Source organism: Ursus americanus, chromosome 15 (genome assembly GCF_024610735.1).
Source record: "Ursus americanus isolate L20-20 chromosome 15, mUrsAme1.1.p, whole genome shotgun sequence".
Taxonomy (NCBI): domain Eukaryota; kingdom Metazoa; phylum Chordata; class Mammalia; order Carnivora; family Ursidae; genus Ursus; species Ursus americanus.
In genome coordinates this window covers 30,193,889-30,338,067 of record NC_142141.1, presented here as the reverse complement: position 1 = coordinate 30,338,067, position 144,179 = coordinate 30,193,889, and the positions used below count along the sequence as shown (strand labels likewise).

The window sequence follows — 144,179 nt, the reverse complement described above, 5'->3', positions numbered from 1 at the left end:
TGCTAAAACATATATATTTGTCCATTCCAAAAGGGTGGTACTTATTCAAATGTCAACTTAAACTTGAAAAAAAGTGACCATCATCTTCAAAAATTATATTTAACGTATTTTGGTAGCAACAGTGAAAATTCACAAACCTCCCATCTGCACGTGCTTAGAAGAACAGTATAAAACTCATTTGTGGGTTGAAGTTTCCTTCAGTGTAGTTTCTAGGAAACTGGTTATTCATAAAATCACAGCTGCAGCTAATTTTCATTTCTATGGATTTTGCATTTGTGAGAAAAAGAGAAAAGGGATCATACTATTTTTGAAAGCCCTGTACAGAAAACTAAATTACATCATTTTAAGCATAGAGATCTTAATAATTCACAGAATGGCAACTCATTATCCCTATTCTTAAGTAAAATCCTGATGCATACGAGCATCTTATAATAGCCCATTATATCTATCTACTTCACTGGCCTAAATTTTGGTAAGTTACTTCATATTCTGTGATATGCATATCTGACTGTCAGAATTTTCTGCCCAATATCCTGGTTGAGTACTGTGATAAAGAACTGATCGGTAAACAATGGACAACTAATCCATGACCAAAGAGTGAAAGATGTATTACGTTATTATTGATTACACATTTAATTTCATATCAAACACACGAAAAAAAAAAAAAAAGAAAGAAAGAAACCACAGGAGGATTTTAGTAAAATCTGCCAACTTTTTTTTTTTTTGGCGTCATGAAAGAATACATCCATAGGTTCAAATCTAGACAAAAATAAATGATATCCTGAGATAACTAATAAAACTCTCAGATGGCACCATGGAAGTGATATTTTTAAATAATTATGGAAAATCAGAAAGTGGTAGAAATTTGAAGATGGGAAAAGTTATCTTTATTTTCAAAAAGATAAAACATTGCCTCACAAAGGATATGCTGATTCAGATTATAGTCAACATCATGATACAAATTTTATTGCTAAAGGACATTCATTTTCTTATTTTATTCTTTTCAGAAGTAATAGTTGTTTCTGGCAACAATCTTTTTGCTTTTTTTTTTTAAAGATTATTTCATACTTCAGAGAGGGAGAGAGAGAAAGCATGAGTGAGGGGAGAGGGAGGGGAAGAAGCAGACTCCTTGCTGAGCAGTGAGCCTGACATCCCGCTGGATCCCAGGACACTGGGATCATGACCTGAGCTGAAGGCAGATGCTTAACCATCTGAGCCACCCAGGCACCCCTCTTTTTGCTTCTTTTGCCTGTACAATTTCGTAACTATGGAAGATGACTAAGTCCATCAAGAATTTATAATAATACTCCTTCATTAAAAACCGGAATGGTGATTAGAAAAACAAAAAGAACTTATAATAAAAAATTAATAATTTGGAGCTTAGTGGAGAATTTTTTTCAAAAAATGACTATTTCTCAACTATGTACAAGGTACAAAAACTGTCTGGCTATTTTTAAAAAGTCATTTTATTTATTATTCGTAAGCAGCCAAAAAAGGTAACAGATTAAGCAGCATAAAGTCATTAGTTTTATATAGCGTACATCCAAATCCCAAAATGAACTTAAAATACATACACAGTGACCACTGATTTGCTCTCCCTTTGACATTTTTGCCCAAATTTTAATTACACCTCAAGATTATCCTACATTCTTCAAGAAAAATCCATGAACAAGATAGTGATTAACAGAAGAAGATTCATCCTCATATTTTGCATCTGAGCTTCAGCTAAGGGAAAGGCTGGTCTATAAATAGCATCTTTAGTGAAATCTATCACATTTCTCCAAAGAACTGCAAAGGCTTCATTAAATCTGACTTCTCCATTAACTTCGGCAGCAGTGCATTCCCTCTTTAATGTTTGAGCAGTACTCCCCATCTCTCAAACTGTGAATTTATAATGCAGTTGTTGTTGACACAGTTAAGCTTAAAATAAATAGTAATGAATTCAAATAACATAGTAGTCAACAAATTAACAGGTTTATTTTTTTAACGTCAACTGGCAATTGAAGTGTTCCTTTACAATATAGCAACATCTTGGAAGTACAACCCCCCAAAACCCTACCCTGTCCATAATACTATTTTATATTACTTATTATGTATTTCTTTCCATTAGTATAATTAAGCAAAAGACTTGAAATATGCTCCTTGAGCAAACGGAGCAGATTTCCCTGACAAAGATATCATCATTACATTTAATTATGTATTGGAAATGTCACGTCTGAAACAGTTTAGTCCTTGTTTTGGTTTGGTTTTTGTGTTGATTTTCATTGGCTCTTGGCTTTAAAAGAGTAATTGACGGTCAGAGCTTACAAAGACACTAAGGAGGATTTGAGAAGTCTAGAAACATGCTATCTTTTTCTCACCTGTTCAGAAATAGCATTTATCTTATAGAAGTGAAATCTCAGGAAGGTCATAATTACTAATAACAAAGATTCTCTCCTTGACCAAATTCTAGTGGGGCTTCTCTGAACTCTCTTCTCAAGTAGGCCCTGATTTTCAGGCTTCCATGTTCATGCTTTCATTGTCCAATTTTAGCAAAAATCCTCTTCCACCAGTTTAGTCAGAATTCCCCACCTTCAGTATCTAATCCCAGCTAGCAACATTCTTGGTATCTGACCAACGTCTGAATCTTCTACCGTCCCCCATGTTTGTCTGATCTCCTCAGGCCACCTTCAGCAAGAACCCTGTTAGGTCGCTTCAGCCAGAATCTCCCCTCAGCTCTGATGTCTCCTCTTAGTAAATTTCCATCCGCTGATCCTAATCCTGCTTTTTCATGTTGTTTTAGGAGTTGAGCCCCATCTCTCTCCCCTACTGCAAAAGCTTATTTCAGTAGTGCTTGTACCTATGGTGACAGTCCTCCCGAATCCTCCGCATCAACACTTCAACAAGCGTCATGAAGAATTCTTTCTTTATTCTAACTGCAAATTTTTGTAGGTCTATCTTCATAATTAGCACCTTTGAAGAGATGTTAAAGATGGGTGATTTTGGTTCAATACAAGAATAAATGTGTTATTCTGTATGACATAATGTATATGAAATATGGAAGACACTGAAAGCAAATCCTCTTAATAGCAGATGGATATGCCCATATTGACTTATCATCTTAAAAGACAAATCTTTAAAGATACAATCTTAAACATAATCTCATCCTCTGAGGATGATAAAATTAATCACATCAAAGATATACCTGCCACTACCCTACCTCTAAGAATGGCAAGAGTGAAATATTCTGTCACTCATATTCATCCACTATTTTTGTTATCTCTGCTTTTTCCCACTTACTTCAAATTCTAACTGGACCTCAACATCCAAGTTAGTTATAAGATGCTTGGCCTTGCCTCAGCCTCCGTCCTAGACACCCTGGTCTAGCCTCGATTTCAACTTCTCCTACTCCAATTGACAGTTAGCTCATAGAAACTGCCTCAGACAGGGCAAAAAGAAGTCTGCAATTTTGCAGGACTAAACAAGTAGTTGTTGATTATCATTAGCAGAGAGACCCACTGAAATACAGAGTATGCACCTTCATGAAACTGTAATTCCCGGGTAGTAAGTGTAAGGTCAGAGATGTTACAAAGGAGGTTCTCAGGTTAAGAAGAATTATAATATTCTGTATCTCACGAATCTGAAAAAATTAATACATAAGGCTCTTATTAATCAAATGTAATGCTGTCCTCCTCTCAGTCAGGCTTGATCTGAAAGGAAGGGTCTCAGCCCGGGTTTATCAAATATTTATTTCCTGAAAGAGAAGTACCTAGCAGACTTTGAAACCTGGTTAACACACAAACAAAAGCTATTCAACTGCACACTATTTAGCGGGAGCCTTACCCACCCTGTGGGGATTCAAAAAAATCCCTAAGGCTACCAGAAGGAAACAAAAAAGACCAGCAATATTGGGCGAGGAGCTATTAAATTGCCCATGAGTAATCAGCATGCATTTTGCTAAGGACAATTTGACCTTAAAATGTGGTCCTCTGGTCTGACAAACTGCTTAACTTTCTTCTGTATTATTTCTTAATAATGTGCATGATCCTCTCATCCCATCTGTAACACTCAGCCTTCCTCTGAGGCTAATGGAGGTTCAGAGATGGGGATGAAGCTCAAGCATGAAATGTAAATAAGAGATTCCTTTTTAATAAAAAAAAAGAAACATTTTTACATTTTTATAGCAGTTTTGATGAGGCTGCTTCAAAAGGTCCCTAAGGCAAACCACCCACATCAAAATACTCTGGTTCAGAATAAACATGTTCACAATCACTTTCCTTTAAATTTTTGCAAAATGTTCACCTATGTCATTTAAGAAATTCTCATTTTTTTCTTAAAGAAACAATAGAAAATTCCAGAAACACTTCTATAACCATGTAACTAATATTTACTTATTGACTGAGACTTTTGAATTCTTCTCTACATACATCGGTTTAATATTCTAAGCAATATTATCTTCCTTTAATTAGTAATAAGTAGATCGACTGCTATAAAAATCCCAAAAGTCTGTTCTGTTGTGTTTCTGCTGAAACCCTAACTCAAATCTACCCTTCACCCCTTATATTAACACATTTCCAAGAAAGTCTGGATGTCAGCGTAGACAGTACGAACCTCCAATAATGCCTATCCTTTCTCAGACTCAATTGAGCTTGTCAAGCCCATTTTTCTCTGCCTACAGCTCAATATTCTTTTCTAATTCCTTCAATATATTAGTCATACTTCACCATGACTGTATGTAAACTTCTACAGAGCCCTCCCACTCTCTAGCCCCAAATCTCTTAAGTAACATTTTTTACGACAGTTTCCTTCTTCCATTTACTCTATTCCTATTTAATAATGTGACAAGCACTGAGGACACCGAAATAGATTATTGGCCTTTTTACCCCCAGAACCCTACTCACTTGGATTGTCTCTTATTCATTTCAAAATTCCTTCTGGAACTCTTTAATGCAGAATTTCCACAAAACTCATCATCTCCCTACGTTGTTTCCCTCTGTGTTTCTTTTCTCATCCATTCCTATTGATTCTCATATAATTCCATGATGATAACATTTATTTCCCATTCCAGCCTCCTCCCTGGATTGCCAACTGGCAGATGAAGTTAATCTTTTGGACCTATCTATGTCTCAAAAATCACACGTCTAAAGCTGGACTTACCTCGCAAACTTGCGACCCATTCCTGATTTGTGTTTTCCTTAAAACTTCCCTTTCCAATCTCTTCCCATTCTTGTCAGCTCAGTCTCCTCCGCTCCTGGTCTATTACTCACTCTTCTTCCCATGAACTTACCACAGACCTCCAACATCACTTGTTTGTTTAAACACCATTAAGACAGAAATATCAAATCTTCCTAATGTCTCCCAATGTACTGTGATGGTCACTCCCAGGATTTGGAAATTTTTGTGTTTTTGTTCTGATTTTGTTTTTCCTTTTCCTTAGTTAATTAATTAATTAATTAATTAATTATTTTTTGAGTCCCATTCAGGGTCCAAATGGAAATACGCTAGTACATCCACTGTGCTCAGCCACTGGCTGGAGGTTTCCCAGGAAATGAAAGGCCCCAGCTCAAAAGCTACAGAACCTTAAAGGCAGTAACAGCCAGAGGCTGTCATTTTGCTTTTTCCTTCTTATTCTGTTTTATTCAGTACAATGCACTTTGATCTAGAAACCCAAAATTCTCCAAGGTCCTCATCATTGAACCACTTGAGTTTTCGGTAGGAAAGATTTACAGCTTTTACATCTTTTACTGTCAACTGCTTTTTTAGTGTTGCTGACTGTCTTCTTGTTCTCCATAATGAAGCAAACAACTCACAATAAAAAGGTTTTAGTCTATCACATACTTCTTCCAAATTGCCAGAAATGCCTTGTCATTGCTACTGAGTCAGGAATATAGGGAGTTCCATGCATTCTCATTATTTGTTCATATGCTAATTCTTTAGTGATATACTGAAATTTTATATCTATGATTTTATTTTATGTGTATCTACTTAGTACTGAAAGTTAAGTGACAACACAGAAAGAAAACTTCCACTTCAATATCATTTATAAAAAGTACCACATGGATGAAATATTATTGGGCAAAATAAATAACATTGGTTATAATTTTTAATTAGGTATAGCACCTGAACTTACCAGAATTGACTCTCTGCAATAATGTGTAGTCATTAAGAGCACAGACTCTGGAGACAGACTGCCTAGGATTTAAATCCTAGACTCTCTGGTCTGCCTTGGTAAAATGAGGATAATAATTACATCTACTTTATAATAAGGTTGTTACGGGGTTAGCTGAGTTGATACATGTTAAGGGCTGAATGTGTATCTCAAAATTCATGTGTTGAAGTCTTAATCCCACTACTTCAGAATGTGACTGCATTTGGAGATAAGGTCTTTAAAGAGATAATTAAGTTAAAATGAGGTCATTAAAGTGGGCCTTAATCCATTATGACTGGTATCTCCTTAAGAAAGGGGATAGAACACATTGGAAAGACTATATGAAGACAGTGAAAAGATGAAGTTCTACAAAGAGAATCTGGGGCTTCAGAGGAAACCAACCCTAATCTCCAAATCTGTGAGAAAATTAATATCTGTTGTTTAAATCATCCATTCTGTGGTATTTGTTACAGCAGCCCTAGCACTAATAAACTAATAAAATATACATAAAGCCCTTACTGACTGCTACATACTGCATGCTCTTATTTCGGAATTTACAGTTACAGGAGTTCAGTGCTTAACATCCACTCGGTGCATGGTCTCGATAAACCAGAACAAACATAAGCATTTGTTCATTGTGCTTCTTGTATTCAAATTTATGAAACAAGGAACCTGAAAACTTCTAATTTTGAAAAGACTACCTAGAGTTGTTCATTGCTCATCCTACTGCAGTAGGGTCTTCGGAACATTGGCCCTGAATTTGGAACCAGACCAGAGAATAATCACTCTCATTGACTCCTTCAATAGTGCCCTTGTCACTCTCCTCAGCCTAAGCCTATGGAGAGGCTGACACAATAAAAATAATAATAATAATAAGTGGGCTCTCTTCCCAGCAGACTCCATTTCTTTCTAAGAAAGGCGACTGAGTGATCTACCTTTACTTATTTATTTTTACTTTATGGTGAGTATATGAATATTTTTAAAATTGAGTATAGTTGACATACAATACATTAGTGGAGTGTCCTACCTTTAAATAAAGCAAAACCAAATAATCTTTATCCTAGCCTTGCTGTCTGGAAAACTCAAGCAGGATACAATGTCACATGATAGCAGTGACAATCTTTCCCTGATATTTGTATGAAAATCTTTTTCAGAGACGGAAGCATCAAATGTCTACCAGGAGACCATTCCTAAATTATTATGTTTCAGGGATTGCTAAAAGAAAAGATAAAGTACTAAATGTAAAGGGCTTGAAAAAGCAAAGTGACATAACCATATAGATAAAAGGCCTTCTTTATCAGAATGCACTCTTCCTCCAAATGATCTATAGTAAGATAAATCATTGTTAGGACTATTTATTCTGTTTGGAGGATGGGGCTAAATTATTTCAACAGAATTTGCTGAGTTTATAATTATAATAATCATACCACAAGAAACACTGTCATATTAAATTTTATTGGATAACTTATTGAGGCATGAATGCCCATAGTACCTAAATGGCCATTTTCATAGCTAACCATTACGTAGGTAACTGCAAATATGCATTTATAAGTAGGGGGACCATTAACTCTTTTGTCCAAATAAAACAATTTTGAAAAATGGAAGTGATCCCTAAAAATAATAAAAATGGTTTTATTGCATTGATGGAACTTCAAATAGTTCCAATAGAAAACTAAGTTATTATCAAAAATAAAATTATTTTATTGCATATTGATATTTCACCAATAAAGAATTTTATATCTTAATTTAAATGAATGTTAGGCTTTTTGTTGCCAGTTAATAGTTGATGAGATTGTTGATATTATTTATTACCACCACCTGTCCTATAAACTATGCAGAGTTAAATACTATTTGCTTGTAAATTATTAGCCAATGCTGTCATATTTTAATGTACTTCCTTGGTTATGACCAAAAAAATGCTCTTGAGATATTGAAATTTCCAAAGAGAATGTGTGTATTACCAAGATAGGATATATGCTTTTATATTTAATATTTCATAACAAAGAATTTGACTGGCCTTTGCCGCAGGTTCCTGGGAGGGAACCCAAATAATAGGAGTGTCTTTGTTATTTGCGAGCCCCTTGGATCTCACTTGGAGTTTATGCCAAGATTACTCAGGATGGAGGCTGGTCATCAGAAAGATCAACCAGGTGATTGGTGGAATGGGGCTTTGGGTCAGTCTGACCTCCAGGGAAGGGAGCGGGGCTGGAAATTAAGTTCAATTGCATGGCCAATGATTCAGTGTTTCAATCACTCATGCCCACTTAATGAAACCTCAATAAAAATTTTGGACACTGAAACTTCCTGATTGATGAACACATCAATGTACCTGGAGGGTACTGCTCCCGGTTACTATAGTAGAGTTATGTTACAGTACAGTATTCTCCTATTCAATCTTAACTCTGTTGTGCAACATATTCTTCCTTTCTTCATAGGGCATGGAAGCTCTATGTTTGAGACTCTCCCAGACCTCGTATGTGTTTCTTCATTTGGCTGGTCCTTTATAATGAACCTGTAATCCAAAGTATAGTGCTTTCTTGAGTTCTTTGAGTCATTCTAGTGAATTAGCAAACCTGAGGGGAGTCATGGGATTTGTAGCCAGTTGGTCAGAAGTACAGGTGGCCTGGGGACCCCCAAATTTGTGGCTGGCATCTAAAGTGATGTCAGTCTTGCTGGGTTTCATGTCCTTAAACCTATGGAGTCTGACATGAATTCCAGGTAGTAAGCATCACAATTGGGTATACTACTGTACACCCAATACACACATTTTGTGGTTTTCTTATTCCATTATTCTCTGGGTTTGTAAACATGCCATAGCATCCTAATCTACTAGACTCAGTTACCCAAGTCTCTTTCTCCAGATACTCATCAGCAGAATGATATCAGAGAAAAGGTCCTGGGAAAGTCTGGTGACTTAAATTTAGGTGATTTTTACATGCACACATGTGCACGCGTACACGCACACACACACACACACACACACACACAAACACACACGCTGCAATTAGAAGCTATGAATGAGTATCTGGGTAAAAATAACAGCCACAAAGGTAATTCCTTGAGATGAATCCTGTGATTTGGAATATTAAGAAAGTGAGAATTGTCGAAGTGAAAGTGATAAAAAGACCAAAAGGAAAAGTATCACACTCCCTTTCTACAGATCACCTCAGAATAAAAATAGCTTAATAAGTGAAAACCACTCTTGCATAAATCACACTTCACATAAATTGAATGATTTCCTAATACCGTTGCTGACATTTTGTTTTCTGAATGGACAAATAGTAAAAGGCAAAATTAATTCGATTAAACAAACTATATAAGGTATGTGACGGGCCATGTAAAACTAGAAATTGAAAAAAGGAAAAGTATGTTGCACAACAGTAAGATTGGATAGTAGTATACTGTACTATAACATAGCTTTACTCATAGGGACAAATTCAAATGAACACATTTTAAGTCTCTTGGTAGCTTTTCCTTAATCTTAATCAACCTAGGGTAAATAATTTAATACTTGTCATATACAGATTTATTTTTCTTTCTGTACAGTGATTTTATGTAGTGAATTATAATATACAGTGGAATCTCTATAACACTTCACTTACAGGTTGACTTTATGTTGAAAGTAGCATCAGATTTATAAATATTAAGATTTATAAATATAAGATTTACTTTGGAATTCCTGCAAGTATTCTCAAATCTGAAAAGAGAATATAAATTATTCCTATAAAAATTCCAATACCATTTTATATAGATCATAAATTAAAATTTTGAAAATGTTAAATTTATTCAAGCACTTTTTAGTAAACTTATAACTATTTATGAGTATTCAATCATATGCCAGATACTTTTTATAAGGTGTCTGATAAACACTGTCTCTAATCCTACCAATTTGATTTCTATTTTACAGATGAAAAACCTGAGTCCCAAAGGGAGTGATATAACAAAGGATATAAAGCTCTGAAGCAGCTGAACGTGGATTTTATATAGATCTCTTCCTATTTTTTTTTTTTTTTTAGTTTTGTTCCAATTTCTATCTAGGTTAGTTTAATTTTTATTTGGTACTATGTGTTCTTCCAACTACGTCTATGGGTTAGAGCAACTTTTCACTTATAAACTTACAAAGACATATGGCATCTGGGTAACAGTAACGGCCTCACCACTGACCACCTGTATCCTCAGACCCAATCATACATGGAGTAAAATTGTTCCTATCTGAGAAAAGGCAATTTGTTGATTAAGCAAAACTGAAAACATTTAGCTAATTTAACTTCATTCTGCCCCTGAAAGATATTTTAAATGATTAATCCCTTTCTGGTACCTCACAAATATAAATATTTGAACAAGAAAGTTAAATGTGGATGAACCCACAGGAAACTTACCTCCAACTCCAAATACCTATCCTACTAAAAGTGTCATATCCACATAAAAAAAAAAGTCAATGTACATTTTCTTAGCTGTTTTAAGGGTGGACTTTTAAGATAGCAATTAGTTATGTCCTGGCTATACATTCCTTTGAGCAGGTTCCATTTTGTAAGAGCAAATACACCAAGCATTATCTTCACTCTTTATAAAGGATCCTATTTCACAGACAATCTGGCTTTAAAATAAGCTTTCCATAATTATCAGTAGTAAGGAACATGAGATGATAAAAAGGAATAATCTCAAATAAACAAGGGACAGGTGGCAGCCTGAGTTACATCTGTTATTAATCTGTATCAGAAGGGAAGGAAAGAAAAGACAGCAGGAGAAAAACATAAAGGGATTTGTAAGGCACGCTGGAATTACACATTTGTATTTGTTAAGAGCTTCCTTTCTTTCTCTGCCTTATAAACTAAAAATATCTTATGAAATAATCCAGAGTAATTATCTTGTCAGAAGAATCTTCTGTGTACTGTAGTCAAAGTAATTGAACAAAAATTCATCATGGGAAGAACAGATGAGAGAAAAGGCAATGAAAAGGTAAATTAAAACTGAACTGTCAGTGTTAAGAGTCCATCCAATGGAACTGACCAATAAATTCATGAGTTATGATACACGAAATGGGCATTTTCTCCTTTGATCCTTTGAATACTCTGCTACATTCCCTAATGTTCTACCCAGGGAACTGTATCAAATTCTTTATAGAATTTTTTATCTGCAGAAACCAAAGGGAGCAATGAATGAAGTGTCATCATTGAGCTGACATGTTTCCTAGCACATAGCAGGTTCTACTCACTCTGTAGCTTTGGGTGGCCTCAAAAAACTAACCCACAAAAGACAAATGATTTTCCCTACAGAATACATTTGTGTGTATAACGGTGGTTGTCCTACCATCACTAAACAATGTTGTAATGCAGAAGACCGTTTCCTGGAGGAGTAATACCTTGCATGCACAGAAATCAACTTGTTTTGAGATAGTTAAATAATCATAAAAATGAGAAATAATCATTGTCTTTCTTAAGATCCCTCTCTTGGTTTAAGGATTATCTTAATTGAACATGATTGAAAGCCCTGAGACAAAATGACTTTGAAGATATTCTCATCCTGGCAAGAAAATAAAATTGAACTGCCTTCTTGTAACTTGATACGGTGGTGTAACGAGAGCTTGAAAAGCAGTAGAACCTGAATGCTGCAATTTCGTTGTGGTTCTATTCAACTGAAGAGCTCTCTCATAAGAGGTCAATACTATTCTCACTCCAGCAGAAGCCAGAATTGTTTCTATCATCCTAACTGTAGAATTACTCATCCTTCCTCATCTAAGATTCTATTAGCACTGACCATTATAATGCCACCTTGATTATACACATATCTGGCCTCTTTTTTTGAGCTCTATACTTAGTTGTCTCCTTTTTAGGAATGAACTATGTCTAATAACTTAATGTGGGGAAGGTAATTTCATTTTAAATAATAACACTGTTGTCATTAGTCTCCCACACTTGTAAGTCTGAAAATTAATACTCAAATGCTCACTTTGCATCACTCCACACTTTCTGCTAAGTAGTTCAGGATCTGAGTACACAGAAATGTTCTGCTTAAATTACACAGTGAAGTCAGAAGTATATTACCTTATTTCTTAAATTAGAATATTAAATTTCTCATCAAGTGTCTAATAGCTGATGTCAAAGAGCAACTGCAGATATGTGAATCAAAACCCAGAATACCAAAAGAGTATATTGGCACAATGCAAATCAATAATCACCAAGTAGAAATTGATAATAATTTTTTCCAAAGAGAAAAGAAAGGAGGAAAGGAAAATAAGGATAAAAAGAGGAGAATACTGAGGCAGACTAAAATAAAAGATTCTCTGGACTTCAGGTCCCCATGTCTGAATGGAGAGCTGTCTTAATGGCTTTCTCTAAGACTAGGTCTCCCGCAATCTGGGTTGGGTTCTCCCTATGAAGGAAAATGCCTGAACAAGAACTCTTGGGTTGTATCTTGTGCAACTAGAGCTTTACAAAAGTAGAAATCCTCTGAATGCAGACAAATCAATATTGGGGTGAGCCATACATGTATACTAAAAGTGTCACTCTGTCCTCCTCATTGCTGTTTTCTCTCTGACAGAATTCAGGACCACCTTCCAGAGGGGTTGAGTTACTGCACTTGAAGCCCATGAAATGTTTCAGGATTTAATCATACTGTCCCTAATTCATAAGGAAAATTTAATTGTTTTTAAAATTATGGGTAGTATACAGAAGAATTAAGACAATCAAGATGAGCTAATTGCTTCAAAAATGGAATTAAGATACAATGACTGAGTTGAAATGTACTCATCTTCCTGCCTTACAGAATTTTCTTCCTCCCTTTTGGTCTTCTGCTGTTGGTACCTCCCTTTCTTTTTAAAAAATTATTCAACACCTACTATGTGCCAGAAACTGTTCCTGGCTCTGTGAAAACAAAGTCAAATAAAGAGTGCTCCTTGCTCATAAAAGGAGGGGAGAAGACTGGTCATAAAACAATGTCCTGCAGGGTGAAAGTGCCCTAATGAATATTCATAGACAGAAAGGAGCTGTGGGGGCAGAGAGCAAGATAGCTCTGAGCTGTCATCACAACTAACCACTGGCATCCAGAACCAAATCTTAAGGATTATTAACAAAAATTAACTAGACTTAGAGGGTGAGGGAGAGGAGGGCATTTATTTTAGACAGAAAAAAAAAAAGTGCAAAAAGCATGATGGCACAAAAGAACACAGCTTCTCAAAAAAAAAAAAAAAAGATAGAATTGGAAAAAGTGTTTTGTGGAAAATATTGACCGAACAGGTCATCTCATCTAGCACAGTGCCTATCAACTAAATGATGGTAAAATTGAGTTCTAACTCTGACTGCCACTAAAAAAGCCATTTTTGTTATTCGCATGTTTTTAAAATCAACCTGAATTCTGGATTCGGTCTTCTTGACACGATTCTTAAAAGCCTGTTCTACTTGCTTACATTTCAATATGACCATGTATTTAAGCCTATACCATCTCTATCTTACTTTCATATGTAAAATGACAAAAAAAAAAAAAAAGACTATGGTACTTAAGATGTTCACTAAGAGACTTTTCTAAAATTATATTGTCAGTAAGACTTAAAACAGGTATTAATCTCATATAGGATAAGGTCTGTCTTTCCACTCAACTCATGCATAGCCAGAGCTTTTGTTTTCGTTTTTGTATTTGCTCTCTCTACTACTTTAGCCATCATTGTCATTTGTAATTACACGTTGAGCAAACCATACTTAGAGCCTTTTCTCCGTTGTGAGCTACTTTTATATGAGTTTTTTTTTTTTTTTTAATTACATTTTAGGGGAACCTGGCTGGCTCAACCGGTACAGCACGCAACTCTTGATCTGAGGGTCAGGAATTCAAACCCCCCGTTGGCTGTGGAGCCTACTTAATAAATAAATAAGATTGCATTTTTAAAAAGGCTTTTTTCTTAAAATATTTGATATTTAGTTAACTCTTTACCTTAATAAATAGGATTGTATCAGGAATACAATCCAGTCTCCTCTGTATGATTCAGGAAAGGTACAAAGCCTTGGGTTAATTTTTCTGATCACATTAATTTTTCACATGGTAAACACATGGTAAATCAGGCTGAAATGGTATTGGTCCCAGAATGATCCTCCATGCCTCAGTTTATCATTTAATAGGCACATTAATAATATGTAACTCTCAATTATTGTGAGAATTAAATACTTAATATGTGTAGTTTAGAAGATATGACTTTATATCTAATGTCTTAATATTGCTAGTGGAGGCTTAAGATTGGCAAGTACAATTTTAATTAATCTATATTTTTGCAAAAATATGGATTATGTGGGCTTATTATTGCTGTTATTATTTATTATTCTTACTAGCTTTGGCCAAACATATAACATGTCTTTTAAAGCTAGCTAGTATATTTAACACATAGAGATGACTGCTTTATATAACTTGATGGGAAAACCAAGCTTAATTACCAAATCTTCCAGAGGGACTAGTGGCAACCCACTGACTGAAGTAAGCCATCTGCAGCTACTTGCCAAATGGATTATCTCAAACTGTGCTATAAACTGATAAAATAGATGAAGAGGGTTAACAGGTATAAACTTTCAGTTATAAAATAAGGAAGTTATGAAGATGAAAAGGACAGCATAGGGAATATAATCAATAATACCGTAATATTTATAAGGTGACAGATGCTGACAATACTTATCAGGGTGAGCATCGAATAATGTATAGAATTGTTCAAACAATGTTATATACACCTGAAACTGAGATAACATCATATGTCAATTATACTTCAATAACAAATTTTAAGAAAAAAGTGCAATAAAATTTTAGTGTAAATTGGGTATTAAGGAAGGCACGTGTTGTGATGAGCACTGGGTGTTATACGCAAATAATCATGGAACACTACATCAAAAACTAATGATGTACTGTATGGTGATTAACATAATAAAAAATTGAAGTTCGATTACTGTTTTTAATTACCAGACTTATATTTTAATTTAAATCTAGACCATAAACATTTTTTGATGGACTGGATCCATTTATTTAATTCCAAATGATCTTCCCTCTCTTTGTCCCTCTCTTTGTCCCTCTCTTCCCTCCCTCTCTCTTTCTCTATCTCCCCCCATTACCCAGAGTATTTTTTATTGTATCTTTAAAAGCTGACTTAGATTCTTCTGTTGTCTGCTTGTGTTTCTTTCATTTTACATTTTCCTAAGTTCCATGTCATCTGGAGCATGGAATTCAGACACATTCATTTTTCATATTTCTGTCTCCGTGTTTAGCAGAAGACTAATCTATTATTAAAGACTTTCAGCAATAGTCTTTTCACCGGCATACTAGCTTACCAGTTGGGAGAGAAACTTGAGTGAAGCATAATTCAAATAAAGGTAAGACAACCTATTGTTGCTATCATGGCTTACCCACAATATGTGGAAATCAGCCAGCAAAATATCTTCAACGTTAGATGACTACATCATTACTTACATCATTTAACTAACTTTTATCCCTATAACCTATTCACCTTAAATTGTAAACTGGATAATTGAACCTGCCTAGCTGTAAGAAAAATAAAACCAAACCAAACCAAAAACATCTGACATTGTTATTGTTTTAATTTTAAAAAGATTAAAACTTTGAGTAATTAATATTCATAGATCAAAAGACAAATTGGAGATGAATTCTTTGAGTTTTTATTACTCTTAGTCTGGGACTTATTTGATCTTTCTAGCACAAATACAAAAGCATTTAATGTATAAAAAGCTGCAAGGGAGATTTCAAATTCTTGTGTGACAATTTGTCTTTGTGGCAAGTAACATTTTTTTCTATCATGCTCATATCACTGCTGATATGATGAGGATTATGGGCAGTCTTGCCCACTTAGTAATCTAAATATTTGATATGCTTGTATTGTTGAATAAAATAGTACAGAAGTCTATTTGTGTATTTCACATTTTCAGCTTTTTCCATATTGACATGCTGTTAATTAAGCAGTCCTGGTTTCTAATGCTATTTGCTTCCTATAGCAGGCCCCACTGGTTGCCAATTATGGCCACTTCTTCAGTCTTTGCTAATGACACAGAGAAGCTTGTTGGTATGTCCGCTAGTCCCCATGTAATTCATATAAATCTAGATTAGGAAACAAACCCGGTAATCCCACTAGCCCCTGCCAATAACTGGTGTAAAATTAGGTAAGTGGGGAAGGCTTCATAAGTGCTGCTTGGAAATATCTCCTGACTCCTAAAAGGAAAACCAGAGAAGCTGCTTTTCTCTCTCCTTCTGGAATTTCATCATATTGTGATTTAAGGCAAGCTGGACTGGAGACCAAAGCAGACACACTGAGGATGGCAGGGCTAAAAGCTGACATAAAAGAGCCTGGAGGCACGATGAGAATTTTGAGCCATCAAGTTAATCAAATCTATCCTACCCCAGGATATATATTATGAATTACAACAAATATCCTAATTCTGAAGTCAATAAGAATTATAATGAGTTTATTTATAAATGTATCTGAAAGCATGCATGCCATTCCTCATTAGGCATTGTGGTGTTTGAGCCAATCAGGAGAAGACTGTTGATTCCTAAGCAGTGACCTATCTTCCACTCTCCTCTCCATTCACTTGTAGACATGATGTCCATTGTTATCTTTCACTCAGATATTCCTCACTGTTGAAACTGTTTTGATTAATGTCGAAGGATAAGTAATAAATACACATCCTTCAAGAGGCACTTCCATTCTAAGTTGGGACATTAAATCAGACCTTAGCCCAGAGGAATGGAATATCTAATCAAAGAATTACAGGAATTGTGAAGGACTTGGAAGGACTTCTCACTGTCCTTTAATATTCTCCCTATGGTATCTACATATTTAGTCTGCTCCTTGGCCTTAAAACTCCATTCTGTCAGGAGTGCTCAAAATACTTTAAAGAGAATGAATTTGGATATCCTTAAGTCCACTCAGGGCTAATGTATTAAGGATTCATTCATTTGGAAAACATCTGCAAATATTTCTCACAAAAAAGTACCGTTGTGTCCTTTTTATATATGTGGATGGACAACTGTTACATTTCAAGCCTATATGGAGCCATGATTGAGGGTGATATAATCATAACCCTTTTTTTAATTGGAGAAACATGTTTACTCTTTTTAATGGTGGATAGTCTCACCATATATAAAAGATGTTCAAGGACTAATAATTGACTTAGTACGCATTGATTAATTCAGCGAAATTATGAGCATCTACTATGTGTCTGGCACAAATTTAGCTCTGGGGATACAGCACTTGCCTTCATGGAGGGACTTCATATGACGTGGATAAGAGGAAGAGATTTAAAAAATAAGTGCAATTTATAAAATGTCGATGGTGATTAGTGATGTGGAGGGGAAAAAATGCAGAGAAAGTAGGATAGGGAGTGTGGAGATAAGTGCTGGAGGGCTGCTTTTTTTTTTTTTTTAATGAAAAGGTAGTCAGGAAAGGCCTTATTGACAAACAGCATTTGAGCAAACAGCTGCATTAGCAATTGGTGTGGCAGGTTGTACAAGATATTTTTGGCACACAGAAATTCATACGTAGAAGGTTGACAATAGGAGCTGATTAGCTTTAAGAAATGTCCATGTCTATCATAGTCTCTGCCTGTAAAGATCTCTGTTCAAATTTCCCAAAAGAACCTCAGCTTCAAGACATTTAAAATTAAACTCCTCATCTTCTCCCAAATCCATTTCTCCTCTCCTATCCCTTACAGCTTAGTAAGGAACATGACCACCCATGCATGGCAGTCCAGAAATATGGAAATCATTAAGAAAGCCTTCCTTTAACTCCACTCCCAGGCTGACTGGGGTATTTTATCACTAGAGAAGATGCACTATTCTACTAACCAAAATCCCATTGCTGATATTGTCTTAGTGTAAATACAGCTAAGTGTGAATTCCCTTTACTTTTTTTTTTTTTTTGTATGTTTATTTTGTTTGGCCATTTTGTCAGAGAACTAAATCCAACAGAAGAGGAAAAAATGGTTTTGTGCGCTACTAACAGGAATGGTGCCTTCCAGAAATAGACTTGCAAATTGCTCCCCCAGTGCCATCCCATTCACTATACTCTCTTTCAGACAAAAACTATGTGGATTGAAAATGTTAAGATGATTGATTTACAGTATCTATTACTGTGGACTGCTAACATTTAGCCTTAGGAAATTACACTCTGAGTTATATTCTAAAGACTATTAACAGGTTTCTGGGCGGAAAAAAAAAGCTATATTATGAGAAATGTTTTTAAGATTTGTGTTTAAAAAAACACTAAATGAGGTTTCTGAACAAAAAAAGTGTAAGAAATACGCTCTCATGATATTAAATCTGCTCTCATGATATTAAAATTTGCAACTATTATTTAAATTTAAGATAAGTAGATAGTCAATAGCAGTGCATGCACAATGAAACAGCTTACAACTGATCTTTAAATATAATATTCCACTTGGATGTGTCATTGAATATTAACATAGATTAATTTTATGCCATGAGAATACCTAGTTATTACATCTGGAAAAATTTACATAAATTCTTCCCAACTCCCCAGTTAGTCCATCTTCCAGATTCTTGAATCATCCTAAACCTGATCCATCCTCAAGGAAATATGCTAAGCATGTTATTCTTCTATTTAAGCTTAAAATATTTTTAATGTTACAAATCATGTTTTTACATGTCTTTGTAACATGTCTTTACATGTCATGTTTACTGGCAGTTACATTCACTACAAAGATACTTAATTGACAAATATTATTAACTTCCTAATACAGAGTGTTGTAGAAGATAAATAGAATGAATAAAATAATTCTTTCTTTCAATGTTATTACAGTCTAATATAGGGGAAAAACACACATGGAAATTATGCAACATGAATAGTATATGCAGAAATTGCTAGAGGTCAGAGGAAGATGAAATTCTTCTGCCTGGGATAATGCAGAAAGCTTAATAGGGAAGGTGACATCCATGCTGGGTTTGGTGCTTTGGTATGACTTAAAAACTGTCAAGATAGGGAATTAGCCATGCTAGGTCATGTTGTATTTGGTTAACTGGACATAAAATTAGTTTCACGAGTATCATGTATTCAATTTGTAAAGGATTTTATAATTTAAAATATATGCACATAAGAATGTAGAAAATATATAGTTATAGGCCTGGCATTGATATATTACAATAATTATTTAATAAATAATTCACAATTTTACCAAAAGATTTTGCCTCCAGTTCCTAAATAATAAATCTTTCATATGGAAAAAAAATTATTTAAAATATAATCAGTATAACGTTGTAGTTATATTAACATTTACACTGACAACTAATATGTAAATTATAAAATAAGGTTTATAAATACCTTTTTGACATTGTAAACCTTAACTCATATTGTTTTTATTTTTTCTTATGTCTGAGATCTAGTTTCCTTAAATGTCCTTAGAAATATGAAGCAATGTATCTGTCCTTTGAAATGAATTAAGGGGAAAAAAATCCTAAAACATAAAAATTAAGAAAGCAATATCATTGTCTTTATTGATACTAAGTATTAGGAATTCTCTAAGTCACATTAAGCAAGGACTGTAGCTGCACTTTTGCACCCTGTCTCTAACTCACAGTATTTGAACAGGTGCTTACAACTCATTGAAGCGAGAAGACTCACAAACATCATATACTGGGATTGCTTACAGTAGAGTTAAGCTGACTTAAACCCATGGAAAGAAGGGCTTTTCTCTCACAGGTGTGGTAAGGAAAGATCTGGATGCTTTCATTTCTAATGTTTTCCCCTGTTTCTCCTTTTGAATGACCCACCACTGGGTCCAGAGAAGCCAAATGGGAAAAACAGGCTCTACTAGGAGCCCAAAATAGTAAGGTAAAAAGTCTATCCTCCAAGTCTCACATGAGTACGTCAGAGATGTCAGGGCCAGACTTGGAGCACATTCCAGGCAGTGATTAGGTAGTTTCTTCCTGGCAACGAATATAAACTGACTTTAGATTCAGGCTTGACAGTAAAATATCTGAAGCCTTTTGACTTATCATGCAGCCTAGATTGTTCCTTTTCTGTTGCCATAGAGAGAAGAAAGAAGAAGAAAATGCATCTCGTCAACCCCTTTCCAGTGTGTTCACAATTTTATTCCAGTGTTTCTAGGAAGCATCAGATAAGAGTGGGAGGTGGTGTCACAGTTTCTCCAGTGTCACGCACTGTCTCTAATCCAGTTTTGGAGACTGCGTGACTCCTGAATCATAACAGCTCATTAGTACTGAGCAGTTACTTTTCCCAGGCACTGTTTTAAGTGCTTTACAGGTATGAACCTACTTAATTCTCAGAACACTCCATAGTGTAGATACCATTAATATTCCATTTTACAGATGAGAATATGAGGCACAGAGAAACACTCCCCTGGCCACAGCCACACAACTAAAACAAGAGGGTTGAGATTCAAACCAGGCAGTTTTGCTCTAGAAAAAAAGTAAGATGTTTTCATTATTCTGAGATGGAAAGAAAGAGACACAAAACAAAACTAATACAGGAAATCAGGAGTGACATCTGAGTGACATGATCACTATACTGCTGTTCACTCGCACAAGGGGAACTCATCAGTATATGTGTATAACGAATTTTTTGCAGATGCTACCACTGTTATTTCTTTACTTCAAATTTCCTCAAGTAGCCTATCCTACCAAAAGGGATGTTTTTAACCAAACTTTATTATTTACACATAAATGTTTTTAAAAAGCTGGTATAATAATTAAATCTACACAGAACTATTGAATAAATCAAGATGAAGACATGAAGTCACTGATTTCAAAACCTGAAGATATCCTAAACACTTAGTGCAATCCTCAAAGCTGACAAATGAAAAACAGAAATGCAATGTTACTGACGGTCAGATCAACACCTAACAGCTAATTTGGGTCAATATTTTTTCCTCTGCTCTGAGCTGTGGAATACAAAGTCATATTTTTCTACTGTTATCATCAAGTTCTAGGTAGCAAATGACCTCATAAGTTGGGTCCCATCAACACCAACTCTGCCAATCTCCCGTATCCCGTCTCAAGGGACACACAGGAAGTAAACCCCCTCTCCTTCTCCCTTTGGTCATGTTTCTGTCTCCACAAATGTCTACCAGTACTGCTAAAAAATAGTGCCACAAAAATAAAAAAGAGTGAAATTATCAAAGGGAGAATTTAGCTACCGACAGAACTCAATAAAAACAAAAAAGAACATACACAAAAAAGGAAGTTAATGAGCGCTGACTTATAATTGAGTTTTTAATTGTTAGCATTACAATCCAAGGCTTAGAGACTAGATACAGAAAGAAAAACAAAATATTCTCACATTTTGGGAGGAAGTGGGGAGGGCATGTCATATGTCAACATGAATGATGAATTAAAAGAAATCTTTGAGTTATATATCTATAGAAAACAGAGGATGGAAAGAAACGAAGACAATTTTTGAATTTAATTTTTGTTTATTAAACAGTGCAGGCATGGCATAGACAATTTCTCATTGTGGTGAAGGGTTAATTTATAAGAGATAATATACCTCCCTAGGATGAGGTATACAACTCCCTTTGGATAGCTAAATTGTAAATATGCTAGCAGTTTAGAAGGTGTAAATATACTTTTTGACCACATTTCTTTAGAATGTTACTTGAAAGAAAGATATAGCTCTAGGGTATTAGAGCCACAATCCTGCTGAGAGCTCCCACACAAGAAGCTACAGGAGGCTGAATACTGGCCCCCAAAAGATTTCCATGTCTGAATCCCTGGTTCTGTGAATATTTTAGATTGTGTGGTAAGGGGGGATTAAGGTTTACATAGAATTATGGTTTTTAATCAACAAACCTTAAAATAGGAGGATTATCCTAGATTATCCTGGTGGGCCCCTGAGGTATTCATAAGGGACCTGAAAAGTAGAGGAGGGAGGCAGGAGAGGAAAGTCAGAGAAAGACCTATGACTATAGTCAAGTCAAAGTGATTTAAAGTGAGAAGGACTCAACATGTCATTGTGGGCTATGGAGGTGCAAGAGAGACACAGCCAAGGAATGTAGCAGCCTCTAGCAATCAGAGAGACAAAGGAATTCTCCCTAGAGCCTCCAGAAAGAAAGACAGCCCGTCAACGCCTTGATTTTAGTCCAGAGAGATGGGTCGGATTTCTGACCGCAGAACTATAATATCTACTGTTGTTGTAAGCCATTACTAAGTTTGTGGTGATCTGTTAGAGCAGCAAAAGAAAACTAACATACAGAACTAGCACGCCAACCAGAATAATCAATAAATAGTTGTGGTCTCCTAAGCTTCTATGGTTTTGCTGTTTTGTAACAGCATCTCTTAGTAGAATATTCTTGTTTTAAAAATCACCTCCAGAATCAAAAAATATACATCTTAATTCCACTGGCCATCAATAGCTAATTCTATCTTCAAGACTGTACAGTCAGTGGTTTTCAGACCATGCAATCAATGTCTCTCTTTGTAAGAAATATTAGCACCATCTTTTCTATTAATTAAAACTGAAAGGAGTAGAACATATAACCTATCTATACATATACATTGAAAAAATATATAATCCTCTATAGGTAAGCCATAGGATAAATAACAGGAGAATAAGAATAATAAAATAATGTGCATTTATGCTCAGGCAAGGCTACACTAGAAAATATAATGGAAGTAGGTACATGTATACCCGACAGGCAGAATCCCCAGGAATGCCACTGCAGATTGAGTGAGACAGGTATGCTGCATTGGCAACTCAAATACTAAGAGTGAAGTAATTTTGTATGATATTAAACAGCACTTGTTTAAGTTCCAAACATAATGTCATATAATCTTTTCTTGATTTGCACAGCAACTCCTTTACCGGAAGATGCGGGGTACATTAACTCCGGGGTGATCTTTAGTCCTGCAGCACTGCCTGATAAATAGCAGGATGGTTAGAACCTTGGCCCCTCTCCACTGCCTCATCAGACACGGGGGGCCAGGATTCCCTTTCCAAACTCTCTATTTTTTGACTGCTTCCTACTTATCCTTCCAGATTTGAGTTACGGATTACTCCCTCTAGGAAGACTTCACAGCTGCCCACCAGGCTAGATTAGACCAGGCTAGATTAGATGGTTATGCCTCTCTACACCAAAAAATCTGTTTTCCCTATTATTGTTAATAGTAAAAACAAGACAGTGTAAACAATGCTTAACATCATCCTGGATGTTTACCTTCTGCTGGGCTTGCTGATTTCTCCCATGAATTATCTCACAGCTGATAAAGATACTTTGGTCATGGAGCACCTGGGTGGCTCAGTTGGTTGAGCATCCGATTCTTGATTTCAGCTCAGGTCATGATCTCAGGGTGGGGAAATCCAGACCCACATCCGGCTCCCCGCTTGGCATACAGAGAGAATGAACTGTTGATTTTGTTTTGCTTCGGCTCATTTTAAGGTAGAAGAAAATCAAGCTTGTGTGGAAGTTAAGATGGCAGCTCAGAAGAAGAGTCTTCTCATATGGGAAAGCAGAAAAGGTAAAAGGGCGACTCACCTTAAACAGAAACCCTCCTTCCAGCATGAGCGCTAGCAGTAGGCAAGGCCCTAAGATTCAACTTCAGAAGCAGTTTCAGCCCAAGGGATTGCTTCCACTGATATGTGTGATTGGAAGAGAGAGCAGTGGGGCTGAAGAAATGATGAAGCTTGGATTAAAAGACCAGTTCTGGAATCTGAACTAGTAATGGAGAAGAAACAAATGTGTTATAGAGAGTAGAAAATTGGCTGTAAAAAGAGGACTCCAAGTTTGCGGTCTTGAATAAAGCTTAGGTTTAGTTGACAATAAGTTCCATGAGACATTTGTTGTGATCGGTGCAGGTGTAGCATTTTGGGGTGATAAAATGGTCATGAGTGGGAGAACTGACATGGTGTTTAGGTCACTGTTATGAAAGAAGTACAGATACTGGTACATCTGCATGTTGATTGGCTGTGGACAAAATGATGACCTGTGATCCCAAATAGAATGAGGATAGGAAAGGATTTCAATCTAAAATACAGTTGGAGGATATGAAATGAGAATGTCACATATGCTTCCTCAGAGGAATAGAACTTAAGAACTGACAGGATGATTTCCATAAATGCCTGCTATATAGAAGATTGAGACTTATCTCTCAACCAACAGATCTCCACCAAGAATCTCTCCCCATCCTTGTACCAATGAACTTACTGCTTGGACTCTCGCTGGACTTCCCCTCTTTCTATTCTTTGCCCACAAATACAGCCTACAGGCAAGGAGACTCGCCTGTAGTTTGCAATTCCTCTTCTATTCCCAAATAAACTCAATTTCTGGTAATTTAAGCTTGCTTCAGTTTACCTCTTTATTTGGGTTGATGAGGAGGAGGCAGTAGAACATGAGGCTATAAACTCTAAAAGAGGAGATTCTATCTGTCCTATGCATGCTTTCTAGAGAGTGTTATATGTGTGAATGGGAATATGTGTTTCTTCTAACCAGTAGTCATATTTCTACAGATTCTGGTGTTCTATTTAATAATTCTTATTTATCCAACGCTTGCAAGTGTCAACAGTTAGTAGAGAAAATCACTTAACGGTTAAGCTCTATAAAACATAAATTGACATTTGGACAAGTTGTCTAAACAGAACAGTTCATTATCTATAAATTTGCAGGTTCATGGGTACATTGGGGACACCTTTGAGACACTGAAGCTTCTTTGTCCTTTACTCTTGACATTGCCTATCTACTCTTAGAAAATAGTATCACTCAATCATCAGAGAGAAAACAGCGACTGAATGGGTGTGAAAATTATTCCAGTTATAGACATTTTTTTTCTCCTTTGGTTTTCTTGTTTAAATGAAGAAAACTTATTTTCTTGGTGTACCTTTTTCCAGGCTCTAGGATTCTAAACCCTGGTGTACTTTCTATAGTTTCTGGTAGATTCTGACTAATAGAATTATTGATAGTTAATTTCAAATCCTTTTTCACATTACTTGGTTGAAATGTTCACCCCATGAAATATATTAGCCAAGTATCCCACCATATTAAGTAAAATAGTATACAGTAAACACAGTCTCAAATGTTTTTTAAATATTGAAAATATTAGAGTGTTTAGGATTTATAAAGAAAATAAACTGAGACAAAAGGAATCCTGAAGGGTAGATGTAAAATGATCAAAGATATTTCACAAATAAGAATGATCATGAAACATCATTGGGAGTCCATTATTTGACTTACTTTGGATATTAGCATAATCTTTTATTTTTCATAAGAGCCAAAAATGTCTTAAAGGAAGAAAATAAATAATAGAGAATTCCTGTTAGCTGTTTAATTTCAATTATCCATGCATTCTTCAACTTATACACTTCAATGGCTTCAATACAATTTTATTTCATTATAGAATATGTTCAAAATAAAAAATATTGATTTTGTTTTAGGAACTTTTCCTGGAATGGGCTTTTTTCTTGAATTGTTTTTTATTTCCCTATTCATTCAATACATACGAACATGTTTATAGAAATGTAAAGAGTTTTAATATAACTATACAAATTCAAGCAATCAAATACTTGAATGCTTTAGAGGGATCTGTATTTGCATAAACAAAGTCATAAAATAAGACCTTATAAACCATCGTAGGTAATGTCTATTTCAAAGTAAGTACAAGAGAAAAACTACTGAAGATTTAGAAATAAGTTATGTTCTTGTTTCCTCTAGATACCTTCACTAAAGCATTGTCAGAAAATTCTGGTTATTTCTTTTTAAAAAATACCATGGATCAAACTCTTTCCATTTTGGAAATTTTAAGAAAATAAAATATGCCTTCATATACTCTTACGCTTTTATTTTAAAATACTGTTTAATAAAATCACTAATTGCTTAATTTTCAGAAAAGAAAACTAATTTGGAAATAACAGATTTTTTCCCTCAAATCTTTTGGGTTCTCAAACAAATATTTTTCATATATATACTCTACACATACCTTTTCTTATTTTCAGAATAATGATTTTATTAGTTCTTACACACACACACACACACACACACACACACACACTCTGGTAGAGACAGCCAGACGGACAAAGACACAGACATGCACAACACAGACATATGACACATGGGTCACAGTATGCTGCGTTCATATTAGCAAACTACAAGCTCATTTTTTCTCATTGCAACCTTACTTATCCCTGATGGTGAGCCATATTTAGCAAGACAGTGAAGCTGGTAAATCTCTGTAACACCTGGGCAGAGTTCCAGTGGGAATACCCACAAGTTTAACAGACAGGCAAGAAACCTCATTTAACCTTGCTACTGCCAACACGAAAATGCAGAGGAGTAAAAGAAATGTGTTCTGAGCTTTCTAAATGGCTACAAAAGGATAACTATTTTTGTTATTATTATTCCCTGATTTTCCCTAAATTTAAAGTATCCTTATTCTTCCCTGAGCTCGAGCCAGACACTCTGGGAGGTGCATTAACACTTGCAAACTTTTTAAGGGACTCTTAAGAGTATTCAGTGGCAATTTGCTAAATGGTTTCCTTCAGTGAAATGAAAGTACTATCATGCCCCCCTCCCCACATGCCTCAGAGCCCCAGCACTCAGAGGAAAAAGGTGTTCTCTCTGTGGTTTGATGATGGTGCATCTTCTTTGCTTTCAGGTGGCCAATACTGCGTCAAAGTATCATGATGTAATGATTCTGCTATTTTAAATTCAGATAAGTTGCTACCTCTGGCATCCTTTCTCTGAGATGAAAGAGGAGGCATCACTTTTGCTGAATCAGTCACAGATAATGGAAATTACAGTGAAACCAGGCCACTGAGGTGCCCTCGACTTGTCTGCAAAACAGGAAGAATCCTGGAAAGTAGTCCTAGCTCAACCTGTTGACCGTGTTGTCCAACTTTTCTGGATGGTAGTTTTCTGAACTGAAAGTAAAAACATCAGATTGAATGACTGCTAAGGCCAATTCAAGCTGTAACATGACCTGACTTTTAGGTGATTAAACCTCATAATGAGCAATGCCACATGGGAGTCTTCTAGAGAAAGAAAGAAGGGAGGAGCAAGGAAGGAGAAAGGAAGGAAAAAAGAAAAAGATAGATGATAGATAGATAGATAGATAGATAGATAGATAGATAGATAGATAGATAGATAAAACAGAAATAGACACACTTCCCACACAGAGATTCTCTATTCTCTAAACTACAACTCTAGCACGGCATGCGGTTCTTTAGTCCAAGTACGTATGACAGATGTATCCTTTCATTAATCAAATTCTTCATCTCTCCCACTCCCAAATAACCTCCGTTGGCCGCTGTCTCTTTTTGGGTTATAAAGGACAGCAGTTACATCCGTGTGGGTATACAGAATGGAATTAATGAGCCACAAGGAGGAAAGTTACTTGGAAACTCTGGCCTGCAGAATGTCTGACTTAAAACATCTAAAAGCAATCTGGAATTGGAGCTTGGGGCAGGACTGGAGGTGAGATATACATGCGGGAGTCTCTATCATGGGAAGTTACGGATGTGGAATAAGTCTACCCAGGGAGAGTAGGGAAAATGGTAAAACAGGTAATAGAGAAAAAAGATTTTTTTTTCAAGTAATAGAGATCAACAGGCATTGAAATGCAGATACATCCAAGCTTTCAATAACTAAACGCCAGAAGTCTTCTAACATCCAATCTGCCAGGATCAGTCATGCACAAGAAGAAATTCAGCCCTTGGGACCGCCTTACTAAACGTGGTCATTTCACTCTGATTCTTACTGAGTCGGGAGCTCTGAGGATAGTCAAAGCGATGTATAAGTTAAGAAACAGATACTCAGATACCCTGTGGAGCTTTAATTGTTTCCTCTAATTTTATTAAATATATTTATCTCTTGAGTACTTCATCTTTAAATTTCAACAAATCATTGTGTACGTCTCAAGATATATTTGAAGTAGAAGTTTGTAAAAATGAGCATACACTTTGTAATCCTTTAGTCCAGGATCTTATGCTGGCTCTGCCACTTAATAAGACACATGACTTTACAGTTTTTATTTAAGCTTATGAGAAAGTTATGCAATATCCAAATAATCAAAAGTCATTCTGTGTCTCAGTGTCTTGTGGATAATAAGGGTATTGGCCTCACTGAGATTACAAAGAATTAAATAAAGTAGTGCATAAACATGACCTTGCCTATAGTTGGTGGCCAAAAATATTAGCTATTCTGAATGACCATATCACAGTAACTATCTGCAGTGGCAATGCTTTGCATAAAGGCTGAAATCTATGAATAACTTATTTAATCTGACACTCCATTTGAGAGAAATTCAGCTGACCAAAGAGCAGTGTCAAGGAATAATAGTTTATGTACATCACCATGCATGGGTCAACAGCACACATGAAGACAGGTATGAAACCCAGAAGTTACAAATAGCAAAACTCCAGCTGCTGCCTTTTCAGAACAAAGGAGTAGAACGTATACGGCTAGGTGAAGCTGTGATTTCTCCCTGTCAAATTGCCATTTAGTGACAGTTTTTAAACAAATCCCCCCCCCATGGGGGGTTTAGGTCACCCACAACTCATGAAATTATGTGCACAGTTCTATGTAATGCTATGCATATATTTTCAGGGAAGAGAGTCCATAATTTGCACTAGAATTACATGCTGAAGGGAAAGTTGCCAACTGAATAAAATAAAGTAGACTAGCTCCAGAACTTTTGCATCATACAATATAAAATTAGAAGAATATCTAAAGCGAGACCAGAAATAGCTAGAAAAAGAATAGGTGTTTAAGACTTCCTTCAAAGGAAACAGTACTTTTATCTGCTTGGCTGTTAATTATTTGTTCATCTTGAAAGTTCACATAAAAAGTGCAGAGGTTCCATTAAAAACAAAAATCACTAAATGTCTGGGGCTTAGAACAGTTTGAAGTTCCTCCCATATCTGATAGTTCCTAGGAAATCATAAACAGTGAGTTGTTTTCTATCACTGTTGGGGGGAAAAAGTTCTGTGATGTTTTAGACTTAGGCGATGGATGCCATGGGGTAAGTGGCTGTGTCACTGGTTCTGGAGTCTCTGTGGGTAGGTTACACAGTATTATTTTCTATTTTTTTAAACCTTTTTCTTTTCTGTGCTATTTCACCGAAACAAATGTGGGACTGACTTCACTGCAGATCTTAACATGAAACTTTCTTTTTTCTCTCACTAAGGCCACACAGAGACAATGAGCTTATAAGAAATGATAATTAGATCATCACGATTTGTCTAGGCCTGCTGACAACTCAGCACCTACGGGCTGCGGGAAGACAAAGACAAGAAGCATCATCAAGCCAGCAAGGGTAAGCAGGGTAATATGTGGCCATGTCGCTTTATAAGAGGACAGATTTAAGTAAAAACTTTGATTTGCTCCATAAAAATAGTTGTAGTTTAAAGCACAATTTCCCACTGTGCACTCTCTTTCTCCCTTTCTCTCTCTCTCCCCTCTCCTGCCTTGTGTACAAGTGTGTGTCTCAATACTGTCTCAAGGAACAGCTGAGTTCTGGGCACAGAATTTGATTAACTGAATCAAAAATATGTTTCCAACTCTCTCCCCTTTCTCTCCAGAAATCCCCATTCTCTTTCTTCAGAAATTCCATATACCTCACATCAAAATGTGTTCAATTATATTCTTAAAATCCTTGTATGTGTCCACTATTTAATAACTAACACAAGGTCACTGGAATTCTCACTTGTGATGAACATTTTAGTAGTTGTAAGAACTTCAGAGTGCATGGAAATGTTCTTTTTCATGTAAAATGATATTAAGAATGCCACCACCCATTAGGAGATCCTGCCAGAAATCTACAGGCCAGCTCCCCTGGAAGAAGAGGTCCTAACAGCATCTCACTTTGAAGCTATCAGACTGGAAACAGTTGGAGGAGACGGAAATGTACTTTGTTGATGGTTCCTGACCGAGAGACTGCAAATTCACAGAGATATTGAACAAATCCCTTGCTGCCAAGAGATTTGCAATCCATTTAAGAAAAAAAGCACACACCACCCAAGATGAATGTCAAGTGAGCATTCCAGCCAGTGGGTATTATTGAGGACTCTAGAAAAGAGAGTCTTGTGGGTTAGAGAAGTTAGAAAACACTTCCTAGAAAATGGTATTTAGACATACTTTAAATAGACCAAACTTGTGTCTGTGAAAAAAGGAACACGAGGAAACCGGATAGAAAAAAAACCTAAAATGTGAAGCTGCAGTGTATGATTTCTCTCCTATTGTTAGGTAAATGAGACTGAAATGATCACGAGTACGGGAGATGGGTACAGGGCTGGACGGAAAAAAAAATGTTTTTCCCTATTTCTAGTTTTTTAATCTCTAGCCAATTAGCAGATAAAGCTAAGAATGGACAATGCTTCTGCCAAATGAGACAGTAGGTGAGGATTCACACTGACGGTCCATCTGGGGTGGTAGGGGGGCAAGTCTGGGCTTTGTCACAGGTCTCTGTGTCATCTGGCTTGTCTTACTAAGTTTTTCTTTTATGGTTTTGAACATCAGCAACAAAATCTAATGAAGTGTTCTGTTCCACTGTGGGTAGGTAATCTCAGCAGCCTTTTCCAATTAGGAATAGCTTCTATAGAACCTCAGATGCCGGAATCTGGTCCCAAATCAGCAAGCAGCTCATCTAAGAGCTCTGGACATACAGCCAAGAAGGCAGGTTTCTGTGTGGATACAGGGCCTGTGTATCTCACCTGTAAAACAAGAGCTGGGAGATGACAACTGAAATCAGCTTCCTTCTATCCCTAACCCCTTCCTAATGACACAATGCCAGGAAATCAGATGATTGCTTGTGTTACAAATACGTACAAATGAAAAAGAAATCAGATCTGAGTGAGGGCCTAAAATGTGTTCCCATGAGTAAAGCATATGATCTTTGGCACACAGACTTCATGGTATCTATTTTGGCACCTCAGAATCCTCTAAAAAATTGTAGAGTTCTAGTTATTTAATTAGATATAAGATACTCCTAACTACATAATATTTTTGTTTAAAATGGAAGAAAAAAACCAAAACCCTCTATGTCCTGATAACGCACACACATTTTCCAAATAGAAAGTGAGAGTAAATGAGACGTGTGCCATTACGGGCTCAACTGTGTCCTCCAAAAGGTCATATGTTGAAGTCCTAAACCCCGGTACCTCAGGATGTAATTACATTTGGAGATAAGGTCTTTCAAAAGGTAATGAAGTTAAAGTGAGGCTGTTAGGGTGGGCCTTGATCCAGTGTGACTAGTATCGTTATAACAAGAGGAAGTCTGGACACAGATGCCAGGGATGCACGTGTACAGAACACAGACGTGGCAAGACACACAGCAGAGCCGTTATCTGCAAGCAAAGGAGAGAAGCCTCAGAAGAAATCAATCCTGCTGACACTTGGATCTTGGACTTCCGGTCTCCAGAACTGTGAGAAAATTAATGTCTGTTGTGTAAGGCACCCAGTCCATGGCATTTTGTGACGGCAGCCTTAGCAAACAAACACATGTGTCTTTATCACTTTCAGTTTACCTAAAATAGTTAAGACTTTGGCTGCTTCTTATTGAATACTTTTGTGATTGCTGACTGGGAAAAAAAGTACCAGAATTTCTCTTTCTTTCTCCAGTAATTAAGATAGAACGTGTATCTATAACTTGGCTCTCTTCAGATCCAAGCATCCGAGAAGCATCCTCTCTGAGTGTTCATTAAATGCTGGCAAACACACATGCCCAGGGCTTCAGCGCAGTGGCACAAAAAGCTTGGGTTTTTGCATTCATATTTCATTTCTAGTCTTATTAACAATCACTGAAGGTAGATGTGTGTTTAAGGCCTTCCATTCCATTGTTTCGAGACAATCTGTACCTACATAATATTAACACCGTCCAAAGTACTTAATTCAATCAAACATGTGTCCAATTCAAGCAATTATATGGAAAAGTGTGGAATTTTTATAGCATCTTGTAAATATTTTAAATGGTTAAATGTATCTCGACTAATTATTTTTCATAGGTCAACACCAGTGGCATAATGTTCCTTATACCTTATCCTTTCAGAATTTTAGGAAGGCAGAGAAACATGGTACATAATATCATAGATGATATTCAAATGCATATTGTCATAATATCTGATATATTCTGAGTCCATTTCCTGCTTTAGTATTGCCAAAATAAATTTTCCAACTAATTCTCTTTTGTTTTTTTAAGACATCCTTTCAAGCATACACTTTAAGGTTCATAGGGATCATAGATATTCTAATGGCTAGAATAACTGCCAAATTGTTTCCAGCACTTTTCTGAATAAAGAATGTAAAAAAATCATAAAATGCTATAGAGTGATAAATCTGAACAAGACAATTTGGCCTGGGAAGGCTGTTAAAAGATGGTGCATTCTAACATCTTACAGATGAATTCTTAGAAGAATATTGGATAAAAGCAGGTGACAACAGCATCTTCCAGGTAATTTTTTTAATTAATAATTTTTTCATGTTCTCTCTATAAAATACTTAAAATGGGCCCTAAATATAGTATTAAATGATTGAATTGTTCTGAAGGAAAAACATATATGGCTTCCTATATGCAATTTATAGCCTACAGCCTTGCCCACAAAATCTCTGCCAGCAAAACCATTAGGTGGTAATCAATAGTGGAGCACCGTGCCCAAAGGAATAGCATAAAGCAAAATGAAATCTTGCCAGTTACTAAAAACACTGCCAATATGGATTTTTAAGATATGACTAGTTGTATGACAAACTTTCCATATTAGTTATGACTTGAAGCTACAGTGCCAAGCATTTTTAAAGAAAAGAAATAGTTTTTGATTTTCTTTTTAATCACTGCAATAAAATATTATGTTGGCTATTGACTAGCTTTTTCTTCATTTTCCAAAATCACTCATGGGCAATTTCTACACACTCAAGGGAAAATGGATAATTAAGATTGCTATTCTGATAACAAAAATAAAACATTTAATGTCATCATTTCTGGATAATTCCAGGTCAGAGCTTTCAGAGACAGCATGGTCATAGCAACCAGTATCATCTCTCCATCATATGGCCAATAAGATGGAGTCTTATGAAGTCTGGGGGCAGTAATGAGTGTGGTGAAACATTAGAATCCCATCTACACACAGTTTTAAAAAAAATGAGGAAGAAAAAGCTTACATAATTAAGTTTTCTTAAAGAGAGGAGGCTGTCTTTAGTACAAGAGAGGTTTTGCTTTTCTTTTCTTTTCTTTTTTTTGATGTAATAACCCTACTTTGAGGTTTCAATATTACAATGGGTGTTATTTTTTATTTCAGATCTTTTTGTGCTAATATTTTGTATCAACAATATGCATTCAACAGCCAATTTGCAATACGATGATGAAGACCAATTTTGTACCCCAACCCCCGTCACCGCATATACTCTGTAATTATTTTCTTCTTTATGCCTCACCTTTATTAGAAGCTCATTATGTTCCACCTGAATGCTATGCATTGATGCTAATAAAAACAGGCTCTCTGCCCACTCTGAGTATTAAGTACAGTGTGTTCTTTATTTCTCGATTTTTGTAAAAGATTTATATTTTAGATTCTTAAAGATTCTTAAAGATCTTCCCCTTAGTTATTTCCCTTACTGTACTTTTTTATTGTAACAAGTTTGAAAACTACCACATATAAAAACCAAGCAACTCAGCTCTAACAGTCTAAAACGCATTTGTGTCATCAAAGACAGCTTTTAATTCCAGATAGACACTGAAAAACCTTAACCGTCCTATAAGGAGGAGGGCAATTGAATGTCAGGTGTTTTTCTGAAAAGTATTTCAGTTCCTTTCATGACATAAATACGGTGTTTTAATCACAATTACATTAGTTTTTTATTTCTTTGTTTTTTGGCTTCTCAGATAATTTAGATTATGATTAAGTAAATATTCACTTCATTTTTATGTTCTAAATAAACATGAGTCAACATATTGAGGGAAAAAGCAAAGCAAGTATATATAACAATTAAGGTGCTTTGCTTTTTTCAAATTGATTTCATTTATTAACAGCTATTGAGTACTCATAACAGATAATGCAAGGCAAATATTTAATTTTGAATGGGAACCACTGAGCCACTTAAATATTTCTTTATAAACAATGATCCCTAAAATAATTGTTCACAAAATTATTGAAATGAATTCAAAATTCAAAGGGAGTGATTTTTTATATACAATTTATACACAGAATCAAAGGAATGGCAAGTAGAATTTTACAAACAACCCAATTGCCAATACATTTCTAAGTGCTTTAACCTAACTTCCTTCCTTCTTCCCTCCCTTCCATCCTTCTTTAATCTTTGTAACAACAGAATGAGGAGACGAAGACTCATGCTCCCATATTATAGATGTGGTTACCCAGAGCAGTTGCCCCTGTCTAACATGGTATGATTAGTGGATGGCAGACCAAGATTTCAACAAAAGTAGATTAGTTGGCAATTACACACTCTTAACCACTCTGCTAGTGATGCCATTATTAAACTTTTGAGTTAGGAACACTAAAGAAAGTCTATGCTTTTGACACACTAAAAAGGTCCTATCAATAAATAGTGACATTGTAAGAAATTAAGGAGCCAGTCACATAGGTGACAAAACATCTATTAACTACTGTTCTGTGGTCTGCAGATAAATGATCCTTCAAAATGTATTAATAATAAAGGGACAGAAATTGCATGTCATATGGTCACAGAAGTTAAATATATCAAACTTTTAAAAAATGATATACTTGAGCTAATGAATGCTTTAATGTTAAAAATTGTACAACCTTCCCAGAGAAGACATTTACAGAATCTTGAAAGAGCTATAAAATAAAACTAAAGACACAACTTCAAAATACCAGACAATGACTTTCATACCTAATTCACAAATATGGGCAAAGAGAAATGTGGCTTTATAATTAGCACATTACCCAAACTCTGCATCTAAATAGTAATTTACTTTAATTACAATTTATCAAACAGCACTATTTTGCTGGTTGGGCTGGGCAGAGAAATAAGAGGAGTTAGCCATGTCTCAGCAAATATACAACTCTTGATTTTGCCTTACTATATTTTCTGATATATTTTCTGCCGCATCTTCACAGAAAGTAAAAGTGAGCATTAACATTGCAACTTTTTATTTTTAAGACTTATCAAAAGCTACGGAAAAAGAAAAGAGCATGCTCTCTTACTGCATAAGCATATAATCTAAATCAAATAGGCAATAAAACAAGGTGACTATTTGCCTTGTAGCTGACATATATTTGAAACAGGTGTTTAACATTTGTAGATGCTTGAAATTAAATGATTACCTCTATTTATTCATAACTATAACCAAATAATGTTTTTAATACCTTGTTTTATGCTGTGCCTTCAAAATAAAAACATGAATACCTTTAACTCAGTAATTCTTTTTCTAGAACTTATTATACAAAAATAATTGTAAGATCGATCATTGAGCTATGTATGAGAATACAGCTGACACTTGAACAACATGGGGTCAGGGGCACAGACCTCCCACACGTTGAAAATCTGCTTCTAACTTTGACTCTCCCTAAAACTTAACTACTAATAGCTTACTGTTAACACGAAGCTTTACCATTAACCTAAATAGTCGAATGGCATACATTTTGTATATTATATATATCATATACTGTATCGTTCCAATAAAATAAGCTAGAAAAAAGAAAGTGTTACTAAAATCGTAAGGAAGAGAAAATGCATTTACAGTACTGTACTCCATTTGTCCAAAAAAAATCCACATATTAAGCAGACCCACACAGTTCAAACCTGTGCTGTTCAAGGGTCAACTGTACTTTCTGTATCATTGTTTCTAGTAGCAACGAATTGGAATCCATCTATATGCCTGTCTGTTAGGATACAGTTAATTATATCATATAGAAAAACAGAATAAAAGTCTGCGCCATTATTTAAAATATTAAGGTAGCTCTAGGACTAATATGAAAAGATGACCATGAAACAGTTTTAATTGCACTGTCGTAATATTCTAAGATGAAGAGGAGCCGAGAGGAAGAGCCTACTGCCTCTGCCTGAGAGGGACAGTGAAACTGTGCAAGGAGTAAACTACTTGAAATGCCAGGGCTCCTTTGAGAAAGGGGAGTAACAGTGAAGTTGGGATAAAAAGACTTTGGCATGAGGTGGCAGCAAAAGTTGTTTCCAGGGTAAACTGATCAGATCAAGAAGTGTCTTACATATGATGCGAATTGGTCAGAATTTCATCCTGCAGAAGATGGGGAGTCACGAAAGGAGTTAAGTAAGGAAATAAGAGGATAAGAGTTTGTGTTTAAGGATCTGACAGAGGTATAGAGAGCATATCTAAAAAGAGCTGTGACTGACTCTCAGATATAAATGACATCTTCAGTGTTTACTCTCTCTTTAATTTGAAACTTTTTCTTAAAGATTTTACATTCTGGCAGAAAATAACACTGAGAATGTAAGAACTATAGGACAAGGGACATTGAAGTAATTACCTTCCTATGAAACGATCTGTAAAAATATAAAATCATGTATCTGCATAACAACACAACTGTGGATGCACAAAGAATGGAGTCAAAAGTTTAAAAATAAACTTGGTATTGAACTATATGTTGAATTTTTATTCTGAAATGAATTAAAATCCATTTCAATTTTATCCAACTCTATTTCAACACACACACACACACACACACACACACACACATTCCAACACCAAACTTTTTATGATGGGACATTTTTCTTAAGGCTTTCATGTTACTAGAGTTAATGATATAATTTTCATTAATTAAGATATTAACTTGTACTTCTGTATACTATAATTAGCTTAAGAACTTAATGGAGAATAAAGAGAATTCTAGATAAATAGGGAACTAAAAATATTTTTTAAATCGCACACCTACTTTGTTTGATAATAATCAAATTACTTTCAGGGCTCCCTGGGTAGCCCAGTCGGTTAAAAATTTGACTCTTGATTTCAGCTCAGGTCATGATCTCAGGGTCATTAGATGGAGTGCCATATAGGGCTCCACACTCAGAGGGGGAGTCTGCTTGAGAGTCTCTCCTCCCTCTGCCCCCTCTCCCCTGCATTCTCTCTCTCTCAAATAAATAAATCTTTTTAAAAAATCAAATTACTTTTGCACAGAAAGAATGTGTCCATAATACAATTACTGTAAAATTAAGAATAATTAGAATATTCTTTAAGATTATTTTTATCTAGAACAACCTAAAGAAGCATTTCTTAAAAAAAAAAAAACACATGGGGCGCCTGGGTAGCGCAGTCGTTAAGCATCTGCCTTTGGCCCAGGGCGTGATCCTGGTGTTCTGGGATCGAGTCCCACATTGGGCTCCTCGGCTGGGAGCCTGCTTCTTCCTCTCCCTCTCCCCTGCTGTGTTCCCTCTCTCGCTGGCTGTCTCTCTGTCACATAAATAAAAAATCTTTAAAAAAAAAACAAAAAAAACCCACGGCTTTATTTCAGATTTTTTAATGATAATAAAATATAACTTGTAAAAGATGATTAAAAATACAAGTGTTTTGAACTATATGACCTTAATTTTGTCACTGAAATTTAAGTTCTACCCAACAAGTTCCTAATAAAATAATAAGTATTGATTAGTTTCATTCATTTCAACCTTACTTACTTTTAAAAATAACCATAAACACTGCTAGGATTTATATAATGTACTATTCTAGTATCACGCCACAGAAAAGATATTCAAATATGGTTCTCCTATAAAAATTCAGTTAATTGTTTGGTAGCTTAGGAAGACCACCTGTGTCAAAACTTTTCAATTCTAACATAAAACATGAATAACTTGGACAGTCAAGTTTAAGCAAATTAATGTTATGAAAAAGTATCTATGGGAAAACGTTCTGAACATAGAGCAGAGTTTTCAACCTTTAAAGGGAGTTAGACCCTTTACAATGCTGGAAAAAATTATGGACCTAAAGTACTACCTATATTTATGTTGCCCATACACATAAATGTTTCAAAGAAAACTTTCCAGAGTTTATATCTGAAGCCTTGTCCCAGATTTAAAACCTTTGACATACAAGTAACAGAGTGCATCACACTCACAAGTGTAATGACTAATCTTCTGATAATTAAGTATCACTATATTATTTCTAGTGCTTGATTTATTTTTCTCAGTCTCTTCCTTCTTGCCTAGAGTGTTTCTATTTTCAAATACTAGATCAAGCCTTAACTCCTCCAGAAAATCATCTTTGATTGACTTTCAACCTTTAATGGCAACTGTTATCTGTAGCATTCATTATCTTTTAGCTTGTGAAAGATACTATTCTAACTTTCTGACTCAATGGGTTATAAGCCTCTTGAAGACAAGCTGTATGTATTATAAAAATTTCCATTTTCTAAACATAGTTTAAAGGCTACTACAGTTATAACTGGAGTCAAAATATATTTATTAATATCTAAATCATTTTAACGTTCTCATTTTGAAAAAAATTACTGCATTTTTCTATAATCCCAAATATGATGTAATCCAAAATAAATATTTATTTCCAGAAACTTAAATATGTATACTTTTCACTCTACTGATTTGTATCTGATCACTTTATTTTGTGTTCTTATACTTCTTTTGTGTGTTTTTATTTAATTTTCCTACTATATTGATGAACCACGAAAGCAGAAAGTGTGTTTCAAGCCCAATGGGCTCTGGCTAATGTCACTGACAAATATAACAGCCATTTCTCTTTATTATATCACCTTTGCCCCACTCTGTTTTCAAATGGCTAACTGAAAAAGACTTTGTATGACAGAGGGGTTCTTAGCTTTATGCACTGTGTATGTTCCAGAAAAAACAAAGAAAATTAAAATTTTGAGAAATGCATATTTTTATTTTAGGCTATCACTAATTGGCAGCTATCCCTAATGTTTATTTTCAAATAGTTAATTATTTAGAAAAACAAATAATGGTGGGTGACGGAGTCTATTATTTGATGTAATTTAATTTCAATTTAAAATTCCTTAGTAAAATAAAAAGAAAAAACTGTATATCAATAGTCACCACCAAATGAGTATGTTTTGCCCTTTGCGGTAGGAATTTTTTCAAGTATGATCCCGGGTATTGTAGATAAACTACGGTCTTTTGAGCATGCCAAATTCAAGTGTAGGAAAAAATGGTTACTGTGATAAAATAAGTTCAGGAATGCAATTTAAAAATTTAGCTGTTTGACTTCAGGTTTATTCTTGTCCAGTATAGCAGGCAGGGGAAAATGACGTACCAAAGGCACCCCAGGTCCTGTTTTTCTCCTTGTGGCTAAGGTTTTGTAACAACAGGTATCTGCCATTAGTGTGATACCCATCACTAATAATCAGGACTCCTCTATTAATCCAAACTACCATTTCCACATGTCCCACCCTCAATATCTTGCTTTGCAAATCAAAAGGAACTCTGTCTTTTCATTTGTACTCTAGAAGATGATGCATTTCCCTTATTTATATATTATCACATGTATGTGATCCATTATATATACATAATGAATTGCGTATATGTATCTAATATAACTATCTACCTATCTCTGCTTAGAGAGCAGTTCATGTCATTCTAAGCATTGAGACTATGCCAGTTGAGACAAAAAATTTAAACAAGAGTAATAATGATAATAAAAACTGGCATCATTTGTTGATTTGGCTCCCATGTGCTAGGTTCTATGCTTTAATAGTTTATCTCATTTATTCCTCACAATAATCCTATGAGTAAGATTTTATTATTTTCATTTTATAGATGAGACTCTTGGATGTTTAAAGAACATTTTCAAAGTGATGTTGGAAATATGCCACAAAATTAAAATCCTTTACATTAATAAAACTATGATCTTTACACTGAGAATCCAGGAAATGAAGAGAGAAAAGTTAATGAGAAGACGTTCTTTGGCTCCATTGGTAAATTAAAAAAGAAACTTAGTTGATCAAAATATATCAGCTAGCCCCATTTTTCCTTCATGTTTTTAACGAAAATAAAGTAACCATATCACCTTAAACATAAAACAATTATACTTCCAATACACCATCAAAACCTAGAAATGTCATTGACTCTAATGAGCCACCAAATATGTTCCTACATAGCTCAGCAATTATCCTAAGGCTGAAGATGCCTGCAACAAAGACACCACCGAGGAAAAGTTGGTTTCATTCACAGTGGCAAAACTTTTAAGAGAAGCAAAATGTGGGAACAGTGATGAGGAAAATACTTGTCAAGACCTAAACAAAATTTTGAAAAACAGAAAAAAATGTATATTCACACTTAGAACTTCTGACTAGAACAAGATCAGAGGAAAAGGAAAGAACATTGATTATATTTAGAAAGCAAAATCAGCAGGACTTAGTCATTGATTGGACGGAGAGTCTAACTTAAATGACTAGGTGGGTGGTGTGGCTGTTGAGATATATAAAAAGGAGAAGGATCATGAGAAGCGTGTACTTTTTAACATACTAAATTTGATGTACTACACAGATTTTTCGAGTAGGCATATTCAGCAAGGAGCTGGACATAGGAGTCTGAAAGTCAGAAAAGGAATTTAGAGTGACACTTGGAGACCATCGTTAAAATTTAGGTACTTGTGCAACGTTCTGCTGATACTTATGTTAAAAATTATGTTAACATTTAATTAGTAGAAAAAGTGGGGAATCTAATAATCAGTTACATTAAAGTCTTGGAGTGACAAAGTAATGAGGAAAAGTAGAAACCAAGCTTCTAAGGAGTGTTTTCATACATAGGCACTAACCTGGATTAAAATTGCTCCCATGTCTATCTGCTGAGAGGCCCTGGAAGCAGTGATGCCCAGGTAGCAGTGGCACCAGGGCCTCACTTTCTAAACACCATTCCAATAGGAATAGGCCAGGGCTCCCTGAAGAAATTGCAAATTCAAAGGCAAAATAAAGAAAACATAAGATGAACCTGGAGCATCATGTAGTGCCAAAAAGTAATGCTAGGAAAAAAAAAAAAGTTAGGGACATGTCAAAAGGACTCAGGAGTCAACCTAAAAGAACTGACCATAGCTGGAATAAGTTGAACAACAAAATAAATAACTGTAGTACTAGATTAAAACCCAAGAAATAAAATATTCATGAGTCAACTGATGTAAATAAATGATTAAATAAATAAGGAGAAAGGAAGGGGCAAATTTTCCTTATAGAAGATTTCAAATAATAAATGTAGAAGAAATGAAAGAAATAGAAGAATCACCGTTCAAATACCACAGTAATATTTGCTGAAGCCAAGCTCCACTGAAGACTGGGGAAAGGAGTGAACCGAACTCTAAAGGGTTTACAGGATAGTCACAAAGCCTGTGGTGATTTTAACTCACGTCCACAGATTCTTTGATACTCCTTCCTCCAGGTAGTAGAGATTAATTTCCTTCCCCCTGAGTATGGGCTGTACTTAGTGACTTACCTCTCATGAATAGAATATGGAAAGGGAAAAGAGTAACTTCACGGTATGGAAACCCTGCAAATACCACCTTAATCAAGAGATCAAGGTCAACATCACCAGTGATAAGTCATGTTGATATCATGTACCCTGATAAAATCTGATGAAAAGGGGGCACCGAGGTGGCTCAGTCAGTTAAGCCTCCGACTCTTGGTTATGATCTCAGGGTCCTGGGATAGAGCTCCATGTCGGGCTCCCTGCTCAGTGAGGAGTTGGATTCCCCTCTCGCTCCCTCCCTCGGCCCCTTCCCCCACTCATGCACACATACTCTCTCTAAAATAAATAAACCTTTTTTTAAAAAAGAGTGATGGAAAGGGCACTTCACCTCAGTAATATTCTTCCTTGAAAATAGCCGTAATTCAAACATAATTATGAGAAAACTTCAGGGAAAAAAATTCTACAAAATACCAGACCAGCATCCTTCAAAGTGTCAAGGTCACGGAAAACAAGAGGAGACTGAAGAACATCAGCTATCTCTAAGGAGACATGATGACTAAATGTGATGTGGCATCCTGGAAGCCAAGAATGTGAAGAGGATGTGAGTGGAAAAACTGGTGATATCTAAATAAAGTCCGTAGTTCAGTTAATGGTGTCATATCAATACACAATATACCAAAACTAACTGTTTTGATAAATGTACCCATGGGTATGTAAAATACTAACATTAGGGAATCTGGGTGAAAGATATATAGGAACTCTGTCTTGTTTCTTTACAACTCTTATGTAAATCTAAAATTATTTCAAAATAAAAAGTTAAAAGAAAAAAGATCTCACTGAGAGCAGAAGAAAAGTACAGAGAGCATTAAGGGAATAAGCTATGTCAGGAAATCAGAAAAATCAAACCTGCCTCATTCTTACACCAAGGCCAGATCTCTGCTACGTAAATCATAGTTTTGCACTTTAAAGAGGGTGATGATCAGAAACTCAAATATAGGGGCGCCTGGGTGGCACAGCGGTTAAGCGTCTGCCTTCGGCTCAGGGCGTGATCCTGGCGTTATGGGATCGAGCCCCACATCAGGCTCCTCCGCTATGAGCCTGTTTCTTCCTCTCCCACTCCCCCTGCTTGTGTTCCCTCTCTCGCTGGCTGTCTCTATCTGTCGAATAAATAAATAAAATCTTTAAAAAAAAAAAAAAGAAACTCAAATATACACAATAGATGATCAAGCAAATTTTAGCAAATTTCCTAAAGTTCAACCACGTGTAAGCATAGTAAGAGAAAACCATGAATGTCACGCAAACATTCCCCCCATTGTATTGCTCTTTCACTGGTTCCCTTGTAGTTACTCTACGTACAGGACAGCCTCTCATATAGTGAAGCAAATGAAGGCAGTGGAATGAACCATTTATTCATTCATTCAATGTATTATTTATTGCACATTATGTGCCAGGCATTATTCTGGGAGATTGGAACACCTTGATGTTATTTGAAGATGGAACACACGATAGAGACTGACCACCTAATCCAATCCCTGATTATTCAGACGAGAAAACTGAGGTCTCAGGAGAGGTATAAAACATGTTTGTTTCCTTTGTATCTAGGAAAAAATTCTCCAACCTTTAAGGGTGATTTGAGCTCATCATAATGATTTATTCAATGAGCTCTAACTTCTAGCAACCTTTATTCCAGGAACTTGGAACTCACACTGTTTAATATTCAGAAAACCCTTGTTAGATAAATCTTATAATTGTTCTACTTCTTTTTTTTCCCCCCAGAAGTGAGAAAGTCAGGCTTTGAAAAGGTTCAATGCTTTTCTGAGCTCATGTAATGAGATAGTCACAAAGCTGAAAATAGAAGTCCCTGATTCCTCATGTTTGCCTTATTTCACCTCATGCTATCACACTGAATTGAATTGTTTTTCTGTAGTACTCTATTAGGGAAAGGTGTCCTGAAGCACACTGTAAAGCATGCGAGGCAGAGACTCCAACGGAGAATTACTATATATTTATGAGCCTCACAATACGTACCTCATCAAACATTTCTCCTCTACAGGACATTTCCACTGATTTCCTACGATGATCAATTTCTTAGTTCCTCTGAACCTGAGTTTCCTCACCTCTAAAAGGGATAGATAATACCTACTTTTATAGCGGTTGTGTGGATTATTTGATATAATGCTTACGAAGTGCTAGCACAATATCTGTCCATGCTAAATTTTCCACTTCCACATCAATTTTAGCCCCATAAATCAAATTTAGAATATGAGATAATTGAGCAAGAATTACTTGTAAAGCGAGGTGAATCTGAATACAACAAAGGGGGAAATTAAATATTTGATAAATGAAGTTTCCTGGAAACATTCTGAATATCATGTAAGTACAGATTCCGGGCCCATAAGACATAATGTATCAAACAGTCTGAATCTTTGATTTCATCTACAAGAGTCAAATGTCGTATAGGGCATTATAAATGGGACTTTTATAAACAGATTAACCTAATAAAATTATCTGAACATCAACAATTGAAAAAACTGTGAACAGAAAAATAATATGTTTCATTTACCATTTACTGCAATTCACTAATTAGGACCAACTGTAGAAGACCAATAGACTACATTAAAATCAATTCTGTTTCTTATTTTCAAGCACATGGAATAAACTATTTTAGAAACTACATATGTGTTAAACTTCATATTTTTCTTAACATTCATCCAAGGACTTCCATATGGTAGGATTTAGAAGCCTTTTTCTTAAGTAGGTTAATCATTCCCCTTTCAATTTTTAAACAATGAATTTATTTGTAAATCTAGTTTTTCTTGGATAATAGACGGGAAATTCAAATGATTTATCAATAATTGCAACACTTCCTATTTTTTAGTTCAGTCATATTTTTATTTCAAACATTTCCTTTGGGAAAAAAAATTGTGACTCAATCCTGAATTGATCTAAAATTTCTGAAAAGAAAGGAAATAATTAAGCAACAAATAAAAATCATGTGAAAGGAATTTTTTTTTAAATATTTTTCAGCGAGTGCTATGGGTCAGCCTGCAATAGGATGGTTCAAAATCTATTGCTCATCATCACGAAAGGTGAAAGATGCTAATCATCTTTTATAACTTCAGAATTCACCATTAAAATCTAGCCGTGTCCATATTTAGGCACTCATGTTTTCCTAATTTTAAAAAATGCACCTGTAGCAGAATTTTTTCTCCAAAAGGACACAGCCAGCTGGAGAAAAGAGACAATTAAGCCTGATTGGATGACTCAGCAATAAAAATAGGAAGCTAGCTGGATGAGAAAGGATGAGCTACAAAGAACTAGATTGTCAAGAAGGGGCTCTTTGGAAAAAAAAGAACAAGGAAGTGAAAATAAGTCCATCGATACAGACAAACAGAGGTTGAACTTTTCAGCTAAAGACAAACCCATTCCGAAAATTGAAAGGGCAGGCAAAGAATCATTTTATTCAGTTAAATTGTGTATAAGGTTATACAGTTTTTAATATCTATTATGCTTCAATAAGTAGCCAACATAACAATAATAATACCAAAGCAAGAGTCTAGCATTATCGAGTTGCTTAAGCCTTTCCTCAGTCAGATGATGGCACTGCACTGTGCAGCTTCCTGTTCTTTTCAGGGACAAGTGTCTGATCTTATTCCCCTCCTCTACCTCTTGCTACCTCCTCCTCAACACTCAAAACTCCATGAACTTCATGATTCCACCTATCCAGGGAAGATTTGTTTTATCCTTCCAATTGTATTAGTCTCCTTTAATAAATATGTCATTTTTTAAAAATTTTTATTTGATTTATTTTTTTCCCATTTTAATTTTTTATTTTATTATTTTTTTAATGTTTTTTTATTATATTATGTTAGTCACCATACAGTATAAATATGTCACTTTCTAAGTGTTGCCTCCTCCTTCAGAGTACATAGCCGGATAATGAATGTGTTTCATTTTAACAACTTTAACATTTATCTCCTATGCTACTGTAAGAGCCATCAGAGGAGACAGTGTGCCTGTCTCCCTGACCATAGCATACCTTGAGTAGGTATACAGTCAATATTCATCGTGGAGTGAACGAATGCTGAATGAAGAATAGTGAGGCGGAGAAATAACCCTGTGTGCCACTGATTCGTTCCATCAGTTTGGACAAGTTCACTCTGCCTCCTTGTGTCTCAGTTTCCCCTCAAATCACTTCTCTCTCTGAACTTCTAAGTTTTAATAAAAAGGTTATATAACACCCTTTTCTTGACTTACCAACAAATAAAATTCCCCCAACACCTTAACCTTAACTATTATAATATTACTATCCTGCATTCATTCCCTTCCCATTCTCTATTATTTCACTGAAACTGATTAAAGACAGTTTTTCTTTGCAAATAGGAGAACTATCTCCTAGTAACTGAAGTGAAGAATCCATCCTATTCTAGTTCAAAAGAGTGATGAGATCATTTAAACACTCATTCAACAAATAATGAATATAAATCTACTGAATCCTAGAAATTGTTCTAGGGGAAGGGAACAAAATAATAAGTAAAACAAAGTCTCATTTTTCTTAGAGCTTTCATTCTAGGGAGAGTGGGGCAAATATGTAATACATGAAGTTGTGAGAATTGTTATCAAGAAAAAATGAAACGGGGGCACCTGGGTGGCTCAGATGGTTAAGTGTCTGCCTTCAGCTCAGGTCATGATCTCCAGGTCCTGGGATTGAGCCCCACATCGGGCTCCTGGCTCAGCAGGGAGTCTGCTTCTCCCTCTCCCTCTGCCTCTCCCCTACTTAATGCTCTCTCTCTATCTCTCTGTCTCAAATGAATAAATAAAATCTTAAAAAAAAATGAAACTAAGAGGATGGATGGAGAACAACAGGGGACACCACTGCTTTATCGAAAGGTACTCAGGAAGATCTCACTCATAACTTGATCTTTGAATAGAGATCCAAAAGAAATGAAAGATGAGAGAATATCTAGAGAAAGAACATTCCAGATAGGGGAAAGAACTTGTGCAAAAGCCATGAGTCAAGGACATACTTGGCAAAGTTCAAGCCATAGCAGGGAGACAATGTGGCCAGAGGGAAGTAAACAAGGACTGTGCAATAAGAGACAAGATTACAGAAGTAGTTGGAGAATCAAGTAATGTGGGACCTTATGGGCCTTTTCATGGGATTGGAAGCCACTGGATGATTTGGAGCCATGGAGTGAGATGATTTCACTTAGGTTTTCAAAGGTATACTCTAGCATCTATATGAAAAAGTCCAATGGGCACAAGGATAGAGGTAAAGAAATCACTTAGGGGGAGTTACAGTAACCCAGGTGGGAGATGACAGTGGCTTGAAAGAAAATGGTAAAGGGGGAACTGGTTAGAAATGGTCAGATTCCAGATATTTTTTGGAATAGTGTCAATGGATGGGATATGGCGATGGCTGGAAAGAGGAGTCAAGGAACCAACAGGCTAGAGGCAGGGAAATAGGCTGTAATTGACAATGAAGATCAACACACCTATCTCACTCACAGACCCAAGGATGAGTGGAGGAAAGGAGAAAAGTCACCACTTGCATGTGTGGCAGGGGATGCAGTATCTCAAGTGAGAACTAGGTTTCAGTTTGAGGGGGGAAAAAGTGGAATATTTGAAGAAAAATTAGATGTCAGAGGAATTTGATTGATAAAACCTCTAGCTCCACAGGACCCAGTGAGTGTGCGGGATGGTGCTTGGACGAGGTCAGGAGATGAAGTCAGGATCATGGATTACAACGCTAGATGAAGATGGGAAACAAATGGTAGTCTGTAGCTTCCAGCATTTATAGAGGTCAAGTGGGATCCAGGACATACTGGGATTAGTCCGCATGACATATCAGACTGTGGGGATGAGTCAGCTCTGCAGGGTGGATGCCTCTTTTTGCCAGGAACCTATGGGACTCTGAGATGATAAGAATGCACATGTTCTCTCTCCTCGGCCCTCAGGTTCCTCACCAAAATATGATCTTTGGTTTTCCTCACAGAAATGCTTGCTCGATGAACATGTAGCTATTTGAAGTACTGGGTTACATGTTAGTAATAGATAAGCATTTATCTGCAAGTACAATTAGTGAGGGTTTACCTTCTCCTACATTAAGTGCAAAGATAAAGCGGGCCACCCCAGTTCCCCCAGACTTGCCTTGAGCTCATATTTTCCTAACAGCTCACACCACTATGCTCTGTGAACTGAGCACATGCATGTATTATAGAGCACTGCATATTTAAGTCATGATACTTCTCTTCTTGATTAGATATGAAATAGGAAAAATACACAGAGCTCTAATTAAAATCTTTCCCTCTAAAATCATAGAATGCAAAACACTCTTAGCTAAGAAGGGGGAATCTTTTTTAAAGCCAAAACTACAGATTTTTTGAAGTCCAAAGGGTACGGAAAAGCATATCGATAATATGTTCACAAAATATATCAATACAATGCTAATGAAACAGAGTTGCAAAAGTGCACCCGAGCTAAGCCTTGACCTCAGGGTATTTTGTGAAATATATTACTTTATTACAGATACCTAAACATGGCAAATAAATATTTCAATACATTTTTAGGCCACTATTTTGATTCACCTGTTTAGTTATCTCTCTGGCCTTGTTTACGTACAAGGCATATTTATAGCAAAAAGAAGAAAATTTGGCATGATATAGGCTAAAGTTTTGTGTTTATGATTCATAAAATTCCTTCTACATGTCAAGCACTGTGTTCAGGCCCTGCCCTGGGCTTTTTACAGATCTATTAGCTCATTCAGTACTTACAACATTCCCATGAGTTATCTATTATCCCTACTACATAGAGAAATAGAGGCTCAGCAAGGTTACAGAGCTCAGAAGCAGCAACAAAATTTCAACCCAATCATGTGTACATTGACCACATCGCATTGCTGTCGCTTATCAATTTTATGATAATTGTGAAAGACTACTCATGTCACTTTCAAATAAACATCTAATAACGCTTCTTTGTTGAAAATAATTGCATGACTATCTAGACCCGCAGTTCTGAATACTGATGCGGAAATCACTAAAATACCACAATCAGCAGTGGTGGCTCCCAGGAAACATCCTTCAACAATCCCTAGTGAGTGTTCACCATACACCAAGTCCTACTTAAGCACTGGAGTATGGTATTAATATAGAAAGCAGAGGTTTTTATTATCAACCAGCTAATATCTTAGTGAAGACACAAAGAGCAACAAACCAGTAAACACATAAAACTATTCTAAGTGCCAAGAAGTGAAGACTGATCATAATTGTGAAGATGACTGTAGAGAAGTAGTAACTTTAGCTAAAGGTGTTCAGGATATACCTCTCTGAGAAGATGACATCTGCGCTAAGACTGGCGAGGCATGGAGTAAAAGCAATGCCAAAATTCCTCTCAACAGACTAAGCTTCAAGGAACAGAAATAAGTCTACTGAAGCTAGTGAACGATCTGCAAAAGGGGAGAGTGATACAACCTGAGTTGGAAAGGAAAGCAGGCGCCATATCATGCACAGTCTTGGTGGTCATGCTAAGACATTAAAGTTTTAGTATCAGTCACTGGAAGGTTTCAATCAGAGGAGTTAGAGGAGTTACAAGATCCAATTCGGGAAAGAAGGAAATATAAAACAACCTCATAGAAAAGGCATCATGTATGTTATTTCTATCATATATTATAAACTATAATATTAACACATTATTGATATATTATCATTAATATAATATCATGAATTACAATTTTATGTGTATATACACAGAGAGAGAGAGAAGCGAACCATATGCCGTGTGTGTGTGTGTGTGTGTGTGTGTGTGTGTGTGTGTGTGTGAGAGATGCTTGAACAACACAGGTTTGAACTGTGTGGGTCCACTTACGTGCAAATTTTTTTGGATAAATACAGTATAGTACTGTAAATGTATTTTCTCTTCCTTATGATTTTCTTAATAACATTTTTTCTCTAGCTTACCTTATTCTAAGAATACAGTATATAATATGCATAACATACAAAATATGCATTAACTTACTATGTTATTGGTAAGGCTTCTAGTCAACTGTGGGCAATTAGTAGGTAGGTTTTTGGGGAGTCAAAAGCTATATGCAGATTTTCAACTGCACAGGAAGTCGGCGCCCCAACCCTTGCATTGTTCACATATATGTACATATATGCATATACACATATCTATGACAAACTGGGTCCCTTTATCTGCCTATACTTCTACTCCAAATATATTTCTCAAAGTCAAATGCTTAAGAGCTGATGCCAAACAAGATGACTATGTCTTCAGGCAGGAAGGAATCCTGTAATCCTGATAATTCTGATTTCATCTTGTTCTTCCTCTCTAGATGACAGGTTTCTTTCTGATGACTGACACTGAAATGTAGAACCTGCAAAATCAGTCATTTATCATTCCAAGTCCCTAGAAGGCTTCATATCTGAGTAGCAGGAATGTCTCCGCTTACTGAGTTACACATGTCATTTCTCTCCCAAAATAACTGGGATATGATTGTATATGATCGGAATGCATCATGAAAAGGGAAATGTATGACATTTCTCTCATCCTCTTGATAATTTACTTTAGACTAAGCCATCACTCCAAATGCTCCTCTGTGGACCAGGTGCAGCCATAGTGAGTTTTTTCACTGATCTGGGGAAGCAAGAGAGTTTTTCATCAACTGTTCATCATGGCCTCCTATATTTCTCAAGTAATATGAATTGTAATAATAGTAGATAATAATAGTAGTAGATGGCAGATTTTTTAAGCCAATAAGTAGATGGCATATAATAGTAGATAATAATAATAGTAGATGGCAGATTTTTAAGCCCCTTATTATCACAATAAAAGGCACATTTACTTTGTATGTTTTCAAAAGAAAATAAATTCCTTGTCTATAAAATAAAATCTAAGAACCACTGATTTACAGTATACAATCAAGATAAATATAGACAATCATGTGGATTTTTAACCTACGAATATAATGTTTAACTTCAGGTAAAATGGACATAATGGGAAACTAACAAACCTTTCCTTTGTTTGAATGGCAGAGAAGGAACTACAGTTTACTGGTAACCATTATCCATGAGTTTGTGAACCAGTCTACTGACATAACACAATTCCAAATACGCTATTTCTCAAAAAATTATCATTCCATCGTCTTATAAACCATTCACAAGCAAAGAATCAGTAATATTCTCAGATTATTTGTGACATTTTAGATACCTTTACTTAAATATATCACATTTTATTTGTGGAACCTACGAAAGTATATGGGAAAAATGAATAATATATGGATTACCATAGCAGATTAGAGAACTGGCAAACTAGCAGCCTCTCGGACATTTCAGTCTATAAGAAGCACTAGAACACTGTTGACATAAATATGCAATAAAATGGCAGTCAACTTATGTTTCCAAACTTGGTTCTTCTCTTGGTGAAATAAATGCTGTCCCTGTAATGTCAAGGTAGAGACTGCCTAGAGATGAACTTAAAAAACAAAAACAACAAAAACTAAAAAGCTAGGGTCTCCCTGATATCACTGAGTATCTTACATGACCCATGCTGGCAGACCATCAGAAGTCTGAACTTGCATAATGCAGGCCATGAGGTCACTTACTGAGAACATTTGTTACTATTATTGTTTTACTATCTAAATTGTAAACCCTTTCATATGGCTCTCAAAAAATCACCTGTTTTGAAAAGAATTACACTAGTAAAGATAGAACAAAAGCTACAGAAAAGTAGGAAAAGTTTTTTTGGTGAATATAAGTATTAATAAGCAACTCTATGTAAAATGCTTATTAGTGGAAAAGCAATTCCTCACTACCCCTCACTGAACACATTTTGAATACAGACTTAAAGAACAGTAGTTTGAAGAAGCTCCAAATTATCTGCTTTCACAAATCACAGCATGGTACACCTGACGAGCTGGGAAAGGAATAAGGATGAGGGAATATGAGCCTGGGAAAGCTACTTGAGACCACCCAAAAGACCTCCTTTTTTTTTTTTTTCCTGAAGTGACAGAACCAAGACCAGAGGAAAGGAGCTAAAAATATTTTCCAATCTAATGAGAGTTTCACTCATTTGATCATAAAAATAACTTAAAGATTAAAGGCATTAGAAGGAAAATATGATAGTCATTGAATAAACATAATCATGATGGAACCACTGTCACTGGACTGTGTTTTATTATTTCTCAAGGTTATTTAATGCTGATAATATTATTTCTATTACCTGATCATTTTTTATTCTCATTATGCTATAAAACTATATTATATCAAAGAAAGTGCTTTATATGTTGTAGGATATGTACAATATTGAGAGCTTAAAAATTGAGTCTCTAGGGCACCTGCGTGGCTCAGCCCGTAAGGTTCTGCCTTCAGCTCAGGTCATGATCCCAGAGCCCTGGGATTGGAGCCCTGCATTGGGCTTCCTGCTCAGCGGGAAGCCTGCTTCTCCCTCTCACACTCCCCTTGCTTGTGTTCCTTCTCTTACTGCGTCTCTCTGTCAAAAAAATAAATAAAAATTTTAAAACAAAATTGAGCCTCCGATATATGCTGAAATATGTGGAGGAAGAAGACAACTGTGGTCTTCAGCTACCTTTGAAATGTGTCAAAGAACAAAACTGATATATGAATAGAAGGATAAATATATTACACAGCAAATTTAGCAAATGTTAACTTAAAATCTAGGTAGGAAATATATAAGTGCTCACTGTGAAATTCTTTCAATATTTCTGTATGTTTGAAAATCTTCAGAATACTTTGTTGAGAAAAGTTCAAAGTTCAGAAAGATTTGCTATTCTAGAATCCATTTTAATTGCAGACATGAAATCTCATATTTTTTAACTCTTCAGAGGGGTCCATCATTTGTTTTTCTACAAAGGGGCACGAAAAAGTATATGTACATTTCTACCTAGACACATAAAAACATATTCTTGATTATTATTCTTTTCGTTTATGTCACAATTTTAAAATACATTCACTATACTCACTGGATAGATTTTATCCTGAAGCACTCTTGTATTGGCAGATCTAATTGTTTGAGATAAAAACCACTTCCCCTAAGTATCTGGAGAATGAGGTTAAGAATTATTTAGAACCATGTCTGTTTTGAAAATGGTTATTGTAATAGAAATGAAAATAGTAAAAATTTTACTTTATAAGTATTAGTTTTTAAAAATGCAATGAAAAAACTTTTAGCCAGGACTGTCATACTACCTCATATTATTTCCCTCTAAAAATGCTAAGTGAAAGGTAACGAAATGTTCTATTATTCTACTATAATAAAACTCTTTAATAACTGAATAAAAATAAGGCCCTACATACTTGAATATATTTTGCATTTTTGGAAGAAATAGTTTCTACTTTCCATGTGCCTCTTCCAGAGTGTATAAGATAACATACTGAACCCCAGTGTTACTTGGTATTATGACCAAGAATTATTTTTGTAATCTTTTGTATATAAAAGGAGCATACCTTTTGTTTGGCATGCAAATTGCCTACACTGATTGGATGCACTGGGTGAAGCTAACCCAAAGCACTGGGAATCCCACTCGTGGAAGCCAGAATTGAGCAAACTAGCAGTTAAAATTTTAAAGGGCTACATTTTAAGCCTAATCATGGCTAGTTAAGCATGGTATTACGCATGCAAGGTCAGTTTAATTATCCTTACATTTTCCATGAAAAAGCTTTCTATGATGCATGCATTTATTCTGTTTGCCTCATCCTTCTATATAGAAATAACCATATAAAACAAAGTATGCCATATATCACAATTTTGCTGCATCCATAAAATAATGTATGTTATTACATCATATAAATGCAAAAATTGGGATGACCTTGTTGTTTCCAATTACATCATACTGATCTCTGAAATGAAAAATCTCTCTATAAAGGATTATTCTTTATTTTGAAACAAGGCATATCATCCTGCTTCTGATCATAATGGAATAACAAGGACCAAGCTTCCCTTCCTGTCTTAAGCCACTAGAAAACCTGACAAACTGTATGCAACATGGTTTTCAGATACTGAATCACAGACAGCGCAGAAAAATAATCCCTGGAAGAGGAGCAAATAAGGTGAGCCCTAACCTTGCACCAGCTCCCTGTCTAGAAAGAATTTCCAGAGCACAGTGCAGAGAAAGAGAATCCAAACAGAGCTCAGCTGTTCTCACAAAGTTGAGAGACAGGTGGAGAGACAGGGAGGCCAAGGTGAGGCAAAACACCAGAGCTGAGGGAAGAGAGAAAGCTCAAAGATTAGCAGAGGAATTCCTTTGAGTCTTTGGCTGAATATTCATCTGCACAGCATGTGAAGTCACTACAAAGGCCAAGGAAAGAACGATTAAGCAAGAGTAAATGTAACAAAATATATGATGAAATAATGGCCAGCATTTTTACAAATTTGATGAAAACTACAAATCCACAGATCCAAGGCACTCAAAAAAAAAAAAAAAGTCGAGTAAAACAAGAAAACCATACTAAGGCAATAAAAATCAAATTGTTGAAAAGCAGAGATAAAGGGAAAATCTTAAAAGCAGCCACAGACAAAAGTCATTACCTACAGTGGAACAAAGAAAAGAATGATATCAGACTTCTCATCAGAAATAATGCATGCAGAAAAAAATCAAATGGTACCTTTCTAGTACTGAAAGAAGAAAAAAACCAAGTTTTCCTAGAATCCTAAAGGTAGCACAAATACTTTTTAAAAATCAAGACAAAACAATAAGTGCCAAGCATACAAAAGCTGAGAGAATTCATCAACAGCAGACCAGCACTACAAGAAATATTAAAGGAACTTCTTCAAATAAAAGAAAAATGATACCAGATGAAAATTTGGATCTATGCAAAGGAACGAAGAACAACAGTAACAGTAAGCATAAAAAGGTATTGTTAAACTCTAAAAAAAATACCTTATAAGACAAATATTTAGAGCAAAAATAATTACAATATAGTGTGGCATTTATAATGAACATAGAAGTAAACAATAGTACAAAGCCAGCAAGGGGACACTGGAAATATACTATCTTAAATTTCTTACACTGTATGTGAAATGGTGCAATATTTTTTGAATGTAGACTGTGATAAACTAAAGATGGATGTTGTAAATCTTAGAGCAAGCATTGGAAAAAATGAGGTATTGTTACTAATTCAATAGTGGAGATAAAACAGAATTGTAAAAAATATTAAATTAATATAAAAGGAGGTAAAGAGATAGGAACAAATAACAAAATATACATGGGATAAATAGAAAACAAATACCAAGAGGGTAGATTTAAACCCAACCAGAGCAATCAAAACATTACATGTAAATGGTTTAAATTAAAAGGCAGAGATTGCTAGATTTGATAAACAAAAGCAATGCTGTCAATATATGCCGCCTACAAGATACTCATTTGAAAATAAAAACAGAGGTTGAAAATAAAAGGTAGGAAAAGATACACAAATATTAATTAAATAAAGATGAGGGTGCTACATTTACATCAAAGTCGATATCAGAGATAAAAAGGGTCATTTTATGTTGATAAAAGAGCAATTGATCAAGAGGACACAACAATTTTAAGTATGTATAAAATTCATAGTACAGCTTCAAAGTACATGTAGCAAAAACTGGTAGAACTAAAAGGAGAAATGGCAAAATTATAGTTGCATATTTTAATCTCTCAAGAATCATCAGAACAGTCATAAAAGTCGGTAAGGATATAAATGATTAGAATTATCACTGTCAAAAAAAATAATTACCACCGTCAATTGTCAATGATAGAACACTCCAACCAATAACAGCAGAAAACATATATATATATATTTTTTTATTTATTCGACAGAGATAGAGACAGCCAGCGAGAGAGGGAACACAAGCAGGGGGAGTGGGAGAGGAAGAAGCAGGCTCATAGCGGAGAAGCCTGATGTGGGGCTCGATCCCATAACACCGGGATCACGCCCTGAGCCGAAGGCAGACGCTTAACCCTTGTGCCACCCAGGCGCCCCAGAAAACATATTTTTAAGTGTATAAAGAACATTCACTAAGATAGCCCTATTCTAGGCCATTAAATAAGTGCCAATAAATTGGTACAAGGCATGGAATTCAACAATGATTAAAGATATAACAGTAACAGGAACATTTACCAATAGTCTAAGAATTGTATTTGATTTTCAAGTATTTTTAAAGAATGAATTGTTTGAAAAATGAAATCCAAACAAAAGTAATGCATTCTAAGCAAAATGGACACATTAGAAACTCTCTCTGTATCTAGTTGTATAATGCTTGCATTTCAAGTGTTCTCAACATTTCAAGTACAATAAATTTTTCTTATAAAAATTATTCTGATTATATCATATATTCATAACACTTTTTATTCTCTACTTGATTGGGCAAAAGTCAAAAAATTAAGCATTGTAATTCTTTTTAATGTGGAGGATAGGAAATTAAATTATGCAAATATCCATCCACACTTAATAAATTATTAAACTCACACTAAATCTGATGTTTTGAAGCTTGGAAATCCGTACTTCCATTAATAGAATGATTTAAATTCCTATTAAGGTTGAGTTCACTTACAAAAACTAAGTAAAATAAAGATTGCTTTATAATTGATATACCCAAGGGGCATCTCTGACTGAGTCAACCATGGTAAGTGTCTGTTCCCTCTGATGTCTAAAGGAATGTCCTTCAGCTTTCTAAGTACTTTGTGAACTTAGGAAGGATGTCATGTGATAATAGCACTATTGTCACCCCATTTCATCTATTATCTAAATCATAGTAATGGCACTTAATTGATGCCCTACATCAAATCCTACCCGCCTCTTTTTACAAACCATTTGCATGCTGTTTTCAGTCATATCTACATCTATGCAATATAGGGCAAGACCTACCTGTTAAGATTTTGGACCATGCAGTATGCATGGATTTAAATCCTGGCATTGTCATTGACTAGCCCAGTGCAACTTGGGCAAAGTGTTCAATTCTCTGTTCCTCGGCTTCATTTGTTTATGGAGTAATGATACTACCTTCCTCATAGGGCTGTTTGGGGGATTAATAAAATTAGTACTTGCAAATGGTTAGAAGAGCATATAGTTTCATAGTAGCATTAAATGTTTGTGAAATAAATATATTACACTGTTGCCTATAAACCATTCAAATGTTTCTTACTGTTCTCAGGATAAAGTCTTTAACTCTTTAATCTGACTTTCAAAATACTAGCTTATCTTTCCAACCTCTTCTCTTCATACCCAAGGTATGTGGACTACGTGGACTTTACTTGAAAACACTCTTAAATGTCTTTTCACTTAAGAAATATGCTCTTGGCTATGACATCTTTTGCTTTTTCCTTAAGTCCTATTCATCCCTATAAGTTTCAGTTCAGATATCACTTCCTGCCCTAGCCCCCAAAACTGTAATACATCTTCACAGAGAACTCTGTCATTTCTCCCAACACAGACAATTATATTTCAATTATTTTTTACTTATATGATTAGACTGTAAGCTATTTAATATTGGAAACTCTTTTTTGTGTACTGTTATAACCTATATGCATAGCATATGAGTCCATTATACATTCATTCAATAAAATAAACAAGAATGAATAACTTAATAAATGATGCAGTGACTATATCATAGAAAAGTGTAGCATGTTTCCTCCGTCATGACCTCATCACTAGCTAGAAGGTTGTTTGTCTAAAACCAAAAATACCCATGAGAGAAAAACAATGGGATGATCAAGCAGGTCCATGATATTCTTCTGAATACATCCAGGTTTAATGCAAGTTAGCCACAGGCCAACTCAGTGATCTATTTTAGTCATACTCTGCCTCCATCTCTCAGCTATTCCAACTTCTGAGGTAGTGGGATTGGGCAAATAGCTCCAGCTCTCTGCCTCCCAGGTACATCGTGGATCATTCTTCTTGACTTTCTTGAGGCTGGATGAAGTCATGTGATTATTTCTAGCCAATGAGTTATAGAAAGTAATATTATCACTTCCGGTCAGTTCACTTAATTGCCCATCAAGACCCTACACAGCTTTTTATCTCTTCGTGAAAATGACGCAATGATCAAGATGGAAGCCACCTAGTCAGTCTGCACCCAGGTGTCAGGAAACAAGGAGCAAGACTGCAAGCCTACCTATGATGGATATGTAGTCAGTGGAAGCAATATACAGACCTTCCCTGCAAGAAGCTACCAAGGTATCTTGGTCTGAGTGATAACACTTTCAACACTAAAAAACAAACAAAATTTTGTCTCCACAGAACCATTAATAACTCATGAACCACCACTGGGAAATACTGAAAAAGATTTCTAAAAACTCTTAAGAGCACAAGGGAAACACTCTAAGGAAAACTTCTCACAAATTCAATGACATCTTGATTTTGTTTTGCAGGCTCAAGTTTGTAACAATAACATGCCTGCATGACTGAACTGGGAGGAAATTATTTTGATTATTTTCTTTAGAAAAAAAATTGAACAATTTTTTCCTTTAGGAAGTTTAATAGCATAATTTGGAAGACAACATTTATAGAATTTGTAAAAGTTTATTACACTTAAATTATATTTTTTAACCTAAAGCATTCATTTACCTTCTATGTCAAATAAAATGATTGCATTAAATAAATATCACCTGGATATCTGTATTAGGTAAAAAGCAAAAAGAATTAATCTGATATTTTTGGTCTTGCAAATTGGGTAAGTTATTCTGTCAATTTGGAACTATTCTATTTTGGATTTCGTCATCTCATTAATTGCTTTTGTTTTTTTCATGCATATTTTCTTTTTGATTCTGGAAGTCAGAAATAAAATAATATAACAACTAATGAACAGATAAAATCAATAGTTCTCCATCTAAGGAGTGGATCACACTGGTTTATTCACCCCTAATACTCCATTCCTCAGTTGAAGGAATAATGAAATATATTGTATCCAAAGTCCTGAAATAGGATTCATTGGCCCTATACTAAGTCTCCCCAATTGTGTGTGTGTGTGTGTGTGTGTGTGTGTCTTCTGATAAGAGAATTGTTTATTTTTTCACAGTTGTAAAAAAAAAATTACTAATAGATATTTTGTTTACACTCTTTGTTAGCAAATCTCCTAACGGGAAATGTGACAGAGGAAAACAGGGAAAATTCCTGCTTCCTTAGAGGTACAGGTGATAAGGGAAACTCATACTGGAGGGACTTGGCCTTCTCAGAAGCAGGGAAAGGAGTTGATTTTCTGAGGGCTGTCATCACAGCTAGAACATCTGACTCTTCACTTCTTTGAAGAACAGGTGCTGTTACCTAACCTGAGATCCAAGGTAATTTCACGGCTTCTCTCAACAAGAGGGACAACAGGCACCACCTTCACCACAACAATGAAAACAACATCCATAAACAGTCTTGGAAGGGATATTTGAGAAAGTCATTGATGTAAAGAATATGCTCCTTTTGCACATAGAATCTATCAACACATGGGTTTCTCAGGAAAGCACCCACCCATGCTACCAGTGCTTCTGTGCGGGAGCAGAAGCAGGGAGGCACGAAGACAATGAATATTATACTTATGTACAAAATGTAGACACAATGCAAGCATTTTGAATGGAGCCGGTGTTTCCATCATTACAGAATAGCTGATTCGCTATTGGACATTCCAGTCCCCAAATGCAGCTCGGTTTCTTGATACTCTCAGGGACTGTTCATTTAGTTGTGATAACACATTTTCTGGTTAGGAGGCCCATGCGAGAGCATCTATACTATATAGAAGAGAGCAAGAAAGCAAGTGAGAGAGAAGCTAGGTTCTTTTTTGCTAAATTCACTAATTACAGACTTTAGAATACTATGTGTGTGAGATTTAAATATATTGTTCTTTCTTCTTCCTAAAAAACTGTCAATATTTAGGAATCTTTTTCATAGATGGGTATGATCTGAATGAAATGAAAATGTTTCATATTCCAGTAGGAAGAAGTCATTTTGAAATCTTAATGCAGTTTTGATATTATTTTCAATAAAACTGGTTTTCTTTTCCTTGGTTTGTAAAACTCAGCAGAGTTTAGTAAAGCATGGTATTATAGCCCTTTTTGTTTCAAATGACTGATCAAAGGATGGTATATACCTGGTCGAGACACCACTACTCCTCACTCCTGCTCCATTAGCAACTTTATGAATAGACTGTGCTGTGTGAGTCAGACTGAGCTGAGATGTAGCCTCAGAATCATTCCCGAAATCTTCATTCAACAATTTCCAATAGATAAGAATTCACACATATCTGCTATGAGTCTTGATCTCCTTTTCTAACCCCTGCACTAGATTACAGAATCTCTTTTAGCCATGTTTGTTGATGATCTATCTTTGTATTCCTATACGCAGCACAATGCTCAGCATGTGGTGGGGTGCCAATTAATATACATTAAAGACTACATTTGGTAATCATATAAAGATATGAATTTGGCAAATGAGAAGTCAGGTAAGTGTTTAACTACCTAGTCTCTTACTTTTATTTAGAAGAGTTAGTATATAATTACACATATAGTGTTTAACTGGATGTATAGAATCATATATTTAAGAAATGTGCTACTAACCAGAATTCTTACCAAAAAAATTAGCATTTTGCTAGACCATGTGCTAACTGGAAATTTTTTTCATCCAAAGCCACAGTCACCTTCTAATTTCAAGACATTGGAGATTTTTGGAACATCTGAAATAACAATTCAACTAAATGGGAAGGGGGATGGTTGATTTAGTTGGTAAAATTCCCAGCAATAATACTTACATTAAAACATTCATCTCTGATATTAGGCAAATACTGGTAATTTGGTAACAGGGAAAGACTTCAGCAAAACTGTAAAATACTTTTTTAAATTGCTTGCTAGCGTCCTCTTGTCTCTTCTGCAGCTCAACTAAACTTCTTATATCCCAGTGGAACCCTTCTCTCACACAAAGGCACCTCTCACTCAAGTTATGATACATATATTCATATATCTATCATTTTTGTATACAGAATTGCTCTCAACTACTTAAAAATTGCTCTCACTACCTGCCAACCAACAGCCTGCTAAGGTGTTATTTGGTAATGGCTGAAATACGATACTCTTGAAGCTGAAAAAGCCATAAAACATAAATGAATCATTCCGCAATGGTGAGATTTTAGTCATCAATGTCATAATTCCCAAGAAACGTCCGAGAACACGAAACTAGTCAGTCATTTAGTACTTCAAAGTCTGTTACTCGTAACCTGGCCTTGCAAGTCAGGAGACAGAAAACATACCACTTTTGGAATCCATATATGTTCTAATATTATTCTAAAGTTAATAATTTATGTGAGCCTAAATTATCATAAATCTAGAAATTCTCCAGTAACTCTTTCTTAACAAATTACTAGCATTGTTTGGTAATTTCTGTCATTATAAAATTATTCTGCTTCTATAGCAAATATATGCCAGGGGGCAGAGGGGAGGTAATCCTCTACCAGGTTAAGGACTATTTAAGACAGCATTTCTCTGAATTTCAGATTAAACAAAAAGGGGGAAGCATTTTAATTGTACAATAGTATTAAAACCTGCACACTTGAATGTTTATGATTCACTGCCGGTCAGCTGGAAGCAGCTCTTCGGTATCTTAATTCTCCTCCTCGGTATCATGGAGATGAATATTTTCACACAATGGAGAACTGCTCTCCATATGCAAACACTGTAACCTCCACAAAGCTAGTAGATACTCCCAGTAATACTGCTAGATGCCATTAGGCAGGTATAGCTCTTGGATTCTAAATTTCACAGCACGCCCTACCACAAACTGAGTTCCACCTTTTACTCTCTGCTATGATCTAAAATATCGAGGAAGGTGGGAATTTTATTCTTGCAGAAAATCTATGAAAAAAATCATTGAAATAATTTGGTTAATTATATCTTAAACTAATACACTCTTTAGACTTTCCACATTAGCGTTTACAAACCCCTTTCACAAGAATTTTCTCTTCAATTATTAAAACAACCATATAAGCCAAGTAGAAGCCATCAGCCATATTTTTAAAATGAGGGAATGGTATCTGGAAATGACTGGCACAAAATACTCATGGCTTTTTATTTTAATTAAACTGAATTTCATTTATTTTCTATGTTCGCCCAACTCATACGTCCACAACAGTTAACAACAAAAAAGCAGCATATTGAGATAATTAGCACATTATGGCAAATATTCCCATTGATGACAAATCTAAATGGGAAATCCTTTTTGATTTCACCACTCTTGATGAATACAATTATCTCAAAATAACTCTTCTCTTTCTTTGCAACTGCTTTAAATTATATAGAACCCTGGGACTCGTTTCCAGAATCCTTATTCAATGTCTACTTTCACTTTAAGATGTAATAAGAAAAGATTTTGACCCTCTTTTAAAAAAAATGGCCTAAATGGCAGGCTTAACTCAAAATAGCCACCAGAATTATATAACCAACCAAATGTATTTCTTTTTCACACTAAGACACGACTCCTCTAATACAAAATCTAAAGTGCATACATCAGCAAGACGGAAAGAGAAGTCAAAGTAGGTCTTTCTTAGCCATTATCCTGTATGATTGAGGATTCTAATTTTATTTATTCTTGAGCTTTCAAAACGGTTATAAGTGTCTTAAGAAAACTGACTTTCTGTGACAATTTCTAATATATTTCAATGACTATGCTTTGCCCAATGAAATAGGTAACAACTACTGCATTTGACATAAGGCAAGCATAATTTTGTTTCCTAAAATGTTTCAAATTAATTAAAAAAATCTTTGACATTCTAACTAAAGTAAATGATGGGTCTGTTACACGCTGACAAAAAAAAAACCACATTTTTCCCTTTATGATTAGATAAATATATTTGACATTCGCTTCAGAGTGAGTTTAATTTCACTTCATTGTTCATAATAATAAAATATTCTCAGGTGTCACTGTAACATTTTCCAATTTATGTCATGTCTCATCACACCTCTCTTGTTTGTAGATAGGAGTGCCACCGTATACACGACCAACAAAAGTGACCTGTTCAATTGAGGTAATTACCAGATAATTTAAAAAACAAATGTTTACTATGAAACACTGTGAAAATTGAACCAGAATTCAAGTTTAAACCAGAATCACATCATAAATGTGATGTCCAATACTCACAAACCAGTGGCATTCCCAATTTTCACTCTTACAGCAGGTAAATGAGCCTAAAATAGCAGTCATCGTAATACATGTTGTAACTGTGTGCACAATGGAAAGAAAAACTGAGACTTTTTTTTTTCCAGAAACTTCAGTTAAATGTGAGGCTGAATGCATTTTGTCCTAAATTATTTGCTGATTTATTCACTACTTCAATTTTCTACTCGGTGTATTTCAGGCAGAAAAAATGCATAATAGCGTTTGTAATACTTCCAATGTTTGGAAAGGCAGTAAGCATATTAAAGGGCCAACAGCTGAACCCTCTATTGAGACTTTTCATATTTTAAACTAAAAGAAACTTTTGTGATAGCAATAATTTACATTTCTATGAACTTCATAGTTTCAAAGTATGTTCAACAATTGAAGTTCATAGAAATAACACCTCATTTCAGCTTCAAAACATTTCTATGAGATTGGGCAGAAAATTATTATCATCCCCATCTATAAATGAAGAACTTGATTGATTTTGTCCATGATTTCTAAATTCCTTTGAAATATTTCCCAGGCTTATCCACTTGGAAGGACATATACTTTCAAACTTAGTTTTCAAAGTGGCACGACTAGATGCCTTAGTTAGAACCCCTCTTCTACCTCCTACCACACTCTTTCTCTGTTTTGTTGTCAATACTATAATTCCCTCTAATATTGGATTCTAGATACTTTATTGTTTTGCTTACATGTTTATTTACATGTTTGCTTTTCCTACTAACCTGAAGTTTCCTTGACGGCATAATCTAACTCATTTAGCAAGTATTTTTGTGTCCCATTATTTTCCAGACACTCTGCTAGGAGCTAAAGATACGGGAAATTTATGATCTCTCCCCTTCTGGAATTTAATAGATAGTTGGAAAAATACAGTTTAAGAGAAATTACAAAAGTGATGAATGTTACAAAGCAAAAGCACATGGGCTATGCCGGGATACTATAGACAGAATTAAAGTTACCTGAGGGATTAATTTCACCCCAAGGAAGTTTAAGTTAAAGTCAAAGGAACAAAATGTGATGGATAAACTGGGGTTGGCTGAAGAAACAAAGTTCTAGGAAGAGTGAACAACATATGTAAAGGCCTTAAAATAGCATATAAGGAAGTCCAGCAGAGTTAAAAATAATGGGCAAGTAGTTTCCCAGGCCGAAGTTGAAAAAGACTCAGATTTCAAAGGACCTTGAATTTTGGAATTTGTCCTAATAGTAATGAAAAATTAGAAATATTTTCACCAGGTAGATGACACATTAATATTTTTCTTTAAAAACACAACTTTTAAGGCCTTGGGAAGAGAAGGGTGAATTTTTAGTTTAGCTTATTTTATTTTTTTAGATTTATTCATTTAATTTGAGAGAGAGAGCATGTGTGAATGGGGGGAGGGGCAGAGGGACAGGGAGGGAGAGACTCTCAAGCAGACTCCCTGCTGAGCATGGAGTTACACGTGGGGCTTGATCATGACCTGAGCTGAAATCGAGAGTCAGACGTTCAACTGACTTAGCCACCCAGGCGCCCCTATAAGGGTGAATTTTAAAATCTAGTAATTAGTCTATTATAAAAATGAGAAATAAAAAAATTGAGCAATGACTGGTATTGGCTTGAACTAGGATGATGACAGAGAAGATTTGGGGAAAGAGTATTCGAATTCAAAGCATCTTCAAGAAGTAGAACCAGTAGGACCTGGTCACTGTTAGCTAGAGATTGAAAGAGAAAGAGAAGGATGCCTCTTAGATTTTAGGCTGAGTAAAAGGAAACGAGAAAAGGAGAAACTTAAAAGGAAACAAGAGAGAAGGAGAAATGGACATACTGAGCGTGAGGATCTCAAGAGATGTCTTTATAGAGGTGTCACATACTCATGTAGACTTTCAGACAGGAGGTACATAATTCTGAAACTTTGGATATGAGTCTGGCTGTTATCAATGTGTAGCCATGGAAGTATAAAAACATGCAAAATAGGGACACAGATTGGGCCAATAACAGGACATTAATAAAGCCTTGTATTTTCATATTAAAATAGGGGTCTGAATGTTTCAAATATGATCTTGTTTTTTTTAACAAAGCATCAGAATTATACAGACCTGCTGCAGTGCACTGAACAAAGAGCATTCGTAAAATTATATATCTCACCTCTAACCCACGCAGACATATACCCACCCACACCTTGTTAATCTCTACTTAATTGTCTTGACCTAACAACATTTCATATAACAACATTTCATATCCAAATAGGACTCATCACATTGTATTTGTAGAACTTCAGGGTATCTGTTAAAATACCATCATAAAAACACACAGTATGATAATCGAAAACAATTCTCTCAGAATAAAAATAATTCCTTAGAAAATGGAACTTACACTCTCTATTTAACCTGAGGAGAAAGTATAAAGAGAAATAATTTTTGCATATATGAATATCCATAGTCATCTATTTTACCTAGACATAAATAGCCAAGGAATTTGGTGAGTTTAAGAGAGTGTAAGTGAACAATTTCCAAAGAAGACAATTTTGTTTTTTTTTAAGAATATGGAACCCTGAAGTAACACAACCAATAGAGGACACCTAGTGGTCTTTAGCTGAATCAGTATTTGCCTGCAGAAAATATTAAGCAACTCACTACACATCCGTAATAATGTTAGTGTCAGCAAATGTGTTAATCTGAGAAAGATGACCTCATGAATCATATACATAATAGTATACATATATATTATATATATTATGGGCATATATCAATTTAAATGTTTCAAATAATTTCCATGCATCTCATTTCATTTGAACTTCACAACTGTTCTATTAAGTTTATAGGCAAAAATAAGTCACTTTAAGGACTTCTCTCTAGATTACACAGAAAATAAAAGGCACAGTTTGAATAAAGTCCTACATATACTAATTTCCACTATAGGGTTCATTTCACATCACCATGTTGCTGGTGGTATGAAATACAATCTCAAATATAATTGTATCAATAATATTAATATTAGTATATATTGTTATATATATTAGCAAGTAATATACTGTTATATTACTATGATAATATTAATTATACCAAATATAATTGATATTTAAATTATAAAACATTACAAAAAGACTTTGTATAAGATCTTTTCATATTTTATTATTGGTACAAACATTTCAAGGGTAAGAGCTGTTGGCCAAGTTAAATCTCCCTTTAAATAACTGAACAGTGCCCTGCTTGGCCCTGGCTGTATATAAGAAAGGCAAATGAGTGATATGTCTGTCTCCTAACTGGTATTATTAGGTCCATCCTTGGTGACCTCCCACCCTCTTCATTCTCCCGCACTCGAAAATGTAACCCCCCGCCTCAAATGCCTCAGTGTTACCTTATTAAGTCCATTATTAGGACAAATTCATGTCTATGCCTCCAAACTCATTGCCGTTACAACCTAGATTCGGAGGTGCAGAACTGTCTGTGCGAGGCTGCTTATACCTTGGGTCTTAGCGGAATGCTCCTTCCTGCCCCATTTTGTTCAGCTTGGTAAATCAGACTCTAGCTCTGAAACCCAGTTCAAGTATGTGTGAACCTCTCTTCTTGTGCAAAAAAAGCTGTGTGGTTCACTCCCTCCTTTATTCTGCCACTTACCACACCATCTGTGATTATTTGCTCACATGTCTGTTTTTCCTACAAAGCTGGGATCAGCTTTGAATTCTCTCATGCAGCATCTGCACATAGAAGCTACTCAGTAATTGCTTAGAAGTAAGGAATGAATATTCCCTTGCAATTATTTAATGGATTTAAAACATGGAGGATTGCCATGTATTTAGGGGAAGAGGCATGCTCTGATAACCTTTCAGAACTCTGTGCTAGCGTACAAGGAAATTCAAAAGCAAAGTTGACACTGACTGTTTTCTATGGACGTTTATAGCCAGCAAAAGAAAAGGAAAACACATACAAATAAGCATTAGCAACAAAGCTATCACCATGAACAAACGCAAGAAGAGCCGGCAGAATTGCCCAAAGTAAAGGTACTGACCATTACAGCCCAGTCCATCCATGTCAAATATTTTCTGGAGATGAGTTGAGCCTAATTTTTAAAGGAGTGATAAAAAAAGAGAAAACACTTTCCAAATCTGAGGTGTGGCACATGCAAATTTACAGAAGCAGAAAGACTCATTCTCTGCAAGCACTGTAAAACTAAAAAACAAACAGGAGAGAGCTGTTGGGTACAAATATGAAGTGACAGTAGTGAAAGGGGGAAACAGTTTGCTGGAGAGCCTTGGAGGCACAACGAAGAAACACAGATTTGATGTGATAGGCAATAGAGAGAGCTTCTCTTAGTTTTAGTGGGAGGTAGGTTTAGGAAAACACTGGTGTTTGCTTCTAGCAAATCTTAGAATTTGATGCGTTTTCTGAAATATGAAAGTAGTTAGAGTATGTATTGTGTAATTATAGATAGGCAATTTATAGCAAGAGTTAGTTTCTAATCTAATCCAATTAGAATGCTAAAATTAACCAAAGACAGAAACCACAGCCTGCATTAGCTCCCTGTGGAATAAATTTCCTTATTAATGCTGTGTTGTTAAACATAATTTGTATATAAACCTATCTCTGAGCTAACATAAAAATCTAATATTGATAGCTAGCAGAGCAGCTCAAGGTTTCATACACATTATTCATCTGAAATTGCTGTAGACATATATGACGACCAGAACCATAAGTCCTCTTCCTGCCTCAAAATGGATTTAGTTAATTATAGTAGGCCTAAAACCTACATAAGGAGGATTGAGGGGACAGGAGATAGGAATACAAAATAAAATATTTTATGTGTGTATTCCAAAGCCATAGCTATTATACAAGCATCATGCATTTCCCACACTTTTTTTACATTGCTCATGAAGAATTTACACTTTATGTGACACTGAATCCTACAAAAAGAGAACCATTATAGAAACGCATTTCTCTTTTCAATTACTGTTTCCTAAATCTCAAATAATATCAAGGGTTATCCCACTTTGATAAAATGACTGACATCAGCAGCTGAGGGATTTAAGGATCCTAGAACTCTTCACCTTTGCTAACGGAATAATCTCCCATTTAGTAACCTTTGAGTCTACCTTTTATCTCTTCAGGGCTTGTGACGGTCCCAAGTTGTTACTAACACTCCATTTTACTTCCAGGGATTTCCTCACCGCTTCTTTTAGGTCAGAGAATAGGTCCTCCCCCTCCCCGTGAAAGGTGACAAAATAACACTCTGGATTGAGGCACTCTTTACTTGAAATACAACATGAACAACAATGATGAATTAAGGGAATGATTTTTTTTTTTCCTCAACCAAAATACAAGAATGGGAAAGATGCACTTTGGTTTTCTGGAGATTACAGGGAAAGGAATGTCCTGGCCTGTTTCATCTAAATTGCCACAGATTTTCACCTCACCTGGCAATATATATATTTTCAGCATAGCATCAGAGAGCTTTATTTTTGCATCCAAAAGCCATTGATCTTACAAAATTGCATTGTGAAAAGAACTTCCCTCCTGACTCTTGAACACCATGTGTCCCATAAATTGGTCGGCCAGATCACCTCTTTCCTTCTATCTACATTAGCCACTACATTCAACTTTAGTAATTTTAGTAACATGAGGACTAAATTTTAAAGTTTCTGTATTTCATTCACAATATTTCTCTAATTTATTTGGCTTTGGCACTTCTTGTTGTTTTTCAGTTGAACTAATTCAGACCGGAAAAAAAAAAAAGTATCATTGAAGATGGAAGCAGCTTCCTATAGAAGGCAGCCACTTTCCTTGGGAAGGATTCATTTAGAACAGTGGCAGCTTCCAGACTTCACACATTACTTCTCCAAATTTGCTGAATTTAGCATTAGCCAGCTTGGTACTAAAACACTCAGAACTCAAAGACATGTGGGTGAAATCACATCTTCCTCTGAAATCTTATTCCAAATGCTCACAGAGCAAATTCTTCTGGTTTATTTGTTGTATTTTCTACATGTAAACACCTCCTGGCGGGCATTTGTAGAAATCAGGTAGAGGTTTGTCAGTGTGGAACCACTCAAGTTTCTCTGTGCTTTTGGTGTGAATCATGTAGGTGACGAAATAATGAATTTAAATATTAAATTCTGGATTAATTATTACGGTTTCTTCCCTGTTTAACGGTAGTACTAGTAGACATTAAATATCCATGATATATGCAATTTTACATGGGGCTATCATATAATCAAGAAGACGTTCATCACTTAAATGAGCTTATGGTTCATTTATCATCAAGGTCATTTATTTATAAGAAAGATCTTGCCAACTCATGACTAGCTTCAATGGGTTTGGTTACCAAATTTCTGAGTGCACATATTAAATTGCATTTTACAGTAATGATGGCAGTGAGCCCATGATCCTGAATTAGATCATGGCATCTTTAAAACACCACCGTGTTACACAGATCTAGGTGACCGTAACCGCTGCCAGGAACCAGAGGGCAACAGTATAAGGAGTGTCCTCTTCTATGACTGCATGGCCTGCCATTTTATCTGATAGGATACCATCTGTTCATCCTGCTGCCATTCTCTAGGGTAATTGGGTCAAAACTACAAGACATTGAAAATAGTCACATTGCCCACTATATTTTTAATTACCTGGCTATTTATATCAGTAACTTTTCTTCTTACAGGCTATTCATTACAAAAAAAAAAAATTGTGACCATGTTTTAAGAGGTAAATCTTCAACTCTTACGTTGCAGAGCCACAATCTTTGTTAAGAAAAGCTTCCTATAATTTCTTATTCGATCTGTAAAATGGTGGGATATTAAGGAATTTATCACTGAAAGAGTGTATGTTATATTGAGAAGCTATATAGTTCTGTGCTTAGGAGCATTTGCTCTGAAGTCAGACTGCCTAAGTTAGAATCCCAGCTCCAGCTTTTACTAACTCTGTAAATCTGGACAAGCTACCAGAATTATTAGGAAAATGAACGAATCCATGTAAAGAATAAAATATATTATTTGACATATAATAACCCTTGAATAAATATTAACTATTATTATCAATAACCATCTTGGTTTGATATTAATCTCAAACTGGTATAATAAAGTTTAAGAACCAAACATTTATTACATTTTAGATGAAATGTGCTATATCGAGACATATTACAAGATGAATCCAATTTCTCAAATGTGCTTCATTTGATTTTGAATATAATCCATATCCATATTTTAAGAATTATCCATTTTTATGCCTTTCAGCAGTAGCTTATGCAGTGTTTTATTATTGCATGTCATTTCCTGAAATCCTGTGAACCAAAATGTCATTGACAAGCACACACAAAACACTGCTACAGTCTCACAGAAAGCAGAGCTAATGTTCACAGAAGTTCCATTTTAGGACTTGTTTAAACCTGAATTCCAAAACATAATTCTTCCTAAAAATGTTAAAAAGCATTTCTGTAGTGAGTAAAGGAATAATCAATCTATTGCCAGTATATTGTTTTCATCAGCCCAGGTTTAGGCACTCTAAGCCTTTTTGATCCTCATTTTTATGCAAACAATAAAATTCAGGTTATAATTAATTTCAAAAAGTAGACTTAGAAGGAAAATAAAGTCAGAAAGGTTATGAAGCAGACTCTGGAATGAGGGACATAAACTCCTTTGCTCGGTGATGTGGTACATTTAACTCAGATCTTCTGAAACTCCAGTTGGCTGAGCTCTTTTACGTCCCACCAACTGTGTAAGAACAACAGATGCCCTCTTCAGCAAAATACTGGCCAGATTCATTATATTTATTCACTGTACTATTTGTGTTTTCTATGTAATAATTTCCCTCCTGGGTATGCTGTTTTTCAGTACTTTGCAATGAATTAATAGGGACAAATTATAAGAAATAATTATAGGCAAAGCATAACACTGAGCAAAATTATTATGCTAAAATCAGTCTTTACATATACAATTGGAAATACTTTTTAAAAGACTGTGTTCTTCAAATGCAAACTCTCTGAAATTTCAATATTAGAGGAAACATAAACCAGATTATCTCATAGAACTAATGATACAAGCTAGATTAGCTATCAGAGCCTACACATCTTTGTCAAAGATGGTACTTGATGTATTCATATTAAATAAAAAGAAACTTCCCACGGTAGAAGAGGGATTGCATTGGTTAGGATAAACATTTGTTGATTAAAGTGGATTTGTTTTTTAAAAGAGACTTACTTGGCATAAAAAGATTGTTTTACAATCACTATCTTTTTCAGTTGATTCAAAGCCCATATTTGACCATATCTTTGAAGATACAAATATATCACTTTTGCACCAAAAGGAATAAATAGAATTTTTCTTCTTGAATTTCATAAAACTCATTATACATAGCACAGGTGTTCATCGTAAAAGTTATAGTTAACAATCTCATGCTATAGTGGCTTTAAAGAAGTAAAAGATATGTCTTACCTCTTCCCACTGATGTATGTATCTAATTAACCTTGAAAGTCGTAATAAACGCAAGAGACTGAGAATTTTTGTAAATCTCACAATGCGAAGTGCCCTGGCTGTCTTGTAAACTTCGGAATCCATTCCTTTTTCTACAATGAGAAAGATATAATCCACTGGGATTGATGAGATGAAGTCAACCACAAACCAGCTTTTTAAATAATTCATCTTGATCACTTTCGGGTCCAGGATGATTTCAGAACTGTCTTCATTGACAGTGCCAGTCCTAAAATTCATTATCAGGTCCAAAAGGAAAACTGTATCTGATGCCACATTGAAAATAATCCATGGTGTTGTTGTTTGTTCTGTAAAGAATGTGATTCCAACTGGTATGATGACCAGGTTTCCAACCATCATTATAAGCATTATTAAATCCCAATAAAACCTACAACAAATAAAAAAATCAGATCAGATTTTAAGATACAGACAATAACCATTCTTCCCCCTCATCATAAAAAAAAAATTACTGACTTATGGTTAAATAAATGAGTGAAACAGCAAAGTGTTTGCTTTGTAATAAGGTAACTCCTTCAATGGTTATAAATTTAAATCTAAGTAAAATGAATATATTTCTAAAGCAAAGCATTGTGTTTATAGAATCCTAAAAAGTATTTGATATAAAGGTTACTGAAATAAATTCAAGAACACTCATTCCCCCATTTATCTGACAAAAAAGCAAAGACAACCCCTTCATGTAATATAGATGGAAATAAAGGAGAAGTATCACACCAGAAGATCTACCTTAAAAAAAACATTTTTGGGAAGATTTTTTAGAGATGCTTTGAAGTACTTTATATGTCAAATTACCCATCAATCACCAATTAAAATAAATACTAAAATACTAAAAATACCGGTACACTAAAAATATTGGTACTATAAATTATCTCTCAGGGTACAGATTGGGTCAACCACAAATTGCAGGCTAGCCCATGGCTTCATAGCACTCCCAATATTTATGCTTTCTTCTTCTTTAGTTTGAAATGAGAAAACTAATTTTGTTCTGAGGCTGAAAAAAATTGAACAGACCACTCTAGATTTTGAACTAAACTCTATCCAAAATTCCCACTTTTATCACTGTTTCATTGAACAACTACTTTAAATATATTCCCACTATTTTCCCAAAGAATTCTTTCTTAAAATTTCTGATTTAATGTTCAACACATCTATGAGTACTAGCTACCTTTTGAAACATTCTTACCTTATATTAAAATTGGGAGAAAACCAATAAAATGTAGTATAGTATAATATAGTTAATAGAATATAACTAAATTCATTGAAGATGATTGTAATATTATTTTCATGCAGTTTATTTAAAGTTTAGTGCTACCGTAGTGAACAGACTAGGTCACAGACTACTTATATTTGTTACAGTATACACTTAAAAAATGAAGAAGCAGATCAACTAGTACAACCCTATAATCATGAAATAGTCTCCAGAAACACGAGTTACTTCATCCTACTCATAGATACCCTCTTCTGGCAGTTTTGTTGTGTAAATGATGTAAATTTCTTTTTTTTTTTTTTCAGATTTTATTTATTTGAGAGGGAGAGAGACAGTATGAGTGCAGGGTAAGGGCACAGAAAGAGGAAGAGGCAGACTCCCCATGCAGAGCTCAACATGGGGCTCAATCCCAGGACCCTAAGATCATGACTAGAGCCGAAGTTAGACACTTAATGGACTGAGGCACCCAGGTGCCCCAATGATGTAAATTTCCATGACAGAAATATCTGTTAACCAAGATCTCTTTGTTTTACATTACTTCTCCTACTTACACTACTTGGGCTATATTTTGATAAGGTATACAATTGCATAAACCTTTCAAAGTTACTATCATCCCTGGTTATGAATGACTTGGGGTAAAACTAGTTGCCTTCTCTCCCCTTGTCTCCACCCCCCAGGATTATGTAAAAAGTAAATGTTTCTCATTTTGAAAATTTCACCAGTCTTTTTATCAAAACGTACCTGCGTAGTTATGGACAAGTATATAAATACCCATGTCACTCATACATCATGCACTGTCAATTTTAGTGACATATTTTCTCTTTTAGTGGAAATGCAAAACGTGCCATTTAATACACCAAGGACAGAGGAGAGATGCAGAGGAGATCCGATATTGTAATAGCTCTTTCACAAAAAGTGACGTCACCAAACTCTAAAATGAAACCATGTGTGCCCTGAGGATTTTCACTTTTCTGGACACTCTTATCAGTCACTTCTGTGAGCTCATCTCTCTGCCCTCCCCTTGAAGGCTGCCATTCCCCTGGGTGTCACACGTAGTCCTTCTCTCTTCTATTCTACTCACGCTCTTTGAGCAATATTATATACTCATCTGCATCTTTATGATTAATTCATAACTGATGACTCCAAAAGCTCCACCTCTGGTCCATTCCTGTCTTCTAAGCCTCCCAACCTCCTCATCAGCAGCCTATTGAATCTATCCCCATGCAAATCTCACACTCACGTCACAGCAGGCATATGCTCAAACGCATCATCTCCCCTCTCGTATAGATTTCTCACATGTTCCCTATGCCAGGGAATGGAACAACTCTATACCTTATTTGCAAGCCAGAAACCCTGGAGCAATCCTAGAAAACTCCTGGCCTTAAATCTACTCACTCTCACATTCGGAGCAATCACCACGACTGTTTGGTTCGAACACCTACATAGAAGTTGTATTCATCCATTTGCCCTTTACAATTCCCACTGCAACTATCTTCAACCAGAAATTCTTACCAGTTGTTTAATTTGGAGACAAGTCATTTAAATTCTCTAATCCTAAATTTTCTCATCTGTAAAATGAAGATTATTATAGAACCAAATGTGTAGAGTTTTATAGACTAAATCAAATAATATATGCAAATCATATATCCTAGCATATAACAAATTATGGCACACAACGCTGGTGGCCTACTTAGTACTCATTTACCTTTCCTTACCAAAAGAAAAACAATTTTGTGGGGAGCAGCCAGAAGCCCACTGAAAAAATACTCACTTTTACAGACATCCTTATATTTTTCTCATTAAGACAGAAGATATTTTTAAAGAAAAAAAACCATATTCTATCCCTCTTACTCAAAAGAAATGAAGAAGATAAAGTGCCATCTATTCATTGTTGGAGCAGTAATTTTTATCACATCATAGGTTTTTATTAGTGGTACTTAATACGGTCTGAAGCCATCAGAAATCTCATTATCAATATAAAGCTCCATTAAATCTTATAATTTCCTTTTAAAGTATCACTGACTCTATTTTACAGACATAAACACAGATCTTGTTATAGACTTTGCATAATATAACACTTTCTTCAGTTAACATGGATTCATTCCTTATCTAGCCAAGGAAAATACAGTTGTCACCCACTCCAAAAGTATGATATAACTTCTGTTTTTTAAGCAAAGAATATGTTGCTGAAAACTGACCTCATGAGACTCTCTTGCCTACCTGCCCACAAGTTTCTTTTCTTGACTCTTTGCTCTGAAAGTGTCTCTTGAATACGCAGGGTCACTCTTCTTCTTAATTTTTAATTTCTAAGTCTTATACATGTCATTATGGAATAGTCTTTCCTATTCATTCCTCTTTCTATTCTCACTGTTATCTAGTTTGGGCAGAACTTGTTCTTGCTTAGAATAGCTCAAGTCTCCTGTCTATGGAATATGACCAGTTTTACCCATCAGTCCCAGAGCAACTTATCTAACACATAACTTGCCAGGTCAAAAACCATCATTGACTCTTTTAATTAAGTAAAAATAACTCAGCCTGATTTTCAAGGCACTCTATAATATAGCCTCCTCCTCCCTTCCCAGCCTCCTCTTGAACACTGTACGGCAAGAACATCATATCTTAGGCAAGAGAGTACCTACTCTTACCTTGCCATCATGCTCACCTAGGTAAACGTACAGGAGATACAGTTTCTTCCAGTCTACTTATTCATTTTCCTATTAGCACTCGACCTACCCTTGAAGCCTTGTTCTGACACTGAGTTTCTTAGTTGTTTTTTGTTTTAGCAACCCCCAGAGCAATATACATTTTCAGCATGCTTCTTATTTTATTTTTCCTTTTGTTACTGATCACTTATTTTTGTTTCTTCCATCGTTCCTGGATTTAAGTTCTTTTTAAAATTTTATTAAGTTTTTAATTTTAATTCCAGTATAGTTAACATACAATGTTATATTAGTTTCAGGTGTACAATATAGTGATGCAACAATTCTATACAGTGCTCATGGATATAAGTTCTTTGAAATTCAAAACTGTATTTTTATCTTCTGTTTAACTTCTACAGTAATGTAGACAATATCTAGGACAACAAATGCTAAGAAGATATATTAATTGAATTTTTAATGGAAACATACACTTCAGTGGGTGTATTTTAAAAAATCCTTTTTAATAAGACAAGTCACTACTGCAGTAAATAATTTCTTAACTTATTCTTTATATAACTCTGGATTTTTACTAATTGAGGGTTTTTATAACATAGAAGACATTGTAAAAAATTAAAAAGGAAAAAAGAGATTAGGAATATGTTCTGAGGTTAAACAGCCTGAAAACAAAGCAGTTTTGGATTTGACACTTGGTTTGGTATATTATAAAATTCATCTCCTTCTATTCATCCTGCTTTAAAGAGGCAATATTTATAAATGATCTTGGCTGGACTTTAAAGGCAGACTAGTGTTCAAATCCCAGTTCCACTAGCTCTGTGGGTTTGGGCAAGGTATTTAACTGCCATGAACTTCAATTTTCTTCTACTACTCCGAGTTTCTCTGCAGGAAGACTGCATGCAATTATGTATGCAAAGTGTAGAGTACAGAGCCTGTTATACACAAAGCTTCTCTGAAAAACCAGCAAAGCAGAGAGGGCACTGACTGGGAAGCAACAGTCTTGACAATTACAGTAATTACCTAGGTAACCATTTTTACCTTATATTGAAAGTGGATAAAATAGACAAAATAAAATGGTATTTCAATTATACTTATGTATCACTAATAACTATAAGTTTAATTACTAATAAAACAATTACTTTTCATAGACAAATTATTTTTTATGTTAAGAATCCATTTCCCCCCTATAAGTTTTTAGAAGAGAAAAAGTAGCATTGTAAAGACTGGTCCATGATATTAAACTCTGAGGAATTGAAAATTAAATCATGCTTCTTTCTTTCTGTCTTTCTTTCTTTCTACCCACTTGCATACTTCTAAGGCTTATGGTAAATAAAGATAACCCCCACTGCCCTAACAAGAGTTCCCATGATCCCTCAGGTTTTCCTACTCCCTTATAATAGCTACACTAGTTGAAATAATCTGATGCCAAATATTTCTTACTTAAAGCCTTAAATTTAAAAACTACCATGTTTTGCTACCGGAGGTGCTTGCCTTTAAATCTGTCTAAATACTGAATGAAAGATTCTCTTCTCCCCCTTTCTGATGAAATAAATATTTTTGTTAAGTGGAATGGAAGAGAAAACTCCTGGTTAAATCCTTGAAATGATGCCAGATTTATGTGGCCACTATTTTACCTGCAGTAAATATAGTACCATCAGAGGCGATTCACCGCATCAAATCTCCAGTAGCCAATACCTGAACTCCGATCTGAGGGGTTCTCAGACATCCTTCGTCACTTTACAAACCTCACTCTTTACAGACTACTCATATTGGGGTTGATGTTTTATAGGACATATGCCTTTTCTAAGCCTTGCAAAGAAGTTTTCTTGAGCAGGTCTGTTATCTGATCTAATGCCTTAATGCCCTGCAAGGCCACATTTATTGTCTATGGGGAGTGTGGAGTGAAGGGATCAGAAAACACAGACAATTCAAATAGAGGCAATTTGAAATGAAAATACACTAGTTTTCTTAATCCTAACTGTAGGAAAGTTTAGCCTACGTTTTGGACAAAACTGAGTTAAACTGTATTTGAAGACATTTAGATGTTTTAAGTAAACATAGCAATTTACCCAATGAAAACATGAGATGGGTAGGAGGTATATTACATTTTCGCTAATCTTATTTATTAAAGTGAGCTAATGGGATGGAAATTTAATTCCTACAAAGGTATTAAGATCTGTACCAATCCAGGCAAAAGCAAACATGTTTTTCCACCTCCCCGTTCTGCAACTGCGCTTCTCCATTGTGTGTTAATCTTCTCAGTGCCAACATTAATGGCCTCATTTTGGCCCACTGACTCTTGTTCACAGCATTTTACAACTTCCGACTATTCACTTTTCCTACTTGAAACTCTCTCAAACGTTCGGTTTCTATGATTCTGCATTTTTGTAGTGCCTCACTCATAGTTATATTCTAGCAGAAATTTATTTTCCTCAACCTTTACCTGACTCCTCTTCTTCCTCCTTTAAAGTAGGCATTCTCCGTGATCATCTCACTCAGCTTCTCAGCCCTCCATCACTCTTTCCTTTGGTCTCATCAACCCCCAAATGCTAATATGTGAACATAGTATGTCAATGTAACTAATATGTTAACGTAAGTGGTTCTCAAATCTGGCCTTAAGTTCCGAGATAGAGTTATGCATTTCTAACTATACACACCATCATTAGTCTCAATGGAACAGCCATGTCAACGGGGCTAAATCCTAGCCAATTAACCTTATGGCCCCAAAATAATTCTCCTGATATTTTTATTTCTATTTATTATAGCATAACATAGCAGCTGCTGCTTTTTTTTCTTCTTTTTCTTCTTCTTTTCATTCTTACTTTCTTTCAGCTAGCCACTAGGCATAAAACTTAAAAATTATCCCTGACTACTCCGTCAGCCCAGTTCTGGCATTTGATCATTTGCCCAGCCTTATTAATCCTTCTAAGACAATAGTTTTCATATTCAGCTTTTTGTTTTGTTCCATTGCCAACATTCTTTATGAAGTTTTTATTACATCACTATTCTGCTTACTAATTTTCCTGTTTCTACCTGCCCTAGTAAATTACTTCCTATTTATATCCAGGCTTTCCTATTGCTTGCAAAACGAAATGCAATCATTCAAAATTCTCTAGTGTGTCCCAATTCTATATCTTGAAGCTTATCTTTTTTTTGTTCATATATGGTCCTCAGCTAAATTTAAAAATACTGTTTTCCAGACTCTCTGTGTTTGCCACTGCCCAACAAATGCCTGGATTTCCTTCTCCCAAAACCCAAAATCAACCTCTATATTTCCCTCAGTAACTACAGTGGTCAAATTAAACGCCAGTATTCTCTTGTATCCAATCCCCAGCCCAGCTGGGGTTCATCTCCCTGCCTCTAACTCTTATCTCAATTTCTCTATGCAATTGTCAGCATTTGAGAGTACCTACTAATGAACAGTGAGTATTTTACAAAATACGGTGTCAATAATAATTTGATAGACCATTTAATAAACAATGTCTGAAAATACTGCTCTTATGCTTCTTTCTAGCAAAACTATATGCCAATCTTCTTTATACTTAAATTGCCCACCAAACAGTATACATACTTCTGATTTCCCAATGATCAAATCCAAATTAATCACGTTTATGTTAAGGAGGGATTATTACAACATTATAAGATTTTAATTAAAGCAAATGACCATTTGTTCCTTTAGGTGGTTTGGAAATTAAACATTTATTTATCCATGAGTGGTAGAATTATGATGCATATTTTTTAACTATTCTAATTTTCTTGTTTTAGACAACAGGAAGAAAGATGTCACTCAGGGTATTTTCATTATGTCATTCAAATTTATTTCAGGGGAAGGCCACAACTTTCATTCTAGTGTATCAAAACACCTGTCTACTCCTAATTGTCACACATGAAATATTATTTCTATAAATCTATACAACTTTACTCAAAAGGTACAAAATGGGGAACGAACTACCTGAAGATTAAGTAGTTCTACACTGCAGTTTTCTATCCTTATGGTATCATAGAGATAGATTTTCCATAAAACAAAAATTCTTAATTATAAAAGGTGAGTACAAAATGTATAAAACAGCTCCTATTACTTAACTTAAAAAAGTCCAATCTAAAACTACTCCTTCGCTTCTTGGTATTTCCATTTGATTTACCATAAAGTGATTCTTAAAATTTTTATTCCCCACTGTGACTCTCGGCACTTCATTCCTTTAAGGAAAGTAAAAATATTGTCAGTGGTCTTGTCAACTAAAATGTGTTCTAGCGCCATTCACTCTAGTGTAAAATTCATTGTTAACATCTATTTTTTTTTAACTCTTTTCAAGGACAGACTAAAAGAAACTCCATATTAACATCTTACCAAAAGATAGTCCCATGACACTTTTACTTTGAAGCTCAGTTAAATGAGATCCTAAGAGATTCTCAAGGACAGAGAACAAGCAGGGTTGATGGAGGGAGGTGAGTGGGGGTTGGGCTAGATGGGTGGAGATGGGTAATAAGAAGGGCGCATGATGTGATGAGGACTGGGTGTTATATGTAAGAGATGAATCACTGAATTCTACTCCTGAAACCAATACTGCACTATATGTTAACTAACTAGAATTTAAGTAAAAATTTGGAAAGAAAAAAAAGGGAAAAAAGAGTAAGTGCAATAAATACAAAGCAACTGCAAAAAAAAAAAAAAAAAAAAAAAGACAGCTCCTAAGGGCTTTACATTTGCTGACATACTTTCATCCATCCACTGTGAAATTCTGAAAAGAAGGAGATGAGTGAATTCTTTCATCTAAATACATCACTAATTTAAGGTTTATTCAAGTTAGAGGTTTTAATTTCAGAATAATTCTTCCCTCATTGCTACCACAATCTTCCCACCACATTGCTTTTGTTTTCAAATTGTCAGGTTTATCTTTCTTGTCACTGATAATATAGGTCACTTCCCTATGTTTATTGTTACTCTGCAAATCCCAACAAACCCTTATCCTCTTTGCTCATGCCTAAGCTGCCAAAGCCACACAAATCTTTTGCATTATTGCTCCAGCTTGAGGTTATGATGGAAGGTTCAAAATCAGTATCAAAGCACATTATTGTGTGCCCAAGTCTGCAAAATGTTTACATTTAATGGAAGTTTTTGAATGTGTTCAAGATCCTGATTTCTGTATATAATAATTTACCTCATTGAGTATTAAAAAGGAAAGCAGCATCAGGGCAATAAAGTATAAACAACATTTATAATAGGCGTTTTGTGAACATTGTCTCATTTGATACTCATAACAATCAAAGAGGTTGGCGGCATTATCTTTAAGAGGAAACTGAAACCCATCCAACTAAGGGACATTCTTAAGTTTTTGCAGGGAAGAAATGAGTAAAACTGCTTTTGAACCCATGACCAATTTTCATGCTAATGCTCCTTCCACCATAGTCAATACTGAAATGAACCAAGGATTTAAGAGCAATATTAAAACAAAATAAAACAGAACTTTCCCACACTTAGTAGCACAGTAGGGCAGCATAGCCACACTTGACACCTGTCTTCATCAGTTACCTATCTGAAATGAAAACAAAATTGTTTTCACAAGGGAAGTGCCAAGCTCTTAAGGGGAGTAGACTATGGTGCTGCAGGTATGGCCCCACGGCTGGCCTTTGGTTTCTGTGCCTTTCAATACAGAAGCCATTGAGAGTTTACCTACATTCCCAGAGAATAAACATGATAGTTCATCTGTCCCTTTCCCCATGCAGTAATATACATCTTCTAAATTGCCTATTTCAAAGGTGATTTCTGAATCTTTCTGCTTTGGCCTGCAAAGATATCTCACTAGTGAGTGTATAAACTAAAGTCAATTCAGATGCTCTAAAGGCAAAAAGCATTTGTAAAGCAAAAGTCAAATTTAGTACCAAATATTTTCTCCAGATGGTTACATTATAATAATCCCAACAAATATTCATTGGCTACCTTCTACATAGTAGATATTATGCTAAGCACTGAGAAATGCAAACATAAACTATATACAAATTCTGATCTCAAGAACTTCCAATCTAATAGGAAAATGAAAACGTGTACTTAAGATAGGAGAAAGTTCAAGGCATGTTCATAAATGGTATAATATAAGTACTCTGGTTTTCCAAGAGAAAAACAATTGGTCATCCATTTTAAAAAGTACTATTGGGGCGCCTGGGTGGCACAGCGGTTTAGCGTCTGCCTTCGGCTCAGGGCGTGATCCCGGTGTTATGGGATTGAGCCCCATATCAGGCTCCTCCGTTATGAGCCTGCTTCTTCCTCTCCCACTCCCCCTGCTTGTGTTCCCTCTCTCGCTGACTGTCTCTGTCTCTGTCGAATAAATAAATAAAATCTTAAAAAAAAAAAGTACTATTATTAAAGAAATTCAAAGCAAGCATTTGTTGAGGAGGTCCTGAGGTTGTATTTTATTCACAGCACAAACAAATTTATCAACAAATACGTGCTGCTCCCTAAGCTTGTCGTGAAGCTTACAAAGAGAATTAGACACAGCCCAGTCCTCAAGAAAAGAAGGTCTAGGAAAGATAAACAATAGTATTTTCTAAAATAGTGTAAGTTCTATGATAGACCTATAAAAAAGAGCAAACCTACTGCACACCAAGGAGAGAGATCAAGTTTTCCTTGGGGGAAGGACAGAAGAATTGGGCAAGATTTCACAGAGTCAGTAATTGATACTTCATTTATACGACAGAAACTTGAGTTGGTGTGCACAATGCCACGTACATTCCCTGAGTACTAAAGCGGTGCCAGTTTGTAGGCTGCCACTAGGAAGACCAAGAGAAACAGACAAGGTAGAGTTAAAGGGATTAAATACCATGAAAACTATAAGGTCTGGTGGTGTATTTACATTTTTAGTCAATGCTTTAGCTGTTATGAGATCAAACAAGTCCAAGGCTACATCAAGTATTTTCTCTTCATATATATATATACACATATATATTTTAAAGATTTTATTTATTTATTTGACAGAGAGAAAGACAGCCAGCGAGAGAGGGAACACAGGCAGGGGGAGTGGGAGAGGAACAAGCAGGCTCCCAGCGGAGGAGCCCGATGTGGGACTCGATCCCGGAACGCCAGGATCATGCCCTGAACCGAAGGCAGACGCTCAAGGACTAAGCTACCCAGGCGCCCCTCTCTTCATATATTTTTAAAAACCTTGTTTTTCCAATTAAAATGAGGACAGCCATAATCAAGGACAGCCAAGAATGTGATCAAATAAAAGCTCAATTAAAAGCATTACATTCTGCTTATAGTTATAAATTTCATAGTACCATATTTTCTTCAGAATACCTTTGGAAATAATCAAGATCTACTTATTTATTTTAGCAAACAACTTTTGAAGTTGAAAATTATTCATGTCCATGGATTTTAGGTTCTACATGGATAACAGAAATATTACTTCCATTTAGTTTATTTTTTTTCTCCCTGTAAATAATGATGCTATTTCATACTTGAATTACACAGGCAGCTGCGTGTTGTCTGAGGAGCGGAATGGGTGATGTGTCAGGGAAGAACATGCTTCTCCCAGGAGCGTATGTTCCCAGGTCTGTAACAAGTATCAAGGGTGTGTGGGCAGAGTAACATTTCCTGTGGAATATTTAAAAATTGAGGACCACGTTTCTTTAATTGTCTGGGTAATTCACACAAACACCTGGCCATATTTGAAGCAGAACTGCCAGTAGGAGAAATTTTCATTCCCCTACAAATGAATTGAATGAATACTCCACTTCGGTCCCCATATATGTATGTTTCTAAACAGCTGTAAGTAGAAATATGTTTGGCATCTCTTCTTTCATCCCTCCCCTCTTCATTCAGGGACACTTCCTAAATCTTTTTTTTTCCCCCCCGCTTTAACAGACAATACATCCACGATAGGCTGTTGCTCCACAGATAACTGAATCCCAATAATAGGTGGGAGTTAACTTGAGCTTTTTCACGTAGCCCTGCACCCTACAAGAAATTTTAAAACTAACTATAAATTTATTGAATTCTGCAAGAGGTTTTTGTGATTTGTACATTTCAGCACATTTTTAAAAGATGCGGCTTCCACCTTCGGGTAAGTGACAGGTTGTAGTTTAGCTTCTTCAGTAGCTAAAAAAAGCGAGTAACAAAAACAGAAAACTTGTGAAGACATAAAATTTCCGAGTTTTCTTGGTACCAGAGAGATAACTGGAAAAAAAAAAAAAAGACTCAAGAACTGAGCTTATGTATGTGCCAAAGACAGCAATTCTTGAAATAATTATTTTGTTGTGTTTTGAGATTACTAACTCAAAGGTCATTATTTCAAAACCCATACAGTGTTATATAATAACAAAAGAGTACGAGAAGTATCAACCTATAAAATATGTCCATGAGAATTAAATCATGCCAAAACTGTTGGCAATTTAAAATGGATGTAAACATCTTAATTTACATTCTTATCCAATCTTTCTGACCTTTTCTCTCGCTAATCCTCAACCTGCTCACAGAGCTTTATTCAGGCTAATCTAATTACTTGTCCTTTGTGCCTCCTTTTCTTAACTTCTTCTGCACAATTGCTCCCTGCAAGTGCTTGGGATACACTTCATCCCTTTCTCCTCTTCTTTACCTTCTTTATCCTCTAGCACAATCCTAAGGTCCCTAAGCCACAGTCGCTCCTCTTTTTTCTCTGAACCTGTGTGGCACACGAACCTTAGAATGTATTAAGCCTAATCCAGGGGCAAGCAGGGGCATCGCCAAAATATCTTTTTGGGTGGGAGTGAGGGGGTGGCAAATTGGCGATGTGGAAAAGGGATTTAGAACTTGAATAAAACTTTTTCCTTAGCCAGCATACTGCTTTTGCTTAGAGTTGTAATTGTTGGTCAATAAAAAAATAACAACATATCCTAAAGACACTTAGTCACACTTCATACAAGATTGCAAAAAATATTTGGGCGGGCACAAACTCTCACAAGCCTTCCCTTGGTATTTTTATGGAAGGCAATAACTACGCCTTATTGATGAATGAAGAAATAACCTCCACACGTGGCCAAGTGCCCCAGTCATACAGTTTCTAAGTACCTTGGTTTTTCCCTCATAACACACACACACACACACACACACACACACATGCTTTGTATTTTGATATGTAGGTGGACAATTTTTCTAAGGTCTATTTCTCCAACTACAGTAGATGTACTGTAGTCAGGAATCATGTGTCTTTCTACTTTTCACTGTATCTCCATTGTCTAATACAGTGTCCACAACTACAGTGAACTCTCTAAATACCTGTTGAATAAATGAATGCATGAACACCAAAGCCTTTAAGAAATAAGGCACTGTATTATAATTTCAGTATTAAGTATCTATCTCTTGAATATTTTTGTCTGTTCTGGGGACCTCAATATCATGAAAATGTGGACAAGCAGGAAGGTGCCCAGAAAAGAATAGGGGGGAAAGATGATTAAAGAAATGAAAAGCCCAACTTCTGAGAAAAGACTTAAAAAACTGAATACATAAAACTTAACTAGGTTAGGGGCACCTGGGTGGCACAGCGATTAAGCGTCTGCCTTCGGCTCAGGGCGTGATCCCGGCGTTATGGGATCGAGCCCCACATCAGGCTCCTCCGCTATGAGCCTGCTTCTTCCTCTCCCACTCCCCTTGCTTGTGTTCCCTCTCTTGCTGGCTGTCTCTATCTCTGTCAAATAAATAAATAAAAAATCTTTTTAAAAAAAACTTAACTAGGTTAAATCTCTGAAGAAATGTGAACAGATTCTGCACATTCTTGTAATAAGGACTAATTTAGCCAGTAGAGTAAGAGGGTAGAGGAGGAGCCATGGAACCCATATTGGCTAGTCTAATAAACCCCAACTGCTTTCAAGAAGAGCTGCAGAGGGGAGTCATCAGAATATTTAGAAGGATATTTTTCAAACATCATGGTTCCCTGAGGTTACAGAGTGCTTGGTTTGAGATCTGGCCCTCAATCTTCCCAGGACCTATGCTGGTCCTGGGGAGTAGAAGCTGCCATTCTCATACTGTTTGCTAAACATCCAAGGGTTTATTGTAGTATTATTTACAATAGCCAAGGTATGGAAGCAACCTAAGTGTGTATTGATAGATAAATGGATAAAGATGTAGTGTGTGTATGTATGTATATGTATGTTTGGATATATAATATGGTATATATATGTGATATATATAATGGAATATTATGCAACATAAGAAAGGATGAGATCTTGTAATTTGTGACAATCCGGATGGACCTAGGGGATATTATGCTAAGTGAAATAAGTCAAACTGAGAAAGATAAATACTGTATGACTTCACTCATATGTGGAATCTAAAAAGCTGGTGGTATCACAATTCCAGACTTCAAGCTTTATTACAAAGCTGTAATCATCAGGACAGTATACTACTGGCACAAAAACAGACACATGGACCAATGGAACAGAACAGAGAACCCAGAAATGGACCCTCAACTCTGTGGTCAGCTAATCTTCGACAAAGCAGGAAAGAATATCCAATGGGAAAAAAGACAGTCTCTTCAACAAATGGTGTTGGGAAAATTGGACAGCCACATGCAGAAGAATGAAACTGGACCATTTCCTTACACCATACACAAAAACAGACTCAAAATGGATGACAGACCTAAATGTCAGACAGGAATCCATCAAAATCCTAGAGGAGAACACAGGCAGCAACCTTTCTGACCTCAGCTGCAGCAACTCCTTGCTAGACAAGCTTCCAAAGGCAAGGGAAACAAAGGCAAAAATGAACTATTGGGACTTTATGGAGATAAAAGGCTTTTGCACAGCAAAGGAAACAGTCAACAAAACCAAAAGACAACTGACAGAATGGGAAAAGGTATTTGCAAATGTCTTCTCAGATAAAGAGAGTATCCAAAATCTATAAAGAACTTATCAAGCTCAACACCCAAAGAACAAATAATCCAATTAAGAAATGGGCAGAAGACACGAACAGACATTTCTCCAAAGAACACATCCAAACGGCCAACACACAAATGAAAAATGTTCCACATCACTTGGCATCAGGGAAATACAAATCAAAACCACACTAAGATACCACCTCACACCAGTCAGAATGGCTAAAATTAACAAGTCAGGAAATGACAGATGTTGGCGAGGATGCAGAGAAAGGGGAACCCTCTTGCACTGTTGATGGGAATGCAAGCTGGTGCAGCCACTCTGGAAAACAGTATGGAGGTTCCTCAAGAAGTTGTAAATAGAGCTACCCTACGACCCAACAATTGCACTACTGGGTATTTACCTCAAAGAGACAAATGTAGTGATCCAAAGGGGTACCTATGCCCCAATGTTTATAGCAGCAATGTCCACGATAGCCAACCTATGGAAAGAGCCCAGATGCCCATCGACAGATGAATGGATAAAGAAGATGTTGTATATATAAATACAATGGAATACTACTCAGCCATCAAAAAAACGAAATCTTGCCATTTGAAATGATGTGGATGTAACTAGAGGGTATTATGTTAGGTGAAATAAGTCAATCAGAGAAAGACAATTATCATATGGTCTCACTGATAATGTGGAATTTAAGAAACAAAACAGAGAATCATAGGGGAAGAGAGGAAAAAAAATAAACAAGATGAAATCAAAGAGGGAGATAAACCATAAGAGACTCTTAACTATAGGAAACAAACTGAGGGTTGCTGGAGGGGTGGGGGGATGGAGTAACTAGGTGATGGACATTAAGGAGGGCATGTGATGTAATGAGCACTGGGTATTAAATAAGCCTGATAAATCACTGACCTCTACCTCTGAAACCAATAATACATTATATGTTAATTAATTGAATTTAAATAAAAACAAAAAAATGACCAGCACTAAGACATTCTAATAAAATGATGAAGTTTAAAAAAAAAAAAGAATAAACATCCAAACAATAAGTAGAATCAGACTTATAAAAACAGAGAACTGATGGTTGCCACAAGAAAGGGAGGTAGGAAGGTGGGTAAAATGGGTGAAGGGGAGGGGGAGATACAGGGTTCCGGTTTTGGAATAAACAGGCTGTTGGAACAAAAGGTACCACATAGGGAATACAGTCAATGATATTGTAATAGCATCGTATGATGACAGATGGTAGATACACCATCTGTGGTGCTATGCTATTTGGTGAACATAGCACAATGTACAGATATGTGGAATCACTATGTCATACGCCTGAAACTAACGTAACATTGTATGTCAACTATACTCAATTTTTTTAAAATCCAAGGGAGGGGGCGCCTGGGTGGGGCAGTTGTTAAGCATCGCCTTCTGCTCAGGGCATGATACCAGTGTTCTGGGATCAAGCCCCACATCAGGCTCCTCCGCTAGGAGCCTGCTTCTTCCTCTCCCGCTCCCCCTGCTTGTGTTCCCTCTCGCTGGCTGTCTCTGTCAAATAAATAAATTTTTAAAAATTTTAAAAAATAAATAAATAAATAAAAAATAAAATAAAATAAAATCCAAGGGAAAACTCTTTGTTTCATAGCCATTTGTCTTATATAACTCCTCCTCTGAGTAAAATTTATGTCAGATTTTAAAAGAAATAGAGGTTTTATTTTATTTTATTTTATTTTATTTTATTTTTTTAATGATTTTTTATTATATTATGTTAGTCACCATACAGTACATCCCCAGTTAGAGGTATTATTTTAGGATGACAAACCCCTTTACATTGAAAGCTACTGGGTTTTCCAAAATATATCAAGGAAAATAACAATGAGTTGAGACATTTTAAATATCAGTACAGTGTCAAGCATACTGTAGGAAAAACATTAGCAGAGACTGATGTCATTAACAAATTCACATCAAATTAAATTATAAAACATATATTAAAAGAAAAAAGTATGCTTAGGATCAACATAAAATGTTCTGCAAGTTATCAGCACAAACATTTCTAGAACATGAATTGATGAAACTCTAGCAACTAATACTGGTAAGGTGAATCAGTATTATAGGTCTATTTTGTTACATTTCAACTTGGTTGTCAAACTACTGTGACATCGTAGGAGTTTGTCAGATAATAGCTATTTCCCAATTGCTATAAAACAACTTAGTATTCATATTTTCATAGTAATCATTTTCATTGTATTTACTCAACATACAAAATGTTATATTAGCTCTATGTTTAAGATGAGAAACCTAAAACAAAATGGTATGTGACTGAGCCAAAATCACTTGGCTAGGCAGTGGCATCTAAGACTTGAAGCTAGGTTTTCTGGTAACTAACCCAGGGTTCTTTCCAGTATAATGTTATACATCATATTTATTTAGATTTGTATTTATCAGTATTTTTACACACAAAAAAAGCAATACTGTTTATGCTATAGCCATAGCACAATTTTCCTTATGTGCATCAGAATGTCTTTATAGAAAATAATTGGTATTAATTCTCTAAGTAGATCATCACAAATGCAAAATTATGTACTTATCTCTGCCTCCACTCTAAATATGTACTGTTGAAAATGCATTCTAGATAACAGATCCATAATTTGGACAGCTGATATCTATTTATTTAGTTCCAAGTTTTATGGATATTAACTGGCCATCAAGCATTGTGAATAGTAGGAGTCTTATTTAATAAGCATAATGTTGACTTTTTGCCTTAATACTTTCCAACTTCACTGCTCTTTATTTATTTTTTTTAAAGATTTATTTATTTATTTATTTGACAGAGATAGAGACAGCCAGTGAGAGAGGGAACACAAGCAGGGGGAGTGGGAGAGGAAAAAGCCTGACGTGGGGCTCGATCCCATAACACCGGGATCACGCCCTGAGCCGAAGGCAGACGCTTAACCGCTGTGCCACCCAGGCGCCCCATTGCTCTTTACTTTAAAACAACTTTATAGAAAAATAAGTCTGCTGTTATCTTGCAATATTTGTGTCATACTTGTGTTTATCGTTGATGAAAATAATTCTTCGTTTTAGGAAAAAAAAAAAACCTACTTAAAAATAAGCAGTGTGACAGGGCAGAAAAAAGATTAGATTGGATGCACAAGTGCTTAACTTTGGATATTTAGTATTACCTAAACCTTGTAATCTTAAGAAAATTGCCTCTCTCTGGGTATCTCTCTTCTTCCTTGTAGAAACTGAACCTAGACAGGCTCCAACAATCTTCTCAAATCTAGGAGTTTTCCTTTATAGAAGATAAGTGTGTGTCAGAGTAAGAAACTAAGAGTACTGAAGCAACTTTTAAGACGTTTAATATGAAAACTAACTTGGGGAAGGCAGAAAAGAAGGAAGTAAAAAATCCTTATGAGGGAAACATAAGATGTGGGACTGTCTGGATTCGAGGAGATGGAAGTTAAGAGAGTCAAACAAAACTATGTCTTATACCAGAGAAACTAGAAAATGATAGCATGGAAGCTTTGCAGTAGATGTGGGGAAGATTATAAACTTCATTTTGGATATAATGAGTTTAATATGTTTCATATTCACATGATGAAAGACAGTTGGAACTATACTATTCTAGAATTCAGAAGGGATGCCAGGGCTAGGGAAACAACTTTAAGAGGTTTTGCATAGATTTGAAAACTGAATCTACTCATGGGAGAATATGAGTCCTCCAAGAGGGAAATTTTATAGACAGAAAGGAGGAAAGAGCCAAAGTGATGGTCATGAGCCAAGTCCACTCTTAGGCAACAAAAATATGAACCAGGAAATGAGGCTGGGATGGAAATCTCTGAGAGAAGGAGAGGGTGGCTTGGCAAAGAGAGTGCAAAGAAACATCTTTCCAAGAATAACTGAGTGACTAAGATAGTTATATATTTTTAATTCATATATCTCTTTACATACCTTAATAATATATTTCTCCGTCATTTACTTGCATCATTGTGATAATGAAGTTTTTCTAAGATGAAAATTGAATATTTCATAAGATTCGGTTCTAGGAATAAACACATATTTGCATTATCTGTCCTTAAGCTAGATTCCAATAACCTGAGCCAAGGGAGGACAAGTCATCATGTAATTATACTGATCAGTGTGAAATGCTATGTTTGAATAATTCACTTAAACATAGAATTGGTAGTGTATATTTCTCACTTCAATCCAACAAAATTTTATTTCAATTCAGAAAAATTTTTGATCTTTTATACTTTGTAAGACATCATGACAAGTGTAAGATGTATGAATATGACTAAAATACAAGGTACAACATGATCAATTCAGATGACAATTAAGAGCATAAAGCACTCTAGAAATTAAGGAAAGAAGGAAACTGCAAGAACCGAGTTCAGGGAACTTAGTTCAAGGGGCTGGAGGAAACTGCAGGAAAGTGACACTTAGCTGATCCAGGGATTTTGATAGATAAAAATGAGGTGGAGCCAGAGACAGCATTTCAGATGGGAAAAAAATGGATTAGGAAAGTCCCAAAGGGAGCAGACACAGAGACTGTAGCTTCAACATATGACTTATTTCTGGCAGATAGCAGGTGCTCCAAATATATTTGTCGTATTGATGAATGATTAAATGAATGAATTAGCATGCAAGCCTTGGAAAATCATATAATTCAACTAGAATGTAGATTGTATCAAGATAAACAGAAGTAGTTTTAGTTACTGATGATGTTATTGTTCTCTACTACCCCCAAGAGTTATTGAGAATCACTGTCTTCACTGGAATACTTGAGCTCAAATGGCAGAAGACTGACCTTAAAATTAATTGAATTATTAAAAAATTATGGATGAAAATATCTGAGCTGAAGATCAGCTGTCAGTATCTGAAGATCAGTATCACCTGTGATACTACAGATTTTGCATAGCTTTTCTATCAGACACTCTTGAAAATGTGCCTTTTGATTATCTAAACTTTCCCAAAGCTGTTTTCACATAAAAATGTGCATAAAGACCACATTCACTGTTATGGACATGGCTTACTTCTTCACCCAAGAGGATGATAAGCAGCAATGCTAGTTTAAGAACCACATGCACAGAAGTGAAATGAGTGATGAAATGAGTGTGAATGACTGGATAACTGATCTTAACAGCTGGTTAATTTTCCTAGGCCCAGCCAAAATTACTACTAAGCTTTTTGATGAATCCCTGAAAATGTGGTTGATGGCAAAAAATGCAACACACCTGCTTTGAAGGGAGAGCAAAGGGGTTGATGAAGCTGGATCTGACAGGTAAGATTTGGGACAGGTGAAACAAAAGGCACAACAGGAATACAAGATGCCGATATGTGAAGAAGCGTGAAAGTATTGAGACAGCCGATATGTGAAGAAGCGTGAAAGTATTGAGACACTGGGCAGAAATCAACCCTTGCAGAGCAAGAGTGAATTCTTGAGAGAAATTGAAAATAGAGATGAATAGGCATAATGGGATTCCGTTATAAAGGAATTTAAAAGTAGCCAGAAGAATTTGGAGTCAATATGAAATACAATAGGGAGATTTGGAAATTCTTGAATAACTGAGCAGGATAATGAAATAAGACTTTTTTTCTTTTTTTTGAAAATTTGCTGTGAAAGCTATGTAAATGATATTGGAATGGAATGTGAGTTCAGTTAGAAGGAGGTGATAGTCGTATGAGGTGATTAGAATGATGAGGGTCTGACTAGGTTGGACATCGTGGGAATAAAGAAGAGGCAAGAAGTTCTACTTTGCAACAATATCTAGTGCAGAAATGGAAATAAGTTGGAAAGGGAAGATGATTCTAAGTTTTACAACTTGAGAATATAGAATAAAGGTGTTAAAAGTGAAGCCAGGCAGAGAAATGAGTAATTGAGAAGACCTGGTTTTACGGTAAGATTTCATTCACTTTTGGACATGTTTGTTTTGAAGAGGCTAGAAGAACACCCCAGTGAAAATGTTCTGTTTCAGTTGGGGAAAAAAAAAAGTGTCTACATGTAGGAAGCCTGGAGATCAGGAGTGGAGGTGCTGGTTTAGCAATCATGCAAGCAGAGGTGGAGTGGTCAGTGCAGGAGAAATTGAGGAGTAGAGGTTAATGAGAGCAGAAACTTCACAAAGAGGAGCTGGTGAAAAAAAAAAAAGCACAGGTAAAACTAGGAAACATGTATGAGAAATGATGCTCAAAATTTGAGAAAAATAAAGACAGAATAAAGTTTTGGACTGATCATGCAAACATAGGTTACCATTACAAAAGCAATGGTGGTGTGGTAGCACGAAGAACAAATTACAAATTGTTTACATCTTATTTATTTAGATAGCTCTGCGGTGTTCCTCATCTCCCTCTGTGATTGGGTAAGTGAAGGTGTACATATATTTATATATTTGTTTTCTACTTTTTGAGGCTAGGAGAAAGCTTTTTTTTTTTTTTAAGATTTTATTTATTTGACAGAGAGAGAGACAGCCAGCAAGAGAGGGAACACAAGCAGGGGGAGTGGGAGAGGAAGAAGCAGGCTCCCAGCGGAGCAGGGAGCCCGATGTGGGGCTCGATCCCAGAACCCTGGGATCAGTCCCTGAGCCGAAGGCAGACGCTTAATGACTGAGCCACCCAGGTGCCCCAAGGCTAGGAGAAATCTAACCACATTTGGAAGCTGGTAGTATGGAAACTATTAATAAAAATAGGTATGAAGAATAAAAACGTGGGAAATGTAGTTGTAGATGATGGGGGAAAATGGGACACAGACCCAAGTGGAGAAATTTTCTTTGGATCATAGATGTGATATATTCAGTTCACACAGACTGAAGAAAAAGAAAGAAAGGCAAATTTAGGAACATAGAAGGGGGGAAGCCTTGAATCTTCAAATTATGCTTTATTGGAGCTTTTTTTCCCTGAAAAAAAGTTAATTGCCACATTCTAAATCCAACACATTCCATGTTTTTTAGTTAAACCATGGAAACTAGAAGAGAATTTTAATTCCTAGTTCAGGCCTTCAGCTTCTTTAAAACATTGCTTTCAATGTTATACACATAGCAGTGCGTTTTCCTTCAGGGATATAGACATTAGTCCTCAAATTGGAGGTTGCTAGGAGGAAGTGATCTTCCATTAGAATATTACAGAATTCTGGACAATGCATTTTAATGGGATAAATTTGTAAACTGTCAGATTCCTACACTATTTAAACCCAAGGAAGCCTCCAGATACTGCGATATAACTTGCAAACATAAATGTCTCTAATGTTCGATCTACATCAAACATCAGATCTCTTACCTCACGATTTATCTACTGGAGGAAAAAAAATCTCCAGAAAATGATTAAATCCTCCTTTTAATGCATGTTTTTCAAAATATATGAGCAACACGTATATTCACATAATCCTACAATGCAATAAATTACATTATATTTATGCACAGTAAGATTTCCTCCAAAATCAGTTTTATTGGAAAAAAATGCTAAACAGCACATGACAAAATAACAAATAAATATTCCTAAATTTCACTTAGTTTACAATAGTAACTGACACAATGGATGATACAAGGAACTTAATGACTCTAAATCGCATTTTAAGTCATACAATCAAATTATTTTTAAAATAATAGCAAGTGTTATAATTTCTTCGAAAGTGGCAATACCTGTACTTAACACCTATTTAAATGTCTTCTCAATCAGAAAATCCAGGCCCATCTCTCATTTTTGAAAAACAAAATTGATTTTCCATATACCTACCTTAATATCTCCCACTACCCTTTCCTTTCTGTTATCACCCATGTTGTACCTATGTGCTTATAATGTCGGTCTTCTATCTCCATCACCCAAATCCCACCTCTTGTCAAAGTCTAGCTTAAATACCACCTCCCTCCATTAACTCTCTGGAACTTTTCAACTTGAAGTAATCACTCTGTTCTAGTAACCTTAATGTCCATTACTAGAAAAGCATTTTCAACATGCATTAGATTACCTGACTATTATCTGACTATTATATAATATTTTAAGATTTATTTATTTATTTGGGAGAGCGAGAGAGAACACAAGTCGGGGAGGAGGGGTGGGATAGAGGGAGAGGGACAAGGAGACTCCTCACTAAGCAGGGGGCACCAACACAGGGCTTAATCCCAAGACTCCAGGATCATGACCTGAGCTGAAGGCAGATGCTTAATCGACTGGGCCACCCAGACACGTGTATATATATTAAAATTAAAGTAACTTATATAAATGCTTCATCCCTAAACCCTCCCACCCCCAATATACTATAAGGCCTCAGAGATCAAGATTCATGTCTAGTTTTTCTTTGAATGTATTCTAGTGCCTAGTACATGGTATATAGTTATAACTCAATACTTACAAGTTGAGTAAATTTTTAAGTGTAATATTCTTTTTTTAATCAAAAAGTTTTACACTAAGTCTTTTACTGTGTGTTGCTGCCAGTGTATACAAAATAATTACCCTTGTGAAATAGACATGTATGAAAGTTCGGAGAGCCAAATGTTCAGGACTGACAAAGGTAGAAGTGTAGATAGGACAGCACATGTTATACGGATAAGCTTTTGCACAGGCTTCAAATTTAGTTCACTGGTTCATGAAAAGTAGTTTAGAAAATCATCCAAAGTAGTCATTTTACTATGAAAAGGAACAGACTTTCTGGGGTCTGAAAGGATTCGCTCTTGAAACTCCAGTCAGCAGGAGGTCATGTGGAGCATTCTGCAGACAGAATTGTTTCACATCTGTGGGTGCCTGTTGAGCCCTGGTTCCAGCCAGAGCTGTTCAACCACTTTCTTCATGGTGGTGATGCTGGGAGAACCAGCATAAGTGTAATACTCTTTAATAACTACCACATAAGAAAAAAATCATGAAGGTGGAATCAACTCCAGTTGTCATGTAATTATTCAATTCAATATACTCACTTCTAACAGTAAAACTTTGAGCGAAGTGTTTCACTATAAACAATAGTTAAACATGAAGACTGTTTCCTTATGAAACTGGCATAGTTTCTGTTCTGAATTACTACTAATACAAATGAGTCAGAGATGGCAGAGAATTTGCTATTGTTACATGCAAGGAGTTTCTTCCTGCAAAGCCACTAAATCTAACATAGAAAATAATACATTTTTTAAAGCTGGTTGAAAATTTGTAATCCATATAAGAAAGAGGTTTATGTCAAGTAAGTGTTAAAAACTTTAATGAAAATCTACATTTTAAAATGCTATTTCTTCTGATTTCAAAAATGTCATGAGGAAATGGGAGGGAGAAAGAGAGAAAGAATGGTGTGGAAAATAAGTTATTCAATACAGCATCTATCTGTATAAATTAGTTTGACTACTGGAATGCACTTGACCAGTCATAAAATATCAAAGAACTGTGTGGACTGCTCAGGCTTGTGTCTCAAACTAAATGTGAGCATCCTACCAAGACACATATCTACTATGCATAAGGACTGCTTTAATTTTTGGTATGTTTGTGCAGAAAGTGCTAGAAGATATTTTATTATACTCATCTACAAAATGTTGTGTTTCTAAAATACTGTTATTTTTAATATCATGATAATGAACTTCAAAGGCTAGAGATAACAGACAGTAAAATCTTCCTCAAGCCTCAGTGAGCCTAACTACTCATAGTGTGTTTTCAGAGGACATTTCTCAAAATTACGTGTGTTGCTAGTATTCATCTGCAAACTATAAGTAAATATATTGTCAACACAATTTAATTCCATCAAGTAATTAAAAATCTGGTTAAGAACTTAATTCAAAATAACAAACTAGGGTAAGTAAATTTATTTTGTCTGAAAGTAACTACTTTTGGTCTGTGTGTTTGGAAAGAAAGTTGCCATATTAAACAACTCAGAAATACAAATGGTGTCATAAAAAATAAAGACAAATATTATGTAAAAGATCAGATTTTTTAAATTGGAAAGGCTTGTAGCTTCCGCTCTTTTCTCTAAGTCTCTGGTTATTAAAAATTGTTTTGCTTATCTTTTAAATAAACCTTTGTTTTAGGATAGTTTTAAATTTACAGAAAATTACAAAGATAGTGAGTTCCCACATATTTCACAAACCAGTTTCCCTTATTTTTACATCTTACCTTCGTCATTAATAATGAACTCATATTAATAGAATATTATCAATGAAAGTCTATACTTTTTTTAATTGCCCCTATTTTTACCCAATGTCCTTTTTCTACTCCAGTATCCGATTCAGGATACACACTTAAGTTGTCATGTCTCAGTTCCTACTGGTTGTGACAGTTTCTCAGGCTATTCTTAATATTGATGACCTTGAGATTTTTAAGGACTATGGGTCAGGTATTTTGTAAAATATTCTCAAAACTGGGATTTGTCTGATGTTTTTCTCATGACCAGACTGGGGTTATGGGTTTTGTGGAGGAAGACCACAGAGATGAGGACCACATCATGTCAAGAGTACATAACTAGCAATATGACTTATCACTATTAATTTTGATTACCTAGCTGTGGTATGTTGGTCAGGTTTCTCAACTGTAAAGTTACTCCTATTTTCACTCTTTCTTTAAAAGAAGTCACTACTGGCAGCCCTCAACTAAGGAATGGGGAGTTACAGTACACTTCCTCGAGGGTTGAGAATCTACATAAATTATTTGGAAATTTTTGACATGAGAGATTTGTCTCTTCTCCATTTATTGATTGATTCAGTTGTTTATTTACATCAGTATGGGTTAATGGATACTTATTTTATACTTTGGGTTAAAATCCAATACTCCTTTTTATTTAGTTGCTTAATTTGTTCCATTTTTGGCCATTGGGAGCTCTTTAGGTTATCTTTTCAAATTCCACCCAAGCATCCCTAGTCATTAGTGGCTTTTTCAAGTAGCACAATTCTTTGCTTATATCAGCATCACAAATGGAGGGTTAGAGGTGATAGAGAAATGTGTGTGTCTTCAAATAAAGTTTTCTATAGCTACAATCAACTGATAAGACATTCTAAAATAGACCCCTAAGCAACTATCACAAACTTGACCTCATGCTCTCTACCACAAGAAAGGCACAGCTGAATCACTCTAGTACTAAGTTTTACTTCGTTACTCAACAATTTCAAGTATGAGTATACATATTCCCCCAATATTTTCCCACTATTTATTTTCACATTTTAAGTTATTTTTAATGTTTAAGGCAAAATATTTTTCTCTTTGATGAAACAACAAAAACATTTAAATAATAAACGTAAATCTTTTAGGCGTTGTACTAAGCTTTCCATGAGATAGTTATGCTTTATATTTTAAAACTAAAATGTTTATTTTCATTGACTTTTAGTCTGTACATATACACAAATTTGCCTTAAACCAGGCTGCTTGTTATGAATTATGTAAACTAACTCTTTGGGTTAAATACTCAAAAATTTTTAAATACCTCCAATTAGAATTTAATCAATTTTAAAACTATTTTATGAGGAGTACTTAGAGGTCTATATATTTTAAGTGCCACAGAACTCTCTAAGGAGGCAATTATCACACTGTTTGACAAAAGGATAATGAATAAAAAGAGGGAAACATATATTTCACAAAAAAACATATTTCTTCATTGAATATCTTCTAACTACATAATTTATTATATTTTATCATAACTTTATGTTAAGCTTACCTTATAAATTCTAACAGTTTTGTAATAATGAAATAGAAAACATATATTTTGTCACTAAACCAGGATTAATAGTAATGCACTTTCATTAGCTATAACTTAACTTGTGTGTCTTCTTCCATCTCCTAGAATCAATTTAACATTTTTAGTGATTACATATAAATCAGGAAATGATGTTACAAATTGACAAGATTGTTCAATTATCATGAAAACTGAATATTTTATTAATATATTTTGAATACAGGGGCACCCAGGTGGCTCAGTCAGTTAGTGTCTGCCTTTGGCTCAGGTCATGATCTCAGTCCTGGGATCAATACTTGAGTCTGGCTCCTTGCTCAGCAGGGAGTCTGCTTTTCCCTCTCCCTCTGTCCCCCCATTCATGTTCTCTCTCTCTCAAATAAATAAAATCTTATATATATATTTTTTGAGTACAATTACAAATAATTCTGGGATTTAAAATAAGAAAGCACAGAATGAATGCATTTTCAATAAGAAAAGCACCTACTGTATATTGAATGTAGGTGTCACAAACTTCAGAATTCCCGATTATTGCTGCTTGAAGAATATAAATAAGTAGCAATATAATTTCCTGGAAAATCTGATTTGGTAACTTTTCTGAAACTATTACTCTTACTACTACTCTGAATTTCATCTTGGGAGAGACATACTGCCCATACTTCCAATAATTTGCAGCACCCCTCTAATACCAAGTCTGATACTATCTTTGCTCCAGATTTAGATACAGAATGAAATCAACTTTTGTCCCTTAAGATATCTTAGGCCAGACAAGTCCTCTCTCTCACTCTGTTAGTCATATTATGTCTATTACCCATTCATTCAAACTTTTCATGACTGTTCCTTTCCCACATACACTAGATCCCATGGCAGATCACCTAGAGTACTCATTCTCTGGCCCACTGAGTCACCAGTGACCCTTCATTCCAACACATCCTCCAGCCAAACCTAAATGTGGGTAGAGGCTGCAATCTGAATGCTCTCTGTATGCACACAGATGCTGAACTGTTAGAGGAGTTTTGCACAACCATGCCAAGGGTGGCACTACAAACTTAACGTTCTTCATCCTCAGTCCTGTTTGTTATACTTGACTGTACCTTTTGACGTTTCCCTGGATCATCCCAAAGTATTAAATCAGCTTTACCTTCAGGAAGAGACAAATAAGCCTAATATGATTTAAGGGTCATCTCTGTACAGCTCCCAACACCCACCTGCATTAAGTAATTTGCTCACTTCTTTCCATTGTGAAATTTCTTTTCTACCATTAGATATAAAAGTGTAAGTTTTAAAAAAATAGGATGCATATACTTAAATCCAAATACCACTAATAATGTTTGGTCCCAGGTACTTTTCTGTTTTAATGGGAAAGACGTTTAGGAGTGAAAAGAGAAAAATGCTACAGGAAAAGGCTAGGGAGCAGACCACAGATTATTCATACTTCGCAACTTTGCCTACACTTGGTCCAGTTAGTCACTAATTGGATCAAGACAAATAGGGAGCTCTCCACTGTGGTTGTGTGTATGCTTCCCTGCTTTACATGATTTACAAAGTATGCATCTGCACATATATGTACATGCTGGACTTCATTTTTAACATGGCTGGACTTTATACACATGAGCTTTATTTTCAGAAGATTTCTTTGTTGAAGTATCACTTTATTTCAAATGTTTCATACTTATCACTTAGCATTTCCAGTATGATCTCTTTTGTCATCGTAAGTCTGTTACATTGTCTATGAGAACTTCGGGAAAACAAGATTTTTAATATGCATCTTACCACTACACAAAGAAATACGAGTATAACTTGTTCTAGAAACACACACACACACACACACACACACACACACAGAAGCAAATCTATATATACCTGTATAGTTTTATTTATCAATCAGATACATTGTATCAAATATATTAGAAGTAATTTAAAATAAATAAAACTAAATTAAATTAAATTTAAAAAACTATAATTACATTGTATATTGATTTATATTACTCTACAGGGAAATCAAAATAAACATTTCACCATGCTTAACATAAGCTATGTTTGGAGCATATCATTCAGGCCACTCAGGTAAATAGTAGGGAGGGAACAAAACTAAAAGAGGTAAAAGACACAAATGCTCTGGGGAAAATCTGAGAAAGAGGGAAGAACAGAATGGCTAAAATAACCAGAAAATTAATGCAGTCTCAAGATAATGGAATATAAATTATAAATAAATTCCAAGAGAATGCAAAGTAAAGGAATGGTCATTTATGTGTCAAAAAATTTGTGGGAATTTTTTTTTAAAGATTTTATTTATTTATTAGCGAGAGAGACAGCCAGCGAGAGAGGGAACAAAGGCAGGGAGAGTGGGAGAGGAAGAAGCAGGCTCCCAGCAGAGGAGCCTGATGTGGGGCTCGATCCCAGGACCCCGGGATCCTGCCTGGAGCCAAAGGCAGACGCTTAACGACTGAGCCACCCAGGTGCCCCAAATTTGTGGGAATTTTGTCTGCCTTTTCAGTGACCTATCCTGGGTCTAGCTTAGTGGCTGCCACATACTATGTTATTAGTAAATCAGCATTGAATTGAATGGCATAGCTGTGAAGTTTCAGAGAATTTCTCCGAGCCCTGCCTCTTGAATTCCATTCCAAACTGTCTGGCTCTGTTTTATTATCTCTAGTTTAACTCTGTAACCCAACACTGTTTCTCTACCTAACTCCAAAGTACAGATAACTGAAGTTGTCTATTTAGCTTTAAATTTTGGCTTGGTTCTTAGACATATCAAATAGTTGAAAAAACATACAAAAGTAGAGACACATGAAAGACAATTGAATATATGTTTAAAAAACAAGCAAAATATAGTAGGAATAATATGGTGTTGGTTTGGAAGACAGAAGTGGAACCACACTAGAAGCCAATGGATGGATGGATGAATTATAAAAGAAAAGTAAGAGAGGAAATAGACCTGAGCCTTGGTAGTGACGATGAAGAGGTAACAGATTTAGATGGCAGAATAAGTACGGCATGGTGAGTCTGGTGTGTGTGTGTGTGTGTGTGTGTGTGTGTGTGTACCTGCCCATGTGCAAACCTATGCACCACAGGTTGAATGCCAGGGAAGAACAAAGTAGGAGCCTAAAATAATAATGAGATTTAGTGGTAAGTACATCATTAATCACTCAATCCTTGAGGAAACATAAACCATAGAGCAGTTTTGGCCATCAGGTCAAAGGTGACATAACATATCAAAGGGGTAGTTGGATCTGTGGTCTGATGCTAAGGAATATGGCCTGGGCCAGAAAAGGCAGCAATAGTTAAAGGCATGGTAACGGATGGCACTTCCCAAGGACAATATGTACAGTGAGGACAGACAAGACCTTGAAGCTAGACCTTGAGAACCAGTAACATTTAAGCGATAATGAGAGAAGAGAAGGGTCCGAGAAGTCCAAAAGGAGTGTCAGGTGCCATTAAGGGTTCAAATTAAATCAAGTCTAGAGTGTTTACTAGAGTAAGAAACAAGGAATTAAATGACATTTTACAAGACTTATTGTTTGGTTGGTTGGTTGTGTTTTTGTTTTTGTTTCCAAGGTTCTGCTCAAATGGAAAGCCAGATAATGCAGGGCTTACGAGTAATGATAAGCAAGGGAGAGAGGCTGAATATAAAATCTTTTCAAAAGTCTGTAAAGGTAAAAAGTAAATTATGAAAGTATCAAAAATAACAGAACCAAAGGTTTGTTTCATTTTGTGTTATTTAAACTAAAGTGTTTTGAGCATGCTTCTTACAGAGAACGAATTTAAACTTACCCAAGTTAGAAGAGGGTAAATGATGAAATACATTTCTGAATTACCCATTATTCTTAGGAAATTCTGATTTTGAAGACTGGAACAGAACTTACCCCATTTTTCCAAGAATTTAAAATTAACTCTATTTTTAAACAGAAAAGTTTCAGCAGGATTTTCCTGAATTCTTCAGTTATTTCTGTCTTTGTTTTTGTTTCATTCTGTTTGGAATTTCAGTTCCTCAGATTATTTCTAAGCTTCACAGTCCCAATAAGTAATGGGGAGTTATGAAATAATCCTTTTTGGATACAATAATTCCATTAGGTGGAATATCCTGCTATCAGACCTCAAGAAACCAGAGGGAATGATCTCAGAGGCACAGCGGGACTGTAGTTTTAGGGAAATTTCTTGGACATCTGCCACAAAACCTCATACGTTGTTTCTTGCCTTTCTTAGCTGCCTTTTTTTTAGTAGATTCAAAGTCTAATAGTAACTCTCTTAAATTTTCCCATGCAATTGTAATCTATTATTCTAATGAACTCCAATTTTTAAGCTATCTAGTATATAAAATTTCTAAGGTCGTAGACTGCAACCTAATAGCAAACATTGACCTTTTGGTATAATAGCTATATCTTTCTTCAATAATATCTGCAGCTAAAGTTTTACAGCTTCTTTCTATTTCCATACACCTCCCAATGCCTTCACTAAGAGTGCAGCTCTTCACTGCTATTTTCATTTGAATAGTCTGTTCTTTCTGGTATGTAAGCACTATCATTTAAAAGGATACAAAAAATAATAATAATGAAAGGAGATTATAAGTATTTTTAGGAAATAGAATTGTTTTCACTAGTTCTTATGTTTTCTGGAGTAGTAAACTTAAGTAGAGCCAAAAAAAACAAAAAAACAAAGTCTTTATATTTTATTTCTGTCTTAGTTGCCTGCCTGGATAAGAACATTTCTATTCTCAAGATTTACCCTGAACTCTTTCTTGTCAAATACTTAGCTTTTTATAAAGAGAAATAAGCATTTGGAATAATGAGGTTTTTACACATAGAATTCAATCCAACATGGTGAACTGGAAGTGAACTTTCAGAAAAATGCAGTCAATACTTGGCTAATGGGCTACCATTTCCCACTCAAGACCATCACCTAAATAACTAAGATTCTTGTAGCCGGGAAAAGAATATATAAATTCTAACACATTTTTTAATCAAGTCAGAGAAAAAGACTGAGTCAACTGGGTCAGGATATGACTAAATTCCTCCGGGATAAGTGGTTAAGATCCTGGGCTTTGAGCCAGATCGCTGGGTTCAAACCCAAGCTTCTCTACTTAGAAGCTGTCTGACCACCTAACCACTCCATAATCTGGTTTTCTAGACTGTAATATGACACAAATAATACACGTTGTAGGGCTGCTCAAAGGATTCAGTACTATAATATAAATAAAGACACTTAAAACAGTGTCTGGTACATAGTTAGAATTTAGCAGATAATACTGCATTTTGACTCTGTAGAATAAATCACCGACTCTTGCTTGTCCCATGCATGACATTTCAACAATAATTCTTTCCCCCACTAAATTAATGTAAAACTAACTGTGATGAAAAAATGCTTAAAATGCTTGATTTACTGTGGACACTTAGTCAACATAGTAGCATGCTTTTCAAAGAAAACAGTGGACAGTACTTCCAGGCACACGGACTGCATATTTTGTGAACTTCATTCAAACTCAGATAAAGTAGAACCACTTCATGTCTAGTTATTGATAATAAAAGAATTTGAGGCTGTGGAGGTGATCACCTTGTTTAAAAACTTGATAAGAGAAATAAAAAATATAAAACCACAAAAATATATATATTTTAAAAATCACAGTTAGTGAAGTTATGTTTCTAGGAAGGAATTTTATTTTCAAACATCACTAGCTTTTCAATATTACCTCACGTGGTCATACTTCCTAGTTATTAAATGTTTACAGCAATGTGCTTGTGGTATCTGTCACACTGATTTAAGAATACATTTTGGTCATTACTATCTCTCGCTGTTTGCCTGCAGTGAGCTCTCACATAATTAGGGCTGAATACACTGCACTTTTAAAATTAAACCAAGCCTCTGGGAAAGAATCATGGAAATAGATGGTTAAAGGACACCCAGGCAATTAACAAGCATGATAAAGTTAAAAATTGAAGATAGGAAAGTAGGTTAAGAGCTTTTCTCTCTCTTTCCAACATGATGTGTTGATACAGAAGGAATATACATTAGATTTATTTTCCACAGAGAAGAGATGTAGAGGCAGTCCACATTTTAGCCAGTAAGTAAATCCCTTTGCTATTTTCCAATGGATTTTTCTACCTTTTAAGCACACAATTCTGAAATAATTCTTGACTTGACTGACTTTCAAAACTAACCTGAAAACCCTTTATGCTTTCTAGAATCATAACACTGTAACAATAGACTAAAAAAGACTTAAAGGTTAAGTATCTGAGATAAGTTTACCCCAGCAATCACTTTTTTTACAAAAAAAAAAAAATACATGCAAAAGTACTGACTATCTGTGATGGTTTGCTTAATAAAACTCTCAGAAATAAATAGTGAAACATTATGAAATTTAGCTGATGATTAAATATTATAGAATCAATGTATCATTATTTTCTTTAGGGGCATATAATTTTTGTACAATTTCCCTATTGGCACTCTTTCCCTCCATTAAAGTTAAATCCTTATGTGCCTGTCTTCTTTATGAGACAAAAAGCCTCTGACGGACTGTTACTGGTGGTTTCATTCTTTCTCACATCGAAAGCACCTAGTGTTCCCTGAAAACATAGTCAGCACTCAGCAAATATTTACTGAATGAGTGAATTCATCAGTATAATCCAATGTCTTTTAGATACACCACTATTATTTATTTGTACTTATGTATTAATCACCCAAGCGGATAACAAAAAGAAACTAAAAAGGGAATTTACTATTTGTTAAATATTGGCTAGGTGTCAAGCACCTTTCACATGTTATCTTGTTATCACAACATCCTTAAGGAGACAGTTAACATTTTCTCAAATTTTACAGACTAGCTTCAAAGAGATTGAACATCTCCTCAAATCAAGTTAAAAGAGTTAAGGTTCTGACTTTCCTGAGATCATGTTTGGGTCATGTTCCCACCATAAAGTTGCATTATCTTGCTTTGCCTTAGCATAATTAAGGTTTTGCTCCAAATACAAATCAGATCTGTGAGTAAAACAGAAATAAATAGTAATATTATACTTGTTTTTCATTACAGCCTGATCTTTCTTTTGGAAAATTAATATTGCTTCCCCTTTTTTCCTTACTTTTTATTGTAAAATAAACAGATACAGAAAACAGTGATTTATAATAAATCAAACATCCTTGAAACCACCACCCAGGGACAAGAACTAGAACTTTATCACCACCACCCCTAGGAAGCCCTGCCATGTGCACCACCCCAATCACAGCCCCCGAGCACCCTCCAAAATAACAGTTCTGCTGACTTTCACAGTAGCTGCTTCCTTGAAGTTCTTTATATAGTTTCATCACAATTATGCATCCCTAAATTGCACGGTTTGATCTGCCTCAAACTTCCACTTTCAGAGTGTCTCTTAATTTACAAATTCCCCTCCATCCCATTCTTTTCCTTACTTATTACTGCTGAGGAGCCTGGGTGGCAGGCCCATCAATTCTCCAACTCCAGATTTTGCTGATTACGTGCTCAAGGTTCAAGTTCAGCATGTTCCTCAGCCCTCCGTATTTGCTGAAGTGTGGCACCTGGATCCAGAGGCCAGATGAGACTCAGATTCCATTCCCTTGGCAAAGCTACAGGTGGTGTGTGTTCTTTAACCAAGAAAATGCAATATCTGGTTTTGCTCCTTCTTGTTATTAGTGGCCATTGATGCTCAACATCTAGATGGGTTAATTGAATTGTGGTGGTAAAAGGGTGATTTTCTAATAATACCATTATTCCTTTTCATGTATTAACTTTAACAATTTTATAAAGACACTCTTTTCCTCTTCTACTATTTGGTTACACATTGGTTCAGATAATATAGGCAAAGCAGGGTAGATGCTTGGTTTGTTTCTTTTATCTACCCAAGTTTCAAGGTAAGGAATTGAGTCCTCGTTAGTTTCAGAGGTTAACCACTTTTTGAATCATTATGAACTCAAATTCAAACATCTGCTGAGTTTGACTTTGTTGAAATTCTCATCCTTTTTGAAACTCATCTTGGCTTCTTCAAGTTGGCTCCTGATTCTTTTTTATATTACCCTGGTAATCTTTGATAATTTTCTTACTATCTGGAATGTCAAGTTGTTTCAGGACCTTAATATGTACTTCCAGCCCCAGACTTGGGATCAGCCATTTCTCCTCTTGAAATTACTGCAGACCTCTTGCTCTTGGATTGTGCCAATCTCAGCCCAGTTTTGGTTGCTTCTCCAGCATATACGTGTTGGTTATGTGGGAGGTCTGCCTATTCTCTATCAGATAACCTTGATTCTCATTATTTCCTTCCTTCAACCTACATGGAGGTTCAGAAAACACAGGGCTTGCAGTGGGTACAGGTTTGTCCCAATTTATTTATCTTTTAGGTTCATGGGATAGTTTTGCTATAAATGTCATCCATGTGTTTTGGTTCTGCTATCTATCTGCTCTATTTTTTATGTGCAAAAACTAAGCTACAACTGTCTTCTAAGACTCAAGTTACCTTTCCTTTTAAAAATTATGTCAACTGCAATTTTCTTGTACCAAGAGCTATGATATCCTTTCCACTAACATTATACAAGGATCAATTTAATAGTGCTTATTCTGAAAAATTTTGATTGTTTTTTTTTTCTTTTAAGTTTGGTGAACACAATAAAAGAACCTACTTACCACAGAGTCGAAGTTCAAAATAATCTTCTTTCAAAACACTGAATCAATATTTTATTAATTATACCTATAGAGACAGCATTAATTTCCAATCCCTGCACAATAGGGCTTGAAATGTGCACTGTTATACCAAGGCAACACAATTTGACAAAAGAAAAAAAAATGATACATATACAAAAAAGTAATGTTATTCTTTCTTAATGTCATTGCCCAAAGAGATATATTTTCAGTTCTATTTTGATGAAGATAGCATTGATTCCAAAGGCAATGACATTTAAATAGCATTTATGCGGCTGTGAAACAAGAGTCATCCCAAGATAATCACAACATATATTCTCAAATTTTTTTTAAAACTACATAAAAACAAGCATTACAGTAAACTGAATTAATATAAGTATGTATGCGTATTATTTTAAATAGCTTCAAACTTTATTTCTCAATACATGTTTCTGTGTGTTAGGTTAGGCTACCTGTACTAAATTAAAATATGACATTTTTGTAGGAAATACAGGGGAAAAGACCATCTGGTTGTTGAAAATTGTGTATAAAAACCAAGACTGAACATAATGTTGCTAAAATTTCTTCATTCACTCATATTTACTGAGTGCCTACTTTATGCCATGCATGGAGCTAGGCTTGGGAATACAGTCCTTTATACAGGGGTTATAGTTAAGCCCCTAAGTGAGGTTTAAATTATAGATAAGGAAAGATCAAAATCAAATTAGATAAACAAAACATTTCATATAACATAATAAATTGTGATAAGTTCTATGAAGAAAAGGCAGGGCAGAGATAAGGAGAATAACTGATAAGCAGGGTTTTGGACAAGGTTGAAATTTTACTGAGGTTATATTTGTTTATATCCTTCCACTGTTATGAAAAATATTATAGGGATCATCTTTGTATCCATGTATTTGTGAACATGTCATATTTTTTCTGTAAAATAATTTACTAGCTTATACATTTTCAAGAACTTTTTATAAGGGTCAGGGGTGCCTGGGTGGCTCAGTTGTTAAGTGTCTGCCTTCGGCCCAGGGCATGATCCCAAGGGTCCTAGGATCAAGCCCTGCATCAGACTCCCTGCTCCACTGGGAAGCCTGCTTCTTCCTCTCCCACTCCCCTGCTTGCGTTCCCTCTCTTGCTGGCTGTCTCTCTCTGTCAAATAAATAAATAAATAAATAATTTTTTAAAAAAGAACTTTTTATAAGGGTCAAATAGACCTTCAGAAAGGTTGCAACACTTTACACAGTCTATAGAGTACTGTATTGGAAAGCTGTGCCCCATGGCAACAGTATTAAGTAATTAATATTTTTCTAGGAACTCTGATTTCAGTTGTTTTTACCTTTTATAAATTTAAACTTATTTGTACTCAATTTTACTGCAAACTGATGAGAATGGATTTTAGTCAACTATTTTAGTTGAAAAATTTTTGTATAATTTATCTTTTATATATCGATTTTTTTAAAAGATTTTATTTATTTATTTGAGAGAGAGAGACAGCCAGTGAGAGAGGGAACACAAGCAGGGGAAGTGGGAGAGGAAGAAGCAGGCTCCCAAGCGGAAAAGCCTGACGTGGGGCTCGATCCCAGAACTCTGGGATCACGCCCTGAGCCGAAGGCAGACACTTAACGACTGAGCCACCCAGGAGCCCCTCTTTTATATACTGATTTGAATTTTTTCAAGTTTTTTCAAATTTCAAATGTGGGTATAGAGTTTATATTTTTGGCTTTTGTAGTCAGTGATTCTTTTTCTATTATATATCCTCAATCGTGGTTGTTAATATGTAGGAAAGTTACTGGTATATTTTAACATATTTATCTTATAATCAGCCATCCTACTGAACTTTGCAGTTAATTTGATCATTTATCAGTTGGTTCAATCAGCTTTTTAAAGCAGGTAAATATCTGCAAAAAACAATTCAGTGTCTTCTCATCCCAAATATGTTCCTCTAGCAATAACTTTGTGCCGTATTGCACCACCTGACCCATCAAGAATAAATCTCTATTCAATCCCTGCTGATCAAGTATCTAGCGTTAGAACTAAACTTCTCTGTTGACAGGGAATTCTCTCCCTCTCAAGACAAGTCTTTCTAGCTACCGTTCTAATTCTTAAGTGGTTCGTCCAAACAAATCTCTGCCTCCAGGTATCTTCCACCCATTGCTTTTAGTATCATATTTCCGTGTAAAAATTTTAGACAGTTCAGGAAGTCTTAACCTGGAATCCAACAATCAATGTGCTTGAAGGGAACCACAAACCTCTTGAAATCACAGACAAAATTTTGTGAATATATGCACTTTTCCAAGATAGAGGATCTGCAGCTTTCATTTGATTCTTAAAGTATCCAATGAGCCTGACAGCCTAAGAGTCACTAAATGGACAGGCATGAATGGTTAGTATAATCGATAACTACAGCTAATAAAATTCTTGGGTTATTTATATTATTCAATACATGTACCACCATACCTAGGTGGTGTCGGCATATATCTCTGCTGTTTTGTATATTAAAAAAATATATCTGAATCCCAGACAATATATCTGTCTCTAATCTTCAACCTAATTCATTTACATGATGATTCAAAACAAATACCAAATTTATGGCTCAGAACAAAGAACCTTTTTAAAAATAATTAAATAATGAATAATTCTTCTATAGAAAAAATAAGGAATACTATTTTCCCTATCAGTACCACTAACATAACATTCAGTATTCATTTTTTTCAGCCTCTGCTCACATCTCTCAAGCAACAAAGACTGTATAATTTTCAATAAGGTATATTCTCTTTAAAAAATAACAAGGCTAACACATTCTGCAAGGGTAATAAGTGACATCTGCTATAAAATGATGTTAAAAAAGATTAAAAAGTCATTCCTTTAAATTTACAATCTAAATAACCATTTTTCACAGGCTATTAAATTTGACAATAAAAAAATGAAAGAATTTAGCAAGTTATGAATCATCTTATTTGGCTCATATATAACATTTAACTGATTTGAAATAAGATCCCAAATGGTTTACTATGCCACTTTCTGATGAAAATAAAGATTAACAGGAAGGAGTACATGCAACTCAATGCCATTAGAATTTTCCCTAAAAGCTATTCTAGATGTTCAACACTGTAGCATTCCATATCAACGTAGAAGATAGTTATGGTAATATCCGGAAAATTCTGCAGATAGAGGATGCATTAGAAGTTTTCCAATGCTAACTGCCTCATGAGTAAAGCTATTTCACATAGCACACACAAAAACTGCCATTGTCCATCAGGGCTTCTAAGATAAAGAAACAGAACAGCCTAACACTCACATGGCCCTGCCTTCACAGGCACATTTGCTTTAAAGAATTCTGAAGATTGTGAAGTATGTACGAAGAGAGTATTTTCTTTTCTCAAATAGTTCATACTCCTTCATTCTATTGCAATTTTAATTTCATAATGATAGCTAACACATAGCATTAAGTGCAGTACCTAATTTCTAAGCACTACATATTCAGACACTATAAAAATATTTATAATATTAACATACAATATGTATCACTCCAATAACCTGATAAGATACATACATGATCTACCTCATTTTATAATTGAGGAAGCCAAAGCCCAGAATTTTGTAGACCATTATATTATCATTTAGCTTACAGTATTTTTCCCACTTCTTGATAGGTAAATTTCTCTTTGAAAAGTTTTAGTATTTTTTCCTGACTCAATTGTGTTCTGAAGCTTCTGTGTGATAATGACCCTTGGTGGGGTCTTTTCCTTTCATGATGGTGGGCACTCTGTGTGTTTCTCAGAAAAAAACATTTCACTTTCTGCTATCTGGAAAACTCTGTTTAAAATGTCTTTAATTCCATATGTCCATTTTCACACTTTGTTCTCATTCTGAAACTCTTTTTATAGATTTTGACCTTATGAATTATCCTTTATTTTGTCTATATTTTCTATTCTCTTTTTTTTCTTTTTGCCCTAATTCTGAGAGGTTTCCTAGACTTTACGTGCCAACTTATTACACATGATCTTTTTTTTTTTTTTTAACTTCCTGGGAACTCTTTTCCTAGCATATTGTTCTTATTGTATACATAAAGTATCTTCCTGAAGATATAATTTACAGAGAATTTTTAAATAACATTGTAATTTCCCTTAACCCCAAATGCCTCACTGTTCTCTGGACTTCCTTTTGCTGTTTGATTTAGTCTTTCTCTCTGATGATGGAAACTTTTCTCAAAAGACTCATAATCTTTTGCTTACAGATCATATTAGATGATAGAATAACAAAATGTAATTACAGTCTCTATGTACACATGTAAGGCTTTTTGCAAAGTCATTAGATAATGAATAAGAATTTGTAGGCTTTGAAATGTCTCCCATTGGATGTATTTTTCTCCAGTTTCCTGCTTGGGGAAAATTGACCTGGCTCCAAGCATTCTAATGTTAAGACTGAGAGTTCTGTATTCACTACAAAGACCCTTATTTAATCCTCCTGGTTTCAGCCTGGCTTTCCTGGAAACTGTTTCTTAACCAGTACCTCACGTCCTAAACACTTCTGGGGTTCCATGGTGAAGGACTGTGGAAGTAAAATATAATTTCTCCACTAGCCTTCTATTTCCCAAAATGTTTTTGAGTCTCTTTTTCCTCTGCTTTCTCCTCTTTCTTCTGTTTACCTCTGTATCTGTGTGTTTTCTCAAATTATTTTGGAATGGTTTCAAGAGCTAGGAAGAATAATTAATAGGTTTAATCCATGATGTTTCCCTGCAGCTTAGAATTATTTATACTAATAGCCTTGTTTCCTTTTAGGTAAAAGAGTTGGAGTGACAGAATTAAGATTCAGAAGAGCTGAATTCCTGGCCCAGTTCTTAGGATCTATCTATGTCACCATGTTCATGCTGCTTAACCTCCGCAGTTTCATTTAGTCATCTGTACTGGGCAGAGAGACGTAATAGTTGTTACACATCCTTGCAGGTGGCAGCGTGGGGAGTGGATGCTAGGTATTGCTATAGGGAAAGAAAGAGCTTGCTTTATCTGGATTTACTAACTCCAAGAGTACATGTATGCACACTCTGGTTGCAGACTAATTCTTCACCCAGTTATTCAATAATATTTGTTAAAAGTCTGTTACGTTGACCCAGCAATTTCAATTCTAAGAGAAATGAAAATATATCTCTGCACAAGAAATTGTACAAGAATGTTTATATCAGCAGTATTTAATAACCAAAAGGTAGAAACAACGCAGATGTGCATCAACTGATGAATGGATAAACAAAATTTGGTATATCCATATGACAGAAAAATATTCAGCAAAAAAAGAAATAAAGTACTGAAACATGCTACAAAACATGGATGAAACTTGAAAATATGCTAAGTGAAAGAAGCCAATAACAAAAGACTACATGTCACTCCACTGAAATGAAACGTCCAGAAGAAAAAAAAAAAAACTCTAGAGGCAGAAAGTAGACTGGTGGTTGCTTAGAGCTATGGGGAGAGAAGGCAAGGGGAAATAGAAATGAGTGCTAATGGGTATGGGTTCCTACCTGGATAAAATTTTCTAAAATTGATTTGGGTAATGGTTGTACAATTCTGTGAACATACTAAAAAAAAATCCAATCATATACCTTAAATGAGAATTGTATTATATCTTAATTATATCTCAAAAAAGCTGTTAAAAAATAATGCATCTGAGAAAATTTAGGCGGGAAAAAAATCTCTTATGTGCCCTTTTAAGGCATTAGGAATACAAAATTGAATAATATTGAAGACATCATGGAACTTAAATTCTAGCGAAGGAACATACATATAATTATAAATTTCAAGGAAATGAGAAACTCAGAAAACTAAATAGGGGGTAAAGGTTGAGGGTGATCACAAAGATTAAACCGAAAGCTAAATGACAAGAGAAACTAACTGTGACGCAAAATGACAAACAGTGAAAGGAGAATCTAGGCAGTGAGGTTAAGTGTCACATCAAAATCTCTGGAACAGGAGAGAACTCAGCTTACTGCAGGAGCTGAAAATTTACCGAAGTGGCTAGAAAACAGTGAAGGAGTAAGTTGTGGGTGATGAGGTTACACAGACAAATTGAAATCGTACAAGATCTTGTACCTCATCTTGTAGCTCAAATGTACTTTAAGTAATGGGAAGCCTCTGAAGAGTTTTAAGCAGCATGATATTATTAGACATTAAATAATATTTGTTTTTAGGATCACTCTTCAAACTCTATGATGAGTAGAATATAGTTTTGACTTTCTGTCCTAAAACTGCTTAAGCACATCTAAACAGAAATATCAACCACACTGGTAAACCTACATCACTCATAATTTTAAAAAGTGTCTCAACTGGTGGCAGTATGAAATCGGTAAAGTCGATATGGATAGAATCTGTAAAATGTTCACGGTCAGTGATTCCATTCCCTGAACTCTGCCCAAAATATAATGAAGAGTAACACACAAAGATGTTCACTGCAGCGCTATTTAACATGAATGTACAAAACTTGTAAATAGTTGCTAATTCTGTATGTGTGTAATTAGCCTTATAATTTAGCATTATAGCTAATGTCTTAAAAATAAAAACTGGTCTGTGTAAACAAGATAGTTCAATTGTAAACCCAGGACACATATAATTCTGCTATTTTACTTTGAGTGGTCAGTTATTAGGTGAAATGGTTCAAGACTATTATGGGGAAATTAACTAATAAACTTGAAAATGGTCATCACATCAATTTTTGTCATTCACACTTCGGTGAAATGTATCAGATAAACGTTCAACTCAAAAATAATCAATGTCATCTGAACGGCTCAGTTGGTTAAGCGTCTGCCTTAGCTCCCGTCATGAGTCCTGGGATTGAGACTCCTGTCAGGCTCCCTGCTCAGCAGGGAGTCCCCTTCTCCCTTTGCCTCTCCCCCTGCTCATGTTCTCTCTCTCTCAAATAAATAAAATCTTTTTAAAAAATCAATGTCAATATATATGCTTATGTGCACATAGTCATATACAGATGTCCCTTGAATAGTTTCTAGCCACATGCACAACACAAACACACACAGCACAGATTTAATAGAACCGGGAGGGTTTATTTTGCAAAAACATAGATAATTCCAGGATGTACCAGGAAGCATCACCATATTCCGTTGACTTTTTTTCTGGAAAAATAATGGTAAGTTGTATATCAAGATGCTTTCACAAAGAAAATGAGTTGTAGAAGAAAAGTACTCAGCGCAAGTGAAAATAGTCTTTTCCTAGTGTATGCAGATTTTTTTCTTCATTACCACCACCTCTGCTGCTAAAATATATAGTGTCAGCTTAATTCGTAGTTTGTTACTTCTTCATAGAAAATGATAAAATGTAAATTTGTCACAGACCCGAAAAACATTCAGTACCTTTCATGTAGGGCTACGGTCTACCATAATTTGCATTGTAATTACAAGAAACTATATTTGAAAGTCCTCATCCTTAGCTCAATTTTTGTTTCTAAGTAATGAAGTAAATTATTTTCTAAATAAAATTATTACACTTAGAATGGCAAAATGCTCACAAAAGCATCACATCAGATATACTTTGCTTGCCCCTACTCAGTTTGGGATATAAGTTCAGTAAGCGGAATGATGCAGAATTACAAATACTACTTAAGTTGCTTTTTGGTGTTGGTGTTGTTTCGGTGTGTGGTTTTTGACCAAGTAGATATAGTTTATTTAGATTTTGTTAAATGAGTTCTTGCTAATAAGTAATATATTGTTCCAATGCATTTAAAATTCTTGCATTACTCATCAACATCCAAGTTCATAAATGTAAGTCCACATAATTAAATGGGAATTGGTGACAACGCATCTGCCCAAAGACTATCAATTTATACCAAGTCCCCAAAAGTAGGTTTAAAGGGAAAGTTGCTCAGAAAAAAATGCAAAACTTCTCGTAACATTTTAGTAGTATAATATCACTGTCATATCTATCAAATGCAACAAAATAGACGTTAAATAAAACTCAGCTTTGTAACTTACATGTATACTAAGAAAAAGTAATGGAAAAAATTCATACTTCCAAATCTTACAAATAATTTCACTTTAATTGGGCCTAGAGCCACTAAGAAAAAACTTAATTGAATTTATAAGATATAAAAAGGTTCACCTAACAGAGAAAATAAATAAATTCTTAAGGTTAATTTTGGCTGCGTTGATATGGAAAGCAAATAAGAGAAGCATTGTTGGGAGAGTACAGACTGCATTCAGCACAAAGATAACATAACAGTAGGCTAATTAGTCCTTAAAGCCCGGAAGGTTGAATTGTTTTTTAGTGACAAGCTCCTGGCAACAAAGGTTTCTCTCTGACTTTACTGTGTGATATAGGTGAAGCCTCCCTTCACTAATGAGCACATCAGTGACCTCTGACATCACTACTATTGTGGCTGCAACACAGGCAGAGATGCAAGGCCAGAAATGGCAACATCTTTAGGAAGTGACTCCAGTCTCTAGAGTCCTTGTGTACTTACGACACAATAAACTCTTCGTACAGTTGTTCGCACTAATTGATGAGAAGCAGAAGAAATAATAAGTCAAGATATAAAATCTCCTCCCTTAACTAGAGGCAAGATGTTGGCTGACAATATACATGAAACAGGAGCTTTATCTGTAAGAGCCCTTATATAAGTGTGATTCAGAAAAATAATGTCAGAATCCCTGAAATGGCAAACAGTCTGGTGATAAATTCTTTCAAGGTAAATTACACAATAATAAAAACCACCTGCAAAAGTACTCTACTCTTCCAATCCATCTGAATGATTGTATCATAACTACAGATCAGCTATGAAAGCACAATGCTACACCAGTGTCAATTTTTTATTAAATAAATAAAAAGTAAATTTTAGCTAATAAATATATAACCACTGTTGGTGATCTCAAAAAAATCACATTTAATCTCCTAATTAGATACCTGTTTTTGTGTATGTTGCGCACATGAAACTCAATAAGACTGAGACCACATCCTCGCTACACAAAGATGAGTGTAATTTTACTTTTTAAGTAACTATATTTTCCCTGGTTTGGGGGATTACATACCATGATATGAACAAAAACATAAGATTTTCTTTACTAAACTCTCTAGTTTCCACTCAATTATTTCTAAAAAAACAAATCAAAACCAAGTCTTAGGAGACTAAAATCAAAGGCTATGCTCCTTCGGGAGGCTCTAGGGGAGAATCCACTCCTTGCCTTTTCCAGCTTTCAGACACTGAATGCCTTCCTTGGCTCCTGGGACATCACTGTGATCTCTGCTTCCATCATCACATTTCCCTTTCTGCCACCCAGTTATTTCTAACAGTATTGGGAGTATATGATATTTGACTCTTCTTTAGTCCCTGAAAGTTTCTAACATCATCCTCTCCTGAGAAAGAAGGGGAATACAGAGCCTCTGACCTACTGAAACCGGAGGTAGGAGAAAACTACCTGCCAGACACAGCAATAGCTCTCTTGGGCCTGCGGGTGAGAGAAGCACCTAGCTAGCTCTGTGGGAGTCTCAGTGGGAGCACAGCCCCGCCACGAGAGGGAAGTGAAAAGGGACTTGCCTCGGAAGTCATCCTGAACACAGATACTAGATCGTCAGCACAGTGTTAAAGTCCTGACGTGCCCTAGAGTAGCAGGCTCACACTACACGCAGCAGTACGGGGCTGACCAAAGCACAGAATGAGTAAACTTCCTTGGCCATGCAAAAGCTTAAGAAAGTATCAAGTTTAAAAAAAAAAAAAAGTCTTTATTTCCAGTATCTCCCCATCCCTCCATGGAAATTTATTCTTGAGTGTCACTTTCTCAGTGGCTAAATTATTACTGAACATAAGTTTGGCATTGTAGGAATCATAGCAAAACTCTGCCCTTAAAGTGTCTTCTTCAGGAAGGAGCCTGAGGTGAAAAGATCATAATCATAACATTTCTATTATGTTAGAGATAATTCCCATATTGCTTTTCCTTTAGGAAAAAAGTACTGCCAGAATTTTGTCTCTCTTATTTCTGCTTTTGTCATTACATTATCCTGACATGTTACAAGTTTTGAGAAATCTTCTATTGGTATTGAGAGCATATAAAAATATTAATGAAATAATAAAAAGATTTAAATGCCTTAACATATGCAAATAAGTTATGTACATGATTACTTCCTTAGTTTTTTGTTTTAGAAAACTGGTATATATTGTAATTACGAGTTTTAAAGTCTTTTTTCAGATACCTTCCAGTTAAAAACCGAAACCTAGTAATTGTTTAATTTATATCTGTCATTTCCTTTCTCCAGTTATGCAAGAGAAAATCAAATATTGCAAACTACTCCACACTGGAGTTTGTTTAAAGTATTACCTCACTTTTTAATCATTTATCATTTCTTTGAAATGTATGATAAAAAGAAACCATCATCTGATTTCAATTTATTTCTTATTTAGTAACATTTTTTGTTCTTTTTAAAATATATTTTGTCTCAGATGACTCACTTGAGAAAATGTGGAGAATCTTTAATTTTATGAATTTCACTCATTCAAATGATACTGGCGCATCATTCCAATTCCTGAAAGGTGGCCCTATGATTTTATACAGTAGGTGGTAAAAGTTTAATTATTTAATATGTGCCACCATTTTGAAAAGTATACTCTCTTTTCACATTATTCAAGAAATAAAAGTATCCTAAGTAATCAAGAATGATCATTTAATTAAGGTAAAATTAAATAAACAAAATGTAGCATTTTATTTGCATGTGAATAGTGAACCAAATATATTTCTGGAAACACCATGCTTACTTTTATTATTAAGACTAAAGGCTGTTTCCACGTAAACTTTTTTCATGATAAAAAGGTAATAGGTTGCAACATATTTCCACTGAGAATTGAGGGAGAAATAATATTCTACATTTGATTTTAACCTTTAAAATTCTAAAGAACATGACAATCTAATACACCTTAATACAAGGTCATTTATAAGTTTGCTTCCGTAAGTATCTTCCCAATGAAGGAAACGTGGTTGATTATTTAGTAGATCCTCTTAATGTAAACATTCTTTCAGTCCAACTTTTAATTTGCCATAGGCTATAGATGTCATTAGATTTCATAAGTCCTCCTTTGGACTTTGTTACATGTTTCTGCAAATAAGACCTTAAAATGATACACTTCCTAAATTCCATTCACTCTGTGCTTAAATAATAGAGGCTACTGATTTGAGACAACATATAAATTTCAAAGAAGGTGAAGACAGTCGACTCCAAGGCTTTGTGAGGCAGGAGCTTGGGTTTTCCACAGCTAACGTCATTCAGAACTGTGGACAGCTCCTATTAAGGCATGGAGTTGATGGCAATCTCCCTTAAACACAACTCAAAGTAATGCTGCTTTCTACTGCAATATTTGTTTGCTGTTTAATAGACGCCTATTAAAACTGCATAGTTTGCACACATACTCCTTCCACTGATTGCTTTTCGAAAGAGTTCAGTTAAATAATAAATAAATAATATATGCCACCCTGAGTTTTATAATTTTAAATGGACAGCCCAACCTTATTCAGGAGCTGCAGGGTGTGCGCACTAATAAGAGGATCTACTTCACGACCTTCGTTTGATAATCTCTAAACACGCTTATAACCAAAAGAATACTTGGGCGACAAATAAGATGGGGAAACGTCTTAATTTTAATTCTCGGAAGCAGTTTCCCTGACAGCTGACAGTTCTCTGCCCTTGTTCCCGAGCTGGGAAACAGGAAAAGAGATTTCTGAAACAGACTTGTAGTCAAGGTCAAGAAAGGGTGTCTCGGTTTCAGGAAGGGGGCTCTGGAAACGCCCCCTGCCTCTGTTTCGGGAACTCGAAGCTTCCTGCCACGCTGCTGCCCAACCTGGCAGCGCCTGCTCCACTGATACCTCAAGTCAGGGGACTATCCAAGCGCAAATTGCCCTTCCTCAGCCTGCCAGCCACTATTCTCAAGAAATGCACTGAGGATGCCCAGTGCCTATAAGCAGATGAAAAACAGATTAACATTCCCCAGGGGCCAGAGCGGCTGGAACAGCTAGGACCTGCGAGTCACTGTCTCCGCTTGCCCCATCCTCTCCTCCAGCCCAGGAGCGCCTTCTTTCCCCTTCTGAGGGAACCACTTCTGGGGGAGCAGCGCGAGGAAGGGAGTCACCCCAAACACGACTTTCTGGCCGCTTCCTTACACTCTCATCTCCGAAGTAAAAGTTTTTCTGGCACAACTTAGCATCCTCCCATCTGGGGGTCACCGTAGACTTCTTCCCCGATGTGTCCCCAAAGTTCACGAGGCAAAGGAGTCGAGCCTCACTGGCATTCCCGGGCAACAGGAGCTCCTCATCCCACCCCCTCCTTGGCGGAAACTAGTTGAAGAGTGGAGCCAGATCAGCCCGAGTGAAACACGCCGGCAGCGCCACCCCCCGCCCTCCCGGCAACCCCTCCCTCCGAGTCCCCGGGCGCCCCCTCCCAGGCGCCGGGAAGCGAGTTGGAGGGTGCGCCCGGAAGGGAGGGTGGGGCGGCGACTGGGAGTCCTCACCTGAAATCGCTGTAAGGGTGGATAATCCAGAAGCCTGCAGTTTTAACCCTTTCCTGCTCCTTCTCCACCGCCTTCTGGCTCCCAAACATGCGAAGGGAGAATTTGTTGACCCCGGGCTGCAGCATGGAGGTGAACTGCCTCTGCATGAAGCCGTACTGCCGCCGGGGGCCCTCGGCGTCCTCGAAGCCCCCGGCCGAGTCCTCGCCGCCGCCGCCGCCGCCGTCCACCTTGAAGCACACCGAGTTGCCGTGCTCCTTCGCGCCGGCCCCGCCGCCCCCCGGCGGGGTGCCCAGGCGCTTCTCGGCCGCGGCCGACCCCGCGCCCGTCCCGGGCGCCTTGGCGGGGAAGACGCTGTTGCCATCGTCCCGGCTGTTGGACGAGGAGTTGGGCTTGCCGCCTCCTTCCATGCCCGGGGGACGCGGCCGGCGACGGCGCGGGCTCCAGACTCGCCGGCCGCCCGGCGCCGGGGACACGAAGCTGAGGGGGCAGGGGCCCGAGCTGGCTGCCGGCGAGCCCGGCTGCCCGTCGCGGCGGCGGCGGCGGCGGCGGCGACTTCTGCTTCCCGCCCGCGCCGCCGCTCCCTGCGCGCCTCGCTCCCGCCGCCGCCGCTGCCCTCAGTGCCTGCGCTCCGGGCTCCGCCGCGGCTGGTGCTGAGGCTGAGGCTGCCCGAGCGAGGCGAGGCTTCGCTCAGCCCTCGCGCGCCAGCTCCTCCCCTCGGCTGCCCTCTGCTGGCCGGAAAGGGTCTCTCCCCGCCCGCACAGCGCGCACTCTCCCTCCACTCTTGCTCCACTTCTGCCCAGCGTGACATTGAACTCAGGAACCCTCCGAGACATTTATTTGTACATGTGGTGAGAGACTCTTGTATGTTTGCACGTAAGAGAAGAGAGAGAAGCAGAGATGCAAGGAGACAGAGAAAGACTGAGCTAGCGGATGTGTGTGCGGCGAAAAGAAATAAACATCCTGAAACTCACTGAGGCATGTCACATTGAACGCCTGTTTGAATGATGTTACAGATAGGAAAAGAGAGAGAGGCTGTCTCTGCATGCAGAAAATTCACGTGTAAAGCTAGATGTACATAAGAAAGTAAGATGTGATAATGGACAATAAATTTCATGAGTAAAAGGGAAGTTGCGCGTGTGTGTTTGTGTGTTTTGGAAGGAGGCAGACAGCGAAAGGTACTAGGTATGGGTAATCAGGAGTAATCAGCTGCTTAGGGCTTTTCAGATAAAGATGTTGACACCAAGGGACAGACAACTGACCTCCTTACACTTATGCTTGTTTATTCTTCCCGAGCGCCTTAAGCAAGGGATGGGATTTCTTTCTTCCCAAGGCCACTCACATCAACACACATGTGAGCAAGTCTTCCAGCTGCCAACACTGAGAAAAAATGTGTTAGGGAAAACTCTCCAGAGCTGACCTATCTTTTTAGATAAGTTATGTAATCAATAAAACACACTAAGAGGCATGCATCTTGGTAAGTGTTCACCTACACCTCACCAGGAAGCCAAGATGTCTTGGAATTTAGGCAGAATGTAATCACCATTTCAGAAGGGGGGAAAGTATTCTCAAGAGAGACTTACAATGTGCTGCTGATGCTGAGGAAAGCATTCTGAGATTCCTCCTATCCCCTCAGTGTCTCTCAGACACACCAGATTAGTTAAAGGAAGCAAGATGTGCTGCCAAACTCGCCAATCACTCAGCAGGGCAGCCCCAGAGTCTAAGAGCTTCAAGACTCCCAAATGTCCCAAAACATCTGTTCCAGATCCAAGCATTGCCTTCCTGCCCACAGCCTCTTTGAAAGAAATCCTGCCCTGCCAAGAGTCTCTGATCTAATGGGTTCCTGTCAGCTACAGCCACATTTTGGGAGGAAAGGAGTGAGCACCTCCAGGAGGGAGTCTGTGGCTCACTGGCAACCAATGGCCTAGGATGAAAAAATGGGTGGGGTCGATTGAGGTGCCTTCCTGAAAAATGAAGCCAATTAACAGTGGGAGAAGCAAGGCTAAAGACAAAAGAAGACAACCGGATGCCCTCAGGAGGAGTTAGCAGCCTGAGAAAGGAAGCAGAGAACAGAGAAAAAAAAGTGGAAAGCAGCAAAAACAATAAGCCATTAGGCTTGTGTTCTAATTCTGTAAGATTCCCCTTACCATTTTACTTACCATAGTCTATGCGAAATCTCCTTTTTCAGTGAGCTCCATCCTGACTCAGACACCATCTGTTTTCAACTAATCAAAAACCAGAGCCCTAAGAAATAAGTATAGGTGGCCAAACTTCAATGGTAAGAAATGGGGAAACTAGGAACAATACAGTGCTCTAATCTAGCAGAGTAGGGACTCTGGAAATCCAAGGGGTCATATGAGGATACCAGGTGCCAAGGACAGAAGAAAGCCAAAGGGATGGATGAAAACAAACACTGCCTTCTTCCTAAGAAAGGCCCGATTCCTCAGGCAGCTTTTCTTTATTAGACTAAAGATGTTCCCTACTTTTCTCCTCTTCTGCATGCTCCTCCAATCACTCTATTTTCAGTCATGGGTATGACAATGTATATTTTAACATAAATTTTAAATTTTATAATAATTTAAAAATATACCATCTAAAATGTTATGCTAACTGAGTTTAAGTCAGTTTCTCTTTTCTTCTAGCCAATCTTTTAATTTGTTCTATTTCAATTTAATCTTAATCATGACCAGGCAGTTATGTGAGTCAGAATTTTTCTCAGTTTCAAAGCCCATACTAAATTAATAGGACAGAATTACTTAAAACATGTTTTCAAAATACAACAAAGAAGTGTCTACATTGGGTCACAAGTCATTGTTTGCTCCAGGTATGGCTTTTAAGCCATTGTCATTCATTCAAACTCTCAAAAAAAGACATTATTTTTTAAATTTTGAGACTGTGTATATTATATCCATTTATTGAAAGATGTCAGCAAGAGAAAAAGTCAAGTTTCTTCACTTGACTTTCAGACTGTTGATTTAAAGTTGTTTAGAATATAGACTTAAATAAAAAACGTACTTAGAAAAAAGAAAGAGCTTGCAATAAGATTAAAACAGAATGAAAGCATTCAAAGAATGAAAGCAATGAGAGACACAGACAGACAGAATTTTAAAATGTTTTCTTCCATTATCTAATTTTCTTTTTTATTTCTGAACTCATAGCATGAGTTAGAAAAGTTTTTTGACCAAGTTAGAAATCAGGGACTGATTATTTGCTTGAGCAGGATTGGGGAGATAAGAATTAAAGATAAGAGCTAAATTAAGCTCTGCAATTCTTTATCTTGACACTCCCCAGCCCCAGACCTAAAGTTTGCTTTCCTAATGTCACTTCTTATTCTCCATCATCCCATCCCTCTCCTAACCCACTGCAGACATATGTACCCCCAGGACAGGCCTAAATTTTGAGGATAACCTCTTTTAGCAAGTTTCCATCTCTGTTCATTGATAAACTCTCTCAGGCTGAAATCCACTGGGCTAAATTAGAATGTTGTTTTGGTTTGTTTTTTTCAGTCGTCTTAGAAATAGGACCACCATCATATCTGACTCTGTGCCATAGATGTCCATGATGTTAAAGTGCCTTGTATCTCACAGGAATCTGATGACTGAGGACTCATCAGGGCCTATCATTTATGGGTCCATTTCATGAGAATGTCCCATCAGTGGTTCTAACGGGTTCTATTCAGTACATACAAGGATCATGCATCTTTTAAAATGTTCTCTGTTTCCTTTAATACTCTGCTTAAGATCAAATTGCAGACAGCAGCAGAAGATTAATATGAAACTAAAATAAAATCTCTATGCAGCAGACGCAAGCACATGTGAAATGAGACAAAAAAGATAGATGGGCGGCTTGAAGTTTGACAGCTTATTGGAAAATTCTCAGTGAAACTTAAAGATCTCAAAGATAAAAACATTTTAGTCCTCTTAATGGGGCAGAGGAATATGTTAAACATATATTTCACACGTAGGAAAAGGGGGTTAGAGCTGTCTCTGTTGAACAAGGCAATGGTAAGGAACGTGAAAGGAATAGCTCACCACAGGCGACCTCCCAGGCTCTCTGTGTCTCAGGCACAAGCGGACTCGCCTATCTATCTGGAAAGCAACTGCCAGTATCATGCTTCATGTGAAACGCTGGAGGTATTAATGTCACAACGAGACACTTGTACCCAGCATGGCTGCCATGCATGGTTTTTGCAGTTGATAGTATTGTCTCCCTGCAAACCCAGAGGAATCAACTGCTTAACTGTCATAATTAACAACAGAATTTTGAAAGTTGGTACAAAGTAAACATGGAAAAGTTAGATAGAATGTGAATGGACAGAGAAAGATATCCCCTATAATAGTAACCAGAAGAGAGCAGGGTAGCTATCCTAATATCAGGAAAAACAGACTTTAAATCAAAAAGTTATAAGACAAAGGAGGATATATATATATATATATATATATATATATATATATATATATATATACGGTTGAATATAGAGAAAGGATATGATAATTATAAACATTTACATACCTGATGTCAGACCATCAATATACATGGAGCAGAAACTGACAGAATTGAAAAAAAGAGAGGGATAGTTCTACAATAATATTTCAGCACTTCAGTACCCTTCTCTCAATAATGGACAAAACAAGCAGACAGAAGATAAAGAAAGTATAGAGGATGGAAACAACATAATAAACCAACTAGATCTAATAGAAATATCCAGAACATACACAACAACAAACAGCATAAACATTCTTCTCCAGTGCACATGGGACATTCTCCAGAATGAATGGTAGAGTAGGCCACAAATTAGCCTTCAATAGATTTTTAAAAAAGTAAATATCATACAAAGCGTCTTCTCTGACCACAGTGGGAAGAAGAAATCCATAACAGAAATAAAACTGGAAAATTCATAAATTTGTGGAAATTAAGCAACATATTCTTAACCAATGGATCAAAGAAGAAATCATAAGGGAAGTCAGAAAATACTTAAGATGAATGAAAGCAAAAACAGAACATACCAAAACTCATGGGATGCAGTGAAAGCAATGCTGAGGGGGATATTTATAGCCATAAATGCTTACATTAAAAAAACAAGAAAGATCATAAATCAACAACCTAACTTTACAACATAAGGAACTAGGAAAAGAAGAATAAACTAAACTCAAAGCTATCAGGAGGAAGGAAATAATAAAGATTAGAGCAAAGATATATGAAATAGAGAACAAAAAACCCCAACAGAAATAAATAACAAAATCAAAATTTAGTTCTTTGAGGGGAGCCTGGTGGCTCAATCAATTGAGCATCAGACTTTTGGTTTAGGCTCAGGTCATGCTCTCAGGGTGGTGAAATCAAGCCCTGCACTGGGCTCCATGCTCAACAAGGAATCCGCCTGAGATTTTCTCTCCTCCTTCCCCTCTGCCCCCCCACCCCCTCCCCCGCTCACATGCTCTTTCTCTCGCTCTAAAATAAATAAATAAAATCTTAGGGGGAAAAGAGTTATTTCTTGGAAAATATCAACAAAATTGGCAAACCTTTAGCTGGATGGACTAGGGGAAAAAAAGATTAAAGCTACTAAAATCAGAAATTAAAATGGGAACATTATTACTGATTCTACAGACATAAAAAGGATTTTAAGAGAGTACTATAAGCAACTGTATGCCTGAATGAAATGGGCACATTTCTAGAAACACAAATCCTAAATCATGAAGAAACAGAAAACCTAAATAGATCTAGAACTAGTAAGAGGATTGAATAAAAAGTCTCCCAGGGAAGAAACACCCTGGACCCAATGGCTTCACTGGTAAATGCTACCAAACAATTCAGGAACAATGAATACCAATGTTTCTTTTACTTTTCCAAAAAACTGAAGAGGACAGACTACTTTCTAACTCCTTCTATGAGATTAGCATGACCCTGCTACCAAAGCCAGACAAATATGCCAGAAGCAAAGAAAACTCAGACCAAGATCCCTTATCGACATTGATGCAAAAATCCTCAACAAAGTAATAGCAGTACAAATTCAGTGGCATTTTAAAAGAATTATACACATGACCAAGTGGGATTTGTTCCTGAAGATTAGCTCAATATACAAAAAGTGATTCAATGTAATACACCACAGTTACAGAATGACGGAAAAAAACTTACATAGCAATTTCAATTAATAAAGAAAAGGATATTCTTTATTTATACCAGCTTACTCTATGCTGGGCCCCGTGCAATGTGCACCACAGAAATCTCACTTAAAGTTCATGAGGCAAATGTCTCCATTTTGCACACTAGGATGGAGAACTTGTTAACATAAAAATCTGACATAGCTTTTATGAGGGAGAGATACCTCTTGACCATGATCTATCTGACTCTAATGTTGCATGTGCTAACTGAAATAATGTATTTCCTATTTTAGTGTGAAGTATATGTATATATATATTTTTCCAAATCCACATATTTCTTGGCAAGGAAAATCATTAAATGTTTCATTACCAGATGACAGACAGAATAAATGAATGAATGAACAAGACAAACTGGGGTTAATAATTTGCCAACACTTAACTGATGAATTTTACTTTCCTTCTTAGAGTCATGTTCTCTTTTGACCTTCCACTTCCAAGGCCAAACCTCATGACCCATTGTCTGAGAGAGAGGAGGTGGTACCCTCACCAACAAAGAGGCCATTGACCAACTTTGCTACTCAAAGCTAACTTTCTCCACCTCTTTAGCAAGAAATTTCAGAGAAGGTCTGGAAATGAAGTTGCATACTATTATAAATGAGACTACTATTGTTTTTGTCTCTGAATCAATTAGAATGCATAAACTGGGTTAAAGGAGGTTAAACTTTGTGATTCTGGTTGTCCCTAGCAATTGATAAAACCTTACATTTCAAGGTTTTGCCTATCTGTTAGTCATCCAGTCACCCAGGCCAATAGTGACCATTACTTTACACTGATCCATTCACATCCCGTCTCCTTAAGATTTTTGCAAAGGTTTTATTTTTATTTTTTAGCACTAACAGATTTGTATTTTTAAAAATTTTTTTAGCATATAGTGTTTTATTAGTTTGCAAACAAAGGTTTTAATTTTAAGATAAATAACTTGGAATTCGGGATAAATTTTTAACTGGAAAAGGAGGGTAAGGAATCACACCAAAGGGCAAACAAAGGGCAAATATGAATATTTGAATATTGCAGGAGGGAGCCCTGTATTGACTTTGTCTATAATCCTTTGAGTGTGAGCCTTTTCCTAACTCCATGTCACTACAATTCGGCTCCAATCACAAGATTCGACTCAAGCCAGGACATGGGAGCTATTCTCCCAGAATCTGAGCTCTTCAACATAAACTAAGCAAGAACATGGGCAGTTGGAATAGAATTTTCCACGATAACAAGGTAGAGATGCAATCCTTTGTTTCTCCTACAGAATTCCAAAGAGCTGCCCTAATGTGTCTTGGTGTTCAGATCGTCCCTTAATAATATGAAATTCTGTGCTGCATATTCTTTATTTGCCCTTCCAGGTTCAATATCTACCGTTCTCTTTCCTCTATGTGTCCTTCAGGCTGACAGCCATGGACTGCATGACCAAGGATCCTATATATTACTCTGACCTCTCTCAAGGCTAATAGGAAGGGCCAGTAAAAGATGAAGTGCCAGAGGAGGAGAAAAAGAATAAGGTTTGTACTCCCTTTGACCCTCTTCCTCTCTTCTTCACCATGGTTCTGTCCTAGGCTTCTTTCTTCCATGGCCACAGCTCCTACTGCCTTCTCAATGGCTATAGCTTATGTCCATTCAGTAATAATTTTCTCCCTCTTGCCACTTTAGGAGTAGTAATGCCTTCCTGCTGTGCCTTCTTCCAATATGGCTGCTTTACCATCCTTGTGGGTCTCCTTAACTTTGTCCATATCTCTGCATGCCATATCTTCTTCCATTAAAATATCTTCAGGTAAATCTGTTAAGTGTGCCACCTTTTGCATGCCAAGATCTTGACTATTAAAACTTCCTATTATAGGGTCTAAAAGACTCCTTTGTCAGAGTTGCATCCATTTCCCACATCAAAGGACTCACAGGTACATCAATCTTTCTATCTGTATTCATCAAAACTGTTTAGTTTTTATTATGTACATATGTGAAAAAATATTAACTAAATATATATTTGTATACTTCAATATGTGTTCTCTAAGAATGTTATTCAGCAACACTTGTTTTTATTTAGAAAGCTTCTTAACCCATTTTTTAAACAATGTTTATGAACCAGCTACACATTTAAAATACATTCTTCCTATTCAGATAAAAAACAAACAAAAAACCATGGTTTTATCTTTGATTACTCTGTTTCACTTCTAACTTTCATCCAATCTGTCAACAATTCTTCTTTTCTCTAAATTCTGAATCTGACCACTTCTCACGACTGCCTCCTTATAATTTCAATTCAAACTCTACAGACAGAGTGAGCATTTTATAACAGAAGCCAAGCCAGGTCATTTCTCTAATCCCAATCCTCTCAGGGGAGGACTCTCCCAGTAAAAGCCACAATCTTGACAGTGGCCTCCTAAACCCTATTAATTCTCTGATCCCATCGCCTACACGCCCCCCGCCCCCCAAACTCTTCTTAAAGTCCACCAGGCACACTTCTGTCTCAATATCTGGTCAGTGCTGTTCCTCTACCTGCAATGTTTTACTCACACCTTACACAGATGTTTGCTTTAGGTGATCTTCTCAGTAAAGCTTTCCCTGGTTATTTTACATAAAAGGCAACCCCTCCTATTTCTTCTATTTTCACCACTGCTCTGGACACTAAGTGGCATCCTCAATATTTTACTTCTTTGTTATCTGTCACCCCAACTAGAAAGTCCGTAAGGCTCTATTTACTGCTGTGTCTCCATTACTTAGAACAATAACTGGCATCTAATCTTATTCAGTAAATTGGTTATGAATAAACAAAGTAGACACATTTTCTCCCTTTGAGTTAAGAAATTCATAATAAGAGATAATTATGTGTTATTAATTACATTATTATTTCAAATCTTATTTTTAATACAATTGACTAAAGGCCTAGGGAGATAGTCTTACTAGGTGAAAAAAATTCTCTTATTTTTATCTACATTTTATGTGGAAATATTGCATTATAGAATCAGGGTAATTTCATGCCAAATCATATAATAGCAATAAAATTACTGAGTAAATCTTATAATTGAAAATTATTTAGGTGACTTAATGCAAGAGAGAAATGACCCTAAATTTTAGGTTTGATAATATTTCTTTTCTAGAAAAAAGGAGAGGAGATGTTGGTATATCATTACATGGACACTAAACAGAATTTGGGTAACAAAAGTCCACTTACAATAGATATCTTTAAACAGGTAACGTTTTAGTAGAAACTGAAGTGGCAATTTATTATGCACTAGAAATTGATGAAATTAATAACAGATTATATTTAGGTCTTTAAGTGTGTAAAAGATTAATGAAAGGCCCTTACTCATCAAAAGCCTTGGAGGTAGTTAAATGATACAAATCAAGTTATTCATCCAGGACCATTTCTTGACCAAATTGCTCAGGAATAGCAAGGCTTGGAAATAAGGCAAATTGGTCATCCCAAGGGCAGTTCAAAAAGTCAGAAACTTACAGATTCACAAATTACCAGAGCCTAAAGTAGCTTTAGGCAACTAGAGTTCTGGTCCTAGAGTTTAGTTCAAATAATTGGTACTACGGGTCATGAATTAATGAAAAACACTTTTTCATTTCTGTAGATTGACTTTGGATGCACTAACATAAATTGGGAGTGTTGGTAAGCGGTGATTGGAAAATTGATTAATGAGCCATGAGAAGCCTACTTGGGTAAAGACAGAAGCTTCTTAGGAAAAGTCGTACTGAAAAAAGAAGCCAGGTACCATGAACCTGAACCACTAAAACAGCTGAAAGATAAAGAAGGATGTAGTGATCTTGAGATAGCATTAGTGTCTGTCTATTGACTTCACCCTTGCCCACATCATGGATGTCTGAATATCCAGCAGCGAGGAAATAAAAGAATTGCTTCATTAACATGTATGAAACATAAGGGAAATGGATTATCGGCATCTTTATGACAGTGTAATACTAAAGGGGAGAGGACTACCCTTTCTAGTCCCCACCTACTCAAAGGTATTCAAATATATATTTGCCACATGCATAACACCAGGCAGCTCTAACAAATTCATAATGGCTACCCAACATCAGAACTGTTCCCTCTGAGAGGAAGTGGAGATCATGGAGTCCAACTGGAAATGTCTTGTCTTGCAACTCACTGCAAGCTCTTCTGTGCTTCCTGGAGCAGTGAGCACGACAGAGTGGACTTCCTTGTGAACACAGAGGCAACACTCCTTGTGGATTCATGGAACATATTGGTATCTTCTATCCAATGTGTATAAATATACTTGTGTAAGAAAAATCTGGGATGAGAAAGTAGCATTGTGATTCTGCCCTTCCATTCTTTTACTTAATTAGGAAGATAGTAATAGCTCTACTTCAAATGTATGCACATGAATTTAAAACCAGTAAGTAATATCAAGTCAGTTCTAGTTTACTTAGATTAATAGAAACAGCAGTTAAATAGTGAAGTTGTCTTGAGTGATTTTGTACTTCTTGGCATCCACGTCACACCCAACAGCCTTCCAATTTCACTTTGAGTAGTGATCTCCCCAGTTGAGCTGTTTTGGTGGCACACTGTATTTTAAACTTCTCTGTCCTCCCCTACAAAATCTAAAATGAGGTGGTCTTAAAAAACAAATCTCTCTTCTCCTCATTCTAGGAGAGCTAAGGGAGGAACACATGATTGGAGTCCTTTCTCTCCTGGGATTTTGAATCCTGAGTAGAGTGCCATAAGGACAGAAAAAAAAAAAAAAAAGAATACATAGGCTTTTGCTTACGTATTCCAGCAATGCACATGAATGAGACTTTTAAGCTCTTCCTGCCTCAAAAATAACCTGGATATACTTGGTTTCTGCACTCTCCAAGCTGATTCCTTCAGCTTTCTCTTCAATCTTGTGGATTTTCTTTTTGCTAAAGTTAGTGTCTATGGCTTGTAACCAAATATCTTAATACAGATACTGGGCGGTGCCAGAAGTTGGTGGTGCAAATATAAATTACTGTGGTCTATTGTTTGTGTCCCCAAAATTCATATGTTGAAAACGTGATCCCTAAGGTAATAGAATGAGGAAGTGGCCTTTGGGAGGTGACTAGTTATGAAGGTGAGCCCTAATAAATGGAATTAATACCTTACAAAAGGGGCCAGAAGAAGCTCCCTAGCCCTCCCTCCATGTGTGTGAGAAGTCAACAGTCTGTAACCTGGAAGAGAGCCTTCACCAAAACTTGATTGTGCTTGCACCATGATTTTGGACTGCTGGCTTCCAACTGTGAGGAGGAAATATCTGTTGCTTATAAACCACCAAGTCCGTGGTGTTTTGCTACAGCAGTCGAACAGACCAAGACATAGGTCATCAGGGAGACATGGGATATTTGAAATTGATTGTATTGCAGAGACAGAACTGAAAGCAGCAAAACTCCCATTCATGTTCTTGTTATGGAATCTAGAAGGTCACAGTACCAGGTAAAGTGGCAAAATAGCTAACTAAGTGCTCACCTGTGGATCCTCAGTACCACTTGTCCACTGAGAGCAAGACTGGAGAACCAGTTAACAATTGCTATGAAACAACATAAATAGCATAAGGAATTTCTAGTTTATTGTTTTCAGAGCACTTATCATATGACTGTCTGAAATGTTCTTCTCATTTGTTAAAATTATGCTGTTTTTGTCCTTTCCTCACTAGGATATAAACTCCATGAAGGCAGGGACTGAGTCCATTTTGTTCACCGCTCTCATCTCCAGAGTTCCTGGTATATGGTAGGTATTAAAGAATATATGTTGAAGGAATAAATTAATTCCAGAACAGGGACATAGTATGTCTGCTTCTGACAATGTGCTCACTATTAAGCCAGTATCTCTCAGCCATAAACTGGCCCTTCTATCCTGAAATCTGGGATTCCACACACCACATCCCTCTTTTGCCCTATGGTGAGGCTATTCTAATAGGGAGGGCTGTAGGAGACTGGAAAGCTAGAAGAGAGAAAAGAAACACATTGCTCCTGTTTGTTTCCTATTCTTGTTCCCTTCATATAGCAATGGTTCTTTGCTGGGGCACTGACACCATTTTTAGTAGCAGTCTGGGCTAGTTTGTGGATTTTTAATACCCTATGACCTCCCAAGTATGTTCTCTCAGAGATATAAGCACAGGTTGAGAAGGACCCCTTCCTCAGGGGTCAGAGCCTGGCATCTGAGGAGGGTGGGTGATGGGGGGGGGAGCTTCAGTCCTTGCTTTGCACAATTCCAATATGCATGAATCTTAGTTATGACAGCAAGACTATAGGTCTGATGAACAGAGAACTGATTTAAGCCAACACAATAGAGAGTCTAGTCCTCACATGCAATTTCCACAAAAGAGCCAACTTATAGACCCTGAGCAACTTGAATGAAGAGAATACCTACATTTTAGGAAGGACTAAATTATAAAACTAAATTAGTTTGGCGTTTGAGCCCCTGGATTTTTTCACCTTGCTTTCCTCCTCACCCACAAAATTGTTCTCCTCTTATTTCTCTACCTTGTCCCTCAATGACCCCTTTTCTTTTCTCCTTCCCACCATTTTCAAACAAACCCAGTTCCTGGGATTCAGACAACCCCTATTGTCAACTGGTCTGCATGGGGTGGAAAATAGTAAAGGAATCACAGGTAGATGACCTTGACAAGCTTCAGGGTTCTTCCCTTTGGCAGAACTGGGAAGGCCCAGTAGTGTGTTACTCTTTTTTAAAAATATGTAAACATAAGGGCGCCTGGGTGCCTCAGTCAGTTAAGCATCTGCCTTCAACTGAGGTCATGATCTCAAGTCCTGGGCTCTAGCCCCATATCAGGCTCTCTGCACAGCAGGGAGTCTGCTTGTTTCCTTCATCCTCTCCCTCTACCCCTTCCCCCCACACTTGCTCTCTTTCTCTCAAATAAAGTCTTTAAAAATTAAAAAAAAATGTAAACATTAAATATTTTTCTTTTTCTTAAGAAGACCATCTTGTATAAGCTTCAGGTCCCATCAAACTTGGATCTGCTTCTGAAAAGGTGGCAAATGGAGGTTTAAAACAATATAACATATAACAGTAGTCCCAATAGAACCATAAACATGATTATTTACCCACTTCCTATCTGTTGCCAAAAGTCTCTATTAGTCCAAGACAGTGACTCACGCTTATTGCCCCCCAGCATATTCCAAGATTCAGAATTTGTCCTGAATTTTTCATTTTTTAATAAAGTATGGAGCACATTATTAATATTTACAGCAGAAGTGTTTAATATTTACAGGAAGTGTTTGAGAAGTCTGCCTCATCTAGTAGTAATATGTGAAGCATGTGCTTAAGTTGAGTTCTTACTGTAGTGCATGATTAAATCTGCTAGATGACCAGAAAAGACTGGCATATTTTTCCCCAGTGTGTTTCAGAGATGATGCATCTAACACCTCCCTTTCAAAGACAGCATGAAGGCATCACTGATCAAACAAGTTTGCTTGGACATGAGAAGCTAGAAACACCTCATGCCCATAAATTATAAAGCATAAGTCACAGAAACAACATGTGAGTTTTACTTACTTTTTTTTAAAGATTTTTATTTATTTATTTATTTATTTATTTGAGAGAGAGAGTGAGAGAGAGCACAAGAGAGGGGGTAGGGTCTGAGGGAGAAGCAGACTTCTCACTGAGCAGGGAGTCCGATGTGGGACTCGATCCTGGGACTCTAGGATCATGACCTGACCGAAGGCAGTTGCTTAACCAACTGAGCCACCCAGGCGCTCACATTGATGTTTTAACTTGTAAAATGTTAATTTAAAATGGTACCCCGTTGTGGTTGAAAATATAGTATGTACCTTGAAAATAACTTGGGCAGAAATGCTTACATATCAAATAGATAAAATCCCCCCCAAATAATTATTATTCTATTTCATTTCTTTTTAAAAGTTATAAAACCAACACAAGTAATTAATACTAAACACTGATACAGAGTTTTAAATTTTCACAAATAATTGTATTTTTGAAAAATGTTTTGGAAAAGAGCTGCAAGTCCATCAATATAATGAAATGGAGTTGTCAGTTAATGATGCTCTAAAAAATACATAATTTTAATTGTAATTTCTTGGTGCCCCTTTTCTCTGTTAAAAGCATCCAGTTTGTATTTTGATTACATGGTGGGCTAGCACCAGACTGTGTGGGAAATGGGCAGAAGCATCTATCTCAGTAGACTCCTTTTTTTTTTTTTAAAGATTTTATTTATTTGACAGAGAGACAGCCAGCGAGAGAGGGAATACAAGCAGGGGTAGTGGGAGAGGAAGAAGCAGGCTCCCAGCATAGGAGCCTAATGTGGGGCTTGATCCCAGAATGCTGGGATCACGCCCTGAGCCAAAGGCAGACGCTTAACGATGGAGCCACCCAGGCGCCCCTATCTCAGTAGACTCCTGACCAGAATCAGCTGTTCAGGTGAGAAGGGCCAAGTCTAGCCCTAGAAGTCCTTCTCCCAATCAAATATTTAAATCAAAAAGGGCTGTATTTAAATCAAAAAGTCACAGGAATCTCTCTAGTTTGTCAAGCACAGGGGGAAGAGGGGGAGGGGGGTGGGGGTGGGGGCTCCTGGAGAACACAGGTGGTTACTGTAAACCTAACCAGGTCTTCTGATTGCAGTCTCCCTGCTGGACTAAATCATTATAGCCCCTGGCATAAGGTATGCACCTGTTAGCCTACTGGATATTTCCTTCCCTAGGTCCGATCTGTGTTCTGACATAACAGTCTCTGTTACGCAGATGCATTTTCAACACTCACTTGTATACTGAATTAAGAAAAAAACCAGAGAGATACTATCCTAGCATAACTGTAGCGTTAGATACATCTATGATTTATTTGACAGCCATCCATCCATCCTCATATCTTCTCATAGTCCTAACTTGGATCTTTCAGTATTTGACATACTTCACGCTAACTTTCAGCCAAACTGATTTTTCTGGATTGCAGATAGCTGACTGAGGCCCCTCTGGATAAAATTCACTATTGTCATTCCGATTGCCCTATCTTCCCAGTCTTTGTCTTGATATTTATTTATTATTCAATGAGACAGAATGTGTGACAAGCATTTGTTTCATGCTTTTAATTAGATTCAATACAAAAGCAGAACAGCTGACTCAGATATTTATCTTGTGAGCCTGATTTATGCTTTCATGAAATCATAGTGTGCTAGATGAAGACTGGTGTCCCAACTCAACAGGAATTACAGTGGTATTTGTCTTTTCAAATGGCATCATTTAACTAAGGAATCAGGAAGGCTGGCTCTCACAACACAGTGGCTGCCAGTAACCCGAAATGCACTTGTGAGGGGTAGCTTCCTGCTGAGTATTTGCTGATAAACTTGGAACTGGGATGCTGCATACATCAATTCAAATTTAGCTGCTTCGAAGATAAGAACATTTTAAAATAATACTGTTCAGAAAGGAAGAGTGATCAAAGAAGATGGCAAGTGTGGGGAGGTCATAACAGGGTAAAAGGAGAGAAATTCCAGAGGGATTTCTTTTTTTTTACTTATCAAGACACTCTTGGTTTTTTCATTTCACCATTCTATTGCATCACCAAAATCGCAGTCTTTGGACAACATGAGAATTAGCAGTTATAATATAGCAAGAAATTCTAAAAATTGACTCTTTCCAAACGCTGAGTTTGGATGATGTAGAAAGCTATTAATAACAAATGCTGATTGTCCCATGAAAGTTTCAAGATTCGTTAAAACCAGCAATGTTCTAGGTCAGGACTGGCAAATACTTAGCAAAAAAAACCAAGAAAACAAAAAACCAGCGACTCCTTTCACTCCTATCTTTGGACATTACTAATGGACCATGGCATTATGCTTCACTGAACCCAGATGAGTCCTAGATAACTCTTTTAATAGCACACTGGGAAGACCACCACCTGGCTATAGGTATCAAACAACACGACACTTATCAGCCCTCTCCCTACTGGATGAAATATGGAATACAGAATGCACTGTTTCCTTTTACCTACACACTATCCTCTCAATATCTGCAACAAGTGTGCCTGAATTCTTGGGGGGGTGAGATACACATGAAAAAGAAAGACGATTTTTCACAAAGCTCATTTGAACACTCTTATAATACTGAGTTAATTTTTGTTCTTTAGAAATCAAACTAATTTATGGTAAATACTCCCACTTTTAGCACAGTACACAACTCCTACCTTACAGGAAATGAACCGTTTCCATTTCTCACCTCCTATTCATTAAAAAAAAATAATGTCTTAAATGCTTTGATCTTCCTATAACAATCACGAAGGAACTAGGTCATTTCAAAACATAATTCTATATTTATTTATGAAACTTTCTCTGGAGCTTACTTCCACTGCTGCAGTCTGCCTTTCCCATGGTATCTGTTGTTTCTGGCATTCTTACATGATTGCTATCTCTAAAACTGCGAAGTATTCTATTAATTCCTTTTGTATTTCATAACCAGGGTTCCCAAAGACTGACAATTCTGGGGAAAGATGAGAAACAACAATAATATTTATTTTTCTCCTTCCAGGCAAGTACATTCCAGTAAATGGAAATTCTGTACAAACTGTAAAAAATAATTTTATTGAACACATTATGCACATTGTACATACAAGCCTGCCTGACTTATTACAAGAAGCTAATATTTCTAACTTCATATGTTGACTGGGGAACACGCTTAGTAAATTAAAGGTCATCAGAAGACACTCTCATTAAATCTGCTAGAAGCCTTATAGGTACTTCCCAAAGGAACAAAATTCAGAAATATTAAATTATTTCTTACATTTCCAATATTTCTACTGTAGGATATTCTGTGCCAAATATTCTGCAGGAAAAGGTCACAGAAGGCCTTAGAGTAAATATGTAATCATGCCTCTGTTTTTTTTTTTACTAATAGAAAAATCTGTCATTTTAAAAATTATTTGTGGTTTTATTATATTTTTAAAAATTGATACCATTTTACCAAATTCTGAAAGCGAGGTGCTTAATATAAAATTTAATTATTTCAATAAATGATCATTAAAAAAATGAACTTTATCCATATTTTTTTGGGGACTACTTGATTCATAAGACAGGCATTTATTTCTTTGTTGGGAATAGATTTTCAAAGAGCTGGAATTTTCAAAGAGCTATAAGCCATCTTGAAGAATGTAAGATGGTATTGATGTAAACTCTGACAGCGAAATATAGTCAAAAACAAACTCTTATCTTGTTCCTTACTTTTAAGAGCCTTTCATTTAAATATCAGCAGTATTTACTGATTTATTTATAGTAACACCCTAATTATAAAGCATTTTTCCCATGAAATAATAAGAATACAGGCTTATTTCCACCTGGGGAGCTGGATCAACATTGAAATGTTGTAGACTTAGTTATCCCTAAAAGATAATGGCCCTTAATTGACACATTTCATCTGGTACATTTTTTATCTCATGATGTTAAATGACTCAAAGATCTGAATTCTATGGTTGTTTTTGATGAAATTGAATGATTTCTTCACATAGAATATTATAATAACACTACACAGGCTTATTTTTGCTCTTCCATTTTTCCTCCCTCTTCATACTCTCCTTTTCCTCCACCCTCATCCTTTGACTCCCAATTAAGAGCAAAAAGACAAGAACAATTGTCATTATGAAATGCCTACCGTATCCAAAACACCGAGTTTTTCTGTTATCTCATTTAGTCTTCTCAATCATCCTACGTTAGAGACAAAGTTCAGAGACTGTTTCATGACCTCAAATTGCAAGACATAGCAGAAACAGAATTAAAACCCTTTCTGCTTCTCTGAGAAAGAAGTTAGTTGATTTGGAGCAATGTGATAACTGCTTTCCAGGTGTTGACTTTCATGCAAACTCATAATGTAGTCAAATTCATATTTAGGAATGCTTACGTTCTAGAGGCTCTTTGGTCAAGCCATTAGTTTGGAACTTAGAAAATAAAATAAGGCTATGCGTGCCGTGCCAAAATACATATCAGGTAGATCTTACAATCCAACCGAAGAATGATACTAGCAATGTCTTTACTGGACACCTCAATGACGCCATTCCTTTCTCCTAACTGGTGTGTATCTATATGATTGATCTACTACTTTTCTTCAGTGTAAAAGTGCTTTTAAAATTTCTTTAATTTTTTTATCCTTTCTTAATTTTTGGCAGTGAATATATGTGTTGATGCCACTGAATAAGAGCTATACACACTAATATGAAATATTTTCTTAAAAATATTTGAGCATGATAAATGTGGTGGAAACTCTAGTCTTTACATTGTACTATAAGGAAGGTTAATCTTATGTATTGCTTTATTTCTCCCACTCTTTTTCTGAAGCTTGAAATCTTTTTTAGTCCCTGCTGCACATTAAGAACACTGCTCTTTGTCTGCACTCCCACAATGCATTCTTGCTCTCTCTCCTCCTTCCCCAAACACTCACAAAACAACTGCTTCCTTGTAGTGTGTGTGTTGCTTCTAAGCCAAATTTAGTAGAATTTTATAAATGCCAACAAAGCATGGGAGGGCTGGCAATCCAAACATGATTACCATGCTCTTCGTTCTGTACAGCGAGGCTTTTAGAACCTAATACACAGAGATTATTTTTTTCTTTTGATATATTGTATGAAATATGTGTAAAAAATGGTCTATTTGAAGTCAGACAACATGGATTAGGCTTCTATGCCCTCAGTACACAGCTGAGTGACTTTATTCTTTATCTTCATTTGTAAAATTGGGAAAATAATATGTATTTTCCGGGATGGTGGTAATGACTAAATGAGAATATGTTTAAGGCATATAAATATTGCATGTGACAATAAATGAGAGCTCTATTTCCATTATCCCACTTAGCTTCCTTTCTTGACTGGATACATATTTTTTATTTTTTATTTTATTTATTTATTTATTTTTAAAGATTTTATTTATTTGACAGACAGCCAGCAAGAGAGGGAACACAAGCAGGGGGAGTGGGAGAGGAAGAAGCAGGCTCCCAGCGGAGGAGCCTGATGCAGGGCTCGATCCCAGAACGCCGGGATCGCGCCCTGAGCCGAAGGCAGACGCTTAACGACTGTGCTACCCAGGCGCCCCTGGATTCATATTTTTTAAATCATTCTATCTTCCTAGCCCTTTATTCATAATTACATATAATGATTCTGCAATAACCAAAAGAAATCAGAAGCCAAAATGTAAAATCTTTCATAGAATATTTTGTATAAGTATGTTTGGGTCATATGTAGACTGCCAACACAGTATGCAAATGGGAGTGAAAGGAATTAGAAGGATTTTTTTTATTGAGAATTCAGCTATTGAGTAATATTTGTTATAAAATAATAAAATGATAGCTTGAAACATGCCTCAGAATATGAATATCCTATCCTTAGCTGAGACCAGGCTTGATGCCACTTGTCAATTTTCTTCCTTCCATTTTCTTGAGCTTCCATATCTGTTTTTTGTTGGTGTTGTCTTTCTTTAGAAAAACATACACAACCCTCCCCCCAACACACACAATCTCTCTACCCCTCCTCCCAGCTCCAAACCTCTTTTCCTCTTCCTTCATTTGCTTTCCTGACACCTGATACCAACGTTCCAGGACAGCACTTGGACAAATTTATCTTTATACCCAAAGCCCCCAGACATCTCACATACAATTAACGATTTTCCACATTCTTCGGAAATGGGATTACAAAATTGTTTCTGTTCACTACTGTACTGAAAATAGCAATGCTTAAATCTCTGTGAAGTTTTCCCCAAAAATAAATTTCACTGGTTGCGACAAATAAATTTCACTGCTTACAAAGTGCCATGGGGGAATGGTCTCTGACCAAAATTAAAAGAACCAAAATAAATACAAAGTAAGTGGGAGAAAACCACCTCTGATGTTAGCAAACATTTATAATCATACTATCAGGTCATCTAAGACCAAAACCTGAAATCAGTCCCAACTGTTCTCTTTCCCTTACCTCGAAATACAATTTGATAGAGAAGACATGTTGATTACTGTTACTTTTAAATTTACTCATTCAACAAATGTTTATTGTGCCCAGTACTGTCCTAAACACTGGGGAAATAGCCATGAACAAATGGATAAAAATGGACACTGTCACAGTTTATATTCTAGTGTGTGCATTAGCGGGGGGCTGGAGAGGGGAGAGGTCAGGGAGCTGGACAATAAAACAAGTAAGTAAAATACACCATATGTCAAAATGCTTTAAGAAAAAGTTAATTTGAAGGTAAGCATATAGGAAGTGCCAGAAGGAAGAGGCGTGTTTTGCTGCTCAAAGAGCCAGATGGGGATTAAAATCTAGGGATGAAGAGTGACCTGGGAGTCCCTGGTTTCTTGTGATGACTGATGTAAATGGGGTTAAAGGACATAATGAGATTTTTACTGATGGTGTCCCACAGACAATGGTGGTGAGGCTGAAGCTGGGAGGGGCAAGAGGAGGGAGGGTTCTGCCAGGGGCAAGAAAAATAAGGCCTCCCATTTGTTCTTGAGCTTAGTGAAGTGGAGGCCAGGGAAGGACTTCAATGAGAGTCTGCAGAATTCGTAGACCCTTTCTGGACTTCAGCCAGTGCAGTTTCTTCCTCAACACTCTTTCCTCCTCCCCACCTCTCCCCAGCCCTGTCCCAGTTCAGGCCCATCACAGCCGTGCCAGGACTTTAGTCTTGTTTCCTGGAGTCCATTTTCCACACAAACAGAGGAAACTACCTGAAAAACAAATGCAGCCATGTTACTTAGTCTCCTGCTTTAAACCCTTCTTGGTCAAAAATGATAAGCGGATAACGTGTCCCTTGTTCCTGGCTTGTATTTTATGTTCAAATAACACAAGGCTGCTCTTAGTTGCTGGCCTAGAGCACGCTACTTTAGTCCTGTATGTTCTTTTCTTGCCACTCTCTCAGTGTGAAATGCCCTTTCTCCGTTTTTAACCCGACTAAATCTCTCTCGTCCTTCAAGTCATGGCTTCAGTGTTCTTACTTCCAACATGCTTTTCATCAAGTTAAAGCACTGCCTCTCAGAGCTACCATTCTCCTCTGAGCACATCTTTTGTATGGTATCTAAAGTAACATGGACTGTTGGCTCCACAAGGGAAAGGATCGCGCATTATCCACCTAGCACTCCTAGAGCATAGCAAACGGTCTCTTTGTTAAACTAACAACAAAAAACCAAACAGACTAGAGTGAAACTGTCAATCCTTCTTTGTGACCTGGAATGCAGCCTGTTTAGGTCATCTCCAATACGATGAGAAATTATTTTGAAATATAAACTTATTTTCTTTTCTCCAAATCTTTAGTCCATCAGTACCATCTATATTGCTCCAAACAGAAGTAGGATTGTTACAAAGGAATAAGAACAGGGGGAAAAAAATAAATAAGGCAAGGAAGGATCCATATTTGGTTTTTTTAACTTCCAAACCAGGCTTCGAAGAATTAAACAAAATATCCAAGGAAAGTTAGGCATAGAGTTGGGACCACACTGATAGACTATAAAAGAAAATGGAGGACACATAGCTCCCTTTTCTCCTGTCATCTAAAGGAGTGTCAGCCTAGATGTGGGCAGAGATTGAGGATGACGTTTACCTTAGAGCAGAATGAGAGGTGGAGAAGAGGGTTCTGATCTATGGTGACTCGGAATAGAATGTCAGGGCCAGCCTATGGGGACTGCTAAGCAGTTTAGGGGGACATCACAGAAGAGGACAAAAGCCAGGGCTGTAGACTATCCTTAACGTCTGAGAGAAGGCCACTGCATATCTAAGTTGTGGGGACCATGAACAACTTCATGTACATCAGCCTTTGTATGGTCCAGAAATAAGATGACTTCTTGCTTTTGAGATTTTATGACTGAACTGGCTTGTGTGACCTTCATCCCCTTGTCATATATCTCACCACCACCTCTAGTTCTTCCCAGGCAATCAGAAGCTCTTGCTTTGCAAACAGAAGGAAAGAATCTCTGACATCCAGAATAGCAGAGGCAATGTGGAAAGGAGAAGTCCACTGCCAGACTGAGGATATCTCCTTGTCTCTTATGCATAGTTTTAGCAGCTTAACTCACAGTTTGGGGATGGCCAAATGGTCCTAAAATCACCTACCTGTGAAGACGTTATACTGACAGGTCAAGTGAAGGTAACTCAGCATTACAATTTTAGCTAACAATAAAGTCTTACTTTATATTTTAATGCTGCCTCTTAAATGTGTACTACAGTAAGTTTCAAAAGTATAGAGAACTGTGTAATATATCCCCATGTCCCCAGCACCATCCAGTTCAAAACTGTCAATTTATGGGCAGTTGTGTTTCATTCATACTCCTATTCGCCACCCTTAACCAAGACTATTTGAATAAAATCCCAAACATCAAAGAATATCATTTGTAAATGTCTCATTATGTACCTTTAAAAGAAAAATATTACTTTTATTAAACATAACTACAATACTTCTATCTCATCTTAAATTTTAACACTTGTTAATATCTCAAAACATCTGGTCAACATTCAAATTTCCTCAATTGTCTTTTACTTCTTCTTATATTCAAGATCCATTTTCCCAGCTACTTTCAAATATGCATTTCAGTATTATTAATGATAGTCTGATGAGAGCTCATAGATTTAAAAGTATGTGATGTGTTTCAATCCATTGCAGTTACTATTATTTACTGTTGTTCAGGCTGTCCCATCACTGGCCAGAGAGTCTTCTTCAGAATAAACCTGAAGTCTTTTTGTCATGCCTTCAACAGTCTTTGATGGTTTGTGTGCTTGCTCTCTGGTGTGATAGGATGTTTCAGGGTAACACCATATACCTCCCATGCCATTGCTGGAATCAGGCACTTCTCTAAAAAGCTCTGATCCCTTTTAAGAAGAAATTACATTTAGAGGCATGCTGCTCCTTAAAAAAAAAAAAAAAAAAAGAATATGATGCTAAGTACTTAGTAATTCCTTCATAAATTTTTTTAAAGATTTTATTTATTTATTTATTTATTTATTTGAGAGAGAGTGACAGCAAAAGCATGAACAAGGAGGAGAGGGAAGAAGGAGGGTCAGAGGAAGAGGGAGAAGCAGACTCCCCACTGAGCAGGGAGCTGATGCACAGGGCTGGATCCCAGGACCTTGAGATCATGACCTGAGCTGAATGCAGATACTTAAAGAGCCGAGCCACTCATGCACCCCTTCCTTCATAAATTTTTACTTACTTGACAAAAATCACCCTAAATCCAAGATTTTTTTTTTAATAAAAGCTTATTTTAAGAGAAAGTGGCCTCTTGTGTGGGGCTTTACATATAAATTGTTTGACCGTAATTCTGTTCATTGTTCAAATGAAAGGCTATAGTTTTCCTATTACTTACAAGCAAAAACAAAAAAAGCACCTCTGTTTATAGTTGTAAATGAACAACAGAGAATCTAGACTGTTTTTCTGATACAAGGGTTTCATTTCCTACCACTGTCTCCCTCTATAATCTTTGACAAAACAGATGACCCCGGAGCAGGGGGGGAACCAGAGAGAACTTGTACATAGTTTTATAACTTTGTTTTTTTAAAAGTAGAACTTGTTTTTAAAATAAATTTTATAGGAAGTCCTGATTGACAACCAAACAGAATTAAGGCTCAGCTCTCCTGAGGCAAACCTGATGTGTCTCTGTGAAATTTAGGGTTCCAGAAACCTTAACTTGAATATCACTGATCTGTGGCAACTTTTGTATTTTATGAACAAGGAGACTGGGTTATGATAAATTTAAGTGATTTGTCCTAGAATAAGATAACTCTGGATTAATGATATCTAGGCCTACATCCTAGATTTTTTTAATTGAGAACCCAGTTATTGGATCACCTTTACCTATACATTTCAAAGGCATCCTCTCTAACTTCAAAGTAAACGTGAGGAATTTTTTTATATGCTATAATCAATTAATAATGTGAGAAAGCATAGAAAAATTAAATATTATACAACGTATCAGTATCTCTTTGCAGCTTCTCTACAAGTCACAAAATATCAAAATATCAATATTGCGGGGCGCCTGGGTGGCACAGCGGTTAAGTGTCTGCCTTCGGCTCAGGGCGTGATCCCGGCGATCTGGGATCGAGCCCCACATCAGGCTCTTCTGCTATGAGCCTGCTTCCTCCTCTCCCACTCCCCCTGCTTGTGTTCCCTCTCTCGCTGGCTGTCTCTATCTCTGTCGAATAAATAAATAAAATCTTTAAAAAAAAAAATCAATATTGCCCCATTCTTAATGAGGAGCTAAGGCTGTATACTTAAGGAATCATTTATTAACCCAATGATGATACCACAATTAATACAATTAAATTTCTGGTATTTAATAGGAATTTATGCCACATACTGTCTACAAAAAAAGCTTACAATTGAGTTTTTGAATGTAAATTAGAATACTCTCGGTCTCTTGTAAGAACTCAATGAAACAGTTGAGATGGAGATTATATTATAAATCACATAACGCTGGGCATCTGGATGCCTCAGTCAGTTGAGTGGCTGACTCTTGGTTTTGGCTCAGGTCTTGATCTCAGGGTCATGAGATCGAGCCCCAAGTAGGGCTCCACACTTAGCATGGCATCTGCTGGGGATTCTCTCTCTCCCTCTCCCTCTGCCCCTCCTCCTGCTCTCTCTTTCAAGGAAATAAATAAATAAACAAATAAATAAATAAATAACATCTTTTAAAAAATAAATAAATAAATACCCCATTAGCTAGGCCCTGGAGTAGGACCTAGATGGAAATTCAAAAATAAACAAATTAAAAAGCATCCCTACCCTACTGAGATTATATTCTAGTTATCTAATAGGAAATTTCCCAAACGCACGATTCTAGTCTTATGTCATGTTTGTATACGTGCCTCTACTTGAGATGCCCTTCACTTTCTATAGTCTGCATGGAAATCTCTTAATTGTTTGTTAAGACTCGGCTGAAGCATTATCTCTTCAGGGAAATCTTTCCTGACTTTTGTAGGCAGTCTTAGTCACTCCTTCACCTGGGCTCCTGAAGCGTGTGCTGGGAACGTTCAATCTCAATACTGAGTCATATCATTTATCTAGTAGATCACAGGTCCTCAAAACTGCTTGTGTGTTTTCACTCAAGCATTGTGATCGCCTACCACAGTTCTGGCAGCTGTAAGATGTTGTTATAATTCAATTTTATTAATTTACAATGTGTGACATTCTATTTGAAAGAAAGCAATATTAGTATCTACTGTAATATCTAGGGAACTCCCTTTTTTCTTATCAAGGTGACAGGGAAGCTCAATTATTCACCAGAGGTTTGCATGAGGATTCTACAGTCAAAATCCTGTATGGCCTGGAGGGTGTATGAAACAGTCATGTTAAGGTCTGAATAGTTACTGTCCCCAAACAGGATGCATCGCAAGGATCATCTTTTTTAGATTCCAAACTGTATCTCATTATAGTGAACAAACAAACCTGAAAATCCCTCAAACAGCAGTATAGATAATATCTGTCAATAGCTCTTTCCCTCTCCCTCTGCCCCTTCTACTCGTGCTCACTCTCTCTCTCTCTCAAATAAATAAACAAACAGATAAAATCTTAAAAAAAAAATTAAATAAATCACATAATGCATGTTAACAGACCTTGGTTAAGGAACCTAATTGGCTCAAAACCTGATGCTTTTCCTTTGCCATTGTGTTATACTTTCATCCTTCATAGATCACAGATCAATGGAAGGAGAAGCTTTTAA

General features: G+C 36.1%; 1 protein-coding gene and 1 pseudogene across 1 annotated transcript; both read right to left on the bottom strand.

The window, feature by feature from the left end:
* Positions 1–58,647: 58,647 nt before the first annotated feature.
* Positions 58,648–118,783, bottom strand: LOC148108864 (potassium/sodium hyperpolarization-activated cyclic nucleotide-gated channel 1-like). The gene is made up of 6 exons (XM_087867767.1): positions 118,745–118,783; positions 118,423–118,649; positions 70,946–71,369; positions 63,272–63,353; positions 59,488–59,599; positions 58,648–58,774 (listed from the first exon to the last, which is right to left on the bottom strand). Exons 1-6 carry the CDS (start codon positions 118,781–118,783, stop codon positions 58,648–58,650), a joined length of 1,011 nt encoding a protein of 336 aa, XP_087723893.1.
* LOC123785395 (guanine nucleotide-binding protein G(I)/G(S)/G(O) subunit gamma-5 pseudogene) lies at positions 94,301–97,961 on the bottom strand (annotated as a pseudogene).
* Positions 118,784–144,179: the final 25,396 nt, after the last annotated feature.

What these genes read in the sequence shown, in the direction of transcription:
- LOC148108864 (XM_087867767.1), bottom strand. Translation starts at nt 118,783, where the DNA reads ATGGCAACAGCGTCTTCCCCGCCAAGGCGCCCGGGACGG. An exon ending in CGCCAAGGCGCCCGGGACGG is followed by an intron (nt 118,650 to 118,744) that starts GCGCGGGGTCGG and finishes GTGTGCTTCAAG; the next exon opens with GTGGACGGCGGCGGCGGCGG. An exon ending in ACATACATCAGTGGGAAGAG is followed by an intron (nt 63,354 to 70,945) that starts GTAAGACATATC and finishes CCGTATCTTTAG; the next exon opens with CTCCTAGCAGAGTGTCTGGA.